This window comes from Lynx canadensis, chromosome A1 (genome assembly GCF_007474595.2).
Source record: "Lynx canadensis isolate LIC74 chromosome A1, mLynCan4.pri.v2, whole genome shotgun sequence".
Classification (NCBI taxonomy): Eukaryota; Metazoa; Chordata; class Mammalia; order Carnivora; family Felidae; genus Lynx; species Lynx canadensis.
The window spans coordinates 215988039-216132217 of record NC_044303.2 but is presented as its reverse complement, the minus strand read 5'-3'; positions in this window follow the sequence as shown (position 1 = coordinate 216132217).

Here is a 144179-nt window from a genome sequence, read left to right as displayed (position 1 = left end):
AGGAAGAGAACTAGAATTAGAAGTAGAGTCTGAAATGGGACTGGATTGCTGCAATCTCAAGATAGAACTTGAATAGATGAGGAGTTGTTTCTTGAGATGAAATCTGCTCCTGGTAAAGATTCTGTGAAGATTGTTGAAATGACAGCAAACAATTTACAATATTATATAAACTTAATTGATAAAACAATAGCAGGGTTTCAGAGGATTGACTCCAATTTTGAAAGAAGTTCTACTGTGTGTAAAATGCTGTCAAACATCTTTGAATGCTACAGAGAAATTGTTCGTGAAAGGAAGAGTCAAGGGATGTGGCAAGCTCCATTGTTTTCCTAGTTTTTTTTAAGTTTATTTATTTATTTTGAGAGAGAGAAAGAGAGAGAGAGAGTGAGCAGGGGTGGGGGCAGAGAGAGAGGGAGAGAATCCAAAGCAGACTCTGTGCTTTCAGTGCAGAGGTCGACATGGGGCTTCACCAACAGATGGTGAAATCATGACCTGAGCTGAAATCAGGAGTTGGGTGCTTAACCCACTGAGCCACCCTGGTGCCCCTCGTTGTTTTCTTCTTTTAAGAAACTACCACAGCCACTCCAAACCTCAGCAACCACCCACCTGATCAAGCAGCAGACATCAGCATCAAGATAAGACCCTCTACCTGCAAAAAGATTACAACTTGCTGAAAGTTCAGATGATTAGTAAGTTTTAGCAATAAAGTATTTTAACCGAGGTATATACACTTTTTTCTGACATAATACTATCGTTGCATATTTAATAGAGTACAATGTAGTGTAAATATAACTTTTACGTGTACCAGGAAACCAAAAAATTCATTTGACTCATTTTACTGCAATATTTACTTTATAGTGATGGTCTGGAACTAAACCTACAATATCGCTGAGGTATGCCTATATGTATATTATGTTATAATATACATATTATACATATATACATATATTATAACGTATACATATATACATATATTGTATTATTTTTTTATACATTCCCCCCATCTATTGTCCTGTTAAGCTCTCCTCCTCCTATAGGAGGAGTTAGATCCTCAAGTCATTGCTATGAATCTCAGTCACATTATCTGATTAAGGTAATGAGCCAAAGTGACAATATGCCAGATATGAACTGAAACTTTAAAATGCATCTTATTTAAAATGCACCTGTGTCTGGGTGGCTCAGTCGGTTAAGCGTTGACTCTTGGTCTCAGCTCAGGTCATGATCTCACGGTTTCATGAGTTTAAGAGTTCGAGCTCCACATTGGGCTCGGTGCTGGCAGCATGGAACTTGCTTGGGATTCTCTGTCTCCCTCTCTCTCTGCCCCTCCTCAACTTGCACTGTCTTTGTCTCTCTCAAAACAAATAAATAAAACCTAAGAAAAATTTAAAATGCATCTGTTTTTCTATCATTAATCTTGCTGTGCCATGAGAAAAGCATGTTACAAACAGAAGCCGCTCTTTTAACTCAAGTTCTAGAGTGGGAAAAGACGTGAATCAGGTGATCACAGGCCGTCAGAGCTCAGTAGACTTGCAGAAGACACAACAGACTTATAACCATCCAAAGACTATGGGAGTAAAAATAAATTCTGTTGTTTGTAAGCTATTAAAATTTGCAAGTTCTTTTGTTACCACAGAAAAATTGACTGATATACAAGACAACAAAATTCTTGGTGCAATTGATGTGCTATCCTCTGTGAATTCAAATAATATTTACTTACTAGCCCTAATGTTGCAAGCACAGTATAACTCTGTGGATGTAAAGATTTTTTAAAAAGAAACATTCTTTTTTTATTGCCCACAATAAAATGGATATTGCCATAGTAGAGAAACATTTACAATAGTATGTGATAAATGTCATAATATAATTATATCTTGGTTTATATTTGTGTGGAGTCAGAGGATCGTCTAACACCACCTGAGATAGAAATACAGAATTTGGAAAAGAATTTTCCGAACAAGTAATAACTAATCTGAATCTTGAAGGTAAGCAAGGGTTCACTGAAAGGGCAAATTGAGAAAATGCATTACAGACACAGGGTGCATAGGAATGAGAGTAAAGAATGAGACCTATATGGTGATTATAAATCAGTCATAGAAGCCTGGGTCATTGGTAGGTACGGGATAAGAAAAGTCAGTGCCAAATTAAAATGGACCTTCCTCATTGCACTAATGAGCTTGCAATTCACCCAGTAGGATGAATGATAGCCAGATGAAAAATGGATTATAGATCCAGGGAGAAAAGATGAGCAGACTGTAAAAGTGCATGCAAGAAATCGAACTAAGACACTGTCATTGGGCAATTAGACAGATAAGCTTCCTGCTTGCTTTGGAGGGGAAAAAAAAAAAGACCAGCAGGAATTTAGTTTCACTCTGATGCACAAATGTTAGCGTTAGCCAAAGAGCAAAGCTGACATTGATGTCATTGCATCCACCCTGTGAGGATAACCAGAGGCTCAGCTACACTTCTCTAGCTCTTGCTGAGACACAGAATTTAGACATCTGCACAGCTGAGCCAAGGTCAAGGTTCAGGGAGAGAGAGTAACCCTGCAGCTTCTTTAAGCCACATCATCCCCAAGGGTTACCCTGGACCTATGTCTGCATCCTGTGGTCAGGATAAAGAGAAGGTGGCAGAAAATTGCCAGGGGTGAAGGTGGGTAAAAGAAGTTTGGGGGAAGAGAGAGATGAGAAAAGCCTTCCAATATTGGCATCATTTTTATCTTTACGTTATTTTGTCCAGATACCCAATATGTTTCCCTCATAATCTTTGAAGTCCTCGGGGTTCATTCTCCATTTGTTTGAACCATACTGGCAATCTGATGAAAATTAATTGTGTCTTGTTCTAGAAATATGGAATTAGCCAGAAGGCTCACTCCATATCAAAAATAAGGAAATAAAACATTGTATCTTAAGTTGCTTGTAAATAAATTTGAGGAGAGGAGCAGGGGCATCTACAAGAATAGGGGGTAAATATTCTGCCAGTGGTTGTAGTGGTGACATGGGCAGTTTACCACATAAAGACAAAGACTTAAGCCCTTCTTAAGCAGTCAGACATACTCACAAGTAATGCATACATATTTTGTTTCCTATTGCACAGAAAAATCAAAAAGAAGAAAGCATCACCAAGCTAAAACAGTCCGAGTAACGGTGAAGAGACCATGTCATCTCAAGAAAAACTCAGGGCAACATGAAAAGCAGCCTGGAAGAATTTTTGAACAACAGAAATTCTATGAGTTCAGCCTTTAATATATAACCAGACTTTTCCAGACAGTAGGATTGCTTACAAGAAGAGGCACAGGGGCATTTTCTCATTTCTTTTCTGCCACCATCAAGGAAAGAAATCTATTTTTATAGAGGCCGACACATCCAGGTTTATCAATAATGGCAGTAATAACAACACTAACAGCATTGACATTTTTACGATAGGAATTTTATTACTGTTCCGACTTTCAAATAAAAATAAAAGAAATAAATATTTCATTCCCTGTTTCCAAAGGAGGATAAATTAATCCTTGTTTCTTTCAGAGGAAATGAGAAAATTATTTAAGTTTTCTAACATACAATTGTTTGGAGGGGCCACAAAGGGAACTTAATTAAAGAGAGGTCTTGGAACAAGAAGGAAGACCTGGAAGAAGGACTTGAGAAGTCCCAAAGCATAAAGCTGTCTTAGGAGGAAAACAAACACAAAGATTAGAACGTAATAAAAAGAACCACGGAAGTAAGTGGAGTTTTGATGAAGAGACATCTAATTTTGTTTGTGAGCAGGAGGGCTGAGCTCCCCCAAAGAGAATAGTGATAGAGACAGGAGCAGATCGATAAAAGATTTCAGACTTGGAGAATGGCTAGCACTTTGATTTGGGGTACGCTTCTAACTCAAAGTTCCTGAGATAAATGTGATATTATCTGCATAAAGCATTGGGCATGGAAAACAACACAACTTTTGACTAAGACTGATACTTCTGAGTATCAGTCTTGAAAACTTGGAAGCAGCTGAGGTTAAAATTCCAGGATCTTCCTAGATGGTCACCAGAGCCTCACAACAAGAACCAAAATAAGTACTTAACTATATACGTTTATTTTATGGAGGGCCGGGGGGCAAAATCTGCATTGTTGACCAAGGTTCGCCTGTATAAACAACGTATAGGATTTTTAAGAATTAGATTTGATTCTCAGAAGTCCAATAAGATTAGAGAGATGACAGAAAACAAAACTAGGTGGATGGATGTGATAAAAAGATGAGCAAGACCACTGTAACTAGTTTTCTTTTTGACTGTGCACATCTCATTTTCTGCTTCACATCCAGTGCTCTGTGATGGCGAATACCTTCCAAACGGAGTTCTTTCTTTGGTGTTGCCTGTCAATTACTTTCTATTGCAGCTACTTGTTCTCTTACCTTCCACAGTAATATTTACGATTCATGAGTCTGGAGGTTAAGGAAGCAAGTGCTTGTCTGCGTGCCATAAATTAATGCTCTCCGTATAAAATTCATGACCCTGCTTTCACACACTGGAAAGGAATAATAATAAAAAAAATTGCTGTCATTGTCTGTGTCCTTTGCCAGCTGAGGCTGATATGTAACAGCAGGTGCTTTAGAAAGAAATGCTGTTGGCACTTGTAAAGCCTGGGCAGCCACAGCTCTGTCCTTTTTGCTTAAGGAAACAACATTGTTTCCTTTGATGTTGGACTGTCAGGAGGGATTTTTGCAGCACAGCTCAGGCAAACAAAGTGGCACAACATGAAAACGATTTCAGAACCGGGACTTGACTGGAGAATTTGAGAGCATCACTGGTCAACAATCAGAGGAGAAGGGTCTTTTTAATGATCTTGAAATAAACTTGCTAACCACGAAAATCTCTGCCCTGAGTCCCACTTGTTGGAGGCAAGACTGGATATATTTAAACAACCGCAAAGCTCTGCATAATAATGTCTAAATCAAAACATGCCTACGGACATGATATTGAAGTAGCCAGGATTAAGTGCAGGATTGTTTTTAATCAGATGGTCATTTAAAAATGCTAATGTCGTTTACAAAACGATCTCCAGAAAGTAGAGTCATAGCTTATGTTTCTTTAGGTCATTAGAGATTTCAAAGTGCTTCCACTCAAGTTTTTTTCTTTTGAAATTAAACAGCCTTGAGGAAAGATACCACAATTCCAGTTGTCCCTAGTAACAAAATGAGGATCAGAGAGGCCAAGAGTTCTATCCGAAGTCACATAACCAGTAAGAAGCAGCATTGATACAAGAATCTGTTTCCCAGCGCAGCTTAGGACAATTTTCTGTGCCTCAATATGTCCAAGTGTTTTGAGATGTTCCCAAGAAAATGCAGAATTATTTTCAGGGGTAGACAGAGAAGCTGGTACCTGTTACATACACAGAAGTGTCTGTTTGCACCCATCCTTAGTTCTTCCTGTCTCAGGATCTTAACTCAGCTACATTCTCTCACGACTTCACCCCTAGAACACGGAGAAGTCTGTGGTGCACACAACTTGTACCAATGGACTTCTGTTTTCCAGTTCCACATGAAAGGAGCATGGAAGTCACCATTCTGTTCTACCAAGTGAAGAACTGAATAGACTAAAAAAACAACAACTCTTTTTGAAACCAGAAAAGAGGAGAAGACACAGTGCAAACTACGGCTCCCAAAATTTGACCAGCAAAGGCAGGCTTCCTGGAGCAGAGATCCCAGAGCAGAAAACACCAGAGGGGAGTGTGCTTTGCGAGGAAGGCCCAAGTGGTAACTGACAAAGTGCTGGAGGCACAGTAGGGGCAACTCTAGGGGTTAGAAACTCCAGGGGGACCCAGTCATAGAGGGCCCCACGACATGGTGAATTTACCTCCAGGAGATCAACCAGGTTCCCAAAGGAAATATGTAAGGAAAATCCCCTCACACTTCTAGCAAGGAGCAGGGAAAGGAAGCATTTTGAAATACTCAGCATACTGTTGTTCTTAACAGGGGCTGCCCTCAGGAAACTAGTTAATTGCAGCCTAACCTATTGGGGTATCATCAGAGCCTAACTGACCTGGGGAAGGGAAATACCCAATGCCAGCCAACTCCAGCCTTCCTGTTACACCTGAGCAGGGAGAAAAAGACTGGGAAACACTTGTGAAGTTCACAGTCCAGGGGCTCAGGCTCACTAAAAGACAGAGATCTAGTCACAGGACTGTAGACCCCTTCCCCTCCCCTGACACCTGACCATCATATTCCCAAAGACTATTTGCAACACTTCCTTCCACACAGCACATCACGTCTGGCTGTCGAGAAAAAGAAATTACAAAGCAAGCTGAAAATCAGAAAACAAAACAAAACACAATTTGAAGAGACAAGTTATCAGAAGCAGACATGGCAGAGATGTTCAAATTATCAGGCCAGGAATTTTAAACACCTATGATTAATATGCTGAGGACTCCAACAAAGAGACAGCATGGGAGAACAAACCAGCAATTAAGCAGAGAAATGTAAATCCTAAGAAAGAACCTAAAAGAAATGCTACAGTAAAAAGCACTGTAACAGAAATTTAGAATGCATTTGATAAGCTTATTAGCAGACTGGACACGGCTGAGGAAAGAATCTCTTAGCTTGAGAATATCTCAGGACAAACCTCCAAAACTGAAAAGCAAACAGAACAAAGACTGAAGGAAAAAAAAAACCCAAAACAACAGAACAGAATATCCAAGGGCTGGAACACAACAAAAGGTGTAACATACACATAATGAGAATACTAGGAAGAGAAGAAAGAGAAAGAGGAACAGAAGAATATTTGAAATAATAATGACCAAGTATTTCCCTCAGATCAATGTCAGACACCAAACCACAGATCCAGAAAGCTCAGAGAACACCAAAGGATAAATTAAAGAAAAAAAATTATACCTAAGTATATCATTTTCAAACTAAAGAACAGCAAAGACATAGAAAAGTCTTGAAAGAAGCCTGGGGGAGGGGGAGAGAGAAAAGAAAGAAACAAAGTAAACATCTTACTTTTACAGGAACAAAGATAGGGATACATGCAACTATCCTTAGAAACCACACAAGGAAGAGGTGAGTGGAATGAAATATTTACAGTGTTGAGATTAAAAAACATCAGCCTAAAAGTTGTACAATATATGTTTGCTAAAATAATTTACCTGAATATGTCTATCAATAATAGCGCTTAGTTATTTTTTAATTTTTTAAAAAAATTTAGAGTTTATTTAATTATCTTTTGGGAGAGAGCAGGAGCATGAGCGGGGGGAGGGGCAGAGAGGAAGAGAGGGAGGGAGAGAGAGAGAGAGAAAGAGAGAGATAGAGAGAGAGAGAGAGAGAGAATCCCAACCAAGCTCAGCAATGTCAGCATGGAACCCATAGCGGGGCTCCAACTCACCAACCCTGAGATCATGACCTGAGCTGAAATCAAGTCAATGGCTTAACCAAATGAGTCACCCAGGGGCCCCAACAATAGGACTTATTTAAAAACTATTACTTCCTGAAAATGGTGAAATTACATATACTTCAGGTGACTGTTGCATCATTGTTCAATTTCTAGACCCCAGTCCCTTTCTGCTGTTCACCAGAGCAACACCCACCAGTGATAGCCAAAACTTAAAGAAAATATGTTCAGAGTCAAATCACCCGCCCGGGACAGACCTTTCTGTGTTCTGAAAATTAGTGACTCAGTAATCCTTGCTTCCTGAATCCTAAAAATATGTTGAGAAAACACAGATTTAAAGTGAAAATAAGGGCAATGGAAAGTAACAATGTCTTCAGCTTTCATTAGCTTCTCAAATGAGGTCTCTGACTCAAAAACCTGGTTGTGTGTCTCTTTTATGCACAAATAAAGCAACTAAGGTTTGTCGTATCTTATGGAAATAAAGTTTCAGATCTGGGTGAAACCCAGGTCCCTTCACTTGTATTCCAATTTTGCTTTTGTTGCAAGAGATGGTTAGTACTTTAGTAGTTTTCCATAAGTCTTTAGTGATAACCTTTTTTTTCTTTTTTGTTTCTTTTTTTCCCCCTTTTTTAACTTATAATTAACAAACCAGTGAAGATTTCCATGTCACTGTTAGGACTAGGTATATAATAAAATAGGAATCTTAACAAAATCAGACAAGAATTGATTACTTAAAATTTATGGTCTCAAACCCCAAATCCTATGTTTCACCCATTAACCTAGATTACATCTCAGTATAATCCTTTGGTGTTTATCGTGGGTGTGGTGTGTGTGTGTGTGTGTGTGTTTGTGTGTGTGTGTATTGGGATAAAAGGACAATGCATACCAAATCTGTTAAAATTAGTTTGTCTTAATTATCATTAGTGATTTGTCTTAAAATTAATATTTCACATTACAGAAGATGAATAATGGAATATAGTGTGTTAAGTCATCAAATACATGTTATGCAATACAGTAATGATTTCTCCTGAAAGCTTAATTTTTCATTGAATCTTAAAACCACATAAAACGTGCAGTTAGAGTATTGGTATTTAGAGCATTCCATCAGTACTGAAATATATAAATATTTAAAATGTGACCACAATGTGATCACATTCCCAATATCACAAATACATCTGCAAGTATCTCATGGTTTGTAAATAGTCACATGGGAGCATAGTTCCAATGAATTATCAACTGCCTTCTCATCTCTGAACTTTTTTTTGCTTTTCCTTCTTACTGGAATAATCTCTTTTTCTGTTTCATGAATTTCCAATCAACTTCCAAGATGCATTTTAAATGTCATTTTCCCCAGAAAGTATTTTTTGCAAAATTAATCATCCCTTTAGTACTCGTGAGCCCCAGCTAATAGTATTTCAAAACATACATCAGCCACTGGAGTGATGTATGTGTGAAAATAAAATCTGCATCCCACTTATTGTTTCCTATCTTTCACCTAACATATCTCCAGACACTCAGTCAATGCTAAATGAGTATTTGTTGAATAAATATAAGAAAGAAAAGTGAAAGAATTCTTTCCTTTCTAAGCATGAATTATGTATCAGGCACCATACTAGGCAGGAAGGATATACGTACATATCTTGCCCCCAAAAGTTGGCAGCCTGTTGTCAAGATTTATATTATTCAAGAGCCCACAGTTATAACTTTCTATCCCTTAAAATCTCTATCTGAAAAGGTGGGAGGAGAGCTGAAAAATCTTGTTTCTTGAGATTTCTCTTTAGGCCAAACATCACACACGTTACTTCCTTAATTCCGTAAGTTGCAGTGATACACTGTCTACATATACTGACTTCTCTTTTCTGTACCCTACTCTCTCCATAACCATAAGCAATACGGCTCGATATAACTGTAACGTTCCCCATCACATCCTCCCTTCCAACTTTGTCTTTCGACAGTCACCGTAATCAATAACCTTTCAGATAACAGGAGTTCTAATTGTCAAGTACAAACGTTACTTTTTCACTCTGTCTTCTTCAACATCTCTACCGCTCATCAGTCCTGCTTACCTCTACTATGTTCACTTTATAAGTCATTGTAGGGGGCAAAATGGAGTCTCTCATGTCAAGCAGGAGCCTGTGTCAAACAAGGGCCTGTGTCAAGCCATGACGCAAGCGGTTACAGAGACTGCAGCTAGGAGATATGGCCAGGCCCAGCATCAGCTGACACTCCAGAACTGATAACAGGCAGAAGCAAAGGAGGTCTGCAGGGGCCCAAGACTGACTAAATCCCTTTTAAAAGCGGAGGGTTTTTGCAGCAAACTGTCAGACTCTTCAAATGTGACCCCTCTATGTCTGACCACTTAAAAAGGCAGCTGCCACCGAAGGCTCAGCCTGATTGATCTCCGAACAGAACTGAGATCCTTCCCTGCTTGAACATAATAGGCAGTAAGTGCCAAGAGCTGACCTGGACCAGACTGAGGCCTTATCTCAACTGTGAGCCCAGAGACTGACTTCGCGTTTCGTTCGTTATCTTGTTTGTTGTGTGGCTTGTCTTATGTTCTGCTCTGTGTGCTGGGTAAGAAGCCAAGTTTAATCACATGGCGAAATGTCATTGAGTTTGGAATCCCGGACCTGCTTTATAATTATGATTAACTTTATGATTGAATAAAGCTGACATCGTGGAAAGACACAACTCGTGTGTATGCCTTCATAGCGTGCTCATGACATTTAGCATATGACTTTTTTTTTATTTGTGTAGCTAACCTTTTCTGATCAGTTATTATGGACTGGACACCTTGTTACAGACTATCTATAGTGAAATTGTACTAAGTAAAATTTATTTTTATTCTTAAAAAAGTTTCAAATTCCATAAAAGAGGAAACTGAGGCTCAGAGAAGTTAAATAATTTGCCCAGAGTCAATCAGCTGGTGATAAGAAGAATTGAGATTCCAGTCCAAACCTGCTACCTGATCTCAACCATTCTATTTTATCCTTAGCCACTGCATTATATTGACCCTCAGAATACTCTTCCTCTTGTCTCTGATGGGGCTCAGCGTTTGTGAATTTAAATTTGGTATAACCTTGGTTTTATTATGATGCTGCTTTATATATTTCTCCCCACTCCTGCCACATTATTTCTCACACATGCTGAATGACTGGCATAATGTGGTGAAATGTCCTGCAACTTTATCTGAGAACTCTCCATCGCTAAGGTCTGTGCTGAAGGGATGGACATGACCTCCATCTAAGTAAAAATGGCTCTGCCTTTTAGCCACAGATAATTTGATAAAAGATGAAGAGTTGACCTAGTCCTTGCAAATGAGGTATCTTCCAAGAATGTGTATCTATAACAGGTGCTTCAGAGAGGAGAGTGAGAAAGAGGCTTGAGTCCGTGTTGCATCAAAGACACAGAGAGTAACATCAGTTCATGAATTACCAGATCTTGAATGAGGTAGTTTAATGCAGCTGGGTGATATATATTCCTTGGCTGCTGATAGGTAAACCCTACGAATTCTCCTTTACATTTCATCTGGTTTTAGTGGTCTTTGTCCTTTGAAGGTAACAATCACTACGAGAGAAAGAATTTAGTTGCGAGCATCAAAAACCTGGAAGTGAGACTCCAGAAAACAGAGTGAGGTTTACCCAGCCGTGGGGCATAAACCTACCACCACCAAGTAATGAAGTACAAATCAACTAAGTAAGCTGTCCCCTGAAATTTTTAGGAGCCTAGACCTCGTATCACATGAAGTACAGGCTTTAGGGGAAGTAAATACAATGGTTGCTCAATCCATAAGAAAACAGGAAAAATGTAGTCTTGGGTTGCTAAGGTTAAAACAGAAATGAGAATGTGAACTTCATACCCTATTGGGAAAAAAAGACATTGTGACTTGGAGTCACAGTGCTTTGCCAGAAATCAATCATTTCTTATTCTAAACCACAGGGCATCTTATTTCTGACCTATACGTATAAGGTCTACTGATTGGCAAGTAGAATCATCCTGGCAAATTAAATTTGGACGTATGAGAGACCTTAGGGAACTGTGGAAACACAGCTACCTGGATTCATCTGCTGTGCATCCTATGTGGAAGCTTTCTTTAGTATACCCCTTTGTAAAGACTAATTGGTGTTGCTACGTGGCAGGGGGCATGGGGAGATGAGCTAAAACATATTACAGAAGAAAAGGTCCCTGCAGCTCCACTCCCAAGGAACCCTGCCTATCACCAGTGCCCTCAGGCTAAAAGAGGCATGATTGCCCCACGGTTGCTAAGCAATAAAGCTTTCCACTAGGGTTATCCTAGAACAGTTGCTTGCAAAGCAGTGATTCTGGAAAGGGATTCATGGGCAGATCTGACCAACAAACAAACAAACAAACAAAAACAACTGAAATTGGTATCAAGTCCATGGAATGTCAACTAGGGAAATAAAGCTGTAACAAAACAACACACACACACACACACACACACACACACACACACATATTTTGGTTGAGCAGATACACGTGTGTGCTTGAATTTTGCCAAACAAAGCAGAACATCGCAGCTCCCCAAGTAACCAAAAACTCTGAAGACAATTATAATTAGGTGGATATTCATTCCTACATGAACGTTCTCCAGCTTTTCCCTGAGAGGGAGTTCTGAAGTACCAGACACCAGGTGAACCTTTCTTATAAATAACCCACTAGACTTGCTATACGAGAACATCCTCCCTTGCAGGACATAGATGATTCTCTGATCTGATGCTCAGGCAAGTCGCTGCCCCAGAGACCTCTTCCTCCACAACTTTCAGTTCTATGACTTTGAGAAGTTCACCTTGCGTCTCCAGTTCATATTCTTCAGCTTTAAAATAAAGACGCCAATAGCATTTCCTTCATGAGGTATTTGTAAAGATTCAATGAATTAACACATATACAGTTTTGTGAAGAGTCCTGACTACACTGAAAGCACACAGAGAAAAAGTTAGCTCTCACAGACTCTCTTCTTACAAAGGAGGAAACAACGTACGTAGGTGTGAAATGACACGCATGCAATTACGGTAAAAATCGGAATTTAAGACCGGCCATCTGATTCTAGAAATTTTTTTCTTGACAACTTTTCATAACCATATAATCATATTGTGTTTCTTGATCCATAATTGTGTATCTATTATACTGGGGGTGATTATTTTTCTCAGTTGGCTCAACGCTTGCAGGATAATGAAAAGCAGCACCTGGTCTGTCTTGAGGACCAGAGGAAAAATATGGCTAGAGATAATATCATTTTGCAATTGGAAGGTAATATACGGTGTGGCAGTCCACCACCTTCCATTGGGAACAGAGTGAGAACATTTGTAGTTGAAATTGTAACCACTAGATCACGTGGTGGAGGCCAACCTAAATTTTAGTCATGAGAAAAGATAACTTGGGGTTTTACAATTTTTCTTATCAATTTGCAAAATTGCTTATAAATATTTGAATACTCAGAGATATATATATATATCTGAGTACTCAAATGTGTATATATATGTATATATGTGTACATATATGTATATAAACATATGTATACATACGTATACATACATATATGTATATATATGTGTATGTATATGTATATATACATATATGTATATATACATATATGTATATATATGTGTGTGTGTATATATATATATATATATATAGCAGGATCTTTATCCTGTTGACTTCTTTACCTTTGTTTCTTTTTATGACTTTTTTTTCCCTTTTATTTGCTTGACCTAGAGAAGTTGTTCTGTTTCTTTTTCCATTCTATTTTTGTCATGATTTTAAACCAAAACATTGTATTATTATTTAAAAAGGGAGCACCTGAATGGTTCAGTCAGTTAAGTGTCTGACTTCGGCTCAGGTCATGATATTACAGTTTGTGGGTTTTAGCCCTGCGTCAGGCTCTGTGCTGACGGCTCAGAGCCTGGAGCCTGCTTCGGATTCTGGGTCTCCCTCTCTCTCTGCCCCTCCCCCACTCACATTCTGTCTCTCTCTGTCTCTGTCACAAATAAGTAAAAAAAATTAAAAAATAAAAAAATTAAAAAATAAAAAAAAATTGTCTAGGGGCATCTGCATGGCTCAGTCCATTGAACATCAAGACTTCAGCTCAGGTCAAGATCTCACAGTTCTTGAGTTCTAGCCTGGCGTTGGGCTCTGTGCTGACAGCATGGAGCCTGCTTTGATTCTTTATCTCCCTCTGTCTCTTCTACCATCCCTCCATCTCTCTTTCAAAAAATAAATAAATAAACATTAAACAAATTTTTGTCGAGGATGGTATTCCTCACTTTAAGATATTTTGAAGTTATACACATGTGCACACATACATGCACATATACATATCCCTAGTTGTGTGTATGTGTGTATGTTAGGTAAAACATACACACACATACAATTCTGGTTATTTAATTCATTTGAAATTCATTTTTGTATATTGCAAGATTGAAACCTATTTTATAAACAAGGTTATACTTATACTGTCTCATTCTGTTTCACTTATCTCTTCATGAATATCCAGTTTTAATTATTATAATTTTATGATACATTTTGATGTATGGAAGAATAAGCTCTTTCATTACTCTCCTGTTTGAAAATTTTATTGGCTGTCATTAAATATTTTCTAAATGTACTATCTTCAAATTTGTCTTTAGAAATCTTAAATGAAAGTACATATAATTTATAGATCAATTTAGGAAGACATGACATGAAGAAACTATTAAAGGTTCTATCACGTACATGACATCTATCTCTCCTTTTAGTAAGTAGAGAGTTAGAAGGAGAAAGAGAAACAAAGGAGTGAAGAAAGAAAGAAAGAAAGAAAGAAAGAAAGAAAGAGAATGAGACTAGGAAAGGATGAAGTCATTAAATATTTATGACCATTCTATGGGGTTGGTAGATTTTATGTAAATTTAATTAAAAACAAACATTAAAATTTTACATTTCTATTGACTGAATTGAGTCTCTCCCCCCCCACCCAAATTCATATGTTGAACTAACCCCCAATGTGACTGTATTGAGAAAACAGTCTAAAAGCAGGTAATTAAGTTTAAATGAGGTCATAAGGCAGGTCCCATATCTAATAGTGTTAGTGTCCTTATAAGAGACGCCAGAGTGAGTACTTGCTCTCTCTCTCTCTCTCCCCATCTCTCTCTCTCTCTCTCTCTCTCTCTCTCTCTCTCTCTCTCTTTCTCTCTGTTGCACACATGCAAACACACACACACACACACACACACACACACTCACACACACAATCTCTCCCCTACACATGCACAGAGAGGTCATATGATCACAGAGTGAGAAGGTGGCTTTGTAAGAGCCAAGATGGGAGCAGAGGCCTCAGAATGAAATCTACCTTGCCTGCACCTGATCTGGGACTTTCCAGTTTCCAGAACTATAAGAAATTGATGTCTGTTGTTCCTTCCGCCTAGCCTATGGTATTTTGTTACAGCCGACTGAGCAGATTAAGACAGAGGTACACATATTCGCTGTCCTGCCCCATTTTGCTTAACAGTCCTGTCCTTGTGCCCTGGGCCATTCTTTTTACTCCTGTAATCCCAATTCTCAGAGTTCTCTGTCTTCACTTCCTTCAGCAGTGTCTTTACATCTAGCATGTGCTTCTTCTTTGTTAGCATTTCATCCCATCCCAAGAGTGATTATTCTACAAAATACATTATGTTCTTCCAAACTGCACTGCATATTATTTTACCATATTATATTATAATACCTTTATTTAACTTTCCAAATTGTGAGTTTCATGAGTTTCTCAAAGAGATGGTCTATATTTATTCCCCTTTACATTATTTTTTTCTCAAGCAATTGCTTATATGGAAGTAACTAAATTAACTCATGCATTAATACTTTAATGAAAATATCATGTCCACCAAGGTAACGTAGCTGATAAATCGTAGAATATTTTTTTTTTAAATTTTTTTTTTCAACGTTTATTTATTTTTGGGACAGAGAGAGACAGAGCATGAACAGGGGAGGGGCAGAGAGAGAGGGAGACACAGAATCGGAAACAGGCTCCAGGCTCTGAGCCGTCAGCCCAGACCCTGACGCGGGGCTCGAACTCACGGACCGCGAGATCGTGACCTGGCTGAAGTCGGACGCTTAACCGACTGCGCCACCCAGGCGCCCCAATCGTAGAATATTTAAATCAATGTCTATATAATTTTGAAGACCAGTCCCACATGTCAATCTTGACATATACCTTCTACGGCTTGATATATATATCTTCTCCCCACAGCATTTTAAGGAAATGACTCAAAAATACTTCAAGATATCCAATGACATAAATATGTTATGTGATAGAGTGTTAGTGAGTTAAGGTATCAATCCAAATGATCAGTAAATGATGCCAATGCTGATTTCTTTAGTGCTGATGTTAACAACAATTGCTTATCAAAGAGTACCACACATACGAAAAGCTGCCATCATCGTAAGATTCAGTTTCAAGACATGTCACAAAGTGATTCACCCGTGTAATCAATAGCTAAACCAGGAAACAGAGGTCACTTGTTCTGTCTCCGATCCTACTCTCTCCCTCCCGGAGTTAACTACTACCCCGAGGGCTAACAACTTAGAATAATGTTCCTTTCTTTTGAACTTACAGTAAATGGAATAATATGCTGTGTTTCCTTTGCCCACCTTCTATCCAATTCAGGATTGTTTTGCTAAGTCACATGTGTGTTTTTGTTGAGCTGCGAGTGATTTACTTTTATCCTGTGTATTATTCCATTTTATGAATCGAACATTATTAATGCATCCACTTGCTTGTAATAGACATTTGGACAGTTTCCAGTTTGAGGCTATGTTGCTTAATTTGTTACTGAGTTCCCACATCCATGCATTTATGTTGGTTATGTCTAGAAGGGTACGCACACCTCAAAAATGTATATGTTCAGCTTTATTAATAGAGCATGCTAAGGAGTTTTTCAAAGTAACTGTTCCAATTTGTATTCCTACCAGCTATGTTTGGCAGTTTCAGTTGTTTCATGGCCTCATCCACATTTGGTATTTTCTGTCTTTTTAAAATTTTGGTCCTTTTATTTATTTTTTTTAATTTTTTTTAACATTTATTTATTTTTGAGACAGAGAGAGACAGAGCATGAACAGGGGAGGCTCAGAGAGAGGGAGACACAGAATCTGAAACGGCTCCAGGCTCTGAGCTGTCAGCACAGAGCCCGACGCGGGGCTCGAACCCACGGACCGTGAGATCATGACCCGAGCCGAAGTCGGCCGCTTAACCGACTGAGCCACCCAGGCACCCCAAATTTTGGTCCTTTTAGTGTTGTCCTACTATTCATTTGTATCAACCGGCACCAATCAAAATAATTTAAATTGCTTTATGCAACTAAGACCATAGCAGAGAAAGGAGAACAAATTATCTTTCTTATTATCCCCGAACGTTTGTCTTTCTATTTGTTCTAGCTATCGCAACAAGTAAGCTTTCCAAAGCTTCAAAAACTACGATGTAAAGGAAATAAAGGCAATGTTATATATTTGACACCACTTAGTACAACTGTTGTTGTACTTTGAATACAAGAACTGCTTTTGACAGAACAAAATTTTACTCTGTTCTGAGAAGAATTATTTTTTCATGTGATGAATTATAGATTTAGAGCTTCTGACTTACCTACTCCTGAAATATTTTTAGCATTATATTTATGTTCCCAGCCTTCCTTACTCTCTCATGGCATAGTTACAGTGCTTATTCAGAAGCGTCTGTTCACACCAACACTTTAACTGGTTTACTCAACCATGAGAGATTTATTTTCATGGACAACTGAGTTACTTCATATCAGTAAACACTCTGTTTGTAAGAATGCTGCCATTTACAAAAACAAAGTCAAGTAGTAAATAATAATGAAAAACCTCAGCTGTGTCTCTTATACGTATGTGTATCATACTTCTCATGAGAACTACATGCCCTGAACAACACAAATACAGTAATACATACAAAATCTCCCATCGCTGCTTTCCAGAGTTGTTCAGCATACTCATGAGTGTGCGTATATGTGTGCATCTGTGTGTTTGTGTGTGTGTGTGCGCATGTGTGTGCGTATAGTAAGTTAACTGCTGTGGTCAGGATGATACAATTCCAGCACATGTTTTTTTTACACTGCCAGGCAATTCTCCAATTCTCAGTGGACACTGACTCACCGTGTCCTACAAATTTAATTCCATTCTGACACTGTCTACCTGGAGATAGCATCCGATCCCACAAGTTAAAGGCTCAGTCCCACAAAATTGCCCTCCATTCAGATGCCGAACCTAAGTTCAGATTGTTACCTGTGCTTCTGACAAATTGGCTGTGAATTGGAGGCTCCCACCACCTACTTCCTCAAGTTCAGTCAATTTGATACAGCAGCTCACATAAGGAAGAGAAACATTTTCTCATGTTAACCACTTTGGTATAAAGTATGTGATAAAGGATACATGTGAACAGCCAGATGAAGAAGTATACAGGGCAAGGTCTGGGTGGTGGCCCACACAGGAGTCTCTGTCATCTAGGAACTGGGGAGGCCGCCCTCCCACCATGTGTACATGGTCATCAACCTGGAAGCTTGTCAACTCTTGGTCAGCAGTTTTTATAAAGCTTAATCGTAGCCCCTGCCCCCTTCTCCCAGAAGTCCCTGAGTAGGGCTGAAAGGTCCAATCTCTTAATCACTTGGTGTTTTGGTGACCTGCCCCATTCTGAAGCTATCTAGGGGCCCTGCCCTAAGTCAGTTTATTAGTGTAAACTCAGGTGTGCTCAAAAAGGGGCACATTAGGTGTAACAAAAGACACTCCTGTCCCTCAGGAAATTCCAAGTGTTTTTAGGAGCTTCATGTCAAGTCCCTGGGAAAAAGGTCAACTATATTTATTATACCACAATCATATAAAATATTTGTATTACCTTTGTATTGCACTCAGCACTCAATGTAGCCATCAACTGGCATTAATTTTGACAAAAATAAAAGCTAAAATTTTGAAGTGACTTCATATTTCCCTAGTAAAATGAGTTTTCCATTTATTAATTCATGTTCAGACCCCACTGCTTATTAATTTTCTGGATTTCTCCAATGATTCTTTAATATGCTTTGATATTCTGCACATAATATTTATCTTCCTATTCTTCACCAATAGGAATCTTTCCCAAATAGTTATCTTGTACATGACATATCCAGACCTCGATAGTCTTTTAAGTCAGCCTCTCTAAACAATGTTAGTGGCCTGGTCTGTCACCTAGTATTTTTTAAATGCAAAAAAAAAGTTATGGCATATATTCAAAAAGTGTTTGAAGGTGTATCCATTAAACTTAAAGAACAGTATAAAATTGCAAATACATGTACTTAGCAAACAGGTGACAATATATCACACATCTTAGCGTGTGTGCTTTTCTTAATAGCACCACCTTTCCTCTCCCATAGAAATAATAACGCTACTGTCTTTTTATTAATTAGTTTCTTGATTTTCTTCATAATTTTTGTCACTTATGTATATTTCACACACATTGTGTGTTGTGTGTGTGTGCATGTGTGTGTAAGCATGTATGTAATTATAAGAACTGCAATGAGGAAAGAGTTCTTGCAAGCTGGAAAGGTGAAAATCCATGTTACAAGGGGAAATTTTTGATTAAAATAATTTTAACACAATATACATATGAAAGTCTAGCATTAGCAAGAGATTTTCTAAAACAGAATGTTAGTGGCATGCATTGATTTCAATTGATTACATTTCAGAAAATGTTACCAGAAAGGGTAAAATTTCTTTACCAGAAAAGAACTGCCTGATTTGGATGAAGAAATGAAAGAGAATAAAGAAGGCCCAGCGATTCAAGGATGTATATGTTTGGAATAAGCAACTAAGAAAAGATACAAGTCAGAGCGCCTTTGAACTATAAATGTCATTAGAACTAAGCCTTGGAATAAAGATCAAATCTAGTGTATGTCCTTTACAACCTTCATTCAAACCTCTGGGTGTCATCAAATGGTGTCTAATAAATCCTTCCAGTTGGAAAATAAGAAGAAAGGAAGAAAGCTCAAGGAAAAATGGACTTAGAGGTCCCTCCCCCTTGAAAATATATCTTGGTAAATATACAGTAATTTTTTCTTTCAATCTCATGAGTACAAAAATGAATGTCTTTATAGTTTTGATTTGCAACCACATGATTGACAGTGAGGTTGACCATCTTTTTGTATATTTATAGGCCATTCGTTCTTTACTTACGAAATTTCTATTATTTTCTTTTGCTCATTGTTTTGTATTCTGTTTCTTAATTATTTATAGTAATTCTGTGTGTAGCACGTGTCTTTGTCAGGTCATATGACTTAAAAACATTTTCTATTATGTGTTGTTCTTCACTCTCATTATGGTGTCTCATTTTGGATTCAGAACAAAAGTTCTAAGGTTTTATCTTCTTTCTCACCCTAAGGAATCATCAGTTGCACTACCACAATTTATTAAAAAGCTTATTTCCCCAGTGATTCTCACCTATGAGCAGGATACTGAGGTGTTCTTCTGTGATGTGACCTTGCTAGAAGGGGAATTCAGTTTCCCTCTCTTTTGATCTTAGCTGGTTCTTAGCTGGTTCTAAGCTGTTCCAACAACAAAATGAGGTGGAATATCATGCTGTTTAATTCTGAGGTTGATTCCTTAAGAGACCTGCAGATCTCATTTTTATTTGGGAATGCACCTTCTTAGAAACCACCCACCCGCACCATATTGTAAGAAAACAAAAGTATCTATGCAGAGAGGCTCCCATGAAGGTACACCAGATTCTGTTGAAGGCCTCAGTTGAGGTATTATCCACCATAAGTAGCAACTCCAAGCCACGATTTTCCAGTCATTCCTGTACCTTCATCCATACCAAGTGAGCCAGAAGAATGAGATCAATCTACAGAGTTTTGAACAAATAAAGCATGTATTGGTTTAAACCACCAAATATTGTAATAGATTTTAATACAGTAACAAATAACCAAAAGCAGACTCTAACCAAATTTAAATATAAGTGTCTGTTACTCACTGGCCTCTTGATTTCCGTACTGTGGTTCGGTTTTTCAATGTTTCAATATCATATTTTAATTACTTTTATTATTAATGAATATATTTTTTGATATCCTTATACTTCATCAGGAATGGATATTTTTGACCTTGGCGCCTTGATATAAAACTAGTTGGATTATCAAGCGCTCAAAACAATTGCAACTTTTATAAGGACTGCATGTTAATGCATATCTATAGATAAATTTGAAGATTGAGATCTATGATTTTGATTTATCTACATTTGTGTTTGTCCATATTTTAAAATAGAATTTTATATTATTTATATTGCTATAAATGCCTTCTCGAACTTTGATTTAGATTTATTACTAGACATCTTGCACTGTTAGTAATATTTTAAATGTGTTTTATGTTTTGTTTTGTTTTCTAGCTATTTTTGAAGTATAGAAATGCGATTGTTTGGGATTTTTTGTATATGAACTCAGAATTTATACTTTTCACTCTCTAAAAAACTTAGTATTTTATTTCTAGATATTTTTTTGAATTTTATATTAAAATTGTATAATTAAAATCATTTCTTTCCCTTGTCTCTATGAAATGATAGGACCAGCCTTATAGTGCTGAAAAGAAGTGGGAACACTGGGCACCCTTATCTTGTTCTCCATAATAAGAGGAAGGTTTTTGACATTTCACCATCTAGTATGATATCTGTTGTAGACCTTTTTTCAGACACTTTTCACACCTTTTAATTGACTTCACTCATTGATAAGGCCAATATTCGCCCTCTAAAAATATTTCTGGCATGGTTTTGTATATGAGTTAAAACTACATACCATTTCAACTAGATTAATACATATTTAATAAAAAATGTTTTAAAATCAATTAAACACAATTAAATAAGACTATTTTCCTTTCAAGATATTGGATCCAAATATATGCATTTCTGAATTGGACCTAGTTATTGACATTACAATACAAATTTTAAAATGCGGATGCATACATTGATAAGAGTAATGACAAAATAATATAAGATGGAGTGTCATTTCCAGTCTAGAAAGTTTGGAGAGTTACCAAAAAGCATAAGTAGGCTAGTGTTATATAAGAAAAGACAAGCCCAAGAAAAAAAGTCCCATGCATGAATATGCAAATACACAGTAGTTTCTCTGAGTTACAGAAAAGAAAGGTGAACCATATGACACTAATTCCAGTAATTAATTATAGAGCTATTTTAATTATTACACTGATGATAGAATTACTGTATATTATTGAATAAACTCAGCCAGGCTACCTTTACCTTACCCTCCACAGAGGAAAAGTTTTGAAGGAGTGCCTATCCCTAAGTATTTTCCCAAGGACAAAACTAGAAACCTTAAAACTTCCAAAAATTGATTACCTTGGTACGTGCTCAGGATCCAAGTGTATGAACAAACTGTAAAAACTGTTATAATTTAATTCTCCGCAATAAGCGGGAAAAAGAGCACACCTGCACTCACATGCACGTGTTTACACGCACATGAACAAATACACACTTCCGATCCAGTAAAGACAACATTTTTCCAAAGGGAAACCTATTAAATTATTCGCATGGAGAAAAACCAGAATTACTTGCTATAGATTCTCCAAGTCTCCCGAGCCGGGTGGTTTGTTCTTTATTCACAAACCGCTAGGGATTTCCAAGCCAACTGTGTACTGAGTCATCACATAACCATAAAACATGCCAATACCTGCTACCTACCTACCGCCAGGGGTTCTGAATCAAAAGGTCAGAGTGAGGCCTTGGAATCGATATTTTGAAGTAGTCGTGCAGATGTTTTCAGGGTTCAGCCAAGGCTGAGAATGACTACAAAATTATTGTTCCAAAGACTTCCTTGTTTGTGTGTGAACTTTCTTTCCTCTTTGCTCGTACAGTTGTACTGCCCAAAGAACCACGGATCATTTGATTTGGTTCACTGGTCATGCTTCTGGAGCTCAAGAAATAAATCTGAGGCCACTTGGATTTGGCAAATGCCTTTCTCTGTTTATTACCACACCCCGGTGGCCTTTCTCAGTGGTAATGAACAAAACCACATAGCTCTCAGAAAACCAGGTTCATAAGATTGTGTGAAATACAATATTCCTGCTGAGTTTAAGGGCCTTGGTATTTACTTAAGGGAGTGAATCAGATGTACTGGAAGGTAGCCTGTTTTGAGCACCATGGAAAATGATACAATTTAAGCATTATTGGCTCTTCTTCCTTCTTCCATCAGCCTACAACTGTTTATCATGAAGATGCATCACATCTTGTCCTAAATCTTAGCAGTGGGGAATGGTGGCTTTGAATGGATCTGAGTCTCGAAAGCAGTTGGGGTCTGATTTCAAACCTGCAATTAAGGTAAATTCAGGCCCATCCTTTCAACTATTTTAATAAGAGCCTGACATTTTATAAAGTCCATTCATTTGTATCTCTCCACAGCTGGCCTTCTATTTCAAGGAATCATTTATTTAAGGCAAGCAACTCCAAAACATACATTTTAAAACACTTTGCTACCAATTAATTAATTAAACAAGCTATTTATTAATATTAAAGAACAATGTCACAAAGCACTCACCAACAAGGATAGGCAAAAAGAGAAGAACCAAGAAAAGAATCCCAAAGAAAACTGAAATTGTAAGGGGCAAAAAGACATTGGAAAAAAGAAATTGCACTTAACCTGATAATGCCTCATTTTGCTAACTGTCCTAGAGAAATGTCTGCAGGTAAGGCACAAAGATTCAGATAAAATCTTTTATTTTACCCTGCTTTTAAATATAAATATACAGGAGCAACCTAAATAACCACCACATTTGAAAGGACTAGATAAAGTATAATACATCAAACTACAAAAGAGTATGCAGCAATTAGAAAGAATGAGAAAGATATATATGGAATGGCATGAAAAAATGGCATGGCGTAAATACGGAGAAAAAAAATTCCTAACCAAAACATACAAAACAAAATATACAATAATTTCCACAAAACTAAATTATGTTTTTGTATATGTAGATTCTATTTGGTAAAATATTAGTCAAGATATGCTTAATTGAATTACTCTAAATAAGTTTCTGAAAATTGTCATATTGCCTATATAGTTTTAATAATTATAAACAATACCAAAGTATGAACATGAAACCTTACCAGTAATATGAAACTCTAGCTCTAGAAGCCATTGAATAGCTTTTGGGTTATTGTATTTTAATAACAATTTAATATTTCCATATACATACATATATATACACAGTATATATGTACTAGTATATGTAGCATATATATAGCATGCAGTATAGTATATAGTATACTATATATGCGTGTGTGTGTGTGTATATATATATATATATATACCCATATATATATTACTAGTTTTAACTACGAGTGTTTTCATCTTTCACACATACAACACTTGGATCATGTTTAGTCTCATATAAAGGTTCTGTTAAGTTTCAGCATATACATGTCTGTCCCCTCCCTGTGTCATGAGCATACTGAGAGTGTGCCTATCTTCCTCTTGAGGACTATAACACTTCAGGGCATATTATTCAAAAATATTTACTGAATGTTGCATGAACTTGTTCAGTAAACCAACGTGTGCATGTATGTGTGTGTGTGTGTGTGTGTGTGCAATCTACATTGCATAAATTCTGTAAATAACACTGCATAATATTTGAACTTAAAAGGTAATTATGGGCATGCTTACCAGCAACATTCATAGGAAAGGAATGTTATCTATATCTCTATCTCAATCTAATTCTAGTGATACAGATTTCCAAGTACATTGACACACTGCGTTAATTAAAATATGAGTTTACAATGGATATTTTACAAAATAATAAATACATGGGAATAGAGATTTAAATATTATTTTAATAGGTGTTCTAATCATTATTTTTCTCAAGTCAAATAAGCTTTATTTGCCCTTACTAGTTTTATTTAAAAAAATTTTTTTAATGCTTATTTATTTTTGAGACAGAGGGAGACAGAGTGCAAGTGGGGGAGGGGCAGAAAGAGAGGGAGACACAGAATCTGAAACAGGCTCCAGGCTCCAGGCTCTGAGCTGTCAGCACAGAGCCTGATGCGGGGCTTGAACCCACGAACTGTGAGATCATGACCTGAGCTGAAGTCAGACACTTAACTGACTGAGCCACCCAGGCACCCCTTTTTTCTTTTTTCTTTTTTGCCTTTACTTGTTTTAAACACTAAAAGAAATCAATCAGGCTTTAAAGAATCTTTTTTTATTACTTTATATTTTTATTTCAGCTTTATTTAGATATAAACAATGAAATTGCAAAATATATAAGTGAATCTTCTTACTGTCTCCTTTTAAATTTCTCTCCAACAATATCAGGCAGAGCTTTGCTGTCTTTTATTTATTCATTCATTCATTCATTCATTCAAATTTTCCACATACTTTATATGTTCTGTTAGAATTCATAGTATAAATCCTAACATTAAGGTGCAATATTTTGTGTTCTCTTGACATCTCACGAATGGAGAGGACCTGGAATGGCTTACCTACCATTTCCCTCCCCTCTCTCCTCTCACTGATAAGGCCCCTGAGCCAAAAAGTCTTCCTTATTGAGGAAATCAGGCCAGTTCCTGCTGATATTTGAGTAGCATGTTTCAGTTCCCTACCAGCCAGTGTAATTATTCAAACAAGTCAATCACATACTCCCATGGATACCAGGGTCCACCTTTTCCTCTCTCCTACAAACACTGCCTCCCAGAGATCCTGGTTCCCAGGTGACCCTGCGTGGTGCCCTATGTCCTCCTCTCCCTGTCAGTTTACCCAACTGAAGAATGGCTGTGGATCTCACCTATCCAGTATGGGAAGCTTTCCATCACCGGGGGGAATTATCTATTGTTATCTATTGTTATTATCTATCCTCACCATGTAGCAAGTAAACTAGCTGTGGTGAGCACTTTAGTGTTTATTTATTTTTAGAGAGATAGGCAGAGTGTGAGCTGGGGAGGGGCAGAGAGAGAAGGAGACACAGAATCTGAAGCAGGCTCCAGGGTCTGCGCTGTCAGCACAGAACCTGATGCGGGGCTCGCATCCACAAACCACGAGGTCATGATCCGAGTCTAAGTCGGATGCTCAGATACTCAACCGACCTAGCCACCCAGGTGCCCCTGTGGTGAGTACTTTAAGACAATCTAATTAGTATCTGCTTTAAGATGTTACTTTTATAAAAGAAGAAAAATCCTCAATATGAAGAAGCAGACTCCTAGAAATTAGCAACATGAAAAACATCCAATAAAATACTGAGTAATTGAATAGCGACCGCTGAAGATCTGAAAGATGACCTCTAGAAAATTTAAGAGGACATACAGCAAAAAACAATATGACAAACTTCAGGAACTATCATTATGTTCTATATCAGCATAGCCAATATCCTTAATAAGTGTTCAAAAGAGAAAAATCAAGAAAATGAAGGACGGAAAATAAAATAGTGAAAAAAGGAGCTATTCACCAAATAGAAAACAAAGTAGAAGTCCATTAATTGGGAAAAGCTTGAGAAAAGAATGTGGCATGTCTATTCTATGGCATAATACACATAACTTAGCACCACAGCCAAGTATTTGAAGATTTGAAATTATTTTCATGTTTATTAAAGGAGAATGAGATCCAGAGTACTCTAAAAACTGATATATGGCATTAACATTAATTATCATCTTTATGGATCTGTGAATATTAATTTTCATATTACATGTGTTCTGGGTAATTAAGCCTGGGTTTAGCTGACCTACTGCACTCTGGCTTTGGTCAGGTTCAGATATCCTGTGCTGCTTTGTGAAAAAATGATCTTTCTGCGAGTGCTTTCTTCTCTTTCGAATTTTATCTCTATTCAAGGCTGAGCTTGAATTTAGTTTCATCTAGAGAAAATTTACATTTGATAGCTGCTTCTTATCTGTAGGCTCTACACATTTTTCTCATGAGGGTTTTCACAGAAGCAGTGAGAATTTGGACTGCAAACCCACAGGTGGGCTCACTTATGATTTTAAATTTTCTGAACAGAATTTCTCTCCCTATCCTATCATTGATCACTTCAGGGAAGACGAATCTTACTCTACTCTTTTGCATGGTGAGAATAATTTCTTGTCCACTTTTGCATATAGGCTGTGTTTCTTGTGGCCCTAGCTTAAGCCTCTCTTCTTCTTCAGTCCTAAGTTTTATCTTCTGCCCTTCAACCCTGTGTGTCATCAAATGATAGTTCCTGGTCTCCACGATTCAGTTAGAAAACAGGTTTTTGAAAGTTGGCTAGGCTGTCATAACTCTATGGTCCCTGCCTTCCCTTTGGTTTTGGTCTGTGAATTCTCTACTTTATGATTTATGCCACGCTAGTGTAACGTTGTATCTGTGCCTGTGTGTGTGTGTGTGTGTGTGTGTGTGTGTGTATGCCTTGTGTGTGTTTACATACATATGTGTATGTTATATAGAGAGTAACTTAGTTGTTTCATTGAGAGGATTGTTCACAATGTATTATCTGTGATATTGATAGATATTACTTCACTCTTCTAGGACCTAGCCTTGGCACAAATTTCTCAAATGCCAACCTTGCTTCTTCCCACAATGATGTGTTCACTTTCTTCTGTTAGGAACTGTGCATGTGGAACTAGCTTCACTAAGAAAGCCATGCCACTGGTTTTAACTTGAGAGTTTAGTATTTGCCCTTTTGTCTGGGAATCAATTCAGTTTTATAATTATGCTATGATACAATGTTCCTAGTATCCTCACTCATTTTCTAGGCCTTCCACTAGAGTTCAGCCTATTTTCCATCTTTCTACTGGCACATCAGTACAGTCACCTCTGTGTCCGGAGCACACAGCACAGCAGGAAGGGTGGCCTTGATTCAATTCCTATCCACGCTGCTTACCAGCCAGGCAGTGTGCAACCACACAGAGTGCTGAATAGTGTGCATTTCGTCTACCTAGAACTTGTAACAGTTTGGCCTTTGTCTAGCTTTTGTCTCTCCAACCATCTCTTTTGTTGTTATTGTTGTTGTTGTTGTTGTTGTTGTTAAGGTAAAGTGTGGAGGAAATATAATTTAAAACTTTTTTCCCACCCTAGATATCTTAACAAAGGGATTAGAAAAAAAAAATATTATTGAGCAAGCATTAAACCAGAATGTGATACATGTTGCAGGCAATCTGCTAAGATACAGAGGAGACAAAAATAAGTTTTACCCAGTTATAAAGCCGAGCAGGTACAACGTTCTCAAGATAAGCAGTTAGTCCTCAAGAGGAATTGACAATCCTGCAGTTCATCCTGGATTCACTGGAGTGACCATGTGTGTTCACTAGTTGGCTCTATCTATGGGCCAAATAAACTGCTCATATCTTTATGAAAGGAGGTGGTTCTGCAACTTGGTGCCACGTGCTCACCTAGGAAGTTAGGCTCCTGCTCACACAGAAATTGAGAGACAAGAGGTGATGTTTACATTTCGGAGATGTCTCCTAAGTCCTGGAGAAAAATGTTCTTGGGATCGAATGCTGGCAAAAGGTTCTATCTCATTTTCAAAAGGACTTATAAATATTTCCCAAAAATGGATACAGTGCTTAAGATAAATTTTCTAAAGTAAATGATCTAAGAACAAGGAAGGAAGGCATCTCATCCTTTATTAACAGGGAGATTGAAGCCTCTTATTTATAACTTTTATTTGCCCTTACAACATGGTAATTGGCAAACATATAAGACAGCTGGCTTCCTTAAAACAGCATTTCTTTGTTTCTACTTTTGGCATTTTCTTATGTCACTTTTTGATCATTAAATTTCTTAAAAGAAAATCATAGAAACCATGTAGTATTCAATTTACGTCTGTGGAGGGCTAAGATCCAGAGATATTAATTCAAGTTTTTGTTACGGTTACTGTATTTTTCCCCAATTTTCCTTCACCCCCTTTTTTTTCTTTCTTTTTAAACTGTATCTTATTTAGGTGATAACTAGACCACCTCTATGTTCAGTGAGCTCAGGGCAGTGCGGGTACAAAAAATAGGAAAAGAGAAAAGATGGAAGAGACAATTTGGAGCCAAGTAAATTTGAGTCGGAAGCAGTAAAGACAAACGTGTTTGTGACTTGGAAGAACTAGAGATTTTTAAAAGCCAGAGGCTGAAAGACTGAGAGCATAAACTTTACCTGAAAATAATGGTTTGTAAAGAGAACACTGTAGAGAGAGCAGATTACTCTGCCCTTTGAAATTGCTTAATATTTACCAGTGAGGTAGGGTGGAGAGATAGAGAGAAGAGACAAAGACAGAAACAGAGAAACAACTAGCTTGGAACATTGAATTGAAGGTTACATTCTTTAGAAAACAGCCCATTGTGAATTAAACATATCATGTATATACACTGGAATATTACTCAGCCTTAAAAAGGAATGAAATCTTGCTATTTGCAATGAAGTGGATGGAACTAGAGAGTATAATGCTAAGCGAAATAAGTCAGTTAGAGAAAGACAAATACCATATGATTTCACTCATATGTGAAATTTAAGACACAAAACAAATGAGCAAAGGAAAAGAGAGAAAGAGAGAGAGCGCGAGAAAGAGAGAGTGCGAGAGAGAAGTCAAGAAACAGATTCCTAACAACAGCGAACAAGCTGATGGTAACCAGAGGGTAGGTGGGTGAGGGATGGGTGAAACAGGTGATGGGGATTAAGGAGTGCACTTGTGATGAGCACTGGAATTGTGAGGTATGGAATTGTTGAATCATTATACTGTACACCTGAAATTAACATAGCACTATGTTAACTATACTGGAAATAAAATATTAAAAATTAAGATAGCAGGAAAGGAAGGAAGGAAGGAAGGAAGGAAGGAAGGAAGGAAGGAAGGAAGGAAGGAAGAGGCCAATTGCCTTCTCTCATTCACATGGCAGATGGGTGAAAAGGGAGCAGGGATGCCTTGGGGGTGAGGCTTCTTAAAGGGGACTAATGATTAAAAGAAACAAATAAGCAAACAACTCAGGCAAGAGTTAAGTAAACATGAGCATTTCCAATGTAAGCCTGAAGGAGGCAGGAGCCTTATGGAAAGATTTTCTATTTCCTAGGTTGACCTGGCAGCCAAGAAAATCTAGAACAGAAAGCTGTACAAACTTACATTCCCAACTCAACCACTTCCATGAGTTTCCTGAGAACCACACAGTAGAAGGGAGGCCAGTATATTTCTGTTACCACTGAAGAGGGGCAAAGAGGTAGGAAAGAAAGACCCACTACACTTTCAAACTTCAGAAGACAAGAATCAATTCACCTCTTCAGTGTAGAAGTTCCTCCCAAGTGTAGTTTAGAGACCCCTAGGGGTCACTGAGACAATTTCAGGAGGTCTCTGAGATCAAATTATTTTCATAATAATTTATAAATTATTGTCTTTTTATTCTCATTTTTCTAATAAGTATAGAGAAGATTTCAAGAAGCCAAATGGTATGTGATATCAACACCAGATTGAAAGTAGCTTTCTTCCACCAAACCAGTGTTGTTCAGTATAATATCCACTATCTTCACATGGCCATTGAGCACTGAGCTGTAGTACAAAACAACTATAGGATTTAAAAGATTTTGTGTGAAAAAAGAAAGTAAACTATCTTAATAACTGTGTACATTAATTACATGTTAAATTGAAAATAGTTTGGATATACTGAAAAAGAAAGCATATTACAATTAATGTAATTTGTTCTTTTTTTTAAAACAGGAAAATGTAAAATTGTATATATGGCTAATACTTGTGCCTTGCTCTATATTTCTTTTCAACATCATTGAACCAACTATTAAAGACATTTGAAAAAAAAAAAGAGTATAAAGCATTGTGACTTAGGTGATGGTTCATTTGATGTATCAACTTGACCGGGCTAAGGGATGCCCAGATCGCTGGTAAACCATTATTAATGGGAGTGTCTGTGAGGATGTCCTTCAGTATTTGAAATGGTAGACCACTCCCCCCAATGTAGTAATCATCCAGTCTACTGAGGGATTGAATAGAACAAAAAGAGGAAAGATGAATTTACTCTCTGTACAAGCTGGGACATCCATCTTCTCTTGCCCTAGGATATTGGACATTGGTGCTCAGGTGCTTGAACCTTCAGACTCAGACTGGGACTTACACCACTGTCTTCTATGGTTCTCAGGCCTCCAAGTTTGGAGAAGAGCTATACCACTGGCTTTCTTGGGGCTCCAGTGTATAGACTGAGATCATGGGATTTCTCAGTCTTGACAATCCATGAGCCAATCCCTCATAATAAATCTATTTCTATATATGTCTACATATTCTACTGAAATATCTAGTTATCTAAAGAAAACTAACACTACCTCTTACTAAATATTTTCTAAAATATGCTTATTTTCATAAAAAAGTATGTTTTCCATGTTAACATGTAATAAAGTTTTTTGAGCTTTTAATATATTAATATATATTATATATTATATTACATTATATATTACATTGTATATATATGTGTGTGTGTGTGTGTGTATATATATATATATATATATATATATATATATGAGAGAGAGAGAATGCATGCAAGCAGGGAGGGGCAGAGAGAGAGGGAAAGAGAGAGAATCCCAACCCAAGCAGGCTCTGCACTATCAGCAGAGTTCAACAAGGGGCTCAAACTCACAAACCGTAAGATCATGACCTGAGCTGAAATCAAGAGTCAGATGCTTATGCAACTGATGCTTATGCAAGTGAGCTTATCTGACTGAGTCCCTGAGACCAAAACCATTTGGGAATCAGTGCAATACTGCCAATAAATTAACATCATCATCATCATGTGTTGGGCACTGCACTTAAAGTTCTATGCACAGGAGCTTATTTAGTTGCTTAGTGATGTATGCTGACTACCCAGAGGTTGCATCCAAAAACTTGGTCATACTCTTAGAATTTTTCCTGGTGTAGATTTAGCCCTGGTAAATTTAAAGCTCATTACTTATGGCTTTGTCCTATAAAGAAGGATTTCAATAAGGCTTTTCCAACCAGACAGATGGAAGGACAGAGTAGGCTAGTCTTAGAGCCAGAACCTTCTCAGTCCTTATATAGAGCCATAAATACAACCTGATCTTTACCACCTCAATTCTGAATAATGAGATACTGAGTTAAGTATTAATAATATTAATATGGTAATAAGCAAGAAACCAGCTGAATACTATTTTATCCTGAATTAAATACCACTCCAGAGATTAAATTGCAGGGATGGGAGTGCTAGGATGGAAATTCTTGTACGACAATGCACCTTCACCTTTCATTCCACTTGGAAGTATTTAGCCTAACACGTGACTGTTTACCACCTTTCAACCTCCTTTCCCAATTTGATGAGAATATATAAGAATTGAAGTGAAGGATGAATTTACAATTGCTTATTCAATTATTCTGTCATTTGTTTACAACTGCCTGCTTGGCCCCGTCCTGGTCTGAGGGAAGTGGGGAAGCAGGCAAGGAATGGATGGCAGACATCTTAAGGAGCTGTTTGTTATGTGGCATTTTACTTGGACCTTGAATCAACTAGTTTAAGAGAACATCCTGAGATCTTAAACCCCAGAAGACCAGGGTAGACTTGTAATATCTCAGTGTCTGATTCAAGTGCTGTTAACCCTTTCTCTTGTTCATTGCTCTGTGGATGTTGGAAGCCAGGCATTGGAGAAAAAGAAATCTCAAATGAGGTGTAGTGACAGCAAGAGCAGGTGGGAATATTTGGGACCTGCAGTTGGAGAAAGGGACACAACCATGTTACCTTGAAAAGCCTTCTGCAAAGGATTAGTTTTCAAATGCAGAATTTTTAGTTCGGGAAACATAGAAAATTGTTTAAAATCACTTAAATCTAAAAATAGAAAAAAACTAATTGAAATCTAGGATGGTATGATTTAGTGACTATACACTTCCACTTAAATTCCCTAACAAACCACCTGCAAAGGGCAGATGAAAACTAAAATGTTTGGATAGGAGAAGGGCCAGATGTCACTGCTTGTACAATGTGTTTTACTAAATATGGCACCTTGGTTCCTTTTCACTCTGAATCACTACTGTCCCCAAGAGAATTCCTCACAATTTTCATAGATTTTCCAGATTTCCTGTTTTTGAATTGTAGTGAAATATTTTATTGTTTTTTTACACTATTTAGTTATGAAATAAATTAAAAATATAATTTTCTAAAGAAAACTTAGAAATTCTCCATTGTATCTCCTGAAATAAATGAGATTACACTATATAAGATGGTTCAGGTTTTTTTCTATCAATCGTCTTACGTTAATTAAAAATGTGCATCAGTTTTTAATTAGCAACAAAATATCATGTTTGGAAGTAACAAAATCAATCCATTCAAACTCCCATGGCATGCATATATATGCATATAAACATACAGGTGTTTACTTAAGTTTTTGCCATTTTAAACATCACCCGTGTGGCTGGACGTTTTTGAGGTTCTTAGTTACTTGTTTTATTAGAATCTAACCTGCATCTTCCCCTCTACTTTCCCCTTTCCACCTCCTTTCTATAAACAGGGTTACCAGATTAGTATTTCTCCTTCAAAATCCTTCTTCATGGTTATGAAATTATATAAGTTTTGGATGTTGCTTATTTATTTGTGATTTACATCAAGACATAATACTGTACAGACAGTCGCTGACTTACTATGGTTCAATTTACAATTATTCAACTTTACAATGGTGCAAAATCAATACACATTCAATAGAAACCATTCTTTGAATTCTGAATTTTTATCTTTTCCACGACTAGCAACGTGTGGTATGATACCCTCTAGAGATTTTAAGCAACCTGTCAGCCACGTGATCACCAAAGTGAACAACTGATACAGTTAGAACTATTCTGTCCACATTTAGCCATTGCATTTTTTCACTTCCAGTACAGTATTCAGTAAATTACATGAGATGGTCAACTCTTCGTTATAAAATAGTCTTTGTGATAGATGATTTTGCCCAGCTGTAGGCTAAAGTAACTGCTCTGAGCACACTTAAAATAGGCTAAGCTAGGCTACCATGTTTGACATTTGGTAGGTTAGGAATATTAAATGCATTTTTGACTTACAATATTTTCCACTTATGATAGGTTTACTGGGACATAATCTCATCGTAAATTGAGGAAGATCTATATATACATTTCATTACAACGTATTTGTGTCCTTTAAAGCATCATGGAAGCCTCTTTCAGTCAATAAATTCAGAAGAAACTCACTATTTTGAAAAAGACATATTATTCCATGATATGATACACTGAATTTTTTTTCAGTCATCTCCTTATTGATGCAAATTTACTTTAATTTGAGTTTTCTGGCTCTGTAGATCATATTGTACCATGTAGTGATGTGCGAGTACTGGCAGAGCATTGAATCCTAGACTGAGGATGTTTTTTCCACCAACACTGGGCAGGAAGGGGAAGTGAAGAGGGTTGATATATTTTGAATTTTAAAAGATATTAACAAACTGCTAAATCAAATGTAAAACTTGATATGGCCACTGTCCTAGTTAGATTGGGCTGTTATTAACGAATTACCATTACCAACTGTGTGGCTGAAACAGCAAACACGTACCTCACAGTTCTGGAGGCTAAGAAGTCTGAGATGAAGGTGCTGGCCCCTAGTGAGAACTTGTTTCCTAATTTTTAGATGGCTGCCTTCTCCTTGTGTCTTCCATGGCAGAGAGAACACAGAGAGCAAGCTCTCTTCTGACAAGAGACCAATCGCATCATGAGGGCTCAGCTCTCCTGATCCAATTACCTCCCAAAGGACCTGCCACCTAATACCATAACATTGGGGATTAGGGTTTCCAACATATAAACTTTGGGAAACACAAACATTCAGTCCATAACAGCCACTGATGTTTGTGAAAGGATAAACAGTATTAATGATAAGGTTTGAACTGTGTTGCAAATTTTTTTTTTTTCTTAATCTCAACCTTTTTACAAAATACTACTGCCCTGAGAGGTATCTGAAACCTTGGGACACTGATTACACAGCTTGTTGTCCAGAGTGGAATTTCAGGAAAATTATAGTGTTTTTGGAACATCCTCCAACCAACACTTATACTTTTCAGGGGAATAGAGAGAATCAAACTCCATATGCCTTAATAGTGACGTCAGTGGTACATTCTATATACTTCAGTTGGAGGGGGAAAGGGAAAGAGGCACAGAGAGGAATAGAGAATCTTCAAGGTGTAAACAGTTCCACCTGAAATTCCAGTGCAATTCCATCAATGAACCAATACCTGTGAGATCTCTTCTGATAAGAAATATGACTGTCCTTTCCCAAGGTTTGCACTACCATTTCACCAGTCTGAATGCAGCTACAGTGTGTGAAGATATTTTTTCTTCTTTTTCTAAAACTAGACTCCTAAAGTCCAGTCTATTACTTTATTTGGTATTCAGCAGAGGAAATAATGATCTATTCCTTCAGTCATGAACCAATACTGTGGGCTGGACTTATGGGGGGGGGGGGTAAGTATTTCTTGAACTGTTAACTAAATTAACGATTTTAAACTAATTTTCAATTGAAGTGATTATTGATTTTTGGAAAGACTTTGGATACCTTAGGTTTTTTTCACCTTGGAAATTTATTAATTAGGAAGCTACCTTTTTGTGTGAACACAACCTCTAGACAAGGTAAAATAAGGTATGTGTTTTCTACTGAACATCATAGAGAAAAGAGAAAAAAGGAATAACTATAATGGGAAGCTTTACAGAACTGCTAAAATAAATTTTTAAAAATCAGGTATATAAATTCTGAAATATAACCCACAGTTCTGTTTGGTAAGGATCAAATAACAATAAGGTGGTCTGATTTTTTTAAGGTAGAAACTAAATTCTATACATTGGCATAAGTAATAGAGGTAATATTTACTCACATGCTCTCTAAATTTGTGTATTCTTTCCACCTGTTCACCAAAAGAAATTACTCTTGTAGATATTTATTTTTCTTTCAGACCTCCAAAATTGTTCTGTGATCATTATGGTAAACATATGATCTTTTTCATTAATTTTGATTATTTCAAAAGTGTATCAAAATATAAATCTGCATTTTCATTTTTAATAAAAAAAAACAGAAACTGCCAATATGTCTTTTAGGGAAGCTAGGATTTCACTGATTCCTTCATTCATTCCCAAATTGGTGTACCCATTTAACATGTACGTATTCATTCACTACTATATGTTGGGATCTCTTCTAAGTGTGTAGGACACATCAATAAACAAAATAAATTATTTCTGTCTTCTGGAGTATAGAGACAATAAACAATACAGATATAATAAGTAACTTACATATTATGATAACTAATGATAATTCTATGGTAAAAATTAGTTGAATTATTTCCAAGTAAAGTAAACAGGGAGGACTTGCCTTGGGAAAAAATTCAAAAGGTCCAGAGAGCAAATAGTGTCAGTGTAGACCTCCTTATGAGAATGATATTTGAGGAAGGTCTTAAGGGGAGTAATGGATTTTGCCAGACAGGCATGATGTGGAGAAAAACACTTGTACCCAAAGAGCAGTACGTGCAAAGACCCTCAATCCAGAGTGCCTGTTGGAGAAACAAGGATAATATTGAGGACAGAAATGCAAAATAACTACCTGTATCACCTATAGGAAATTATCAAATTAAATCTGGCCTCATTATAACGGAAAAAAATAGCTAACATTTCAATTCAAAATCATGTATACCAAATATAATGAAAGACATTCTATAAAGTTACTTTAAATTTTTTTTTCTTTTTCTTCAACGTTTTTATTTATTTTTGGGACAGAGACAGAGCATGAACGGGGGAGGGGCAGAGAGAGAGGGAGACACAGAATCGGAAACAGGCTCCAGGCTCCGAGCCATCAGCCCAGAGCCTGACGCGGGGCTCGAACTCACAGACCGTGAGATCGTGACCTGGCTGAAGTCGGACGCTTAACCGACTGCGCCACCCAGGCGCCCCTAAAGTTACTTTAAAAGTACAAACATTTCATGACACATCTCAAAGTATGTGCCAGTCCCCAAATAGTTGATGATTAGAATGTAATATGGTATGGTTTTGAAAAAAGGAGTTGAGTATGGTGATGCATCATTCACAATATGTCTGTTTTTAAAAGAAAATCTTTGGGAAAAAAAAAAAAAGATCCAAATGTCAAAAGAGATAATAACTGGGATCAACAATTATACAGGTTACCCAGTGTGTTGGTCAGTTCAGACTATTATAACAGGTTACCATAGGCTGGAGGGCTTAAACAGCAAACATTCATTTCTCACAGTTTTGGAGGTTTCAAGTCCAAGATCAGGGTGCCAGCATGGTCAAGTTTTGGTAGAACCCCTTTCCAGGCTGCAGAAAACCTACTTCTCCTTTTATTCTTGCATGGTATAAAAAGAGTGAGAGAGAACTCTGTGGTGTCTTTCATAATCTCATTCATGGGAGCTCTGCCCTCATGACTAATCCCCTCCTAAAAGCCCCAACCTTACTCTACCACCTCTGGAGTTAAGGTTTCAAGATGTGAGTTTTGGTGGGATACAAACATGCAATTTGCAACGTCAATACTGTGTCTATAGATGAAGTCACGTCTGTCAATGGGATATGATGCTCGCAGAAACCATACTCCTTGTTTTCAATTGATAGTGAAGATGAGGAGTATAACTTAAACAGTTAAAAAAAATTCAGTATAGTCCTTATTATGTGAAGAAAATGTGTTGCCAGGCCTAAGATGGCATTGCTATCATGTGTGAAAGCTTTAATGGAATTGCAGAAATATTTAATGAGGAAGTGACAAGAACTTTATACACATATTTAAAAGAATATCTTTGGCTTAGAGGAGATAAAATGTGAAAAATATTAAAAGATTTCCAGACACTTTTAATTCTGCGTTTGTTTGTATGACACCACTCATGCATATGCAACGATAATAGATTGACAAATTTTCAAAAGTTCTTAATAGGAAAAAAAAGTTTAACAAGCTGGAAATTTATGTAAAATTTATGTAGTCTGTCAAGACACATTGAACAGTATTAGCTAGAAATGCAGAACTTCTGGAGAGAAGGGAAACATTTAAAGTTCCATTGAATAAGTTTACAAACATTTATGTCAGTGGTTAGCTGATATCTGTTTTGAATTTAAAGTAATATTTTAAACAATTTCATTTGCATCAATTATAAATAAAGTGTATTAGATTAGTTATTTTTATTCCTATCTGAAAGTAACAATAATTAAGTAACTATTGTGTTATGTTCCAGAATATCATAAATGTTCTTTTTCAAAAGGGAGAAAATAGGAGCTAGGAAGAGGCTACAGAAGGAGTTCTTAACAACCTAATAATTCCAATAGTGCATATTTTCCAAACGTTTCTCAAAATAACATCATATAAATATTGATTTCTGAAATTTGAAAATAGTAAATTATATTTAAATTTATGCTTTTATAAAAATGTTGCAGTAAAAATATTCACAGCCTTTATTTAAATAGAATAACTCACTAAATTAAGCAAGAGTCATCTATTTGCAAGAATGACATAGACTTGAATTCGATATATTCTCAGAGCTTCCAATTTTACATGAACAAGTCAAATTCTACACTCCCATAGATTGTGACATGAAAAAAACTCTTCTGCATTTTTTCCTAACATGTTCTTCCCAGTATTGTTTCTTGTATCTCAGAGCTACAAATGCAGTTTTGTCTTTTTTTTTTTAATTTTTTAAGGTTATTTTTTATTTTGAGAGAGAGAAAGGCAGCTTGAAGGGGGAGGGGCAGCAAGAGAGGGAGAGAGAGAATCCCAAGTAGTCTCCTCTGCATTGTCAGCACAGAGTCCAACGCGGGGCTTGAGGTCGTGAAATCGTGAGATCATGACCTGGACCAAAACCAAGAGTGGGACCTTAACTGACTGAGCCACCCAGGTGCCCCATTGTGCAGTTTTGTCTTGACCAGAGATTGCAAACATCAGTAAAAAAAAATCTTCTATTTTTGCTCCCTTGTAATGAATTTTCACAGCAACATGTGGTGAGGGAGTAACTGGCCTGGCACTAAGGGCTATGCACCTGCTGTGCGTAGGTCTAATATGCTTGAAGATAAAAAGTTGTCACAATTGGAAGATAAAAATGCTTTATTAATTACATCTGCACTATAACATTTTATCCTTGGGCTGGTAAGTAATACATCTTACATTAAAAATAATCCTTATTTATTTTTGAGAGAGAGAGGGAGAGAGAGAGAGAGAGACAGAGTGTGAGCAGGGGAGGAACAGAGAGAGAGAAAGACACAATATCTGAAGCAGGCTCCAGGCTCTGAGCTGTTAGCACAGAGCCCGACTTGGGGTTTGAACTCACAAACCATGAGTTCATGACCCAAGTCGAAATTGGATGCTCTATGGACTGAGCCACCCAGGTACCCCATATTTTACATTTTTAAATGTATTGCCATAACTGCCTCCATATATACTGTTGATACCACTTGTATTATTTGTAATTTGTAATTATTTGCATTGGACCATTATTTGTAATGGTTTAATGGAAACAGGGTTCCTAATTTTCCAAATGTCTCTGCCTTTTATAAATAACTCATTGGACTCAATTATATTGGAAAAATAGTGAGTATGTGGGGAAAAAGTGCATTAGGTGAACATTCTCATAAAGTGCACTCAGTGAACCTTTATCCCTTATTTTTTTTAAAAAAAGGAAAAGGACACATTTTGTCACCAAAACAAAACAAAACAAAAAACCAAAGTCATTAAGCTTATATTCTCCCTTATTCATCTACTTTTCATTTGTTTATGGAGAAATCATTTATTTTAGTGGCTGTATAAGATAAAACTAAACATGCAATCCTTCGTTTATTCATTACTCCTTCAATAATTATTCATCATTCCTTCATCATTCATCAGCTATTCATTCAATAACCAATTATGGATAAACTATGACATTCCCAAACCTTCATTAGGAAAGTGTTGGGAAGGATATGTTGTTCAGAGAACTGAATTTCTAGAGTAGTTTCCAAATCATTGTTCCTGACCTGAAACTAGACTTAAAATTTTATAAGTTTATTGTTTCTATAGTCTGATGGAAAGATTCTAGGTTGTATAATCTCCCCTCCAAATATTCACTTCTTCACATAATCTTCTCCCCTGAGTGTGGGCAGGATCTGTGACCTGCTTCTTACTAATATAATATGGAAAGGTGATGAGAAATCAGTCCTGTGATTGTGCACTTTTCATAAAACAACGTCTTGCTGGCAGGCTTGCTCTAGAGATTTTCTTTGCTGGCTTGATGAAGTCAATGGCCACAATGGGGAGTTCAAATGGCAAAAACACTGCCCATAAAAGTTTGTAGCCTAAAGGAATCAAAGGCAATCGCTTGGAGTTGAGAATGGCCTCTAGCCAACAGCCAGGAAGCCCAAGCATCAGTCCTAGAGCAGCAACAGAATGAACTCTGCGAACAACCTGAGTGAAGTGAAAACAGATACATCACCATTCAAGTCTCCACATGACAGCCCCATTCTGGCAAGACTGGGCACCGCCTTCAGAGGACCTAGAGAGGCTATGACAAGACTCTTGGACTACAGAAACTGTGAGATAAATATTGTGTTGTTTTTTTAAGTCACCAAGTTTGTGGTAATTTGTTACACAGCAAGAGGTAACTAATACATGTAGTCTCTTAGATATTTTTTTCCTATGCATGCATTATTGAGCTGATGCTAAATTAGCAAAAAATTCTGTAAAACATTTTATTATAAAATTCAGAGAACACAAAAATCTCCTCTATAGGATATTACAGTTAAGTATTCTTTCTGATAGATTTTTGGAGCCATTTGTTGGCTTTAAAAAGAGTATTCAAAATGTTAGTAGTAAATATATTTTTTGAAATCTAAGACAGCTGGCTGCATTAACAATCAATGAAGTTGATTTAAGTAAGATTTGAGAGATTCTCAAATTCTTAAAAGCCTCTAAAATTATATTAATTGATAATTAAAATTGTCTTCAGTTTTATAATTAAGCTTGACATTTAGTAAGATTTGTCAGAAGTGGTACCCTTGAGTATATATGAATTTAAATATATGTAGCCATTTAGTTTATATTATGTATGCTTTAGCATTTTTTGCTTTCTCCTTATTCCAGTGACCTCCAAAATAAGAAATCTGAAGTCCTACATTATAATAAATATCCTATCTTTATTTAATAATGCTTAATGTCTCATTATCATCTAGTTTTAAAATCACAATATTTTAAGAATCTAATGCTTTGCTATTTTCATGAATACTATCTTCAGTTTAGCAATATTTCATGAATGTGTACTGGCATTTGTTTGATATACACAGTCAAATTTCTGAATGGCTTAATCAATTTCCAATTAAACTCATAAAAATTACTTGATACATGGATATTTGACAAGTATATAACTGAACATGCAAATATATAATGTAAGTTATATTTCTATAACAATTTAGGTGTCATAAAATCTTTTTAAGTCTCTGAAATTCTGCATCTGAGGAGGGAAGAAAAAGTATAGTAAGCATATATGAGAACCTTGGTACAGTGTTGTACATTATGCATCCTGAATGAAGAGAAAAGGAGAGACCATTATCTAAGTCACATGAATAGTGGATAAGGGGGTAGGGGTCTGGGACTTTAAAGGGCAGGAGGACAATTAACAGCAAGATGGAAAGAACAAATGTTTCTTAAATAAATGATTGCTTTGCCATGCCAAGTAGAGAAGTCTTTCTGATTTAAAAAAACAAACAAAAAAAGTTATCTTTGGTAATAGCTCTTTTCCTGGTACAGACTCCCTATCTAAGTTCTTATAGGCAATTAAGGGGGAGGAAAAAGCTCTTCTTGAGGCTCTTCGGCCTTGACTGTTTTCAGCTTGAAATAATCCACAAGCCAAAGTGATACATTCAAGGGTGGCCTTCCTGAACCCCATCACTACATTTGTAGTGATTTACAAATAAGAAAAATGTAGGCAATCAAACTGTCCAAGGTCATTAGCATGGGCAGAATTCATATCCAAGTGTATTTTGCCCTGACACAAAGCCTTTGCTACAAATTCTCTGCCAGACTCTCCTGTAAAGTCAGGAAATATGTGGAAAATGATTGTAATACCCAAGAGAAATGATAATCTGAATAAAAGCATAGGTACCATGGATGGAAACAGGAACACAACTGAAGAAATACTGAGGAGTTAAAATCCTAATGGGAATGGGAAAATTCTGGGATGACTCGGGCTATTGAGCTAAATAATTGGGAAATGTTAAGTAATGACATTAATGGAAATGAACACTGGAGATGAGGAGACTGGGGGGTGAGGGGAGAGTGCTGAGTCATACTGTAGTATTTTTGAAGCCTATCATAACATCAAAGGAAATGTTATATATACATACCATTAATGTATGGAGAATATGGAACATGAAAGGCATGACCCACTAAAGGAAATCAAAAACAAAACAGAAACCTTTTATTTATCTATATCTTATAATCGAATATTCCCTAAACTTCCTGGCCTTGATTGAAACCTGGCTATCTGGAATCTAGATGTAAAGTTATTACCTTCACTGCTCACTGTCACTTTAAAAACATTTTTCTACCATTCTTTTGGGGGTTCTGGAGTCCTTTATCCCACCAACATCCATTCATAGAAAATTTTAATGCATGGCTCATGACTTCCCCACTACCCAACCTTCCCAAGCCATAATTATCAAACATGATTTCATTTTTTATTCAAATTTAATTATTTAAAAATTGAATAAATTCAAGATTTATTCAAAAATTAATTATGTAGAAGCTAAAATAGGTCAGGATTTGTTCTCCTAGAAGTTTAGAATTAGCAGTTATGAATATAGAAAGTTAGACTTTCTCCTAATAACCTTAGAATGAAGTGGCAATTAAAGGCCTTTGAAAAGAAGTTATTGAACATTTGATCAGACTTGTATTTAAATACAATCACTCCCCCTGAGTTGTACTTAGGGTTGATAGAAGGAGTCTGTGTTAGGGGGAAAAAAGTCCCTAGGAAAAGGAATGGATTGATGATCTGCGGGTGTGGAGACAATCACCCTGATGGATGAAATCATTGAGGAACAGGAGCAAGAGGACTACTGTTTCCCTTATGTTTTTGTATTAATGATAGAGAATCTACTAATTCATTCCATTTAGGATAATTCTCTACTTATTCCGTACTACACAAATCATAGATGGTATTATCTCCTACTCAACAGTGATCCATTCAAATAAAAGATACATATGATGCAAGTTATGTAGAGTCATTGCACAAAGAAACACTACCAGTAGCTGTCTAGTCAAGTTTGTTAATCCTTGCTTGATAACTTACAGCAACCAAACGCCTGCCCTCAGAAGACTGACGCCCAATGACTCTAACAAAACAAAATGGAATCATGGATGATTTCCCAAGTAAAAGACAGGATAAGGACAGAGACTCTTGGTATGTAATGCTTACAGCCACAGTAATATTATCTTTAATTTTTACAAAGCCAAATAGTTCTAAAAGTTAAACAGTGACACATAACAGTTTCAGCAAATGAAAGAACAACTTTTAAAATATGTGTGCACGTTACAAAGTCCTGCTGGTTATATGTCAATTTCTTCAGAAACACCTATGTACCTTGTAAATGATCAGTCACAAGGATCCTACTGTACCCATGCTTATCTGTCATCACATACACTTACACACACAGAACAGACTTTGTGGTAGATACATTGGGATTTTAAATCTTATGACTTGAATTCAAGAATTCTTTCTTCCGTTTACCAAGTTTGAGAATTCAGGCAATTTAACTAACTTAATTAGTTGGAGAGGACTAACTGCATACAAAATGTATGGCTCAAGCACGGTAGAGAGTTTTTTTTTATGTTTATTTATTTATTTATTTTGAGAGAGAGAGAGAGAGAGAGAGAGAATGCAAGCAGAGGAGGGGCAGAGAGAAAGATAGAGAGAGAATGCAAACAGGGGAGGGGCAGAGAGTAAGGGAGAGACAATCCCAACCAGGCTCCTTGCTGTCAGCATGGAGCCCGACACGGGGCTCTATCTCACGAACCATGAGATCATGACCTAAGTCGAAATCAAGAGTCAGATGCTTAACCCACTGAGCCACTCAGGTGCCCCAAGCATGGTAGGGTTGTGATGAATGAGTGGACATGTAGGCAAGTAAGCCTCCTCCATGTAGCCAGGCTGACCAACACACCCTCATTTCCACAATATGTTTTCCTTGGTTTCCTTAGAAGTTATTCCCAATCCAGCCACAAGGAAAAAAAAATCATGGCAAAAGGTTGTGGGATACTTACATGAACCAGGACTGGAAATGGAACAGGTCACCTCTACACCAATATACAAATTCCATTGATCCAATTTAGTCATGTGGACACAATGAATTTTATAAGAACTAGCATTAAAAAAGAAAACCATAGGCCAAAATGGAGTCACTGATATTAAGGTCCCACATCAGCAAACCAAGATTTAATACCTAACCTAACTGCAGTTTCAACCCTCCCAGAAATGTAACCTTTAACCGACAAAATGGAATTTCCTGATCAGCACCAGGAGTAATCCATACCTTCTTGTTTCTCTTAGGAGAGCAACCTTGCCTAAAATAATGCATTGCTTGCTAATAATTTTCTTTTTTCTTCTCCCTGTCTGCTTTTAAAAACCTTTCCTTTTTTGCAGCTCAACTGAGCCCCCCATCCCTTGCTAGCTGGGATGCTGCCCAATTTATAAATTGTTTAATACAGCCAATGAGATCTTCAAATATATCTGGTTTAATTTTATTTTTTTAACACTAGAAAAAAGGTAAGAAAATCAAACAAAACAAGGCAAACAAACAAAGCATACATCTGAGCAAATGACTATTCATCTCTACCATACTATCCAGGCTCAATTTTCTCACATGTAAATTTGGGAAACAAATTCCCCATGGGAATGTTGTGAGCACAAATCTCAGTTAATCTACCTAAGAATTTGATATTTTGTAGGTGCCAGATTGTAGTTGTTTTTCCATTGGTGTATCTTCAAATACACAAATGAAAGGCACCATACTTTAAAGGCTGCTCCCAATTTTCTCTCTACCTCTGTATTACAGAAGCTGCAAATCCTGGTTTATAATCACTACAAACATTTCTTCTAACCAAAATGGCAGAAACGCTTGCAAAATTATGGTTTTAATTATGCACAATCCTCAGATTGTTTTCTGAGCATATTCCTAATTATCTTACAATGTAAGTGCTTTGGGAAAAGATGTAGACATTGGGGCTCTGTTTAGTTAGTTTCAACACTAGATCTTAACTTAGGATCATATGGGAAGAGAAGTTTGTGGGCGGAATGAATTCATTCTTACAAATTTCAGGAGAAGCAAACATTCTTGTATTAAGTTTATCTTTAAAGGGGGTGGACACCTGGGTGGCTCAGTCGTTTAAAAGTCTGACTTCAGCTTAGGTCATGATCTTACAGTTCATGAGTTCAAGCCCTGAGTCAGGCTCTGCACTTACAGCACAGAGCCTGCTTGTGACTGTCTCTCCCTCTCTCTTTGCCCCTTCTGTGTATATTCTCTCTCTCTCTCTCTCTCTCTCTCTCTCTCTCTCTCTCTCAAAATAAATAAACATAAAAAAATCCTTTGTCTTTATGGGCATCTTAAGTTTTCACACTAATTTATTTTGGTCCCAAAGAATACATTATCTTGTTGGCTGCTTGTGTATTTTATAATTACAAACAAGCTTCTCCACATGGATAAGTGAGAAGTAGTCATAAATGATACATCTCAAGCCAACGAAAATTGGGCTTACTAGTCCATGGCTTTGGTGGACTTAACCAAAGTACATTCTCTAAATCACAGCACTATGAGCCATTGCCCAGTGGTTATTCTAAAATATAGCATTATCTAATGCAATCATTTTAAAACAATTATGAAAAATGATCAATAAAAAATGTGTATTATAATAAAATATGGAAAAATATTTCTAAGGATTAAAGACATTCAGAATTTAGCAGCTAAAATAAATTCCTCTACAAAATTCATACTATCTCTAAAAATAAACATTCATTTTGTAACCAACAGAAGTTCTGTAATCATTAGGTAATATATTTCAGGAAGAAAAACACTAGGCTAGTTTGTTTCCCTGTATTTTATTATCAGATTTGCTTTGTGAGAAAGTATTATTAAGGTTTCAAGAGGACATTAAATCTGGTAGGCCAATTTTGACAGGATAATCCAAGTTTTTCATAGTGAGACATACTCAACACACATGTGGAATTGCCTTTCTTCATAATTTGCTTAGACCGTCGTATGACTGAAAACTTTCAGGTATGTAATATCCAAAATTAAATTAGAGACTATTGAGCAAATAGACTTATGCCAGAAATTGATGAAAATCAAGTGAGTAAATCATGTTTCATGAAGTAATCATCTAGACCTTGAGTTGAACAAAATTATATTTTTACAATTTCCCTGAAAATAACATTTTATTTCAAGTTGTTGAATGCACTCCTCTACCCCAGTTTAAATCTCACATCCTGATAATGGTCATTGTAACAGCCCATTTTAGTCAGAAAAATAGAAACCAATCTATATATACCAACAAAAAAAAATAATTACACAGACTTAAATGAAAATAAAATGGTTGGAAGGAAGTACTGGAGGATTGAGGGTAAGGAGAGGCCTTTGCTAGATTTCTAGGGGTCAGGGAGGAGCCGAAAACCCAAGATGCTGCTAGTGATGATCACAACTTCCTCTACATGAAGCAAGAGTTTTAGGTAAAACACCCAGAGCCCCCTCCTCCCAACTGTTCATGTCTGCTGAATCTCAACACACAAAAAGCACAGGATTATGGCTCTTGCTTTCCTTGACACCTTTCAAATGTCACTTTTGCATAATATGACTCAGAAAGCCTCTGAAGTATTAAGTATGCAACTATACTTTTCTTTTTTAAAAAGATGTTTAATTCATCTGTGAATTTGTTGATGAATGCTAAGCTATATGGTTCTGCTTTGATATTTCCTCTTCCAAACAATAGCGAATTTTCTGCACATAATTTATTTCATAATGAGCTCCCTCCCAAATATTTATGATTCATTCATTTGGAAACATTAATTTGGTTTTAAATTGTGAAATTGGATGTATTTCTGAGTCTTTTATTCTATTCCATCATGAAGCGCACTGCCAATTGATATACAAATAATACACCCCTAAAATCATTTTAGTTCATGATATGTTAACAAATCTCAGGGACAGATTTTTTAAATGTTACATCCTTACTTCCCCTGTTTTATTTTCCTTGGAGGCACATTTTTTAAGGATTCATTTGAACTATAATAAATATTTACTAATTTTTGTAGCTTCTCAGTTGTTTCTATTTATGTACATGGATAGGATATTCTGTATCTTCCTTTACAAATGTCACATCTCAGTTTAACACCTTATTTCATTTTCCAGAAGTTAACAAAAACAATTTCTATATTCAATATAGAAGTAAAAAAATCAAGGAGCATAATTTACATTAGAACTGTAAATATTTTATTAAAAACACTTAAAATATTTAATTTTACTTCTGTTAATGGTAAGGAAAAGAAAATGTGTACCATAGGGGCACCTGGGTGGCTCAGTCGGTTAAGCGTCTGACTCCAGCTCAGGTCAGGATCTCACAGCCTGTGGGTTCGAGCTCTGAGTCGGGCTCTGTGCTGACAGCTCAGAGCCTAGAGCCTGCTTCAGATTATGTGTCTCCCTCTCTCTCTCTGACCCCCCCCATCCCCGCTCGTGCTCTGTCTCTCTCTCTCTCTATCTCTCTCTCTTAAAAATAAACATTAAAATTTTTTTCAATTAAAAAAAGAAAATGTGTACCATTATTCAATAGAAATTGCTTTTCTATTTTCACTAATATTTTGTAATTGGTGTTAAATATACATTTCAACTTAAATTATGAAAAAATTCTCTCAGTAGAGAAATTAAGGATGCAATAATGTCCATCTTAAATGCCAGGTCAATGAATTACCAAGAGTTTTTTTTTAATATTTATATGTTAGGATGATTGCCAAGAAAAATATAGTCATGCTGACTTAAAAAATAAATAAATAAGTCAATGGACAAAAGAATTTATCCTGTTCTAGGCACATTCTCCTACATTCTAGGCACATTCCCATTTTTAAATAGTTAAATTTACTGTTCTATAATGTGATGTGTGACTATTAAATAATTTTTAACATTAATAGGAGGGTTGGATATCTTTGGTTTTGATGTCATAACAGAAAAAAATAATGTAACATTAAATTTGTATAACCTTGGAGAATAACACCTTTAATTCATTTACATAAGATTTTGGCGTTAATGTAATTTGCAATTTAAGGACAGACTTTCATCATTTCATTAAAGTAACATAAAAGTGTCATAAATAAGTTAATGCTATTAAATGCAGTGTTCTCATTTATATCAAGCTCAAAGTGTAATTCTTAGTATTTCACATTTGTTAAATTATATATTTATGATTTACTTAAATTATCATTTTATTGTTAGTTTAATTCTCCTTGAATTTTGACAAGTACGGACTCCATATATTCCCATGAAAAAATGTGAAATGTGGAATTAAACACGTCTATTCTGATTGCAATCCATTTAATAATTTACTCACTTATTTTATTTTTTAACTTTTTAGCTCAATATAATTATGCACTTACAAGAATGGAAAATGTAGTCCAGACCAGTATTGTGTACTCTTCACTCAACTTTCCACAGTAATGACATATTGCATTACTGTAAGTACAATATCAAAACTAGGAAGTTTACATTGGTCAGTTGGAACAATCTAGAGGTCTTATTTGGAATTCACCAATTTTTACATGCACATGCTTGTGTGTGTGTGTGTGTGTGTGTGTGTGTGTGTGTGTGTATGTGTATGTGTGTGTATGTGTGTGTGGTTCTATTCAATTTTGCCACATTTATAGATTAATGTAACTACCACCACAATCAAAATACAAAAACCTTCCATCATTACAAAGGAATTCCCTAGTACTATCCTTTTAGTACCTACTCTGCCCACCACCTTAGTCCCTGGCGACCATTGATCCGTTCTTGATTTCTATAGTTTTGTCGTTTTGAGACTATTACATAAATGGCATCATGCAGCATTTAAACTTTTGAGATTGAAATATATATATATATATATATATATATATATATATATATATGTGTGTGTGTGTGTGTATATATGTGTGTGTGTGTGTGTGTGTGTATATATATATATATATATATATATATATATATATATATTGCCCAGGAGATTCATCCAGTGAAGATTTTAGTATATCAATAGTTTGTTTTTTCAATGGGAGACCTGGGGTCCTAATTAAAGAAAGAATTTGTTGAAACCAAGACATAATTCCAACCTAATTAAAACCAAATGAAAAGTTATTGTATCTTTCAACTTGTCTAGTTATGTTAATTACGAAGTATATGTCTTTTGTTTAAAATATCCTGATAACACTGAATATGTTCTTAAACGGAAATATTTGGTTCATATCTAGACCTGCACATAGCATGATTTTTGGCAGTTTTCTTTTAAAATGCTTACTTTGTTGGAAAACAAAATCAGTTCTGATAAAAATGGCAACTGCTTTTAAAAAGCTATGTTTCATGATGTCTAAAGTGTACCCCTAGGGACCATCTAAATGCATATGACCAGGAGGGAAATCAGCCTGTATTTAATATTTATATTGGATGCCAGTTCCCATTATGATTGACTCTTGTGAAAACTGAGGCAGAAATTCTAATTCTAAAATGTCTCGGCTTTTTTAATAGCTTCCATGCATTTTATTCTTAAAAATAGCAATGCTCTGAAAATGAACTATCATTAATGAAGAAAAAAAAAAGATCAGTCCATTAAATCCAATGACCCATAAAATGAGTTACTGCAGTTCATTGAATGCTTTAGTGCCAGACACTTCTGCCATAAGAGAAATTTCAGTGTCAGAAGCACTGTAGTTCCCACTTTAAGGTAGTCACTTGTTTACCAAGAAAAGATCTAAGTTTGCTGCTTATGATCTTAGAGGAACTCAGTTTTACTCAGCGTGGTCAGTAATCTAAAAGATTGCTGCCAGTGACCCCCTTGTCCTGACGCTCACATCTTCCCACATTCTACCAAGGCTGTGGGTCTCTATGATTTACCTAAAGCAGAAGTGATGGTATGCCACGTATCACTTCAGAGATTAGATGATAAGAGACTCAAGTTTCTGCTTGGGTTCTCTCTCTCTCTCTCTCTCTCTCTCTCTCTCTCTCTCTCTCCATCATCAATCACTCTTGGGGAAGCCAGATGTTATATTATGAATACATTTAGGGAACTTATGGAGGGACTAATGTGGCAAGAAACTGAAGTCTCCAGCCAGCAACCAGTGAGAAACTGAAGCATGCCAAAAGCTACATGAGCGAACTTGGAAGCTTTTCTAAGGCCTGATTGACCACCTGAATGCAATTTCATAAGGGACCTAGAGCCAGAACCATGCAACTAGCTGCCCTCAGATTCATGACCCATGGGGAATATTATATAGTAAATGCTTATAGCTTTAAAATGCTAAATTGGGGAGTGATTTGTTATGGAGCGATAGATGACTACTGCATGGCTAGTACATAGTTAATATAGAAATTTTGCACCACAAGTGGAAGGCCCTCATAACAAAACCATTACTTGTGAGAAAGACTTTCAAAATGGCAGGGGGCAGAAGTTTAAAAAGATTAAGTATTCTGAGGAAAGAAGTAGTGAAAGCTTTAGCCTTGACCAAACTATTCACAGAATTTGGGGCTTTGATAGGGGACTGGGGATGGTTTAAAAGAAAATGAGAAAAATCTTGTCAGAAACTATAGGAGAGTAGATCAGTGGTACCAAGTGGCAGAACTTGCAGCAATCTTATTTTCTATAGTGATACAGAAGGTGGGAAATGGACCTAAAGGATGAGGCAATCTAGCAAAGGTATGAAAGTCTACCTTTGTTTCTTCTTGCTGCCTATTGTATAATATGAGACAAAAGTGATAAGCTGAAGAAATTATATGAAAAGAAGCTAGATCTTTCTGGTTTTGAAGATTCTTAAGTCTCTCCAATGGCAAAAAATACTAAAATTAATATTTTCCAACCCAATATCCAGGGCACTCACAGGAAACCATGGTAAAGATGAAGCTGAAAGATAAACTATAAAATCTTGTAAGGCCTCAGAAGCATCTAAAGTGTTACCTCCAAGCGCTGTTCAGTCAGACAAAAGACTCTCTACAGGAGTTTAGGATATGCCTGCAAAATTTCTTCAATAACTGACATTGAAACTAATGTAAAAGAAAGAAAAAGGAAAGGAAAGGAAAGGAAAGGAAAGGAAAGGAAAGGAAAGGAAAGGAAAGGAAAGGAAGAAAGAAAGAAAGGAAAGAGAAAGAAAACAAAATTAAACCGGTGTAATATTATTTTGAATAGTCAATAAGAGAGCAGCAGAAAATCCTTCTAACTGGTCTCAATGCCTCTTGGAAACCTAAAGTATCCATCATTTGTATAATTTTAGCAAAGAACATAATACAGGTACACAGCTAAACAAATAGCTATGAACACAAAATCTAGATTCCAGCTAGTCCCTCTTACATTTAAAACAAACACATTGGACTGTTACCAAGTTTACTTTACAGCCACTAACTTGTTTCCCCCCTTCTTACCTCCCACTCTCCTACCTCAAACCTATGTGTAGCAATTTTGCCATTACGTTCTCTAAAAATTAGATCATGTCACTCCTCCACTCCCAACCCTTCAATCCTCTCCATTTTACCCAGAATAAAAGCCAGATTTCCAGTAATGACCTAAAACCTCTACATAATTGGGCCCTGCTACCCTCTGACCTTGTCTCCTTTTATTATTTTCTACTCATAGGAGAAGATACTCAACTGGCAATTTAGTAGGAGCATTGAAGAAAGATCAGAAAAATAACCAGGATAATGAAATAATGAAATGAAATGAAATGAAATGAAATGAAATGAAATGAAATGAAATGAAATGAAAGAAGTCAAAGGATCAGGGAGAATATGTTTCAAAAAGAAGACAGGTAAAGGAGATCTAAAAATATTCAGTATACATACCTCCTCCTGAGCAGTCCCACTTCTCATGAGCCTTCATTCATTCATCAACACATATATTGAGATTTTTTATGATTTTTAAGGACAAATTCTTAAATATAAATGGACATTCAAAGATATCCAGATATTTGAGAAAAGACTCCAGTAGGAGGGACAAATGTCAAAATAATAAAAATAATAAAAGGAAAAGAAAAAATATTTATATCTCAAGATCACTGAGAAGATATTATATTTAAAAATCAAGTATAATAACTTATGTGAAATAAAAAATAAGTGTGCAATAAAAACTTCTTACATACTCAAATATGCTGTTTCAAACTAAAACAACTTCATAGAAGTATTGAATGATTCTAAAAATTCCCACAAATGACAGAGATGGAAAATGAGAGAAAAGACAGAAAATTAGAAGATGTGCCCAGAAGATGTAACGTCTGAGAAGCAACGTGAGAACAAGAAATTAATAAAAGCAAAAATTAAGATGAAGAATTGCAAAAGTAAACCATGGAAGAAGATTTTCCACAAGTATGAAAAGATCAATCTTGTACTCAGCATAACGAAAGGATGACCTTCATCAAAGCATATCCTAATAAAATATGAGAATACAAGTGAGAGTGAAAAAAATCTTAAAAGTGTCAGAAAGCACAAAATTGCATACCAAGAAATAGAAATCTAAAGAGCTTCGAATTGCTTAATAGGAATGCTGAAGATATTTAAAAACAACGAAGCAATGTCTTTAGAATTCTGAAGGAAAAGGAAGTGCAATATGAAAGAGTTCAAAATGTTAACTTTGTTGATCATTCTCAGGGTACTGTTAGAGAATTAGCTTAGATAACACAGGTAAAACAAGAATAATCTGAGAAATAATGGATTTAGAAAATCTGAAATCTGAAGTAGGAGAGAAGGAAAAAAAAAAAAATCCAGGACACTTGCTGTGGGGTGGACTATAACATTCCAGAACGGAAAAGGAGGCTAGAGAGACAGGAGAGAAATGTTTGTCAGGAAATATTTGTAACATATTTCGCTTACTTAGAATTTTAGAAAATACATTGATAAATATTTGAAATATTTGTAAAAGTAACAAGGTGTGTCTGTATATAAATGCATACATACATACATACATATATCCATACATATTTTTAAAAACTAAATAAAGGATAAATCATGAACCTTTTCAACTGTAGGAAAAATTTGAAGAAATTTCATGAGAAAAAAAACTAACTCAGAAGTATTTTGAATGAGAATTTAAAAATATTTTCATAGGTATAATCATGTAAATATTGATAATGATTTAATCTGAAAAATCATGAGATCACTATGTTGGAGGGATACTGGGAAGCAGCTGGGAGAGAACTGAGGTTTGAGAGCACAATTTTCATTACCATATAAGAAGTCAAGAAATGATCATTTAAATTAAAATACCAAGTAATAGCAGGGTATAAATAAATATCTATACATATGGAGACAAATACCAGAATGTAACTAAAAATACTGAAATAGTCTCCTCTGGAAAGAATTAAAAAATTAAAATTTGTTGGATAAAAGTATTTCAACTTATAAGCTTTTTACTATTGTTTGATAGTTTAGCTGCTTATATTTCTTACTCTAGAAAAACATATAATTCTATTTGAAAAATAATAAGACTCACAATGGAGCAACATAGTCTCTTCAACAAATAATGCTGCAACAACTGGGCATCTACATGCCAAACAAACAAACAAACAAACAAACAAAAAACAACAAAGAGACAGACTTACATCTTACACAAAAATTAACTCGAAAAGGATCATAGACCTAAATGTAAAATACAAAACTATAAAACTCCTGGAAGATAACACAGAAGAGAACTTAAGCAATCTTGGGAATGGCAATGACTTCTTAGATAAAATAGGAAAGGCTCAATCCACACAAGGAATAAATGATAAGTAGGACTTCATTAAAATTACAAATTTCCGACCTATGAAAAATAATATCAAGAGAATTAGAAGACAAGCCACAGATTGGGAGACAATATTTGCATTAGACCTATTTGATAAGACTGTTATCCAAAATATAAAAAGAAACATTAAATATCAACAAGAGAAAAAAAAAAACATGATTAAAAAACGGGTTGAAGACCTTAACAGATATCTCTTCAAAGAAGATATACACATAGGAAATAAGCATATGAAAAGATTTTCTACATCATATGTCATCAGTGAAATGCAAATTAAAATAATGAGGTAACACTATACACCTATTAGAATGGCCTAAATCTGAAACACCAACAATAGCAAATGTTGACGAGGATGTGAAGCAATAGGAACCTTTATTGCTGGTCGGTATGCAGGATGGTACAGCCACTTTGGAAGATAGGTTGGCAGTTTCTTACAAAACTAAACATGCTTTTACCACATAATCTGACAATTTGTGTTTCTTGGTATTTATTCAAAGGAAATGAAAACTTATGTCCATACAAAAACCTGCATATTGATATTAACATGGGAGCATGTTGCCAAAACATGAAAGCAACCAAGACGCCGTTTGGCAAGAGAATGGAGAAATAAACTGAGGTACATCCAGACAATGGAATATTATTCAGCACTGAAAAAATAAGCTATCAAGCTTATCAAGTATATTACTAAGTGAACAAAGCCAATCTGAAAAGCTATATACTGTATGATTCCAACTATGTGACATTCCGGAAGACATTCTGGAGACAATAACAAGATCAGTGGTTGCCAGGGATTGGTGGGGAGGGATAAATAGCCAGAGCACAGGATTTTTAGGGCACTGAAAGTACTCTACATGATTCCATAATGATGGATACATATAATTATACATTCATCCAAATCCAATTAAAGTATAACTCCAAGTAAGGTGTACTATGGATTTGGGGTAATTATGATTTGTCAATGTAGATTCATCAATTAAAACAAATGTACTACTTTGGTTGGGGTTATTGATAATGGGGGAAGCTATGCATGTGTAGGGGCAAGAGTGTATGGGAAATATATACTTACCTATATACTTTGCTGTGAACCTAAAACTACTCTAAAAGATAAAGTCTTTGAAATAAATAATAATGATAATAATAATAATTCATCTTTTAAAAATTAAGCAGATGAATCCTAATACACTAAATATTACACCTTTGTGTGTAAAAAATTACTATCTATGTTGACATTGACAGAAGTTTTTAAAAAGTCCACTTGCATTGCATTATATATTAGACAAAGTATATAACCTCTTTTTTTGCTCTTTTATTGAATATTTAGTAGGTATGTAGTTCTATATTTTTTAATAATCTATGAGTTAACTTCCATTTAGTGTCTCATAATATTGGAATAACTTTAAAAAACTTAGCTATTATAATTACATTATCTAAGGGTCATGATATAATTAGTGTAGATATTCTAATGTAGTGTTTCTACATTAGAAACATCCTTTAATTTTAACATGAAGATTAGGTATAAATAACTCAGTGAGTACACACAGGACAAATGAAAATATACAAGAAGAAATTGGTTGCCTTATATATAGATCCTACTTTGTGTTCCTTGGAATAATTAATACTTTTAAATGTTTCATGTGAAATTGGTGACAAGGTGAGAGTTTGTATTAGTGTTTTAAGAAGATTTAAGGAAGAGGAACTGAAAATAGTTCCCAAATCAGCCATAGTGTTTTTTTCTTAAGTTTTTAAATAGAAACAAAAATAGGGAACACTAAAATCTAGTTTCACATATCTCTGTGAATTATTAAAAAGCAATTTACTGAGATTTAAAATATATTAAAAAAATCTATCAGGAGAATCAGATTAAGCCACATATATTGTTTTTTTTTTTATATATTTAATGGCTCCCTAAATACAGGTATGTTAATGTTATTCACTGTAAAATGAGAGTGTGTGTAATTTCCTGGAAGGATAGACTTTAGGCCTGATAAGCACTTGATAAAGAGAAGATATTCTTGTGATATCAACCACCTACTACTAAGTACATAGAATTTTCTGAGATTGTTACCGGTTACTTGTGCCTGCTGGGCTGATAGGCACATATCTATAGTTTTCAGAAGTGCTAGAAGAGGCCAGAAGTTGCCTGAAAACTTTGTGAGAAAAGCTAAGCGAGCTTATTAGAGTGCTTGATGAAATCACCACTCCAGGCAGATGACATTATTGCAAGCTAGCAGACTGAAGGCCTGGGTGTCTGATACAGAGTCCTCTGATAGAACTATGTTGCATTTCCTGCTCTGTATATTCATCTGTGTATGGGATTGTATTCTTTGTCTTTCTTATTTTTGGCTTTATGTAAATCACTTCATACTTTATTTATCATGCAGAGTGGTATCCTGAAAGTTCTATCTCCAAACACACATTGTCACCGTGGGGGTCAAGGCTACAATCTTTGAAGTTGGGGGTGGGTGGGAAACAATTTCATTCATAGCATAAACCTTTGAGTTTGTAATAGAAAGAAGGCACAATCTGAGGTGACAAGCATAAACTCCTATGGTTGGGATGAACTCAATTATCAACCAGTGAAAAACAAAGACATTGAAACTATGGATCGATATATTTGCAGAAGACACACATGGGGAAATGGTGTTGGAAATGGTGGATGGTTCACAGTTTCCATGGGCTAAGCGTGGGCTTAGCATTCCCAGTAGGCTAGTAGCTAGCAACTTTCCAGGAAAAGATGTCAAGGTTTTAAATGTAAGGTAGGTCGGGAGTGTAACTGAAATGTTTTAAATATTACTGCACCAAATTTTAGTGTAGAAGTGTTCAGAAATACAGGAACTATAAAAGATGGAAAATATAAAGATAACAAAGACTTTAGATGTGGGAGGGAATAACAATGATCACAATAAAGTTTTTTAACAAGCTGTATGGTTTTTCTTCCTTAAAATAATGTAGTAATGGAAGAATCTGCTAAAATTGAAAGCTGAATATTTATGTTTTTAAATCTCCCCCATACCATTCTGGGCATTATCAGTCCTACACTCTGTGATTTGTGCAGTCCAATAATATTTTTAATGATGTACATAGCAGGAGGTTCAGATATACGGGAGACTCTTGAATAAAACAATAAAAATATTTAATTGAGAAATAAAATATCCATCATTAGAAAAATGTGTAAAAGCCTGTTTATTTTTTTTTAATTGAAAGACGTGTCATGTGGCTGAGTGGATATAAAGTTCTGAGTGTAATTGGTTAGCCAGGTGTAACTTCAAATTGTGGAAAAATTAAGTTTTGCTTTTTTTAAAAAATTTCCAAAGTGACTAAATATTTCAGGTTAGCCTGTGTGTTTCAATAATTACTTACCACAGAGAAAATTCTGTTCAGGAGAAGATAGCTTTTATTTTTTCTGAGATATAAGGAGAAAGGGACTGTTGGTGTTATACACACAGAGATTTAAGAAAATACAAAATTATGTAAGAAAAGAGTTTCATAAAACGAACTACAGGCAATGTAAGATGAATGAGACGGACATAACATAAATAATAAGAAATAATTCTATAATTGTGGTAGGTAATGTCTAAAATGACCACCAGTAATGCCCGCATCCTCATATTCATAGCCTTGTATGATTCTCTTTCCTTAAATCATTTTCTTCTAATCAATAGAATATTTCAATATTTGGGGAATGTCACTTTCATGATCAGTTTACAAGAGTCTGACTTCTGTCTTGTAGTATAAACTTTCCCTTACTGACTTCCATGAAACCATTGCCATGTTAGGGAAGTCCACATGACAGCTGATGTCTACAGTCCAAGAACCTAAAAGGAACTGAAAACTGCCAAAAAAAAAAAAAAAAAAAAAAAAAAAAAAAAAAAAAAAAAAACAGAAATAAAAACTATATAAATGATCTTGGAGGTAGGTTCTTATTCTGCTGAGCTTACATTTGAGACCCCAGACATTAATGACACTTTGGTTGCAGACTCATGTTACACAATGAAGCAGAGGACCCAGTTAAGCAGTAGCTGGATCCCTGACCCACAAAAACTGTGATAAAATGAATATGTGTTATTTTAAGCCAGCAAATTTATGGTACTATTACATGTTGATAGTTAACTAATTAAATATTTTCTTCAACTAAAGATAGATCAAGGCAAAATTCAATAGTGTAGAAAACATAAACAACAGAATGAAAAACATATATTTCATGGATAGTGTATATGTATTTTTTTATGTGTCAGCTATAAAAGTTTACAGTCCCCCCAGTTATTCAATCAAACACCGGAACAGGTGTTGCTGTGAAAGTATTTTTTTAATTATTTTTTAACATTTACTTATTTTTGAGAGACAGAGACAGAGCACGAGCAGGAGAGGGGCAGAGAGAGGGGGAGACACAGAATTCAAAGCAGGCTCCAGGCTCTGAGCTGTCAGCACAGAGCCCAACATGGGGCTTGAACCCATGAACCGTGAGATCATGACCTGAGCCAAAGTCAGATGCTTAACCAACTGAGTCACCCAGGTGCCCCAACTGTGAAAGTATTTTGTTGAAGTGATCAAAGTCCATAATCAGTTGACTTTATATATTCTGCATGCCCTATTATAATCCTTTGAAATGCCTGAAGAGCAGAGTTGAGACTTTCTTGAGGAAATTCTACCTGTGAGTAACAGCCTTAACCTGTGCCCGTGTTTCAGCCTGCCCTTCCTGACAGGCTGGCCTACAGTTTTTGACCTGCACAGCCAGCAGTCATATAAATCTATTCCTTTTGGTAAATGTCTTAGTATATTTCTGGCACTATTGTGTTTCTATCGTAAATAAAACCTGACTGATTCAAATTTTGGTACTGGAAGGGATTTTTAAGCAACAGAATCTTAAGAATGAGTTTCCTGAATTAGTTCTGAGTTTTCTGGAATGGGTTCTCTAATCTACTCATATTTGTAGGCATTAATGACTCTATTTCTTGTAGCAAAGGCAGCACTGGTATCGGAAGGTAGGCCATGGTGTGATGTGACAATAGAGATATGCAAAATGTCACCATTGGATTTTCCTAATCAAATATCTGTAGAAGACAAGGCTCAGGGTCACCATGTATTTGCTATCTTAGAATATTTTAGATTGGCTGGTTCCTCCTAACTGCTCTGGAGAAAGTAAATGAAGGAAAAATGAGGTTAGGGCTTCAAATTCCCAGCTCAAGCTCTGCATTAAAGACCTCACATCTTCTAGACCTGACCCTAAATGCCAGGAATGGATTGAGTCATGGCTGCAAAGGTAAAAAGAACCTTTTAGAGTTCATGCAAAATTTCTGTCTTGATTGTGGCTGTGAATATATGAGTTTACGTATCTATTGAAACTCGTCAAATCATATAACATAAAAGGACACAGTTGGGGCGCCTGGGTGGTGCAGTCGGTTAAGCGTCCGACTTCAGCCAGGTCACGCTCTCGCGGTCCGTGAGTTCGAGCCCCGCGTTGGGCTCTGGGCTGATGGCTCAGAGCCTGGAGCCTGTTTCTGATACTGTGTCTTCCTCTCTCTCTGCCCCTCCCCCATTCATGCTCTGTCCCTCTCTGTCCCAAAAATAAATAAACGTTGAAAAAAAATTAAAAAAAAAAAAGGACACAGTTTACTGAATAGAATCTATACTTCAATAAAGTTAATAGAAATAAATAAAATGCAAAAGAGTCACTCTTATCCCTGGATTTCCAGACCTGTATATTCTGACTATGAGGGAAAGAACAACACATATTTACTGTAGATTCAAAACATTAGCCTCTGTAGGATACGACTCCAATATATCTCTGTTGTTTCTGTATACTACAACTAAATATTCTGTAGGTGATCACATTGTTCCATCAAGAAAGTTGAGTCTATAAACATAAGTGCAATGTTAACTTTCTTTTCGTGTGAAATGCATTCCTTTTTCAAAGACAATGTTGTGTTGGATAGTAATACAGTGAACAAGGAATTCTTTAAGTCTGCAGATGGTGATGTCGCCACCTACACTTTGGAGAGGAAACCCAAATCCATCCCTTGAATACCTGTCTGTTCCAGTGAAGATAAACCGTCTCTCCATACCTGAAGGATTCCAGTTTAATCAATCTGACAAAAGATGGATGACTTTCTCCCAAGAGACTAATGTAAGGGACTCAGCACTGATTTCTGCTATTGGAAGAGAGTACCTTATCAGTGTTGGTGACCAGTCATAGGGATAATTCAAATTCTTAAACATAGCTTCTAACTCTATCCCATGTCTGTGTGATATTTAGGCCCCTTGAACAAGTACAGAGTAGCTAAGGAAGAAGGCTGATAGATAGCCACAGATAAAGTCATATTCGCTACCTGATACTCCTCTGCAGTGGAAGAGCATTGACACAGGAAATGAACACTGCCATCGTGTTTGCTCATTTTGAGAAGTCCATACACAAAATTCTTCCCCAGAGTTTTTGTCATATATGTTCCAGTCTTGTTCCTTTGTGCCCTTGGTCATCCAGCAAAATTGTTGGCTGCTGTCTATGAATTGAAGTAGATCCAAACTTCTGGTCATATTTCATTCAAGAGAATGTAGACAAATGATTGTATTACTTTATGTTTTTCCACTGGGATCATTTTCCATGGCTGCTTTATTACAGGTATACTCCTAATTGAGGCTATAATAGTATTGGAGGGAATAATTAACAAGAGAATGCAATTTGAGGTAAAAATTGGAAATGAAGGTAAAGCTATCTTTCTTTGCAAGTAATGGTATTGTATACCTAGAAAACCTAGTAAATCAATAGAAAAAAGTATGAAAAACAATAGCACAGTATGAAATTAACATAAAAACATCAAAAGTTTACCTAAGTAAAAATAACCAATCTTAATTGGTATATAATAAAAGATCATATATTCAATATCAAGAAAAGGTTAATTACTTGTGAATAAACTTAATATGAAATGTGTAAAACTTTATGAGATATTGTACATTACTTTCAATTTTTTCTGCTTTTCCTCTAGGCACATAATAGCAGTGTACTTATGATCTCCTTGAAGGGAAACATTGGCCATGGGACTAATTCAGGCTGATGATTGTGGCCACATGTCTTAGGAGTCACTTTCCAGAGAGGGCAGAAATTTTTAATTTGTAGAACACTTTTTTTTTTATAATTTCTGAATGGATTGTGGTTCCTCCAAGGAAAACAAACAAATAAACAAGACAACCCACAAATGACTGCAGTATTGAGGAAATCCCTTGAACTGAAAAGTATTGTTATCATTTGGTTATATATGTTCACAGGTCACAATGTCTGGACCAGTTCTCTCCAATGGGACTTTCTGCAATAATGGAATTATTCTATTTTGCACAGCCCAATATGATAGCCACTAGCCTGGTATAGCTACTAAACACTAGAAATGTGGCTGATGTAACTGAGGAACTAAACGTTTAATCTAGCTTAATTTTTGTAATTTAAATTCAAATGTAAATAGCCACATATGGCTAGTAACTACCACATTGGATAGGTCTCAACTGATGGTATAAAATAACTGGCATTGTGGTGAGTTTAAAAGCATAATGACTTTTTCCTCTCCCTAACTACATTCTTATCCAAATACACTTTTGCTATATTTTTTGGCAACTCAAATTGTCTGAGATACAAAATCTGGGAAACTAATTGAAAGGCTACAGATAAGCATATTTTCTACATTTGGTGATTGTGCTTTGACAATCTTCTGTGTAGTAGATTCCAAAACAGATACAAAATGTTTCAGCAACTAATATCAAGCAGTGAAGTCTATTTTCTTTCCTATATTGACTGGCTTTAGGCTTGTCACCTGCTTTGTCCAATGAGATAAACCAGCCATGGTAACTCAAGCAAGCCTAGAAGAACCATCAAGCTGATTCCAAAACAAATTGGCAACACATGAAATGGTGAACTAAATAAATGATTGTTGTTTTAAGCTTCTAGGTTTGGGGTGATCTGTTATGAAACAAAAGAACTAATATAAATGTATTAACTGCTGGACTCTTTCAAAAAGGAAGACTTCAGATACTTGTTGAATTAATTCTCTGAAGTTAACTACTCCCATTCCTGTAAGAACTGGGCTGAATCTCCTGAGATAACTTCAACTCCCACCAGATTTTGAAAATTTTTTAGTTTGAGAATTAGCAAATTAAGAAAAATGGAATAAAGGAAGAAGGTAACATGGTTCCTCATCTTTAACTTAAGAAGTTTTGGTCATTGGATACATAAAGTCACTTTGGCAAGAAAACTAATATTTCACGTATTAATTCCTTTGGATTTTAATGTATCTGGACATAAGTTCACAAGGATCTTTAATCTTCAAATTTTAATTACCCTGAAAATTTAAAAATAAAAGGTGTTTAATATTTAAAACATTGTCAGTGGTACATTATTATTGAGTATCTATCCATTGGAGTATTTCATCCATCTCCTTGAATGTTATTTGGGATATAATTAAGAAAGGGAAATTGAATAAAGAGTTAATTCTCAGACTTAGAGTGGTTTTGGAGGTAATAAAATTAATGTGCTGTTCCAATATATTTCAGAGCCTTCTGGGGACTAAATCTTTATTTCCCACCAGGGATTCCAAAACCAACCCAAGGGAACAATTTTGATAGTGGAAGAAAACCCTTGGGATACTGTGGGCTGCCTTTCCCCATGAATGCTCATCTGATAGGGAGAACTTATTAGGGACAGCATTGTCTATGGTGGCTAATCTACCTAGCTTATAAGTTGAGTTTAGAAGATCTATTATCACATTTTTTGTTCTATAATTTAACCTGTATCAACCATACATTTAATCTTTTTTATTAATTTTTTTAATGTTTATTTATTTTTGAGAGACAGTGAGACAAAGCATGAGCGAGAGAGGGGCAGAGAGAGGGAGTCACAGAATCTGAAGCAGGCTTGAGACTCTGAGCTGTCAGTACAGAGCCCAATGCGGGGCCTGAACCCATGAACCATGAGATCATGACCTAACCTGAAGTCAGACGCCCAACTGACTGAGCCAACCAGGCGCCCCCCATTTAATCTTTTGACCTCCATCTCATTTTTTCCATATTCCCCATTTATTTCAGAACTTGGGCATTATATTAATCATGATAAGTTAAGAGCAAACACACACACACACACACACACACACACACACACACACACTTCAAGCTACATATTCAGTGCAAGTTGGGAAAGAGTATCAGGTCTTCATAGTGACTTAGGACTCAGGATGATTAAGGCTCCACAATCATATAACTGCATCATCTGGATATCAAAGTGTCCTCAATCACTATGGTGGGACAAGAGAGGGCTTGACAGCCAAGCATCAGTGGTGCCATGATTTGGCTTTAAACACAGATCATTTGCAATTCCATTTTATTAGCCAGAGTAGTCACATGGTCACAACCAACTTCGAAGTGACAGGGAAAAATTTAAATCTCATTCTCAGGGTCTTCATTCCTTAACTTTCCCCACATGCATCCTATAAATTTTGTTACATATTTAGCAACCACCGACTGCAGAGACGGAAGTCCTCAACAAGAAACCTTCTTGGCATGGCCAGCAGGTTCCTACCTGTAACCCTCCCTGTGTGTGCGCCAGTGACCCATGAGAAGGGAACCCTAGGGCTCTATAAAGCCTGTTGTATTTCACTGTGGGAACTTCATAATCTTCGTAGTGGCAATGGTGGTGAAAATGGTGATATTTGCCCTCTATCTACTTGCTGTGTTCCTCTGCCATCTTTTGTGTCCTCTCTTCTATACCCCAGCACTTCTGGGTGTGTCTTTGGATCCTAAGACTCAGGAAAACTACAAAAATATGCATGTTTGTTACCCCTTTGTTAGCAATCACACTGCTTGACACACTTCCTCACCAAAACAAGCCCCTCTCTCTTCCGGAACTGTTTTTTATGATGGTCATAGCCACCTCCGATAAATCATGAGGAGTTTGGTATTTTTGTTTGTACCTTGGAGATATCTCACATGCAATCTTGTACTGTTCTGCCTAGTTGTTTGCTGGGGTCACTGAAATCCAAAAAAGCAAGAGGAGTTTCTGTTGCTGATATATGGGGCGGGGTGGGGAGGATGAGTGAAATAGGTGAAGACTACACTTATCTTGATGAGCACGGAGTAATATATGGAACTGTTGAATCACTAAATTGCATATCTGCAACTAAGATAACACTGAATATTAACTACACTGGAATTTAAATAAAATAAAATAATTTTAAGAAAGAAAGAAAACTCAGTATATCTTCCTAAGCATAACATTAGTATAGACATATTTTTAAATCTAGAAATGATTTCACTAGGCTGTAAATCTATGACATCCAGTTGCTTAAAAAAGTAATTGTGTTTCTCAGTGAGTTGTCAGTATAAAAAGCAGACACATTCATTTTTAGGAAGTAACAAAAACGTATAAATTCTACTGCTCACGGGCCTTTCCAAATGCATTTCTAATGCATAATGTTTACATTTTAAAGCAATAAAACCATTTCATTAAGAAATCTTGAAATGTATTAAATCACTATGCATATCCATAATTTAACTGGGATTAGGTTAATGAATATATTTCTATGATAGTAAAAAAGATGCTTGCAGAACTTTGCTCATTTAGTTGTACAGACTAGCCCAATATTTTGAGGACCAAAATGGTATCACACATTAAAATGTTACTAAGAGGATAAGGTGACAGTAGGCAGAATAGGAGTGAGAAGAAAAGAAGACTTACATTGAGGGAGAGAGAGAAGGGGAAGAAGAGAGGGAAGGGAAAAGAGAGAGAGAAGCGGAAGGAGAGCAAGGAGGAAGGGAAGAGAAGAGGAGAAGAGACTAGAAACAAGGAGAGGGAGGGAGGGAGGGAAAAGGACTATACATGGTAAAATAAAAAATTAGCTGTACTTTATTACAGTAGTCTGATCAAGGAATTGGATCCATTATCATCATTTCACCAAAGAGGTTTAGGAAAGTAATTCTGTTTGCTCCACTTGGTGTTTATTAAAGAGGAAAGAAAGTGAGCACGCTACTGTCAGCAAAAAGTTAATTGTGGTAAAGCACTGAAGCTTGGAAGCATTCATTTTCTTGGCTAAGTTATCTTCAAACTTGTAAGGAAAATAATCTGAGTTTGTGGGAAGTCTTTGAATGCCTATAAAATAGGGACTATTTGATTTGTCACAGAGACAGTTCTCATCTTGAATATGATTGCATTTCTTTATGTTTTGATCAGTAAATCTTGAAACCAATCCATGTTTCAAAGCACCGTAAAGCTGGGCTTTTGGAGACTATAAATCAGATACGTAGAGTGTGGTCCTCACACCAGCATTGTCAGTTTGATTTAAAAATATCTGAAATGTGCTAGTCTACCCTTTTCACATAAACACAAGCTATAGGAAACTTTAACGGAATCCAAACAGAAAAACAGAAAAAGACACATCTCTCTGTTTCTAAACAGTGCTTCTCCTGGATATCCATAGACACACACAGACACACAAAGACACAAAAACATACATAGGCTCATATACACACATCCGAAATCATACCTTTGCTTTCTGGTGCAATTAAAATCTGGACATGAATTCAGTGGTCCTTTTAAGTGAGAGGAGTGGCTCTTGATTTAGGTGGTTTTGTTGGTTAACAAACTATTTCATCTGAGCTAATTAATTTCTTAAGGCCATAACAGGATATGGCTTAAAACAACAGAAATTTATTTCTCACTGTGCTTGACACAAGACATCCAAAACCAAGGTATCACCAGAATCACACTTCCTCTGGACTTTGGATATTTTTTTTTTCCTACTTAGCTTCTGGAGATGAAAATCATCTCTTGCCATCTCTTAGCTTACAGCTGCATTACTCCAATCTCTCTCCCTGTTAAGTATACTCCCATATGTTTACACTGTCTTCCCTCTGGGAAAGTCTGTCTTCTCACAAGAACACCAGTCATAATGGAGTCAGGTCTCACTCCACTGCCCTACTTTTAAGTAATTACATTCCAAAACCCAATTTTCAAATAAGGTCATATTTTGGGGATCTGGGGGGTTAGGACTTCAACATATCTCTTTAGGAGATACAATTCAACCCACAACAGTAAATAAAGTCATTTCTTCTTTCTTGTTTTTTTTTTTCTTAGAGCTACTTCTTAAACAAATAAAGCTATTTCCATTTTTGTTATATTAGAAAGTCTTCTAAAACCCACGAGAAATTTTCAAGCCTTCTCTTTTTATTTGCTTCAACTACTAGTAAAATAGTATAGATTTATTATGGAAATTTCTAAAATACATAAAGTTATAATAAAAAAGGCTATAATCATCCATAGAGATTTGCTAATTGCAATCATAATATTTTATATTGATGTGAAAGCATAAACATTTTTGTATTGCATATACAATTTTATGCTTTATGGCTGTACAATGTCTAATCTATTAACTATATCCACAATATGCATCCACAGGCTGTAAGGCCATGTATTTATACATTTTTGATTCATGAATATTCACTTTGTTTCCAAATATATCCAGCTTTAAACAATTTTGCAGTAAATTTCACCTAAAATCTTTATCCACATTTTATGTCATTTCCTTTTATCACATTTCTTTGGCTTTTATTCTCCCTCTCTGATATTTAAGATTATCAACTTCTTTCAGTTTCATGCTGTAATTTCTCTTCAGCATCCCGTCTGCCTAGAACAAGTATTCCTGAACATTTCACAAGGCTACCTCTAATTTCTTTAGGCTTTTGCTGAAATATCACTCCGTAGGCAGGCCTTTCCTGACTCCTAGCAAAAATGGCGTCTTGGTTCCCTGTATTGTAATAAAATCCATAACACAATTGTTTCTCATTTTATGTTTGTTTTGTTTTTAATACTGTGAGTGGAGGGCCTGTGACTTTCTTATCTATTAGCGTTACCCAACACACACAACGTACATCCTTGACAAATGTTCCCCAGTGGTCGCTCTCTTGGAAATTTCTCTACCATACTTCCAGTTTCCCGAACTGAATCCTTGGATCTTGGAAGCCTTCTGTGTTAGTCCCTTTTCCAATAAATCCACATTATCACAATACCTTATTTGATGTACTATAGCACCCTCTTAAAAGCTCTCTGTTCTCCATACCTGTACTTTTGTAAGCCACTCTCAATTTTATCAGGGAATCTTTTTAAAAAATTATACAAATCATGTGGTTCTAGTGTACAAAATCTTCAAGGCTTCTATTGCTTTCAGGATAAAGGGAAAATTCTTCATGTCACCCACAGGTTTTCCCTATAGCTCCGGCTTCCTCTCCAGCCTCATACCACTATATCCTTCCTTGTTCTGTCCCTTTCAAGCATATGGGCCTTTCTTAGAGATGCACCAAAATTCCATGTTGTCTTCTGCCATAAATAATTTATACGTGTGGTTTCCTCTATCAGAATTGATTCTACCTACCCTACCTCTCCATTATATAATTCTAACTCACTCTTAAAACATCAGTTCTAAGGTAACGTGTTCAAAGAAACAGTCTCTCTAACTTGGCTGACTTCATCAGATGCCAATATGTTAGCTCTTCAAGCATATAGCAATTTTCCTTTATAGAACAGTACTTATCAGATGTATATATATTTTTATTTATATATATACTTTTATATATATATACTTTTATATATATATATATATATATATATATACACACACACACACTTTTATATATGTGTGTATACACTTACTTGCCTAATGTCAGATTTCCTTCATAATATTCAGGTGTAAGGCTGGTTCTAGGAAGTGAGAGATAGGACCCTCAACTGGGAACAGAGTAGATGAGATTCTTAAGAAAATTTGCTTAGAAAGAAACTTATGTTCTCATCCGCTGTTGAGTGTCCTCTCATTTCTCAGAGCTGGCCTTTCTTACATTTCCCTCATTGAGCCATCTTGGAACACATGGAGCCTATCAGTGGACTATGTGTATTTCAGGATAGTGGGGGAGGCCGAATACATCAGTGGACTTCTGGGAGTCTGAACAACTTTGAATTTCAGCATTGTAAAATAAAATTCATTGTTTAATAATTCCTGTCAACAAGAAATCCAGAAAAAAGAAGTATATCAAGTTTTGGCTTACTTCTTGGAAAAGGTAGTAAAAACATTATTTAAAAGAAAAACAATCTTTTTGGGAGGTGGTTTTTATATCATTGCTTTTTGATTCGTGATATATAAATGTTCATGAAAAAACTGCCAAAGGTACAGAAGGTCAAATCAATAAAAATAAATCTTCTTCATAACCTTCACCAGGATACCTAGATTTTCTCCCCAGAGGCAACCCCAGTAATAAAGGTTTGTATAGCTTTCTGGAGATACAATAGTTTCTATTATCATCACAGATATTTTACAGAGATCAATACGGTCTTTCCAGAATCTTGACCAATGAGAGGGACCAGACTTTAACATTAATATACATAAAAGGATCCCACATCTTTAATGTCTTGACATTCAGTTCAGCCAAACATTATCAGAATTACTTTCTCCCTCATCCCTATTTCCGTTGTTACCATTTATGAACTTTTTAAAGATTCTGCACTATAAAATATTTCTGTTTCTCAGCTTTCCCCATTTCCTGCTTAGAATTCAGTATTATTAGTTCTGTTAATTTCTGTCAACACTGAACCATCTGTTTTTTCAGCTTTCAATATTTTTTGATGTATAATATATTCCTTTGTCCTCCTTCCTTCTTATGATTCACTTTCTTTTTAATCTTTTTTTTCCTTAATCACTTTAGTAAAGTTTCAGAGAGGGCGAAACTATATGTATATAGTCAACTCATAATTTTAACCTAAAATCTCTCATTGCTTTTAATTTCTTACAGTAAGAGGATTGAAAATTTTTCCTACAAATGAACAGATAGTAAATAATGTAGGTTTTTTCAGCCAGACTATCCCAACTACTCAATTCTGCCTTTGTGCTATAAAGGCAACCATAGACAATATATAAATGAATAAGCACAGTTGTGTCCTTATAAAATTTTATTGATAAAGTAGGTGGTGAGTGGGATTTGGCCAGTGAGCCAGATTATCAACCTCTGTCTTATAGTTTATAGAACTAATCACTAATTATCTGAACACATTTCCCCAATCTTTAGTCTTCTATATATTCTTAAATTGCATGAAAGAAGGGCCTCTAACCAATCTCTCTTTCTCTGTTTTTCTCTTTCTATCTCTCTCTCTGCACACACACACACACACACACACACACAATTCCACAATTTTGGTACTTGGAACCAACACAATTCATGACATATAATCAGATTATAATAATATTTCCATCTCACTTTTGTTTCATGTTGAGGCTATTCCTTTGCTCGGGTTGAAAACAGAGTCGATTTGATAATTAAATTTTCACTCAGCAGGTGAGAAACTTTAGTCTGGAAATACAGAATGGGCAACTATTTTCAAAACTGAGAATCTCTCTTGCAACTGGCTGTAGTTTTCTGTCTAAGGAAAATGCATAAAGATGCAATGTGAAGGAAAAAAAAGTGGACATTTCTTACTTAATTAGACCTATTACAAGATAACATTGGACTCTCCAGGCCTGATGGGGTTAAAGCTGATCATTTCCCTTGTGAGTGCTTTACCAGTGTTCTTCAGAAGATTCTCTACCGTGTATGCCCTTCTGACAACTGCCAGGAGCAAAAGGCAATTGTGCCTGGCTCCCCCTCAGGTTTTGCTACATTGTCAATGAACACACAGCTTCTGGCTGGTGAGGATGCATAGGAAAATGGCTTATGAGTCATGACGTGACCGGCTAGCATTGCTTTTTAAGGGATATAGTCTGTGTAAAGCTTCATTTTGGAATCTTCTTTTTTCCTATTTATTTTGGTGTAACTTCCCATGCACACATGCATGCACACACACACACACACACGTACACACACACACGCACACACACACACACACACACACAACTAATTAACAGCTTAAGCTTTTCTCTTGTCCTCATTTTTTGTTTGTTTGTTTTGTTTTGTTTTTTGGACATTTTAGGGTCTTGAATCATGTCCTTTTTTTTTTGTTTGCATTGAAGAAATCTGATTTGGTCTGTGCTCTAACTTTAACCTCATACCACATGTAAACATTTTCCACAGCCTAAACATTTTGGTGGAAAAATAGGAAATGGCCATGTTTTGCATGTTTCTCCTCATATTCTGACTTCAAACTCTCCATGGTCAGATCTGAAGGAGAGGGAATAAGAAAAATAGGAGTAACATGATTGTAGTTAGTTGGTACTATTTGCAGTTGACTGATGTCTATGACCGATCCACTGTTAAGACAGGTACCCAAATGTTATATATTTTATCATTTTAGTGAATTTTTGAGCCCCACCATCCCCATACATCATTTCCTGGTAAGGGCTATGCACTTCTTGACTTCAACAGTTCTCTCCTATTCTAGCTGGCACATATCTTACGCTGGTTGTGTTTTAGGCTATCTTCTCGGCCCCAGGGAAAACACATATATGTTAGCTATGTCAAACTCTGTAAATGCAGGCTGCTTCTACTGCAACCCTCTCTCTTGGCCTAATGTTTTAAGCTGCTTCAGATGACAACCCACATTCTGGTTTGTTTTGACAAGAGGCAAGCCCCCATTTGACAAGAGTGCAAGTCAATCCCAGAAAACTTCTGGAACATGTATCATGCTTTCTTAAGAACAATTTTGACTTCTGATAGAATTGTTTGGTGAACATATGACATCTTTGGGCTCAGCATGCATCAGCCAGGAAGAGAAACCAGTTTTCCCAATATGTGAAAAGATGTTCTTGACACCTGTTTCTGAGGCCATAGAAGGGAAGAAGCATCTTGGGGAGGGGAGATGAAAAGGCATAACCCATTCTTTCCTCAAACTACATGTTTACTAAGGAATCTTCTGGAACAATGTAATGAGACTGACTCGCACAGGCCTAATTTTGTCACCTTTGCACAATTCTGAAAACCAAAACAGCCAGTGAAACCTAAGATTCCAATTATGTTCTGTTTACATATAAATAACGACTAGGATAGAAAGTGAATTCTTGGGATCAAACCTCTTTTCTTAAAAGGCAATTGGTCCAGGGAGCTTATCTTCCAGGACTTAGTACTTTGGAGGATAACTGGAAGGTCATTTGAGGATAATTCTGAGGACAACTTGGATTTTATCTCTTCATGTATGTATGTATTTAATTGTAATCTTTGATTCTCCTGGGATTTTTTTTCAAATAAAAATGTCATCTACATATGTAGATGTGGGTGTGTTTTCATAATTTTTTTCTGGAACATAATGAATCTTTAACCACAAGATGAATATGGAAATAATAAAAGATATGAAAATTCTAACATTACAAATAGATGAAAGTGAAAATTTGCCTTCTATTCTTTCCCCACTATCTTAACAGTGCTATCTATGAAAGGCTTTCTCAATCTAAGGACTACTGACATTTTGGACTGGACAATTTTTTTGTGTGTGTGGGGAACTGTCCTGTGCATTATAGAATATTTTACAGGATCCCCTGCCCCTACCAATACATGCCCATAGCATCTACCTTCTCTCTTTATATGAGACAAAAAAATATCTTCAGTCATTGACCAATGTTCCCTGGGGCAAAATTTGCTCCCCAGTTAAGAATCATTGTTCTAGGAGGTAACACTTTTATAAGTTTTATTTTTTAAGATCAAAAAGTGATTCCTTCCATAGCTAGAACATATGTTTCTACCTCTATTTCAAATACACTCACCCCACTTCCTATTACTCTCCTTCCCGAATTTCATGATATTATTATTTTTAGTAATAGTACTACTTGTAAATTATAACGTATCTGTATTTCTTGATTTGTTTTATGTAGTATCCAGGATTCTTACATTCTTTTCACTTCTCCTTTGCCTTACCTCCCCAATTCTCTCTACAGTAGTACTCTTGCATTTACTTATTTTTAATAACATTTCAGTGTTTTTGGTAGAGAATTATAAAAAACATATTTAAAATGGCTTTGAAGTCACCATTTATGTAACTGCTATTGACACAAAGAAATGAATATACATGGCTAGAAAATCAAACTGTACAGGGGCGCCCGGGTGGCTCAGTCTGTTAAGCGTCCAGCTTCAGCTCAGGTCATGATCTCACGGTTTGTAGGTTCAAGCCCCATGTCAGGCTCTGTGCTGACAGCTCAGAACCTGGAGCCTGCTTCGGATTCTGTGTCTCCCTCTCTCTCTGCCTCTCCCCTGATCACACTCTGTCTGTCTCTCTTTCAAAAATAAATAAACATTTAAAAAAGAAGAAAACCAAACAGTACGGATAAATGTATAAAAGAAAGCAAAAACCTTCATCTCTACAAGACATTAGTCTCTTCTCACAAGAGAACCTGGTCACCCTTGATGAGAAATTTTTGCAGAAGCAAAAAGATAAAATGGAACATATATGAAGAAAATGAAACTGAATTTCTATTGCTTGGAAGAGAAGTCCCAACATCGAGGATGACTTACTTTTTTCATACTCCATTGAACCCTCAAATCCTGTTATGTTATTGTTTTGTTTTGTTTTTTTTTTTCATTTTCTGGCTAAGACATGTACAACTGTCTCTGTGAGGTCAAGCAGCCATCTTGCAGCTGGTACAGGCATAGAGCAGAGGGATTTATGGACAGGTATGGACACTTGACCTCACTTAGTCTTCATGGGGAACCAGAGAAAGGACAAGTGTGAACTTACAATGTCTTTGTGGAAGGACCTGGTGTGCCTGTAAATGGAAGATTTCAGGTAACTTCCTCCAGGCTTTTCATGTTTGAATTGGTTCAGGTCATGTCTATATTTACCTTTTCAGGTATAGACATCTTCAGTTTCTCCCAAAGCCTAGTATAAACAGTAAGTATTTTCCCAAAGAGAATACTTAATGTCCTGAAATACCTCAAGCCTTTTGAATTTTCCATTTGATTCTTTTATTTGAGTGTGGCCCAGGCAAAAATCCTGAAATTCTACCAAACTCTTAAGTAGTTTTGAATCCTTAGCTCTTTATGGTAGAATGAGATAAGCATCTCACACAATGGACCAGCTGGTAGCCATAATGTATTTAGTAATGTTTTTACTTTAATTTCTCATCAGTAATATGATCTGTAATTTTTTTTTGCTTTCATCGCTCATGCAACAAAGCATCCATGGTGGCTCAAAAGAAGATACCAGACATTATTAAGCTATTTTGTTAATGGAGCAACAAGGTAATCACCTTGTCCATCACTAAGGAGAGAATAACTTGGCATAGTCTTTATGCTAACATAGCACTCCATGGCCTGAAACCTTACAGAGATAGTAGAATATGCTCTTTTAATAGAATTGACCTTTTATTATCTAGTACACAGGCAGGGTTACTATTGTGTTTAGGGTACCTAATTCTTTTTTTCTCCAAAAAACATAGGTGTGATCTCTTTAATAAAGTGTGGCATCCTGTGAAATGGCTAGATGATTAAGATCTCTGATGACTAAACTGAGGTGCAGAAATGGACAGCTGACTTATCCCAACGGTAGGAATTTGCCACTTACATTAATCTTATGGCTACCTTCCAAAACCTCTAACATTCCATTCTCGCTGATATCAGGAAGCCCATAAGCTGATGTTCTCCTAAGCATCCTCATTCAAAAGATCAATCAGTCACTAAAGAGCATTTCAACAGGCTGATGCTTTCCACACAAATGTATGCATCAAATATATGTCAAGAAATATATATTCGAGAGTATTTTAAAGAAATGTTCCTTGAGGGTAAGAATACAGTATACTATACGTAAAAAATTCCTTAATTCATAGTTATTTAGAGTATTTTCTCTGCATTTTAGCAGAGGCTATCTGGCCCCTCAATTTACTTTAAATAGAGTCAATGATTAGTTAAGGTTTTTATTAATCAGCCAGAGAAAGTGGAAGCACAATACTCAGTTTTCAAATAAGCATTCCAAATGCAGATGTTTTCATATATGAAATCACATTATCGGATTCAGACCATTTTTAAATATTCCCCAAGATTTTTGTTGTTATTGGTTGGTTATTGTTATTGGTTGTTATTTAAAATCCCTACCTTTTGGTAAATATAATGTGGCCTTTTTAGCATAAATGTTTTCTCTTCTTCAATTTTATTCCAGTCTGTATTTGACTGAAGGGTCATGGTAGAATTTGATTCTAGCCATCGGTATGTATCAATGAGAGATGGGACATAAAGACCATATTAGCTTCCTGTTGGGAGGGCTTCTCTTTATGAACAAGTAACTACTTAAACAAGGAAAAAACAAAAATAAAAACCTGTGTGTTCAGACATGGGTCACTAGCCCCCTCTTGGGGGTTAAAGTTATTTTGGTGGGGAAATGTATTCCAGAAAGAAAGCAGCATTTTTTTGGATCAAATAATCAGAAAACCATGAGGCCATTTTGGAGACAATTAGCTTGACTGGGGAGCATTGTATGAATAGGGGTAGAGAACTATTAAATTGAAAGTAGAGATGTAGACTTGGGCTTAGAGGCTTTGAATAACATTTGTATTTTAGTAAGTAGGCAAAGATTTTGAACAGGACTATGCCCAGAATAGAACTGTTATTTAGGGAAATTAATTTGACAAGACTGTGTAGAATAGATTAGAAAAGTAAGAGAATAGAGACAGGAGCACCAATTAGGTAACTAAAACAATAGTCCTGGTGAGATGTAATGAGGCTTTAACTAAAATAACTGCAGAAGACATGGAAAGGATGGAAGGTTAGTGCTGATTTCTGGCCTCTGGACTATCTATAGATAAATGCACCTGGTAGGCACCTGACCTCTAAACGCTGGGAGTGGTGCTTTATATCACTCTTCCTAACATAGCATATTTACCAAAATCACTTCATTTAAACTTAACATGGGAATAAGAATTAAATATGTAGTTAAGACGCTCACCTAGGTCAACTTACAGCAGAAATGAACATGGGGGAGCACATTGTGTCAGAGAAGCATGTAGACTACGTGAAAAGAGACCCACCAAGAGCTTCTTCTCAAATTTGTAGGGGCATTAGCATTATTGGGAATCTTTAAAAATAAACATAGCTGCCTGAATCTCACCCTAGAAATTTAGATTTAAACATTCTCAAGTGATTCTAGGACAGATTCATATTTGTAAAACATCTACATGTGAGTCGGATGTACAGTCAAGACCTCACTAACCTACAAATGAGGATCTGCTAATGAGGAAGATTCCCAGTGGGATACACACATAAATCAGGCCTTTGTGGCAATCTGCTTTGCAGATGATGACTCTTCTCTACAGGTTTGCTCTGTTCCTATATGTGTTCTGCTCCATAATGTCTATTCTGTTGCTCCTGATTATCATTACAGATTGATAACTTGAACTTTACATTTCTGTGTGCATTTTGATAGCCTAGTCCTGAGCGTCTGAACTGATAACAATGGTTTCAGGGCAAAATACCAAATTAATCCAAGATTCCTCTCTCTGTTACCAAGAACCTCAGATTAAATAACCTGATGCCAACTTTTTAAAAAATGTGTTTTGTTTTGTTTTGTTTTTGGGGGGAGGGGGGTGCCTGGGTGGCCCAGTCAGTTAAGCATCCAACTTCGGCTCAGGTCATGATCTCACATGTCATGGGTTCAAGCCCCCCGTTGGGCTCTATGCTGACAGCTCAGAGCCTGAAGCCTGCTTCGGATTCTGTGTCTCCCTCTCTCTCTGCCCTTCCCCCATTCATGCTCTGTCTCTGTCTCTCAAAAATAAATAAACATTAACAAATGTTTTTTATTTAATTTATGTTTTTAATTTACATCCAAGTTAGTTAGCATATACTGCAACAATGATTTCAGGAGTAGATTCCTTAATGTCCCTTACCCATTAAGCCCATCCCCCCTTCCACAACAATAAATTCTTACCTTTCAGGACTCACTCTAAATGTCAATGGACTAAATGTTCCAATCAAAAGACATAAGGTAACAGAATGGATAAGAAAACAAGATCCATCTATATGCTGTTTACAAGAGACCCACTTTACACCTAAAGACACGTTCAGATTGAAAGTAAGGAGATGGAGAATCATCTATCATGCTAATGATCGACAAAAGAAAGCCTGAGTAGCCATACTTATATCAGACAATCTAGACTTCAAAATAAGGATTGTAACAAGCGATGAAGGGCATTATATCATAATTAAGGGGTCTATCCACCAAGACCTAACAATTGTAAACATTTATGTGCCCAATATGGAAGCACCTAAATATATAAATCAATTAATCACACACAAAAAGAAACCCATTGATAATAATACCATAACAGTAGGAAACTTCAACACTCCACTTGCAACAATGGACAGATCATCTAATCAGAAAATCAACAAGGAAACAATGGCTTTGAATGACACACTGGACCAGATGAACTTAACAGATAGATTCAGAACATTTCATCCTAAAGCAGCAGAATACACATTCATCTCCAGTGCACATGAAACGTTCTCCAGAATAGGCCACATACTGGGACACAAATCATCCCTCAACAAGCACAAAAAGTTTGAGATAATACAATACATATTTTCAGACCACAATGCTATAAAATTTGAAATCAATCACAAGAAAAAATTTGGAAAGTTAACAAATAATTGGAGACTAAAGAACATCCTACTAAAGAATGAATGGGCTAACCAAGAAGTTAAAGAGGAAATGAAAAAGTACATGGAAGCCAATGAAAATGATAACACCACAACCCAAAACCTCTGGGATGCAGCAAAGGCAGTCATAAGAGGAAAGTATATAGCAATCTAGGGCTTCCTAAAGAAGGAAGAAAGGTCTCAGAGACACAACCTAACCTTACACCTTAAAGAGCTGGAAAAAGAACAACAAATAAACCCTTAAACAAGCAGAAGACAGGAAATAATAAACATTAGAGCAGAAATCAACGCTATCAAAACCAAAAAAACCCACAAAAAAAACAAAACAAACAAACAAACAAACAAAACAGCAGAACAGATCAATGAAACCAGAAGCTGGATCTTTGGAAGAATTAACAAAATTGATAAACCACTAGCCAGTTTGATCACAAAGAAAAAAGAAAGGACTCAAATAAATAAAATCAAGAATGGAAGAGGAGAGATCACAACCAACGCAGCAGAAACACAAACAATAATAAGACAATATTATGAGCAATTTTATGCCAATAAAATGGGCAATCTGGAAGAAATAGACAAATTCCTAGAAACATATAAACTACCAAAACTGAAACGGGAAGAAATAGAAAATTTAAACAGACCCATAACCAGTAAAGAAATCGAATTAGTAATCAAAAATCTGCCAAAAAAACAAGAGTCCAGGGCCAGATGGCTTTCCAGGGGACTTCTACCAAACATTTAAGGAAGAGTTAACACCTATTCTCTTGAAGCTGTTCCAAAAAGTAGAAATGGAAGGAAAACTTCCAAACTCTTCCTATGAAGCCAGCATTACGTTGATTCCAAAACCAGACAAAAACCCCACTAAAAAGGAGAACTATAGACCAATTTCCCTGATGAACATGGATGCAAAAATCCTCAACAAGATGTCAGCCAACCGGATCCAACAATACATTAAAAAAATTACTTGGGGGTGCATGGGTGGCTCAGTTCATTGAGCAGCCGACTTCAGCTCAGGTCATGATCTCATGTTTCGTGGGTTTGAGCCCCACGTCGGGTTCTGTGTTGACAGCTCAGAGCCTGGAGCCTGCTTCAGATTCTGTGTCTCCCTCTTTCTCTGCCCCTCCCCTACTCATCCTCTGCCTCTCTCTCTGTCTCTAAAAATAAATAAAGATTAAAAAAATAATAAAAGAATAAAAAAAATTATTCACCACGACCAAGTGGGACTTATATCTGGGATGCAGGGTTTGTTCAATATCTGCAAAAAATCAATGTGATTCATCACATTAATAAAAGAAAGGACAAGAACCAAATGATCCTCTCAATACATGCAGAGAAAGCATTTGACAAAATACAGCACGCTTTCTTGATAAAAACCCTCAAGAAAGGAGGGATAGAAAGATCATACCTCGCGATCATAAAAGCCATATATGAAAGACCAAATGCTAATATCATCCTCAAGGTGGAAAAACTGAGAGCGTTCCCCCTAATGTCAGGAACAAGAAAGGGATGTCCACTCTCACTATTCTTACTCAACATAGTATTGGAAGTCTTAGCCTCACCAATCAAACAAGAAATAAAAGGCATCCAAATCAGCCCAGAGGAGGTCAAACTTTCACTCTGCAGATGACATGATTCTCTATATGGAAAACCCAAAAGATTCCACCGAAACCTGCTAGAAATTATCCATGAATTCAGCAAAGTGGCAGGATATAAAATCAATGCACAGAAATCAGTTGCATTCCTATACACCAACAATGAAGCGACAGAAAGAGAAATCAAGGAATCGCTCCCATTTACAATTGCACCAAAACCCATAAAATAACCTAGGAATAAACCTAACCAAAGAAGTGAAAAATCTATACACTGAAAACTATAGAAAACTTATGAAAGAAATTGAAGAAGACACAAAAAATGGAAAGATATTCCATGCTCCTGGATAGGAAGAACAAATATTGTTAAAATGTTTAAAAATGTTTTGAGAGAACGGACACTGAAGACCACCTTAAATGCAGCTAATTCAGAAAAGATCCAAGTCTCTTTGGCTTATTTACCAAGGGTTTCACCAGCTAAATACAATTTTTGCAGCCTAATGGTTTTTGCAAAAGGCCAATTATATATGTATGTGTTTTTGGTGTGAAAGTGTATATATATATATCTTCTCTCTCCCTCTTTCCATCCTTTTCTCTCTCATTCTCTCTTTTCCCTCCCTCCCTCTCTCTCTCTGTCTCTGTCTCTGTCTGTCTCTCTCTCTCTCACACACACACACACACACACCTCTTAAATTTTACTCTGTATATGAGTATAATTAATTCACCTCACATGGACTGGTCATATTTTTCCAGAAAATAGTTTATACTTTTGGACTCACCATTATCTCACCGGGTCAATTTATAGCAGAACTATTTTAATGTAAAAAATGACAAAAGATAAAATTTACCTTTTATCTTTATTGTAATAAATTAACTTAATTATCTGATTTTCCTTTCAGCCAGATCTTGCAAAAACTATTATTTTATCTACTGTAGGAGTTACTAAGCAATTTCCATGGACTGGCTCTATCAAGGAGTTATGTTCCTCAGCTACAGAAATATTTAACAATATTTAAATTTGAAAATTTTTAGGTACAGCATGCATTCTCCAATTTAACACAATTCTTAACATTTTATATTGCCTTTTTTCTAGATCTCCATGCATGCACATTTCATGTCTTATCTTTAATGGATTTTAAACACGACCATGAAACATCTGATCTAAAGCCAGGTTTATATACGAACCACAAACAAAATCCAGTTATAATTTACATACAATAAAATGCATCCATTTTTTGTGTACAGATCCTTAAGTTTGAAAGACAAATGCATAAATTACCACCACAAATCAAGATACAGAACATTTCTATCCCCCTAAAAAGTTTCCTTGGGAGCCTTTGTTCTAGAATTTAATGTAAATGGAATTATAGAGTATATACTACTCTGTGACTAGCTTCTTTAGATCACTGTCTTGTTTTTTTTTCTTTTGAGATACATCCATGTTGTGTCTATCAATAGTTCATTCCTCTCTATTGCTTAGTAATAATTTCACTGTACAGATATTCCATTTTTTACTTATTGTTTCACAAGTTGACAGACACTTTGATCATTTCCATTTTTTAATTTTATGAATTAAACTGCTATGAATATTTGCATTAAGTCTTTATGTTTGTATTTATTTCTCTTAGGTCCTAGAAACAATGGCTTTGTTGACCCTTTCACTTTCAAATGATTTCATATCCTCTTACTAAATCTAACTTCATTTCGATAAACATCTATTGAGCAATTATTGTGTTCCCAGACACTTTAATAGACTTTTAGTACATAAAACATATAAGTCAAAATTCTTGATATAAAGAAACAAACTCAGGAGACTAATCCAACTTTTAAAAATTACCAAATGGTATGATAGTTTCTAAAGAATATTTAAAGTATATTATTTAAGGAGAAGAGTAAACTGCACAGGGAAAATGTCAATGTAGCTTAAAAAAGAATGTAAGAAATTCCAATAATACCAAGAAGAATAAAAAGTAACACATTATCTTTGGGAAACTGCAATTAAATTGGGAGGTGAGGATGTAAACTCGTAAGTAGAGAGGAGACAGGTATTAAGTTTAGTCATGTAGGCAGACCTTTTGAATCTTATTTAGAGGGAGAGATCCTAGGAAAGATTTTGCACAGGAGAGTAAAAAAAAAAAAAAAGAGAGTTTTGCTTCAGAAATTTTGCACTGGCAGCAATATAACAGTGTGATTTGGAGAAAGTTGGATGTAGAAGGCAAACTGTAGCAAGAATTGAGGCACATTGGGAGGGTTAGTTGACCGATAACATGTAAGGCAGAGCAGATCTCCTAAATTTCTTATTGCATAACCCACTAAGTTATGTGTAAAGTGGAGATGTTTTTAATGAAGATTAATGAATAAAAAATAATTGTTACACAAAGATAAAATTTTCATCTTCTATTCTTGTGGAGTTTAAAGTTTTTGTGGTACATCTGGGTAATTACATCCACTAGGAATTTGGTTGTACAGATCCGGGGAGGGCTCTAAGCTTCAGAGGCAGATTTGAGATTCACAAGGGTGCAAGTATTTAAGTGTCTGCTACACCTGTGGGTGTGAATGAGTTAATCCACCTAGTGTGAGCAAGGAATGATGACAAAAATGATAATGAGACAATCCTCGTAAATGCCAGCAAAAAGGAGGGAGGGGAGTTGCAATGCACTGTATATTTATGTCCCTCCAAAATTCATATGTTGAAATCCTAACCCCTAATATGATATTAAGAAGTAGGGCCTTTGGAAGGTGATTGGGTCATTAGGATGGAGCCTCATGAGTGGGATTTATGCCTTTATAAAACCCTAGAGAGCTCACCTTTCCACCATGTGAGTGAGGGTCGAGAGAGAAGACAGTCTGTGAACTAGAAAGCAGGCTCTCACCAGACACCGAATCTGCTAGCACTTTAATCTTGGACTTTCCAGGCTCCAGAAGTGTGAAAAATAGTTTCTTTATTTATAAATCACCAAGTCTATAGTATTCCTTTATAGCAGCCCAGACAGACCAAGACAGAAATGGATTTGAGAAGAGAGAAAACAGAAGCACAGAGAAATAATGGCAGGACATGAGAGGTGGCACAGAAGACACAGTTAAGTTTCAAGATGAAAGGGTAGTTAGAATGGCCAAGGTTGAAGGAGTTAATAATTTTTAATATGGTAATTAGGTATTTTACCAATTTTTAATATGGTAATTTATAGAAAAAAGATTTAGAAAAATAGAAGATAAGAATGCACTGCACTGAGAGGTGAGTGTTAGGTAATAAAATGGGCATATTAAAAATACATGACCACTGGCTCAATAAACACACAGCCATCAAAAGCTCCCCAAAATTATTATATTATATTTATTATATTATATTATATTATATTATATTATATTATATATTTAATACATTATAATTATATTTAACTGTAATTATATTATGAAGGATAAATTGAATAAAAATAATAGGAAAAGATTGAAATAAGTTCAAATGGGTTGTCATTCAGAGCAGGTGCTAAAATTAACTCGGATAAGATGAAGCTCACATCTTTTTCTTAGACATGTGATTCTCAAAGAGTTCCCCAAACCAGCAGAATCAGCATCTCCTGGAAATTTTTAGAAATGAAAAAATTTCAAACCCAACCCCAGATCTGCTGAAAAAGAAAGTCTGGGCTTAGAGCCCAACAGTCCATGTTTAAAAACCCTTCAAATGACTTTGTTGCACAATCAAGTTTGGGAACCACTGGATTAGAGAAAGAAGTACGAAATTTGTGAGACTATAGAGGTGACAATAGGGATAGAAGATGACAGGTATAATAAACTCAAAGAAATTGTGTTTGCTAGCCTCAATTATTTCTGTGAATTTGAAGATGAGGCCAAGGATAGAGAAGATATAAATGCTTTGGGAGAAGTGATAAAATTCTTCAGTATCCACTCCCTGTAATGGAAGATGAAACTGGTTGCTGCTGTTGGGACATGAGGAAACATCGCTAAGAGAGTCCCTGAGTACCCTGTGGTGACTTCTTAATGGCATCCTTCTTCACAGTTATACTTGTTTTATACAGTATTGTTCTGTGACTTTTGGTAAGAGAGCAGAGTGGGGGCTTTATGTTGGGAAATGTGCCAAAGAAATGCAGACCCTGATATTCCGCTAATAATTGTACGTCCTCTTGACAACTCTCTGAATTCTAATATCTTCTTAAAAATGACAATTCCTTTTGTAATCTTCTGTTTAATGATATAGTCTAATTTATATGACTAGGGAGATCACATGGGACTTAGGTTTTAGTTGTAAGACAGACCAGTTGTAAAGCATGTGGTTTCCTTTAGTTAAATTGTTTGTAGCTGTAAACACTCATTGTTAATGGCACTGTGTTATCTCTCCCCTCCAGAGCCACTAATGTGTCTCCACTGAAATTGCATGCAATAGAGTCTTATTTACTTCATTAAATACCACGCAAGCTGGACTTCTTTGGGAGATATGTTTATTTCCTGTGTGAAAGACTATGTGGATGAAACCTTTAGAAGCCTTACACAATATTTTGGGGACTATAAATAAGTGAATAATACTTTCTTGCCTCTGAAACTATTTGCATGCTTCCTTATTTAATGAGTCACTAGATTCAACTTGCCTTTAAAAATCAAATTATTTCTAGAGATTTAACAGAAGGGTTCCAATAGCAAAGACTCTTTATCTCCTGACATTTGCTTCACCTAACTGTTTTGGAGACTTTTGTAACCTATATTTTACTAGGAAAGAGAAGTTATAAAGTTGAACTTCATGTAGGCAAAGTTCCAAAATAGCTAAACCTTCCTACTCTGCATAACCAGATAGGAACCATGAAAACATATATTTCCTCTGGTATTTTACTTCTCTTGTTATTGTTAAGGTTTGCACAGCTGGTCTCACAAGTAGAGAATAAAAAGGAATAATTGAAATCGTTTAGTTGATAAATTGTGTATATTCTAGCCATTTTACTCTATCAAGAAAATATTTAGTGACAAGATGATGGCTGGTTAGTATAATGTCACTTCATCTAAAATAGGTGAATTAAGCAGCATGTAGTTAGGGCCCATGTTGGATTTCTATATTTTCCAAACTGACATTTAAGTGACATTTCCAGCATGAAAGGTAATGATTTTTTATAACAATCATACAATGATGATGATTGCTTCCACATTCAATGTGTTTCAATTTACACATGGGTAATATGAAAGTGTCCATAGTAAGTTGTACTCTCTCCACATCTAAAGTAGGTCCAGGGTCTAAATGATTCATAAGGAGCTTATCAGCTGGTGAGAGAATAGGGCTTATTTTGAAAAGTCTGTATTTCGATCACTTAAAGATAGTGGCCATTAAAAGGAGAGCAAGGGAAATAGCAGCATTCCACATGCATAGGTGAACAACACACAGGTGCTATAGAGTGTGATTAAGTAAATAACTGAAGGGAAGGAACAAAGATAAAGGAAAGGCAAACTAAGACAGAGTTGGCCAGTAGGGTAAAGGGATACAAAGGCGCTGGTGTAACCAGCTGCTTTTCTTCCCTGTAAATCTTTTAAAAAATCTTTCCTCAGGGGTGCCTGGGTGGCTCGGTTGGTTGAGCGTCTGACTTCAGCTCGGGTCGTGATCTCATGGCTCATGAGTTCAAGACCCGCGTCAGGCTCTGTGCTGACAGCTCAGAGCCTGGAGCCTGTTTTGGATTCTGTCTCTCTCTCTCTCTCTCTCTCTCTCTCTCTCTCTCTCTCTCTGTTCCTCCCCCGCTCGCACTCTGTCTCTCTCAAAAATAAATGAAGATTAAAAAAGATTTAAAAAAAATCTTTCCTCAATTTATTGACTATCTATTTAAGTTTCTTTTCCAGACCTTACCTTGAATTTAGAAATATAATGAAGAAAAAAAGAAGCATAATGCTAACAGTTTGAGATAATTCAAAGTAATACTACTTAAAAATCTTACTATGGATTCTCATTGTCACAAATCATTCAGCTGTGGAAGAAAAACATAATATTGCACTAATACAGCAAAGACTTATTAATGTTCCTTTGTATTTTCTTAATTTGCTTTTGTTGACAGTGGCTGAGACAAAAATAATCAGTTAAATCCATCTACTTTACAAGAATTATACGTGTTTGGTTTTGTACTTTTTTCATTTTAGGCAAAATCTTTAATACCTTTGTATCTTACTCTAATAATTTAGCTTGCTTGGAAAAAAAGTTAATGTAGATTAAATTATATTCAACAAACTTATGCAATTTTATTACATTACAGACTCTTTGCTAGGCACTAGGGCTTAGAAGTTAATATAAAGGCATGACTTTTAAGGTGTTCACAGACAAGTGGGGAGATCAGCATATAAGGATTAGAGGGCATCAAATCTAATAGGTTTATTAATATGGATGAAAAGCAAAGTAGGGGGCTCTGAAAGAAAGTACGATTAATTATAGCTGAAAAAAATTTTTAATTCACAGTAAAGTTGATAAGAACTCACCTTTTTTCTTAGAATAAGTTATATATCTTTACAAGCTTTTATGAATCAGTTTATGACCTAGAAATTACATTTTTCCAAGTTCCTACCACATATGTACTTGTGTATACACACACACACACACACACGTACATGCATGCACACATATATGTAAGTATATGCATGCATTTTGTGTCCCATACAATGCAAGGAACTAAAACAAGGTACAGTTTTCCTCTTCATGGAACTTTAATCTAGTTAGTGGTATTGAATGGGGAATGAATACATCCTGGGAAATATGCAACATATTTGAATATGGTGTAAGAATAAATGGTAGAACTTTTATGTATATATGTTGTAATGTAAAGGGAAGAAATGACGGGCACATTGTTACAGTAATGTCCTCAGGTAAGCGCTATCTGGGCTACACTTGTCATGCGCTCTGTTTTTATTAAGCTGGGGGGAATAGGTATCCCAAAGAAAAGTGAAATATGGTGCTCTCATTCAGTTGTATATTTTTAACATATTTGTGCCCAATTAAGTCAAGTTTTTGACCATTTTTTTTCTAATTTAGGCTAAACTTTAGCTGCTACACCAAAACACAAAATTGGAGTGGCTTACGTATTTTCTAGTTAAAAGATTGGTTTGGTGAAAATACTTAATATGCAAAAACAAATGTAATAAAAAATGACAGAACTGACCCTTTTGCTGTTGCACAAGTACTCTCGTCATTAGCCCCAGAATTAATCTGTCCTTTGGAGGTAAATATAATTCTGTAGCACACACAACGTGTTGGTAACTGCTTCTCCAAAGCAACTTGTGCTAAAGAGAACATTGTGAAAACAAATATTCTGAAATTTTCCTGTTTTAACTGATTTTTGTTATCATCACGAGTTGGCTTCTCAGCAGATGCTGGGATAGAGTCTGGGGGTATAAATTGTCTACTAAAGGCACAATAATTTTGAAAGGAAGTGGATGAAGCAGGATTGGGCAGAGAGAAAAGTCACACTGTGATTCAGACTCCACAAAGCCTTGTCTAACATGTTAGTTAGGGTATCCTGCTATAACAGAATATCATAGATGGATAATTTTTAAGCAACAAAAATTTATTTCTCACAATTCTGGAGTTCTAAAAGTCCAATATCAGAGAGCCACCATGTTCAGGTTCTGGGCTATTCCTCTTCTGGGGTACAAAGGCTATTTTCTCATTGCATGCTTACATGGCTGACATGGTGAGAGCGGTCTCCATGGTCTCTTTTACAAGGGCACTAATCCTAGTCATGAGGACTCCGCCCTCATGACCTAATTACCTACCAAAGGGCCCACTTCCTAATACCATCACATTGGAGGTTAGGATTTCAACATCTGAATTTTGGGGAGACTCAAACATTCATTCATAACAGACAACCCCAAACAGAGCTCTAGAGTAACTATTTCTCTCCTATACCTGGTTAAGGTGTCTGGATCTCAATATTCTAGTCTCACTCAGTTTTCAGATTCCCACTGCTCCAGGAAGGGTATGACCTTTAGTGAGGCAGTGTTCTGCAACTGAGGCAGGTCCTAGTTTCACAGAGGTTTCAAATTCAACATTTTCTAAGATATAATACCTTTCTATTCAGTTCATAGAATCTCTTGACTGGAAGTCAGAAACGCAGTGCCAGCTAGAAGAGACATATTATCCTAATCAGTGGAAAGAAAGTTGACTGTATGATTGAAATCTATGAAATCTACCAATCCATGAAATGAACGCCTGCATGATTGCAAATCTATAGGACCTGATGAAGACTTTGTATGGAGATAAGGAGAGAAATAGCCCATCCAGGGATTTTAAAATAAGATTAAGAAGAAAAATAAAGTTTCCAGCGTCAAGTCTGCTTAATTCAATATAATATTTATACTTTTTCTCATCTGTTTGTGCTCACAATTACTATAAACATCTGTATGTGCTCAAATTACTATAAGGCCAGGAACTAAATGGTGTTACCATTCATATCCAGACCTACATATAGTATGTGCTTAGTTAATACACACATTCAACAATTAAAGAAATGTGGAAAAGAGGTTAAGTTTGCAAAGTATGGAATAGACACGTGTTGGCTAATTGTTACCACTGAAATGACACCAAATGGTAATGAAGGAGAGAAAGAAAAAAAACATAAATCCACAAGTACTAAAAGAAAAGAAATAATAAGGATATCAACTTTTTTAAGATGCAAAACAGATGGATGAGTGGAAACCAAACTAGCCAACTAAATGGGAAAAACAAAGATATAAACTTTTGCTTGTGAGAGAAATTCAGAGAGGGTCAGGAATTCAGGGTACCCAGCATGTCCACTATGAGATGTATTTGGTACTAAAAGTCAGCTACTAAAAAGCAGTCACTTTTCTTGTACTCATCACAGAACAGAGGCCACAGGCTACTCTGAAATCCGGACAGACAGGCAAATTCAGAGTGTTACTGCAATTGAGATTTGATTTTCTAGTGTAAATATTCCTGAATCTATAAGCTAGTGTGGCCACTTACTTGGTAATTTTGATCAACCCTGGAGGCTAATTGTAGACTAGCTTGAGCCAGAAACTCCTAGGTTCTTAGTAGAACTTCCACAGTTTCGTGAGTTCTCTCTAGAAAGCCAGGAGATTCTATGGTGAGGATCCAAGAAAGATTTTTCTTATGTCTCAAATGGAAAGAAGATGAATCATTGTGAAGCATGCCTACCGTCTCCTCCAAAACTTAGGTGTCCTCTCTAGGAAAAAGGGCTTCGCTAGACAGCAATTCAGAGATCTTATCCCAACTGGCAGAAAGGAACTTCTCCCCACACAATGCTGCTTCTGAGATTCTATCTCACCTAAAGGGTAGAAACAATAACAGGGGACAGAACGTCAAGAAAATAGGTGGGATGCTGTCTCTCAAGAAAGGAGTATGACACAGCAGGAAAAAAAAAAAGCTGTATCACTAGAGAAATACTCGTGACGGTTAACAGAACTAAAACACGGGGCCATTAAAAGAATTGGGAATTAATCAAAAAACCATAGAAAGCTCCTCCTATCCCACGTTTTATAACCAAACCAACAAGGCTTAGTCTAATAATAGTGGATTACATTGGAAATAAAGGAGAAAGAAACAAACTCTTGGAGGAATATACATGGAATCCCCAAAGTCTAGAGAAGAGATAAAAACAAAGACACTAGAAGGATTAGAAGACTGATACCTAATCTTCAGTAACAAGCTGCAACAAGCATAAAACACTGGACTCCCTAGCCTAGTCATTACCTTAAAGGCCCATTTACCTTACTTTTTATTGTCCCATACAACACATATGGATTTTAACAAAAACTTACAAAGCATGAAAAAGGGCAAGAAAAAAAAAGTCTAAGAAGACAAGTCCTCATAAAATAGATTCAGATGGGGTGCCTGGGTGGCTCAGTTGGTTAAGCATCTGACTTATGGCTCAGGTCATGATCTCACGGTTTGTGAGTTGGAGCCCTGTGCCGATCTCTGTGCTGACGGCTCAGGGCTGGAGCCTGCTTCAGATTCTGTGTCTCACTCTCTCTCTGCCCCTCCCCTCCTCGTGCTTTGTCTCTCTCTCTCTCTCTCTCTCTCTCAAAAATAAACATTGAAAACAATTTTTTAAAATAGACTCAGATAAGACACAGATATTGAAATAATCAGACAGAGGAGTTAAAATAGCTACGGTTAATTTAAAGTGCATACTGTAATTCTAGGGAAACCACTTTTTTAAAAATAAAATGATGAGCTCAGAGAAGAGAGAAAATGTAATTATATGAAATGCTTCATTAAGCTGAGAAAAGGTTAAAAGAAGGGTGGGTGGAGAAAAAGAAACAGAACAAATGCAAGTTTCAGAATTGGTAGATAATAACCCAACTATATCAATAATCACTTTAAGTATAAATATCCTAAAAACACAAAATAAGATTAATTATCTTAGTGGATAAAAAAATACAAGAAGAAATATATGCTACCTATAAGTAACTCAATTTAAACATAAAAATTCAGACAGGTTACAAGAGAATACAGAATAGAATATAGATACCATGCTAACACTGATAAAAAGGAAGCTAAAGTGACACCATTCATTTAAGACCTAGCAGATTTTATAATAAGGAAAACCATCAAAGATAAAGAGATGCACTGTTATATAATAAGCAATGGTTCAAATCTCCAATAAATGTAAACATTTAAACACCTATGCACCAAAAGATGAAGCAAAGTACATGAGATAAAAACTGATCTAACGATAACAGAAATGGAAAAATCTACTGAAATAGTTGGAAACGTCAAAACCCCTCTATCACTAATTTGCAGATGAAACAGGTAGAAAATTAGGAGGGATACAGATGACGTAAAATTCAGTATGATCTGGTTGATATTTATAGAGTGCTCAAAGGAGAATATACCCTTTTAAGCTCACATGGAATATTCACCAAGACAGGCTGCATTCTGTCATAGAACACTACTTAAAGATATACAAAAATACAAACCATGTTAAGTAAGTTCTCAAATACGTGGAATTAAACTAGAAATCAAGAAGAACAACTACTAACAACAACAAAAAATAGCTAGAATTTCCCCCCAAATATTTGGAAGACAAACAGCATAAATAATCAACGGGTCATAGAAGAGGTCTCAAGAGAAATTTTAAAATTCTTTAAATTAAATAAACATGAAAACATAATTATCTAAAGTTGTGGGGAAAGTGAAAACAGTAAATTAGAGGGAATTTTAATAGCATTTAATGAATATGTTTTTATTTTTGGTCTTTATTCCTGGCCACTGTAATTTCCTAAATGATAAGAACAAAAGTGATGGAAACACCTTTTGTTATCATTTTTGGATTTTGTTCCCAGTTCCCAAAATAGCTAAGGAGAGATAAAAGTCAAAGGAATATCCTTTGCTATTCATAACACACCTGTTTCAACCCCAGTTTATGTTCATGAGGTGATTTTGGGAAAGAACCTAAGGATGGAACCTGGTTGCAAAGGGAACCAACAAGTGATTAGAAGGTTGGAACTTTCAACCCCACTCCAGGCCTCTGGGGAGGAAAGACAGGCTGGCGGTTGAGTTCAATCACCAATGGCCAATAGTTTAATCAGCACAATAGTTTAATCAGCACCAATGGCCAATAGTTTAATACCGGGAGGGTGGCATACATGAAAAAGGGTATGGAAGCTTTGTACCCCTTCCTCATACCTTGGTCTATAAATCTCTTCTATCTGCATTTCCTGAGTTGTATTATTTTATAACAAACCTGAACTCTAGTAAGTACGTTGTGTTTTTCTGAGTTCAGTTTTCAGTTCTAGCAAATTACCAAACCTTAAGAGGAAGTAGTAGGAACCCCGTTTTATAACCAATCAGAAGTATCAACTAAATGTTGTTCACTGAAAAGATCAATAAAGTGAATAAACCACCAGCCAGCCTAGCCAAAAAATAAAGAGAAAAAACACAAATTACCAATATCAGAAATGAGAAAGGGCTTATTGATACTGATTAAAGAGACATTAAAAGGGGGCGCCTGGGTGGCTCAGTCGGTTAAGCGGCTGACTTCAGCTCAGGTCATGATCTCACGGTCCGTGGGTTCGAGCCCCGCGTCGGGCTTGTACTGACAGCTCAGAGCCTGGAGCCTGTTTCGGATTCTGTGTCTCCCTCTCTCTGACCCTCCCCCGTTCATGCTCTGCCTCTCTCTGTCTCAAAAATAAATAAACGTTAAAAAAAAAAAGAGACATTAAAAGGATACTTAAATAACACATTCAAGTCTATGCTAATAATGTTGATAACTTACATGAAACTGATCAAGTCCTCAAAAGACACAAACTCACACAAGAAGAAATAGATAAGATAAATAGACTCGTATCTATTAAAGAAATTGGATCAAAAATTAATAAACATCCACAAAAGAAAGCACCAAACCCATATATGGCTTTCCTGGTAAATTTAGTAAATTGGACTAAATATTTCAGAAGGAAATGATACCAGTTCCCCACATTTTTTTCAAAACGTAGAAGCAAAGGTAAGACTTCACAACTAATTTTGTGAGGCCACCACTTCCCTAATAAAAATCAGATACAGACACTACAACTGAAGAAAACATCAAACACATTTCTCATGAATGTAGACAAAAGATTCTTAAAATATTAGAGAATCAAATCTGGCAATATATAAAGAAGATATGTTATGACCGAGTGATGTTATTTGTAGAAAAGCAAGGCTATTTAACAATTATTAAGCAATCAATGTAATTCATTATATTAACAGACTGAATGAGATAAAACATATGATTATGCCAACAGATTCAGAATAAGCGTTCAATAAACATTTATTCATGATAAGAGCTCTCAGTAAATAAGTAACTGAGGAACCTTGAACAGGAATTGGGGGCAAGGAAGGGAGGGGGCTGGTCCCCCACCCTCTCACCCCACTTCCGGCTGGTCCCTCTACTCTGAGGGTCAGACCTGAAGCTACTGTTAAGCCACAGCTGGAAGAGACCTTCCTCCCATCCCTTCCACCTCACTGATGGCCCAATCCAATCCCTTGTTTTGTATTTTCTTGAGCCCCGGACCCCTACCCCAGGTTTCTAACTTTGTAACTTGTTCTGGATGTGGGTTCCTAACCTGTTACAGCTTCCCTACCCTGGGCCTAAGGGCACACCCATCCCCTTAGAGCTACCTTAATCTAATAAAGAAAATATACTCAAAAAATCTACATTAAACCTCCTACTTAATGGTGAGAAAGTGAACAATTTCCTGTTTAAATTAAGAAAGGACCAGGATGTCCTTTCATACCATTCTTATTCAACATTATACCAATGTCTTAGCAAATGCAATAAGATATGAAAATAATAGATTTGAAAAGAAGAAGTAAATATTTTTGTTCAAATATTACAGGATTGTCTCTATAGAAAACCACAAAGATTCTACAAAAATCATTTGGAGCTAATAAGTAAGTATGCAAAGGTCATAGTATAAAACGCCAAAACACAAACGTCATCCAATCACAAGTCAATCGCTTTCCTTTATACCAGCAATAAACAATTGGGACATCAAATTAAAAAACAAAACAAACAAAAAACCAAAACCAAAACCAAAAACTACTATCTAGAATAACACCAAAGGTAATTAAGTACTTAGGTGTAAATATACAAAGCAATATTTACAGGATCTGTAGGTAAAACTGTAACACAATGAATGAAACCAAAGAAGACTTAAATAGAAGACAAGATATTCTATGTTCATGAACTAGAGAACTCAGTATTGTGAATATGTTATTCTTCTCAATTTGATCACCAAATTCAACACAATTCAAATCAGTGTCTTAGCAAGCTGTTTGGTAGATACTGACAAACTGATTCTAAAATGTACATGAAAAGCACAGGTCCTAGAACAACCCTCACATACCGGAGAGGTTATCTATTGACTAGTTTCTCATACAGTGTTCACAAGTGTGTAAAATGATTTGGAACTATGGGCCCAAAGGTAATGATTTGATTTTTAAAAAGGCTTCAGGATTCAATCAAGTAAAAATAAAAAAGAGAGACAGAGGGAAGGGGAGGGGAGGGGAGGGGAGGGGAGGGGAGGGGAGGGGAGGGAAGGGAAGGGAAGGGAAGGGAAGGGAAGGGAAGGGAAGGGAAGGGGAGGAGAGGAGAGGGGAAGGGGAAGGGAAAGAGACAGGGAGCAACAGGAAGATAGTTTGGGGTGTTTTTTTAATTTTTTTTAATCTTTTACTTATTTTTGACAGAAAGAGACACAAAATGTGAGTGGGGGAGGGGCAGAGAGAGAGGGAGACACAGAATCCAAAGCAGGCTCCAGGCTCTGAGCTGTCAGCACAGAGCCCAATGCAGGGCTTGAACTCACAAAAGGTGAGTTCAGACCTGAGCAGAAGTGGGACACTTAACCCACTGAGCCACCCAGGCACCCCTGAGGATGTTTTTTAAAAGTTAATTTACAAATTCACCTCACCTAATAGTTTGTCCTTAAAGGAAGAAGAGCTTCAAAATACTTGGATGGACTACGTAAACTTCAAACGCAGCTTTTGTTCATGAAGTCACAGTGATTATTTCTGAGGTAAATGAGTTGTCATTCTCTCTCTCTCTCTCTCTCTCTCTCTCTCTCTCTCTCTCTCGCCACCAAAATATTAATCACCTTTATTACCACTTGTAATGAATTCCTTGCCGCTGATTTTCTAACCTCTGAATACTTCAAAAGGATAAAAACTCCTTAAAAAAAAATACCAATGCTCTTTTTGACAGTGAAGTGACAGGCTTATAAGCTTTCTGTTTTAGTATAGAATACATTAATTAAAAAAAAAAAGTTTAATTGGCCCAGGCTCTTGAGATAATAAATGCTCATTTCAGAAACATTCTTCATTTTAATTCATTTTAAAATACGGTACAGAATGCTCTCTCCTCCTATACAGTCACTGTGAAAATCAACTTATTATGAGATTATCAAAACAACAAAAGCATTTTTCATGCAAATAAACCATGACAGTGATAACTGGCTATCCTCTGTGTTCAGAGAAGAATGAGAATAGGATTATTTAATTTCCATTGGTAAGATTTTGAAGCCAGCTACCTCATCAATGGACTTTATTAAAGTGATTTTTTATGGATATAACAGCGTTTAATTTGCTAAGTGAGACAAAACAGTAAAATGAATCAATTAAAATCAAGTTCCTTAATATTAGTATTTCCTTTCTTAAAAGTAACAGCTTTCAGACTCATTGGCTCTCTGTATTGACATGTATCTTATACATTAATACTAAAACTTAAAAATATTTCAAGTTTAGCAGTTAGTCACCATTTTTGGAAGTTTATTAAAATAACGTTTTACGTTGATAGAGTATGAAAAAGTTTTAGAAAAATTCAAGAGAAAAGAGCATTGCCAATGAAAAAAGAAGTAATTAAAATTTGGAGACCCTGTATTTAATTCCCTATGTAACACGCTGTCATTTGACTGTTAGGAAATTAGAGAGAAAAGTAAAATTTCCCTTTTTATAAATATATGCATTAATTACATATCTTCGTATCAAAAAAGTATCTTCAGAACTTCTTGTTGACTTCTTTTAATAAGTATTAACAACAATTATTCCAAAATCGCAGTTTTACCTTAAGTTTTTATCAACCTTAAAGTGGATACTTTTTTTTTTTTTTTTAATTTTTCTTTTTCAACGTTTATTTATTCTTGGGACAGAGAGAGACAGAGCATGAACGGGGGAGGGGCAGAGAGAGAGGGAGACACAGAATCGGAAACAGGCTCCAGGCTCTGAGCCATCAGCCCAGAGACTGACGCCGGGCTCGAACTCACGGACTGTGAGATCGTGACCTGGCTGAAGTCGGACGCTTAACCGACTGCGCCACCCAGGCGCCCCAAAGTGGATACTTTTTAATCACTTTAATTTTGCTGAAAATCACATGTGCTGTAAACGAAGAATGAATGTTATGTTCAATAATATCAATTTTATAACTCCACAATGTGACAAATGTTTTATTCCAGGGAGTAGGTTTTTTGGTTTTTGTTTGTTTTTGGCATTGCTTAATCAATCAGACAATTAACTTTGCATGGTCAGATGTATTATCCTTCTTCTTTAAGAATTTTAATATTTTTGCCAGATTCAAAAAATTATTTATAATATGGAGGTTGTAAAGAAATTCTATTTCCTTCTAGTGCTTTCAGGTTTTTTATGTATTTTTGTGTCTCCTTTATCTGAAGTTTATTTTTATGGTATAAGGTAAATATCTAATTTGCGTTTTTCCACGTAAACCCACATTTCCCTATACCAATTGGCAAATACTATTTCTTTGCTTGTTTCTTAATTACTGTAAATGTGTGTATCTTCATAACCAGTAAAAAAATCCCCATTATTTTTACTGTTTTTTTTATAATTTGCTCTTCCACATTTTCTTGAAACATTATATTCAGATAATGATGCAAAACGAATGTATAGATTTATTTATACAAGAATTATATTTCTCCAAATAGTAAGTGTCCTTATTAATTTTCTGCCTATGTTAGCTCAATAATGGCCCCCAAAATAATGCCCATGGCCTAATCTTTGGAACTAGTGAATATTACCTTATATAATGGCAAAAGAGACCTTACAGATGTGATTAAATCTAATCTTGATGGAGAGATTATTCTGGATTATTCAGATGAAAGGCAAGCAAACAGGTTCTCCCCAGTCACCATAAAGAACCTGAGTGATTTCAGACTTCTGAGCTCCAGAACTGTAAAGTCATCTATTTGTGCTGTTTTAAGCCACTTTTTGTGGTAATTTTGTTACAACTGCAATATTTTTGGTAACTAATGCACTGTACTATAGTACTCTTAGTATTTTCTTTTGATCAATGACTTAGCATTTTATAGTTAGAGGTCCAATATTTGCTATCGGTTTATTTTATATGTAAATCAAGTAAACACCAAAAAAAAAAAGTGAGTTTAAAAATACCGATTTGAGGTGACTGCAGTCCTTTTGATATATTGTCATTACTGATATACTTATTTTTGTTAGCTTATTTTCATTTATCCTATTTAGTCTTCACTGAGTTTTCAGCTAGTTTTTCATCAATTCTGGAAAAACCTCAGTTATTATGTCCTCAAAAATTGCAACTCTAGTATGTCATCTAATCCTGACTTCTGGAGCTATATTTGGAGGTTCTAAATATATCATTTATTCTTTTATTTCCTCTGCTTTTTGTGCAGAATTTTGGGTAACTTAATTACTACTATCTTCCATATTTCTTATTCTTTCTGAGTCATTTCTAGAATTCATCCTAAATATTGTGATATTACCTTTTATTATTCAGTGATTATAATTTTTATTCCTAAAATTTTTAATGGTTTTTTTAAATAAATATCTGCTTTTATTAGTATATGCTATTTCCATATTATAGTTTATCATTTTTATGTATGCTATTTATTCCTTTGTCACTTTGAGGAAATACTTTTTATTATGTTTAGAGTGATCTATCACTTAACACTTATTGTGAGGTAAGTTGATAATAATTTGTTCTTAGTCGCTAGTTTTCTTCAAATTCTTTGGGGAAAAAAGGGCTCTGTTTTATATTCATCCTGAATGTGAGTGTCTCTCTCTTTTTCCTTCTCTGTCCTTCCGCCATCTCTCTATCTGTCTGCATGTGTGTGTGTCCCTAGTTATGGCCACCACGGCCAACTAACATGTCACCCCAGTCTTGTACATTTCTTAATGAGAGTGAGGTTTTCTCTACTCAGCTCATATGATTAATGTCATAGATCTTTTCACTTAATCAGTGAATACCTTGGTGCAAGTCCCATTTTGTGGCCTTCTCTTCTTTCTTTCTACTCTAAACGTGGCAACTCCAGGAAGCTGTCAGAGTTTGTCTCTGGATTTTAAGGGAGTACAGGAAACTGCTCCAGATCCTAATACAAAATGATGTCCCTTAGTTAATCATCAGTGACATAATGGGAAGTTTAGTCTTAGTTACCATACTGGAATCCAATCTCCCCAGGGCTGTTCCTGAAAATCATGAGCCCCATGACATTATCCCTCACATAACATTGTGAAGATTCTTTTCCACCTTTGGACTACGGAGAAATTTGCCATCCTTTGAGCACTGTCGTGAATTTTATTATATTTTAATATTTATCATTGCTACATGTTATTTAGAGCTCCAGAGACTTACAGTATGTGCTAATCGTATCATCTTTATTAAAATGTAACAGATGTGTGTGTGTGTGTGTGTGTGTGTGTGTGTGTGTGTGTGTTGGTGGTCGGGGGTGGTGGTATTTTCTTAGGTTATATTTCCAGAAGTAAAATTATTTAATTATGAGAGTACTTTCTTACTTAATTCTCTTGGTATTACTGACAAATTTCTATCCTACACAGTTGACATTTCATTTTGTATTGCTGTTTTTAAAGGCCCTTTTTATTTTAAACTAAAGATACTATAAAGGACTGCAAAATATTTTAATACCATTTTTACCTGACATAGTCATAAAACCTGCTCTAATTCCTAAGGTTTTAAAATGTCTTGAGTGAATATATTTATGTGTTTTATTCCATTCTCCAGAAGTGTTGTTTTTATGAAACTAAAGACATAATTCATGTTTTCTTCTGTCAGAATCAACACTACGAACTGAATTATCTTTTAGTCAGAACATCTGCAATAGAAAGAACAATCCGGAAAGATCAGAGCTGAATGAGTCATGAATGTGATATAGATGAACTAAAACTCCTTGAAGGTTTTTTTAGAAATCCACGCTGAATGGAGAAATACAGAATTCTCATGCTGCTCTCTGTACAGGAACTGGGACTCAGACACAGTTAAAAGGACACTCTTAGGAAAATAGAGAATGAAGGGAAATTGTAAAAACTAATTCACATTTTCACACCATAAAAGTATCTAGCCCAAAAATATATGAAAAATTACCAGTTCATAGCAAAGTGAGATGACCAAACATGTAGTATGAGGCAGTGGTTTGCTCTTGGACTATGGTTATTTTTATCACATCATTTATTTGGTTAAGAAATAAAAATAAAATATGCTTCCTCAGTCAGTTACTTGACAGATACAACACTCTAACTGGCTTTTATTCGTTTACTAACTTTGGGACATAACTTTGGGGACTATATTTACTAACTTTGGGGACAACATTTAACATAGCAAATCTTTCTTGAATGTTTTCCAAAATATTTAGTGATGAATAGCATGGGTAAGTTAGAATCAAAAAATTCCACCCTCTGTTAGCACGTATTTCATGTTAATTGCTGAAACTTTGACTGTAATAATGAGCCTGACCTTGTAAAAGCCTGAATGTGTTAATATGTGTCTCAGCTTTTTTTTTAATGTTTATTTATTAATTTTTGAGAGACAGAGAGGGAGGGTCAGAGATAGAGGGGAACAGAGGATCCCAAATGGGCTCCATGCTGACAGCAGAGAGCCCGATACAGGACTCGAACTCACAAACCACCATGAGATCATGACCTGAGCCAAAGTCACTTAACCAACTGGGCCACCCAGGCACCCCATATCTTAGTTCTAAAAGGGGTCTGCTAGGGACATGAAAAGAAAAGAGGAACAAGTGACAAGAGTCTCCCTGTTGACTCCAGATGGGTTGGTTCCACAATTCAGGGAATTTGGAAGCTAAGGTGGAGATGAGAACATTATTAGCGACAAGAACTTTCTTATAAGGACATGCAGGCTTTGGATCTTCTGAAATAAATAATCCACCGACAGTCCAAATGACCCATTTTAGTGGCTTTATTTTTTTTCTCTCTCTTCCCTCTTAGAAAGATGGTGGTTTTGCAAAAATAATTACAATGGTATAACTAAAAGAAAGACACCAGCAGGCAAAGGGTCTATATGTGATTTGTCTTAATGTACATAAAAGCATAGTAAGTTTTGAGTTTATGGAAAGGTAAATTATTTACTGAAAGAGCGGTCCTACCAGCTGGGGACAAACTTCTGTCCTGCTGAAATCCCAAAGGCACCCAGTTCTAAATTGTAATTCTATATCTTTCAAGGGGTAGACCGCCATTCTTAGTTTATGGCAGGGTGTTTAAACCATTTCGATTTCTCATAACACCTCTGGTGACCCTGGCTACCTGCATGTTTCTCCACCGCTTTCAAATAATTTCAGAATATATTTGAAGGATTACTATGAATTTAAGGGAATCATTTACCAATTTTTTTCAGTTATACCATTCCTTTAAGAAGCGTGGGCTTCCAGACTGCCTGAATTTTATTCCTGCAGGCAGGATTTCACTCAATGAGAAGCTATTGGGTTTTTTAAATCTGGTAAATTCAGTTTTATATCCAAGAGTACACAATAGGGTCATCAGTCTTGGCAGTTGAATTTTTGAGAAAAAGAAGGAATTGTAGACAGCACTAAGCAGAGATATGCTATTTCCTCTCTGTTTTTAGATTTCTTTTATTTTCCTTTTAATTTTATTATTGTTTTTAAAATGATAAATGAGACAGATAGGTAGCTTTGCTTTTGAAGGTAGCCTTGCTCTTTAACGTTTTCTGTGTAAAGAAAGTCTGGAAGAGTCTGATCAGCCTCTCAAGTTTTGTGTTAAAATGTTCAAGAGAGTCTCCATCTTTATACACATTTTAACACTGTTGCTCTTGGTAGGAGAACAGACAAGAGTCTGAGGAAACTACCTATTTATGAACAGAGGATTCATTTTCTTGCTATTTATTCCACTATATGTATGTGTATATATACAATTACTATATATATAAATATATATATACACACACACACACACATACACACATATACACATATATGTGTATATATATACATATACATACATATATGTATATGTATATATATGATAATAAGTGGCTACTTCAAGATTCAGATCCAAGACCCTCTCCCCCCTTCCCCCAAATTTTAATGCGATAAATGGTACTATAAGAAGTTGGAAGAGTACATTTACTTTGCAAGTGCCTATCATAGTTTTGTCTATACTTTCATTCAGAATATCTCCTGGGCTTATAATGTAACCAAGGGACATTTTGTACATACATAAGCATCACCAAAGTTTTGGAATATAGTTTAGGATAATAACCTTGCTGTTTTTTATACTACCAGTTCAGTTTGTAAAAACAAACATCAACAGGGGCGCCTGGGTGGCGCAGTCGGTTAAGCGTCCGACTTCAGCCAGGTCACGATCTCGCGGTCCGTGAGTTCGAGCCCCGCGTCGGGCTCTGGGCTGATGGCTCAGAGCCTGGAGCCTGTTTCCGATTCTGTGTCTCCCTCTCTCTCTGCCCCTCCCCCGTTCATGCTCTGTCTCTCTCTGTCCCAAAAATAAATAAACGTTGAAAAAAAAAATTAAAAAAAAAAAAACAAACATCAGCAAAGGTGTCAATTAAGTACATGCCAAAAGAGATATTTTACTTGCAGAGCTTAATCTGTGTTGGTCTTCTATGAAATCTAAAAGTTGATGTTAGAATATATCATAAAACAGGCTTTGTCATTTTTCTCGTTTTAAAGATTGTAAAATGGGGTCTGGAGAAATGAATTGATCCCAGGGTAACAGAATTAATAAAATGAAGAGTTGGGATTTAAACTCAGATAATCTGGTTCTAGAATACTTGTTTTGGTCACTGAACAATAGAAGAGGAATATTACATTTCCCCCCTCAGGAAAGTCACAATCTATTGACACAGTAAGTCTAAGATGATCTTTCTAATGACAGATATCTTGGTTTATCACTATGTTTGCTGCATCACTACTCATCATCCCTCCATCCATCCTTTGATTCAAGGACTAGATGTTGTCCCAGATATGACCAATGCTAGTTTTTCAACACAGAAGTTTGGAAAGTGAATCTTCTTACTAATCCCATTTTTCCTTTTACTAATGTTACTAAGTGATCCAGTGTTTACCGTCAGGCTGTAGGTTAAATCTCCCATTTGTTCTCAAGGTTTATAGTATATAAACATTAAAATAAATATCATCATGGAGCGCCTGCGTGGCTCAGTCAGTTGAGCGTCCGACTTCAGCTCAGGTCACGATCTCACAGTTCGTGGGTTCGAGCCCCACATCGGACTCTGTGCTGACAGCTCAGAACCTGGAGCCTGCTTCGGATTCTGTGTCTCCCTCTCTCTCTGCCCCTCCACTGCTCACACTCTATCTCTCTCTCCTTAAAAAATAAATAAACATTTAAAAAAATTTTTTAAATAAAATAAATCTCATTGTGTATTGCTATTTAACCTGTTTTTCTTGCAAGTATGTTCCCACATATCTTTTTTTTTCTTTATTTTTTTTATTCTCAGGTTAGTTAATGTACAGTGTAGTCTTGGCTTCAGGAGTAGAACTCAGTGATTCATCTCTTATGTATGACACCCAGTGCTCATCTCAAAGAGTGCCCTCCTTAATGCCTGTCACCCATTTAAGCCACCCATCCACCTCCCACCCCCATCAATCCTCAGTTTGTTCTCTGTATTTAAAAGTCTCTTATGGTTTGTCTCCCTCTGTTTTTATCTTATTTTTCCTTCACTTCCCCTACGTTCATCTGTTAAGTTTTTCAAATTCCACATATAAGTGAAATCATATATCTGTCTTTCTCTGACTTATTTCACATAGCATAATATCCTTCAGTTCCAACCACGTTGTTGCAAATGGCAAGATTTCATTCTTTTTCATCACCAAGTAGTATTCCATTGTATTTATATACCACATCTTCTCAATCCATTCATCTGTTGATGGACATTTAGGCTCTTTCCATAATTTGGCTATTGTTGATAGTGCTGCTATAAATATTGGGGTGTATGTGCCTCTTTGAATCAGCATGTTTGTATCCTTTGGGTAAATTCCTAGTAGTGCAATTACTGGGTCTGTGAGTGGAAAGCAACAAAGGCTACAAAGGACCAAAGACATCACCAAAAACACAAAATCTACAGACACCACAATGGCACTTAATTCATATCTTTCCATAATTATTCTGAACGTAAATGGATGGTATCCCCACATACCTTCTTGGGCAACCTACATATTATTCCATCCTATGTCATGAACCTTTTCTTTAACTTCGGAAGTAATAACTGGACATAATCCTTCAGTCCAGTTGCACTTAATTCAAAGTACAAGGGAAAGATTGTATCTGGTTTTCCACATATTATGTAAATATTTATTGATTTCAGTATTCAATTACTTTTCCAGCAATAATTTTTTTTGCCATACTTGTTTTTATTATGGTAACTAAATGTGTTTGCTTAAGTTTATAAATGGCAGTGATTATTTTTATGTCATATTTATACACTTGAGAGATTGCTTTTCCAAAATTAAACATTTATCTCTATGTCTGTTGATTCTCTCTTTCAAGATTTTGAAAAGCTGGATTCTTTTCCAATGGCATTTTTGAATTAAGTCTTATTTCCAAAGAATGTAATAGTGATACTGTCAACAAATATGTTATAATGGCCTGATGATATGCTTTAATGGCAGTAAGTATTAAAATTATCTTTTGAGGGGTGTGTGGGTGGCTTAGTTGGTTCAGTGTCTGACTCTTGCTTTCAGCTCAGGTCAGGATCTCATGGTTCATGGGATCAAGCCCCACAGTGGGCTCTGCATTGGCAGTGCATGGACAGTGTGGAGTCTGCTTGGGATTCTCTCTCTCTCCCTCTGACCCTCTCCTGATCAAAATAAATAAATAAGCTTTAAAACAATAAAATATTTTTTAAAAAAGATTTAAGTGTCTTTTCAGTGTTATTCAAAAATACTAGCTATAAAACTAGATATAATTTATTAAGATAGAAGTCACAAATACAAATACTTTATTTCAGTAAAAAATAGCTTTGTACTGTAACTAATATAAGTCATCCCACTGCAGTACAAGGCTTTTCTAATATTTTAGAAATCGGAATGATGGAATTAGCTGTGTGGCATTATAAAACTTGCCTAGCCTCTCTGAGTCAATTAAGATATTGGACTAGATAACCTCTTAAGATCATAGTATTGGTATTTTGTCAATGCCAGGGTATCAATATATGTCTGTGTATAAAATATAATTTAATAAACCATTATTTTATTTGAACTACTCTTTATAATGCCAGCTTGTATATACACTGCACAGTTTTGACTGAATCAGACATCAAAAGGAGTTTTGTGAAGTAATTCAAACCATCATGGAGCCACCCAGAAATTTCACAATATGATCTCACCACACCTGATGCCAAAAAACTGAACTGGACTAAACCAAAATCATGATATTAAGCATTGTCTCTGAATTTATCTGACATCAATATCTGCCATCTGGTATTTGGTTTTTTTTGTCCTTCTTCTGATTGTGATACAATCTTCTAGATAATATGCTCCTCTGAGTTGGTCCATACACTCCTGTTTCCCATCCTTTTTGATATTGCATTTGGAACAAAAGAAATTACATCACTTATATGAAATACTTAATATAGAAAACACTTTCTCTGCTTCAGCACCTGTCTTGCGCTGTGTCCTGGCACATTCTGTTCTGAGTAAAAAATTTTTTTCTCCCTTTAATCTATGTCTTCTCAGACTGAGAAGTACTATATTTATAGTTGTTTTGATGACTATATGTATTAATACATAGAAAGTAATTGGAACAGTGTCTGCCATATATGTAACAGGTAACTTCTAAGGAAAAGAAAAAAAAAGAGACTACGCTTAAACAGCGCGGCATACCTCCCTCTCAGATAGAGTTTGGTTAACGTTATTAGAGATCCTGTCGCCATATAATAACTGGTGGATTTCTTTTCTGTCTTCTCTACTGGACAGTGAGCTAGTTGGGAAGCTCGTCAAAGCCGGTACTATGCCCCCATTCGTCTCCCTACCATCGGTGCTTAACACGACGGCATCATTGGAGTTCAGTGGCTTTCAAGTAACAGACAAAACCCAGTTGAGAAGTCTTAGATATTATTCAGCTCAATTGCTCACCAATAAGTTTTGTGGGGGGGGAAAAAACGACATAGGTTGCGATAAGAATAATTACTGTTTCCAAAAGGTTTTACTGAGCTCAATGCAATTTCATATCAAATTGGTTTTCTTCTATAAGTAGGCCTGCGATACACTGGGGTGCTTGGGATACTGACTTCTATTGACATCATACAATGTTGCTGAGTGAATTAAATCAGGACTCGACAAATGATTTTTCTGTAAAAGGCCCAACAGTGTATATTTTAGGCTTTGTGGGCCATACAGTCTATGTTGTAACTACTCAACTCTGCCGTTGCAGTGAGAAATGAACCATAGACAATGTGTAAATGAGGGAACACAACTGTTTTCCCATCACGCTTTACTTATGAAAATAGGCAGCGGTCCTGCTTTGGCCCTTGAACCGGTTTTCTGACCCCTGGATTAAATCAATACAATTGTCAGTAGTAGGTTAATTGACTTATCTAGTTCTCATTAAGGTATATAAATGCTTGGTTCTTGTTTGTTATACTCTCTTGCAAAATAAGGAGTTTGAATTAAATCAATTTTCTGAAATTGATTTGGAACAAAGAAATTTAAAGCTTTCTTTACTATGTATAAAACTATGCATTAATATTTTAAATTATCTTATAATTATCCAAGTGGAGATATAGTATGCAATGTCTCCCAAATCTACTTCACAAAAAAATAAGTTTTCCATAAACTGTTTCATGGGACTAGTAATTAAGAGGACATATTTTGGAGAACACTGGAAAATATGAGCATTGCTATGAACATTACCCTTTAAGTTCTAACTTTCCACTTAGTATGGAATTCAAACAATTTATGTTTTCAGAATATAGTGCCTCAGGGAAGATGAGAACTTTTGACACTCCTAGAATCTTTGCATGGGAAGCTTCTTCCAAAAAAAAAGGGGGGGGGGTGGTGGTCTCATTTTCTTTCCTTGGAATCTTACCTGATTTCAGCCATTTATGAGAAAAAGGAGGGAAGGAAGGAAGGAAGGAAGGAAGGAAGGAAGGAAGGAAGGAAGGAAGGAAGGAAGGAAGGAAGGAAGGAAGAAACAGGAAGGAAGGAAGGAAGGAAGGAAGGAGGGAGGGAAAGAGAGAGAAAGAGAAAGGGAGAAAACTATCCCAGCTATTCATTATAATTTATGGTAATATTTCTCCTTGTTATCTCTTCTGGAAAAGACTATACTTATCTTCGAATATTCATTTTCTCCTCATTCTTTTAGTCTGAATTCTTGAGATTTAGTTGAGTAAATGAGACCCAAGTTAGAGATTAAGTTCACAGCTTGCATTGCAGCCAGCCTAGAACATGTGCTTACGTTCTGGAATATATATAACACTGGATTCCTCTAGCGCCCTCACTGAAGGAAAACTGCTTGTTTTCTATTTCCTCTTCCCTCTCCCTCCGTGGGCTGAGACATGGACACGGTTATGAGGACACCGGCAGGGGATGCTGAAACAACAAAATACAGGAAGGCGGATGCCTGCCTGACTTTCTAGAGCAGAGAAACCCATCACCTGCTGCTCCTAGCAGGTCATGGTGAACACAAATGAGAAATACATTTCTATCTTATTTACACGACTGGCATTTGACTTCTTTTGAAGCAGTTACATATCCTTAATGATATATTTTATGTCAAAAATATCAGATTTAGGAGTTATTTCTGTTTCTGACTTATAGTCCGTTGTGTCCCAGTCAGACCTACCAAAGTGCTATGTAACCTTAATCCTTTTTTCTTTAGACTGCTAATATTCTGGTATTACAACTGGACCACCTCAGGTACAACCAACCTAGAGGGAAAGGTTTGAATTACCTACATAGAAACATAAAGTCATCAGTTAGGTTCTAGAAGTAGAAACCTAGACATTCTTCGCTGTGGTGGGTCAGATGGTGGCACATATATTTTATTACCTGCATGTACTTTGGCAGAAACCAGAAACCACTTCTTTTTTGTCTACCACTTTGGACCACTTACTTACAGGACTGGCAGCGGGAGGGGGGAATATATTTGAATAAACTTGTGAGTTTGTTTCTGTGTATGTGCATTTGACTGCATAGCAATTTTCTGAATTACCTACTAACTTTCAATTATCCATGCTTCTGTAGCCTTCCATCAGCTTGGATAAACATGTGTTGAGTTCAGTTATACATCAATGTCTGCTAGGCATTAATAAAGCTTGCAAGATGCCTTACTAAGTATTATTTTATGTTAAATGGAATGAAATAGAAAGGTTAGTGTACATGTTAAAGAAATATGGGGCAATTTGATTATGGCTCCCTATAGATATAACTTTTTATGTGAACATAACAAATACAATCTTAGGTGAAACATTATAATTTTTTATTACAGTAAATAGTCTATTTGAAGGTCGTTGCTTGAATTAAGAAAATTCAAAAGCTGTATTTTATTATAATGAACATTCATTCATATAACTACTTATCTGCATACATCTGTAGATTCAGTGTAAGACACAGGCAAGTCAAGTGTTACCACGGATAATTTTTTTTTTTAATTAAGCCTCTGATTCTTAGCTTGATTTTATCCCTTTGCATCCAATTTTATAAACTAATATATTATTCACATTTGGGAAACTGTATTGCTTTTTATTCTAAAAAACAAATGCCACATTAACAACTTTTAAAAACCAACTCAATTATACATGCATAAGTTCATTTTGGGATATATATATTATGGGTTGGGAAATGTCATCACATCCTTCATCATCACATTTTTTATATCTTCCTGTGGTGAACACCTGTGGCTTGTTGGCAATGTGTTTGTTTCACGGGATTATTAAGGACTCTATATTTTTAGAGTGGCTCAACTCAGAGTTATTTAACACAGGTGTTTCTGTAATTATGATACATTGGGAAATCTACACTTCTCAATAGCTTTCAGGTTTCCACTTTTACCTGGGTGATAAAATATGTCCCTTATGCAATGCAGTTTTATTAAAGCATTGAGAGAAGGTTAAGACTGAGCTTGCTTAATTGACTTTTAATAAACTAAACAGATACTTTCTTTTAAATATTCGACATTTGGTAATATATAGAATAATTTTTGTAAGCTGATTATTTTCATGTGGCAAAGTTATCTCAAGGATCTAAAAAAATACCAGATGTTATATTCAAGACTATAAAATTCTTACATTTATGGAACTTTTGGAGTCCATTTATTTTATGTTGTATAACATATACATATACATATATGTAGCCATTGAATACATTTATATATATGGTATACACATGTGACTTTTAAATTTTGAAATGTGAAAGGTAATCTTATATGTTATATAAAATATAATGTGTAATGTGTGGGTTTGACTTTAAGGCAATATGTATACAGAGCCCAATTATCCTCAGGCAAATAAAATGATCATAGTAAAGTCCCCTTAATCTGATTTTAGACATTTCAAAACTCTGCTCTAAAGCCATTAGAACTCAACCATGGCCTACACTGAAATTTAGATTCTTATCAATAGAAATATTTCAGTGTGTTACCACCACCAATAAATACCATTATCAGTGAAACATGAGGTTATAGGGAAGGTGTTTGCATCCTAATCTCAACTGCATTTTCATTATCAACTCTGAAGTGGGGTGAAAAGTCTTGCCCAAACTAACAGGAACCCTAATAACAAGGGAGAGGCGTAGAGAACAGGGGCCTTCGCAAGCTCAAGTGTATGTGTGTATTTACTCCACTGGGGCTTTGGTGAGTGTCTCTGAAACAGTAACTCTGTTTCATTCAGGTTTGCATCCCCATTACATAAAGAAGTTACCAGATACATAGTAAGCACCCAATCAATATTGCCAAATATGTATCTAGGTAAATGGGAACTGAAGAGGGAATCCTCAGCCCTTTCCTTCAGACATTCAGATACTTCTATCTTTATGAGAGTTTCTAGAACATCATGGCAATTCCTGCTGCTATTGTTGCTACTGACAGCTGTACAGCACTAACAGATGAGAACATTACTCAGAGAAAAAATAAATTTCATTGTAGACACTGGACAGTAAGTGCTACACAAATGAGTAGGAAGCACAATAACTTCTCAAACATTTGATAGACAAACAACATAAAATGGGAGTGTTAACAATCATAAAAAAATAATAGGATAGTCTTCACATCTTCACCCATAAAAATCCAGAGCTTTGATGAATAGTGTTTTTATGGTTCTAATAACATAATAGTAGGTTTGGATTTTTGCTGCATTAATGGGCTAACTTGGGTTTGAAAAGAAAACACCATTTATTTTAACAGAAATTTAAGTTTTTTGGTATGACTTTCTGCCATAACTTTTTTTTTTTAAGTTTCAGTCTCATTCCAGTTAATTAACATATACGGTGTTATATTAGTTTCAGGTGTACAATATAGTAACTCAACAATTTCATACATCACCCTGTGCTCACCATGACAAGTATGCTCCTTAATCCCCATCACCTATTTCACCCACCAACCTCCCCTCTGGATAACCATCAGTTTGTCTCTATAATTGAGTTTATTTCGGGGCGCTTGGGTGGCTCAGTTGGTTAAGTGTCCAACTTGTGCTCAGGTCATCATCTCACAGTTTGTGACTTCAAGCCCCGTGTCAGGCTCTGTGCTGACAGCTCAGAGCCGGGAGCCTGCTTCGGATGCTGTGTCTCCCTCTCTCTCTGCCCCCCCCCCACTTTCACTCTGTCTCTGTCTCTCTGTCTCTCTCTCTCTCCCAAAAGTAAACATTTGAAAAAAGAGTTTATTTCTTGATTTCTCAATTTCTGTTTTTTTCTTAAATTCCATATGAGCGAAACTGTATGGCATTTGTCTTTCTGTGATTTATTTCACTAAGAATTACGCTCTCTAGCTCCATCCACACCCTTGCAAATTGTGAGATTTCATTCTTTTTTAATGGTTAAATAATATTCCATTATCTATCTACTGATCTATCTATCTAGTCTTACATCTTCTTTATCCATTCATTAGTTAATGGACACTTGGGCTCCTTCCACAGCTCGACTATTGTGAATAATGCTGCTATAAACATGGGATACATGCATATCTTTGAATTAGTATTCTTAAATTCCTTGGATACATACCCAGTAGTGTGATTGATGGATCATAAGATAGTTCTATTTTTAACTTTTTGAACAAACTCCATAGTGTTTTCCACAGTGGCTGCTATGATTTTGTATGGCATTTAACTTTATAAACGAAGCTTAGCTTAAATTATCCGGAAAAAAAAAATCATTTGTGTGAATCCGGAAAAAAAGAAACATACAGCAAATTCTCTCCTTAGCTTTACTATGTAACACAATAAGGCCCAGAGACCAAATGGAAGAAGCCAGGCTAACTTTCCTGACTCACAGTGTTTTTTTCACTCCCTTGCTGGAAATGTCCTCATCTCTAGCATCTTTTATGTATCTTTGCCTATCAAAATGTGTTTCAGTAAAGAAGTATCTATCTGTCAGTCCTTTATAATTTCAAATGATTGAAGCCAATACATATGCCTCCTGAGAACTGCATTTTGAGTCTTTAAAAAATCAAATAAGTTGTATTTTAATAATGGGGCTCCGGTTGTGCACTTTGAAGGGAGGGGCAGTTATTAAAGAGATTTAACGAATCTTTTTCATCAGGAAGTAGGAAAATATTGCCCTGGAAAAAAAGTTTAACATTGTGGCACTAGATTACTAATGTCTCTTTGTAATGAATGTTAAGACCAGGTATATTTATAATTTCTTTTTCTCTCAACCTTTGCCATTCCCACTCCATAGCATGTACCATCCATTCATTTCAGACTAAAGCAATTCCCCGAGTATCACAGCATACTTCCAAATATTTTTCTCTATGTTCTCTGCTTATGATGCATGTCTTCTGAGAGGTCTGAGGAACACCTGTGCATCTTCAAAATTCAATCTCAATGTTCCTTTCCCTCACCTCATCTCTTCATTAATTCCTATTCCCCATCAAACTCTTCCTTCATCAATGTTCTTCTTAGCCCTATGTATATATACCTCTTTTTCAATACTCATCAAGGTTCTTACAATTCTTCATTGTTTCCCAACACGTTGGAAGCAACACAAAGTCCAGAGCCATATCTTATTTGCCTTTATTTAAGGACCGGGACAGATGTATCACTGAAGCTTTTGAAGATATGATAAATATTTTGCAATGTCCTTGTATTTTGGAGGGTTTTCTTCCTAAGTTGTCAACTTTTAAATAAATATTTTGTAACATTTACTTATTTTTGAGAGACAGAGAAACAGAGCGCAAGCAGGGGAGGGGCAGAGAGGGAGACACAGAATCCGAAGAAGCAGGCTCCAGACTCTGAGCTGCCAGCACAGAACCCAACATGGAGCTCAAACCCATGAACCAAGAGATCATGACTTGAGCTGAAGTTGGATACTTAACCAACTGAGCCACCCAGGAGCCCTCATAGGTTGTCAACTTTAATAAATATCTTGAATTATTATTTTACCACTCTCTTGTTTTTTTAAAGAAAATATTTAATGTATTCTTGTTAATGTCTAAATTTAGAATAACAATTTGTTTCATATACCTGGACATGTCTATAATTTCTCCATTCTATTTTCTCTGAAAAGTTTAATATGTTCTAACAAAGATGTCTCTATTAAAACTGAAGTCAAACATAGAAGCAATTATTTGTTTTATTTAGTCAAATATCCTATGGGTAATTTGTTTGAATGGATGAGGTGAAGGCAGAGGTGTTCTTGCTTTGAAATAATCTTCATAGTATCTTTAATTTGGCAGCTTCTCAACTATTATTTCTCTTCTCCCTTTCACCCTAGGACTTTGTAGAATTAACTGTTACTACCAACTTAACCATAGCCATTTTTTTATCTTTAAATATTAGGAAATTCATAAAAGGGCATGAACTCAAGCCATGTGTGCAACTTTATTTAGGAATCCAAGGGCTGTCAACACATACATCTGGCCCTTAATCCCTGTTGTGTCAATAGAAGCTGCCTATTCTGCAGAAGAGATTAAAATTCATAAGTGAACTTTTGCACTTTAAAAGAGAAACTTAAATGTAAGTATCACAGTTCATGATACAATAGGAAAAAGTATCTTGTAAGCATAGTATAGTACTCAGTTCTATGTCCTCCATCATAGTTAAGAGATACATAGTTATTATGTATCAAAAATGTGTTCCTCTTTCTTAAGTCAAAATATAAATACACCTCATCTTCTAAATTACAGCAATAATTCCACATCTTTATTTGTGGATTCCTATGCACCAAACATACTCTAAGTATTTTAAATGCACTTCATTATTTTAATGCTCACCACAGACGTGTAGTTAGAAATTCCTTTATACATAGAAAAATTGAGGTGTAGAAAAGGAAAATAATTTGCTTGAGGTGACATACCTGCTTAGTGATGGAGCTAACATGTAAACCCCCAGAGCCAGACTTGAGTCCCTGCTTTTAAATGAACTACTACACTGTCTCCTCATTACTCTATACACGTAATGTTGTTTGATCCTGGGCCCACATTTTTACTAATTTTAGTATATGTTAACATTTGGATGTTAATACCAAATAAAATGCTTTCAAATATAACATTAATGATAAAATTGATGGAGAACTTAGCAGATGGTTCATAAATAAGATTTGACTGTCAAAATTCCTAAATTGGTATGTCCTTCTTGACTGATTTAATGGCTTAAACAATTAAAGCGGCTTTTCTTTTCCTCTTTTACAGATACTATTGAGTGATTTATTGCTACACACAGTTTTTTAGTGTGAAAAGTTTTCTAATATATTTGATGAATTGGGCCTAGGAAAAAAACATCTCCCTTAAACTACCATTTTTTGAATCAAGTGAGCATGATATAAGGTTCAGAGAGAAGTATTGTCTCCATCGGGACCACATATCTCTTTGATTTGAGTAGTCTTTCTAGCTACCCTGGTCACTTTACTCTCAGCATGAGTTATGAGGTGGGAAAACTTGTATCAGGAGATACAAGCAGACAGGGAGAGGATAAACAGAAATTCATTTTTAAGCCAAAATGATACCTGCTCTTCCAATTCATTGCTGGATTATGTATTTTCTTAAAATGAGAAAGGAAACTGTTATCCCAAAAATATAGTGTTAAGTTTAATGTGAGGTCACTCAAAGGGAGAATGCAATTTTAGGTTCACATTTATGAGTGTGGAGGGGTAGCTGCCCACATTTACATAGTGGTTAACTACACAGACACTATTTAGAACTTAACAAATATCAACTCCAAATATTCAGTTTTGTACTATTTCCCCAACTGTCCACATCTGAACTTTTTCAGACTGAATGTCTCTTCTATAACTTTAAAGCTTGGTAACTGGGTTATTGTTAACAGAACAAGGAACAGACTGTTCTGTTTTTTTAATACATTTAATATTTGTCCAAAAATAATATATTATTTTGAAACATTGAGAGGAAAATAATAAAAAGGAACATAAATTTGTAAATAAAGTTATTTGATTTGATTGTGGTTTTTAATTTTCACACCCTGAAGCCTAACAGAACAATCCTTTTAAAATATTAATCTCATGTCACTTTCCATCAAAAAACCACCGTGGTTTGCCATTACACATGCCATTACAGTTAGAATAAAACTAAGATTTTTACCAAAATCCAAGGAAGAATTTTGGATAAATTTCAAAGTACCTTGCTTATCCCACTGACTGTGACACAACTATATTTTAAAAGTCCAGAGAGTAGGATATTCTGAAATTCAAAGATAATACCACACAACAAAAAATCACCCTGCATGTCTCAGCATGTTCTATTGTATGCTTAGACTCTAATGTCACTTTAGAATTTAAATGTAAATAAATTTACATGTATTTACATTCCTGAGAAGATAAAAGTTTAGTAAATTTACATTCTTCAGAAGGTAAACATTAAGTAAATCAAGTAAAAGTAGGGCTGGCTGTGTTTTCATCAGAACCAAGCAATCATGCACTTTTTTCTTTTTTTTTTTTTTTAAGTTTATTTATTTTGAGAGAGAGAGAGAGAGAGAGAGAGAGAGAGAGAGAGAGAGAAGAGGAGGGGCAGAAACAGGTAAAGAGAGAATCCCGGGCTGTCAACACAGAGCCCAACACAGGACTCGGTCCCAGGAACCGTGAGATCCTGACCTGAGTCAAAATGAAGAGTCGGACGCTTAACAGACTGGGCACTCAGGCACCCCAGTCATTCACTTTTTAAACAATCCCATTACTGTAATCGAAAGTGTTTGGGGCGCCTGGGTGGCGCAGTCGGTTAAGCGTCCGACTTCAGCTCAGGTCACGATCTCGCGGTCCGTGAGTTCGAGCCCCGCGTCGGGCTCTGGGCTGATGGCTCAGAGCCTGGAGCCTGTTTCCGATTCTGTGTCTCCCTCTCTCTCTGCCCCTCCCCCGTTCATGCTCTGTCTCTCTCTGTCCCAAAAATAAATAAACGTTGAAAAAAACAACTAAAAAAAAAAAAGTGTCTGTAGTGTTGAATTGCCAATTCAGGCCACAGCCACACAGCTGCAAGAATCACAATAAGGGTACAGACGAAGACCAGCATCGACAACTTTGTTCTGTCATAAAGTATAGATGGGTCTTTATATTGAAATACATATTTTTTTAAGTTTATTTATTTATTTTTGAGAGAGAGAGAGAGAAAAAGCATGAGTAGGGGAGGGGCAGAGAGAAAGGGAGAGAGAGAATCTGAAGTAGGCTCCATGCCGTCAGCACAGAGCCCGATGTGGGGCTCCAACCCACAAAACTGAGAGATCATGACCTGAGCCGAAATTAAGAGTTGGATGCTTAACCAACTGAACCACCCAGGCGCCCCTATTTTAGAAGCCATATTTTTATAAGTTATATTATTTTTATTTTTCTTTCATATTACTGTTAGTACATTATATTGCCTTTAGAAAACACTATGATTACATAGGCTAAATAATCTTTTATTTCCACTTAAAGATGGCAAAATTAAAAATACATTGTAAAGGAGAAGAAAAACTTTTTCCTCTACTCTCCTAATTTCTCTGGCTGGTGCCCCACAAATTAGACCCACAAAAGACAGGGGCACAAGAGAGAAAACCAAGAGAGTTCATTAATGTGCGGGGAGGGAAAGGGGTGGTTAGAAACTTGGCTAACACAACATGCAAACAGAGAACAATAAATGTTCAGACAAATGACAAGACAAAAGGAAAGGGTTTGGGCTTTCAAGGTAGTAAACTGTGAGAAGGTAAATATATGGGGGAAACTAATAGCATATGGTTTGTTTATGAGGTCCATTTTGGAGCCAACTTTCCATCTTCATCGTGGCCATAAAACTGGCCCAGAGGAGGAGATTTACAGCAGTCCTCATATCCCCAAAGTTTCTGCTTTCAGTCAGACAAGGGAAACTCTGGGAAGGATTCTTTCTTCATCTGTTGACTCTCATGTGCATCAATTCAAAATAAGTGACATATTTTGGTATGTCATATTTGAGTCCCTATAATATACGTACACACATACCCCACACACACACACATCCATATATTTGTCATAGCATGCTTAGTTCAATAAGATCAGGAAGCATGGACCTACCCCTTCCAGCCCTACCTACCTCTGTCACTTAACATCCTATCACTTTTATTAGTTCATCAGTGAATCCACACTATCCTCCTTGTATTTCTTGAACATGGTCGTAAATATGCTCTTAACTCAGGGTTTCGTACTTGCTCTTCCTTGAACCTGGAGCTGGTCCCTCAAATATTTGTGTATAGCATATTCCCCCTCTTTCATCAATTTTTTTTTTTTTCAAAAGTCACTTCATCTGAGAGGGCTACTTTGTCAGGTCTAGTAAAGAATAGCAACACTGTCACTATTGTTCTCTTTGCTCCATATATCCTCATAGTACCTATTACCACTCTATAGCGTGGTATACATTGGTATGAGCTTATTTGATTACTCTTGTCTGTTTCAAATAATGAAATGTAAATTTCCTTAAAGACCTAGAGATTTAGCTCATCTACATTCTTATGCTTCTTAATTTTTATATGTATTTATAAATACATATACACGTAAATATATATATAAATATAAAATGTAAATATATCTCCCTTCTCTAGAGGCACAGTGCAATGAAAATGTGAAAGAAAACAATAAGAGTTTGGGTTCAACATTTCTCAGATGTTTTATTTTTAGGGGCAAAATAGATTTACATCTGGTATAAAGGCATAAAGGACACTCACAGATCTACTATAAATGAGACTCAAAATATCACCTGAGCGAGTGCACAATCAGCGAAGTACTTGAAGCACAAATTACCAGGACAGGGAAGCACCTTTGGTAAAGATGCTGATGGGGACCTTTTAATGGTTCTATAGGAAAACAAGGTGACATTGGTTTTATTGAAAGGAAATATATTAGCCTCTAGTATTTTTAAAATGCGGGTAAATTACAGGATTTGGAAGCAAGAGTCTATTTCACCTCTTCATACTGAATGACAATTAAGAAACAAGCAGCTTCTCCATATTTATGAGTCTCTTCTGTTTTGCCCCCCTCCATGTTTTTATATTATTTTTGTTTCCCTTCCTTTATGTTCATCTGTTTTGTCTCTTAAAGTCCTCATATGAGTGAAGTCATATGATACTTGTCTTTCTCTGACTAATTTCACTTAGCATAATACCCTCCAGTTCCATCCATATAGTTGCAAATGACAAGGTTTCATTCACTAATTTGGATGTAAATTTTAAAAAATAAAAAAAAATTAAATTAAAAAAAGAAATAAGTAGTTTCTTGAAATGATGTTGAAAAGCACAGACTAATAGCTTTCGTATAAAAAGTATGTAAGAAAGACAACAGGGAGAAGCGTATAATTCTTGATTTAAAATAAGACCTATGGAAGTTAAATATCAAAAATAGCACAAACATAGAAGTTAAAAACCAATGGATTATTTTAACATGTGTAAACCATATATGTTAATGGGAATACTCTATATTTGGGAATTGTGCTGATAATCATAAAAAATACCTATATTATGAAAAAGAATCTTTAGTCACTCATGGATATCTGGACGAAAACACAAACCAATGGTACAGTTTTCAAAAAGAGAGAAGGAAGGAAAGAAGGGATGAAGGGAGAAAGGCAAGGCAGGGGCCAAATCATTTCAAATGCTCTGTAGCCTTTAGCATGGAAAACTCTTACTCATTCTTTCTGACAAAGTTTAAATACCTCCTCCTTCAAAAGTTTTCCATTGTTAAAGCACTATTTGTTCCTTATTCCTTTGTGCTACCACAACACTTTGTTCAAATTACTGTAGTAGCACACAAATTCGTGCACAATAACATCGTTTATATAATAAACTGTGCTATTTAAATGTATTACACATGAGGTGTTAGGAAATGTAAAATGAGACTTTTTTGTGACCTGACAGTATCATAGATTTATGATGAACTTAACTGAGTTTCTGCTTTACTTGTTTGATGAGAGACTTCAGGATGTTACTCAACTAACGACATGGCAATATGATAAAAAATATTTGTAGACTGGAAAATCAGTTAAGTGTCATGACAATGAGATAAATATGATAAAGGCTGAGATAAACTCTAGTATCAAAAGCATATGATATGTTGTTTTATTTATTCACTTCAATTATGTGTTCATAAAACAATTATATCACAGCAAAAAAATAAAATAAAAGTAATGGTTATAAGCCAACGGATAACCAATCTCTCTTCATCATTTTCTAAGCCCTACAGAAACCTCATGACATGGAAAAGATTTTGTAATTATCTTGTCATATTTATGCACGATGTTCAAACAAGACGCAATGGCTGCATTTCAGTGTTGAAAGGCTGATTGACCAATAGAAATCTGAAATGTTACTTTGCAAGTAGCAATCCCAAACAACAGATATTAATAACAGATGCCCACTTGTACAGGAAATTGTTCACTTGATGGTAGCTTTTAAAGATACATAATGTTAATATATCTTCAAAATACATGCAATTTTCAAATGAGACCTATTGTAGACTCCCTTCTACATCTTTTGCAGGGAAGATGTTGAAATTGCTGAGTGTGTAATGAAAATGATGATAATCCAGATAACTTGCTTTACTTGAACACCAATTCCATGGCACCATTGCCAAATTTATACACCTAAGGGTAAGTACTCAGGTGATTCTGTAAAGCAGCAAGTGGAACAAATATAAAAGAAATGAAAAACAAAATACAACTGACAGTAACAGCTTTAAATCTGTGTGGGAACGTATTCAGAAGGACTCTTCTTCAAGCAACACTTTACTTTCAATTTTCCAGGTTGCTTAAATATAACTGCCTCTCACTGTGGAAGATATCTCCAAATCCACACTTTGAAGCAAATATAAGACTTAACCTAGACATTCGCCATTAAAGAAGAAAGAAAAGGGGGAAAAAATCCTGCTTCTCCCCTGACCTCAGCTGAAAATGAGCACCTATATAGTATTTCCAAAGTACACTACAGTGTCTGTAACAGGAATCCGGCAGGTTGCACTGCAGACATAACCTTGTCAAAGAACACAACCCCCTCTTTTGACAGTGTAGCATAGAAGACTGGATTAGCTTAGTTAAGAAAACTTTTACCTTTTCTTATGTGACCTAGTGGTTGAACAGCTCCTTCTGATGAATCCAAAATGCAAATTTATTTTTGTTAACCATTGCCCCTTTAAAATATATTTAGTGAAGTAATTTTCAGGACTTCTCTGCCCAACCTTAGATAAAATCAGTTGTAGGGAAACTTTAAATTGTTATTACAGACGCATTTCAGTAATTAGAATGTTCAACCCACGATACTCATCACAACTCTGAAATTTAATAGCGTATGTTTACCACTTTGCGTTGACACCAGCCTGCTTCAGGCTGGAAGCCTTTAGGATTAAAAACGGATATAGTTGGCGTTTCCATTTATTCATCTAAACCCCTCTCATAAACAGCTCTTTCCTTCACCTCTTTTCTAGATGCTGTTTTCAAGGTAAGGACAGTTCTTACTTTACCCATCATTCATCTCTAGGGGACTGACATATCTTGGGAGAGTTTCTTTCCTGAGTTCTTCTATGGTTTCCTGCTGGCTACCTCTCCTCTACCTTTATCTTAACTTCTATTCTAGGTGGTTCTCTGCCACTCTTTTCCTGGGCTCTGAATATGCACCTTCAGCTTCGTGCTGCTGTGTTCCCTCCGTGACTCCAGGTGGCGCTATTGGACAGAAATCAGGACGACTTTTTCTGCACAGATCACATCCAATAGAAGAGAACCCTAGAGGCATCCATTGTTACCGCACAATCAGGGAGTGTATGTAGGTCGACCCCAAAATAGCGTGACTCTCTAAAGAGTTTTTAAGTTCTTTTTATTTCGTGAGGGTTCCAAAGTGGAACTCAGATCCTAGTGGTCTCTGCCTCCCACATGAAGGCATCACATATTAAGATCTCCACAGATGCGTGTGAGAGTCTGCACTCACAAGAATGTTCAAGTATAGGGAGGGAGAAGGGGAAGCAAAGAATATCACATCACATTTTTATCCAAAAATATCTTCCTCCTAACATCTTCTCCTCCAAAACCCTCTCTCCTTTCTTTCTTTTATCTCTTCTATCCTGGAGGTGAGAGGATTCAAAACGCTAAGATCAATTTATTTTTATTATTTTAAGTTTCTTTTGGTGAATTCTTCACATGGTAATTTATCTTTGGAATTCCATATCTACTGTACATTAGGGACATATACAAAATCTCAAACTTTACAAGATGTTGTACTTTAAAAATCTTAATTATATATTAGTGAAATGACACTGGCTTTGAAGGCATCTTGGATACTTAAATACATCCAGATGCACTTAAAAGAAGCATTTGAGCAAGCAAACAAACACGAGGAGATTAAAAGAAGCATGAAATGATCAGGCATAGACCAGAAGAGATAACTAGTATCTGACACTTAGGATACTGGAATATATCTTCTATTGAAGGAGAGAAATGCTACCAATATGAAATACATTTCTGCAAGATCTGTTCATTTATTTATTCATTCATCGATTTATACAAATAAACATGAATATCTTGTATATAATGAGCTGTGTGCAGTGAGCTGGAATGCTAGGCAAGGATACCAGTCATATTTTACAGAGGTAGTTATAATATCTTTCTAATGAGAATTCATATAGTATCTTCCAACCTTTCTTAGAAAAATTAAAAAGTTATATTGTGGAATGCTCAATAGGGGAGCATAAACATGTTTGCTTTCTTACCTGCTACTTAATATTATTGGTTTAATCTCCTTTTAGTAACTTACAACTGTGATTGAGATGCAAATTTTTTATTCTGTTAATTATGATTCCCTCAGATTTTCAAATGAAAATTCATCATCCAAATTACACCACTCTTGAAAATTATTTGAGCTTTTCAAGACTCAACCTGGTAATCTCAAACATGTTCAACTAGTGACAGACAGCCTTTAAGAGAAAAACATATTTAGCTGTTTTTAGTGACGGTAAATTGTTTAATCATAAAGTTAATTAAAATGTATAAACATGGAGCTAGTAATAAACTATGATGCAATCATACAATTACAAAACCAAAAAAAAATACTAATTAAATAGAAATCGTTAAACAATTGATAAATTAGATGATAAATTAAAACATGGCAGATAGCGTTTTGCTGAAGCCGAATCACCACTTAAAATATAAAAACACCAGTTGCCACACCAGTAAGGGTTTTTGAGTTCACTACACATACTTTAGTGTCAGGTATGTGATGATTCCATTCTTGAATCAATTTTAGTTTTATTACTCAAATCACTCTAAAATTTGAGTTTACATTGTGTGCTATGAGATTTATTACTCAAATCACTCTAAAATTTGAGTTTACATTGTGTGCCACGGTTGTGTCTTGGCAAGAATACTTTGTTTACTTTTTCCTTGACCTCCATTCCTTTCTTATTAACCTGATATCATTGAAAAGTAAAATGATTTGTTGACTCAGCAGATTGTAAACTAGAAGTAAATTCATTCTCTAATGTAGCCATTATAGTTGAAATAGTTATGACTTTTAAGGTAACCATTGAAATGATGCAGAATGTACTAGTACCCATTGTTTAAACTTATAATTGAAGTAAATGCAGACACTTAAAAATTTCTTATGGTAATCACCAAGGAGGAGGACAGGGAGGGGAAAGTGAGGGAGGAGAAAGGGAAGAAATTTTCACAACCTTAAGGAACATATAGCCCCCAAGAAACACCGATTTAGACCTTGTGTTCCTTTGTACTCTAAAGAACGAAGTTTAAAGTACAAAATTAGTTTATAAAACAGCATTTAATTTTATATTAAGTTATATCAATATATTCCTTTTTTAGTTTTGTTATTTTAAATATTTGATATATATAAAGTGTATGTGGCATGCACATAAGTTATGAACCATAAAAGAGTCCCTGAGAATCTGTAGATAATTCAAGAACCACAACATTGTTATAAGTCCCTAGCTCTCTTTATCTAATATTTCCCTCATTCAGATTCCAAATCCCTGATGGCTGCCCTCCCTGTCCAGAGGTAATAATTATAACCCAAATTTTGAATTTTGCCTTTTTATTTATATTTTTATCACATGTTTATCTTTAAACAAAATATTGTTTAGTTTTAGTTATTTTTCATTTTTTTAAAACAGTGTTTTAAAATATAAGGTATTTCATGTTTGAAATGGTCCATGGTCCTATATCCTGCTTGTATTAATATCCGTTCGGCTGTCCACCCCTTATACTCCGCATACACTTAATGCTACTTTTGTCCACTGCGAGTTTTCCAAAGTGTGCTGCAAGCCCCCCAGAATCCATAAGATTTATGTTTTATGCAGAAATTGGTTAATTAATAGTAGGTTTCCAAATATTTCTTGTCAGGAAATGTGCTAGAAACAGGTACAAGACTGAGCCGTTAAAATTACAACTGCTTATTTTTTTAATCATGTGTATATACTAATGGAATTTATTTTTTTAAGAAATCAAAAATTTTCATCTAACAGAAGAATCATAAGATTTGAATGAGCTATTTCACACCTAGTGACATTAAATGCATGAAAAGCATATAGCAACAATTATATATATTTATACTATTTTAATGTAATCGTATAAATACTTCCTTGTATTATTGAGTTTCGCTGTGCTCTCATAGCCTTTTTGTGCATGTTTCAGGTGGGGGGAGTTGGGAGCCAAATAATAGCTTATTTTAGCTTTGATGATTTTTGTCTAGTTACATAATTTGCACAGCAGATCCTCAGCTAGTGGTATCACATGAGTTTGAATTAATAATATATAACAAATACATTAGTTTACATTGGAAAATTCCCGTGACCAAAATGACAGAATCTTCTAGTCCACTGCCTCTGTTTGACTTCTTTTATTCATCGAATGACAAGTTATTAACAGTAGAACTGTTTTGACAGAGACAGATACCTGAACTAAGTTTGAGGTATCTGAGACATTAACCAACTTAATGTCTTAGCATAAGAATGTATAATTAGGAGAAACTTCATATGGATTGATCACAGAATGAAAGGCCTCGAGAGCTATGGGGTGGCCAACCTCTATGAAACAGATAACGGGACTGAGAAGACTCGTCTACCGAGAAGAAAGAACAAAGCAACAGAAGAAAATGCTAAGAAGTGAAAGATTAAAATGTAATTCTATGGGGTGCCTGGGTGGCTCAGTCAGTTGAGTGTCCAACTTTGGCTCAGGTCATGATCTCACAGCTCGTGAGTTTGAGCCCCGCTTCGGGCTCTGTGCTGACGGCTGGGAGCCTGGAGCCTGCTTCGGATTCTGTGTCTCCCTCTCTCTCTGCCCCTAACCCACTCGCATCCTGTCTCTGTCTCTCTCAAAAATAAATATTAAAAAAAAAATTTTTAATGTAATTCTAAGTGCTTTTTTATTGCATGGCTCCAACCTCTTCCTTATTCCCTGACTGTGCCAGTCCAGATGTTACTGTGCCCTTAAAATATGTTTTTTTACTATCTTCCCTTTTCTTTCTTGCATTTATTCTATCATTTGCAACCAAAGAGCCGAAACTCATTTTAATCTATGCTTTGGATAGAAACATAGAAAAGAAACTTTCTCTACTAGCAGGATTATTATGTTTACCAGGTCCACTGTGTGACCTGTCTCGTGCAAAACTCAAGTAATAACAGTCCTATTTTTTGTGACAATTAAGTGAATTAATACATATAAATGCTTAAGACAAATGCCTTCACATTGTAAGCATTATGTGTATTGACCCTTGCTTGTATATTTCTCATTTTGTAAAAATTTTAAATTTGCCAGTTCTATATTATGTACTGCATTTTAATGCAGCGAGAAGCAACATATTAATTTCATTGTACCAGTTCTTTTTTTAAGGAGTTGGATATCTGTGCTTCTTTAAGAGAGGGAAGAGGGATAAAGGAGAAAAAATTAATTACTCATAAATCAGTGCTTTATCTGACCTATGAAAAACTCATATTTTAAATTTTAAAATTAAATCTTTTTAGAAAATTTGCCACATTTTAGGTTGTTGTTTCTAATATGTACCACACTGTCATTCTGGAAATAAATAACTCTCAATAGTTATAACGTCAAAAATCTTTAATATGTCAATTTAATATGCCATAATTGCTCTCCATGGTTTTACGTTCACCACAACCTACTGCTTTAATATAAAAAGACAGTTGAAATGAAAATAGTTCACTATTAATGAAACATGTAGTCAAGGTCACAGTAATTTCTTGTCTGCAGTGAAGTACCTCCTTTAGATCTTAGCCTTCTCTTGAAGAACCAATGTGTTCAGCTTTAAATAATAAACTAAACTGGTCTCTCTGTGTCAGAATGTGGGCCAGGTGGCCAGAAAGATAACATGACAACTTTAGGAAGGAATTTCCTACTCCTTCATACCTTATGAACTATTTCTTTCATTTCTCTTCAAATGCTGGCAAGCAAAGTAAGAAGGTTCTTATGAGAGGATGGAAGAAAAAAAAAGCACCTTCCAATTCATTATGGCAAATTCATGAGTGAATATAGCCATATAGTTCGAAACTCAGAGTGGTTCTCCTTTATTCTTTTTTGATATATATATATATATATATATATATATATATATATATAATTTATTCATAATTATAATTTATTTATATATATAATTTATATTTACATATATACAAATATATTTCCCTTGAATAAGCAATGTGAACAATGGATCTAGGGGCTCTATCTCTAAGCTGTTAAGCAAAATATAGAAAACTGTATGATATTTATCACAATTTGAGTAAAATTTAAAATTACTAGGTAAACGGTTAGAGTATATACAATAGATTCATGTGATGTCTTAAGCTAACCTTCCCCCCCCACCCCCCCGAAGGAAGTTATTGTGAAATTGGCAGCAACTGCTAGATGTGTTCCTGTTGGTGGACTTGCTGTCACTCTTGTAACATTTCTCTAATGGGGATTCCTGAAATATTCCTTTTCTGTAAACTATGCTGTCTGGAATTTAAGTGAGTCTATGGTCATAGGTGTTCAATTTGCACCTAGTCTGCTAGTCTATAAGTCAGCCAGGAGAGCACCCCTCCAGAAGATGAGGACCATATTAGTTTCTACTGCTGTCATAACAAATTACCACAAATGCAGTGGCCTAAAACAGGACACATTTAATATCTTACAGTACTGTAGGTCAGAAATTTAACACAGGTTACACCTAACATCAAGGAATGGCAGGACCATGTTCATTTCTGGAAACTCTAGGGGAGAATCCATTTCCTTGTCTTTCCAGCTTCCAGAGGCTGCCCTCAACCCTTGGTTCAAGGCCCCTTTTTCCAACTTCAAAAGGGTAGATTGAATCCTTCTCACATGGCATCATTCTGACTTCTTCTGCATTTCTCTTCCATTTTTAAACCATAACACCGGTCCCACCCAGATAATCTAGAATAATCTCCATATGTTAAGGGAAACTCTTTAGTAAATTTAATCCCACCTGCAACTTTAATTGCCAATTGTCACATAACATAGTATATTCACAGGTCTCTGGGATTAGGATATAGGTATTTGGGGGGTAAGGAAATACATTATTCTGCTTACCACAGGGATGATATTTACTTTCTGTGTTGCTTAGGCTGTATTGCTCAATGCTAATTTTCATTAAAAAATCATCAATTTAATAACTAAATGTCTCCATTTGATGAAAAGTTATACTTATAGATATATAATAAAACCATTACTTGGTATTCATGTAAGAGACTGGTTACTGTCAATAAAAGAGAATAATTATTGGAAAAACTATCTGTTTCATTTCAAAGTGAAATGAGTAACAAATTGGATGCAATTTACTCTATTGAAAATCAAAATAATGAATGTCATATGTAGTATTCATTATTCATTTGATGTATTCAGTTTGGCAATTTATAAACAACCAAGCAAACTGTGAATATGGCCACATGATGAAACCAAACAGGGTGGTTTAAAGATATGCAAATAAGGTAACTTGAAGGGGAACAGGAAGACTAAACACAATGTTGAACAGAACAAACAAATCAGTTGCTAATTTTAGATTAAAAATCAACATTATCTTCTTTAAAGACCTTGACAAATCATGCACCCAGCTAAGCAACACATTAATTACGCATAGCATGCATTGGAACACAATGCTTCGTTTTGAGAGCTACCAATTTTGAGGAGAATTATTTCAGTGTAGGTATTATTTGCTAGAAATAACAAAATGTAAACATTCATAGTAATGTTCTATAGGCAGCACTTTAAGGTCTTCTGTACTTTTGACATAGAGTAAAGCTAATTATAAGCATTTATTATGTGTGAGAAAGATTTTGCATACTTTAATTCATGCAGCCTGCAAAGAATTGACAAAAGGGAGTTGATATCCCTACTTTATAGACTTGAAAACTGAAACACCAAGACATTAAATAACATGTTTATGAATACCTAGGTAGTAAGAGGTAAAGCTGACATTTCACACAACGTGGCTTGTCAACCTGGACTATTAAGTCATATGCTGCTGCCCTTTTAATTTGTTTTAATGTGTATTTTTGAGAGGGAGAGAGGGAGAGAATGAGTGAGGGAGGGGCAGAGAGAGAGGAAGCTTCAAAATCCAAAGCGGGCTCCAGCACAGAGCCCAACACAGGGCTCGAACCCAGGAACCGCAAGGTCATGGCCTGAGCCAAAGTTAGATGTTCAACCGACCAAGACAACCAGGTACCCCTATGCTGCTGCCTTCTACCTGGGGTCACATGTAAATCTTTTCCCTCTTAATTACAAGATGCCTAACAGTTTGGATTGTTGAGTTCTGAGAAGCTATCCCACAGATTTGTGTATACACACACACACACACACACACATATGTGTGTGTGTGTGTGTGTGTGTATATAATTTCACATATTATTAGACGATTTACATATTTTAGGAAGATTGTCACTATTCTGATTTTCCCAAAGCTATGCAATATGTGATATGATCTATGATATGTAATAGATTTGTGCATTTTTCATCCAGTTACTACATTTTCAACCTCAAAAACACAGATGTCATGCCTTCCAAATGTGCAGCACCTAAGCTTTTCACAGCTGAGAAAGAACAAAAGTCAGTTGAGGCTGGTTTGGTATTATCTGAATTGGACTTAGAGTTGCATGCTTGCTATCATTCTTATTCAGCTTAGTGTTTTGGAGACAGTATAAGTGCAATATGACCTAGTTTTCTATTGCCTTGCAACAAATCACCATAAATTTAGCAGTGTAAATACCATTTATCATTTTACGGTTTGCACGGGTCAGAAGTCCAGACATGTATTAGCTGGGTCCTGTGCTCCCACAGGCTGCAATCAAAGCATTGGCAGGGAGCATCATTCCCCTTTAAGCTTGGAATCCATTCCCAAACTCATTAGTTAGTGGCACAATTCATTTCCTTGTAATTGCATAGGAAGGAGGCCCTTAGCTCTAAGAGGCTACCCACTGTGTTCTTTCCCATGGCCTTCCCAGCCTGGTGATCAGCTTTCTCAAGGACAACATGGGGGCATCTTTTTGATGCTTCATTTTCTTTCAAATGGGTTCCCTCACTAAGTCAGGTCCACTTTGATCATCTCTGTCTTGATTAACGTGAGGGGATTCATAATCTCATTACAGGAATAGCATCCTATCATATTCATCGGTTCACTACCCTCAAGAGAAGGGGATTACACAGGGCACATATATCAGGGGGCAGAAACATGGGTGTTTTAGAATTCTGCCCAGCACAGATCATTTTCCCAAACTTGATCAAAACATTATAAACCTCTCTTCTTCTAGGTGAGATTAGGAAAGGCTTTAACTTAATAACATGTATGGTGATAGATGGTAACTGCACTTACTGGGGTGAGCATTACATAATGTAGAGAATTGTCAGATCACTATATTGTGCAGCAGAAATGAATATAGCATTGTATGCCAACTATACTTCAATAATAATTTTAAAAAACAGCAATGTAATGGGTATAGTTTTAATATCCAGGTACAATTTTTATAAGTACATTTCAAGTGTAAAATCTAAAGTATATCTTGTCTAATTGAATACAGTAACTTTTAGCTACACTGGTGTTTCCATATTTGAGTTTCCCCATTCCTACTCTATGCCAAACTGTTGTTTGAGAACTTGAGTATGGAAAATAAAATAAAATACTTGCATTTATTTTAAAATTATGTCAGATAATATCTAATGTTCCTCTTTTTATACTAATTTAACATATTTTAGTGTATTGCATTTACTGACACATTGAGACTCCATTCTGTTTAAAGAGCAAATAGATTGACCTATAATAATGAACACAACAGTTTAATTATGGAATCAGACTCGTAAGTACTTAAGGATTGAAAGTATCTTACTGAATCAAGGATATTCAGGCTTTATGGAAGAGAGCTAAAGTACCAAGGGTGACTCAAAATAGTAGAAAAATCTAATCACGCTTTGGGAGTCTCTGAGAATGAAAAATTTAGGACCCATCCACCATGAGTAATATATTCTTTCTTTATTTTTTTAAATTTTTAATGTTTTTTATTATTTTTGAGAGAGAGAGAGAGTCTGAATGGGAGTGGGGGAGGGGCAGAGAGAGAGAGAGAGAGACAGACAGACAGACAGACAGACAGACAGAATCTGAAGGAGGCCCAGGCTCTGGGCTGTCAGCACAGAGCCCCATGCAGGACTCCAACCCATGAACTGTGAGATCATGACCTGAGCAGAAGTCCGGCGCTCAGAAGAAGCTGAAATTGGGACCTGGGAGAGGGGGTTGGAGGGGACAAGCAAAAGAAAGCCTTAAGGACTAGAGCTTCTCCTGTGATAGTTGTTAGAATTTGGTGTCACATCACAAATTTCACCTGGTGGCAGTCTACTGAGAGGACATATGGCCACAGCAGATGCTTAGCTACAACTTGACCTGGAACTGAAAGTTCATTGTCAAGGTAAGCGATGTTAGCATTCCTCCATATAGTAGGTAATTTGACTAAAAATATATCTACTTATTATTCATAAAGGGTAATCATAGACTTTCTGAATATGCATGTTGTTTTTAACAACTAAGCTTAAACGATTTATATTGTTCACACTAGGTAATTGATCCCCATTAAACAGAATTAATTTTCACATTTAATTATCTGTTTATAACCTAGTTTTCTAATATCCAGAATATAATTTCTCAAGAAACAATATAATAAATAGCATTTATATTCTCAAACTACACTGCTCTCCTCAGTCAAGTTACAGTTTAAAACAATACAAGTTCATGATAATATAAATATATAGTTATTCTAACAGTTAATTGCTATAAAATAAACTATATACTACTAAAAAGTACTTAGGGTAGTCAAGTTAATTAATTACAATAAGAACTTTTGCTTATTCCCTTGGCTTGTTAATATAAATAATACTAGGTTTTATTAAATATTATTTCACTTCAAGTCATATATTATGCATTCTAGGTAAGGCATATCCAGCACTGTTCATAATTCACATTAAGTCTCAGCTATGATTAGGATACAATTCAGTCTCTCAAGTAAAATACAGAGAAGCTGTGATTTATTTTCTAGCATAGGTCTGTTACATAACATGCATTCTTTCGGATTATCTATCACCAATAAATTCTTGAGGTCATAAATTCTCTGTGCCATCTGAATTCCATTATTATGGATTATCTCCTGCCATGTTTAAATGTCTGTGCATATGTTCAACTGTTTTGTTTATTTTGTTTTTGTTTTTGTTTTTGTTTTTGCTTGTTTTCTCTCTGTAGTGAGATTCTTCCATTTTGGTTCTCTATTATTGAGAAACAAGGCATGCAGGAAATATTGGTCTAAAAAGGAAATTATTATTTCTCATCATCTTGTGGGTTAACAGTGCTCAGCTGGATGGTTCTTGCCTGACATCATTCATATATGGTTCTGATCAGATGGTAATAGATATTCAGACTTCATAATCCCAAGACCTAGATTTCAACATTTTTTTCTGGAAACATATTTAATTTTGGCCACCAACTGACACACAAAGGCATCTTGTCACCTCCTTCAACAGATGTATGGTTGTTAACCTTCTTCTTCATGTAGGATTCAATCCCTGTGTATGGTGTGAGGTAGTTTATTTTTTTATTTTTTTATTTATGGTATCTACTTCTTCCAGGATGGATTGTTGAAAATGTTTTTTCTTCCACTGAACTGCTTTGGTACATTTGTCAGAAATTAACTGAGCATACAAGTGTGTTTCCTCATTCCCTATTCCACTGAATTAATCTATACGCTTGTTCTCATCAGATCTATCCCATTATCAGGTATAGGTTGCACCATTCAATTAAATCAGCTAATGTGCACCCTGAAACATTGTTGCTTTTCAAGCAGATTTGCACTATTCCGGGTCCATTACATCTCCATATAAACTTTAAAATCAGCCTGTTAATTTTTACAAGAAAAGTGCATTGTATTTAATTGGGATTACTTTGAAACTATATGTCAATATGTAAGTGTAGGTATTTTAGCAATATAAAGTCATCAAATGCATGTATATAGTATCTCTCTCCATTAATTAAGGTTTTCTTTAATTTCTTTCAACTATTTTGTTAACTTTTTTATTTATTTTTGAGAGAGAGTATGCCAGCAGGGGAAGGGCAGAAAGAGAAGGGGACAGAGGACCCAGGTGGGCTCTGTGCTCACAGCAGCAAGCCAGATGCTGGGCTCCCACTTACAAACCAAACCATGAGATCATGATCTGAGCCAAAGTCGGATGCTCAGTCTACTGAGTCACCCAGGCGCCCCTCAACTGTTTTTAAATTGTATTTGTTTTTCATTTAAACTGAAAATAAATAGATTATTTAAGAGCTTTACACTTGTGTGGTATTTTAAATTATACTTTCAAACTTCTGTTTTCCATTTGTTTGATTTTAATAGAATGCAATTCAATTTTATATACTGACCTTATACCTGCCACCTTGTTAAATATATTTGTTATATCTATAGGCATTTTTCCAATACCTTAGCATTCTCTATGTCATCTATAAAAAATTATATATAATTATTTCTTCTTATCCAATCTGTGTACCTTTTTGATGTATTTCTCTCCTTTTTGAATTCACTAGTGCCTCTAGTATAATGCTGATTAGAAATAATGAAAGAGAACATTCTTGCCTTGCTCCTCTTTTTGGGAGAAACGTGTTCAGTACAATGTTCAGTACCAGTTATTAGGATTATGGGTATAGGTTTGTATCGGATATTATTTATTACATTGAGGAAATCCCTTCCTTTCATTCTCTTGCAGAAATTTGCTCTCATGAATTGGTACTGAATTTTGTGTGAAAGGCTTTCAGAATCCATTAAAATAATCATATTTTTCTGTTTTAATCTACAAATGTGATAAATTCTATTGCTTGCTCTTCAAATGTAAAGCCAAATTCTATTTTACTCAGGTAAAACAAATATTGTATATAATGCATTTTATAAATTGCACTATTTGATATGCTGAAATATTTTAAGGTCATATATTAATCCTTAATAGTTATCATTCAATTAAGTACTCATTAATTAAATCCTTAATATGCATTAATATATAATTATATATATATAATCATATTAAGTCTACCTAGGGTTTTTTAATTTTATTAATGCTGTTCCAATTTTCATTTAATCGTCTCTATTGTTTATTTTATTGATATCTGCTCCTGTCTTTTCATATCATTTATTCTAATCTTCCTTTCTTCTAATACAGTAATTTGGTGGTATATACATTGTTTTCCTGTGAGACTCTGCAGCTGTGTCCCAAAATTTAGGTAAGTTGCATGTTCATTATCATCTATCCTTGTCATTTTATATTTGACACATGTATACACTGGACTGCTTTCTTAGTTTCCAAACGTTTGGATTTTTTTAAGATATCCTTTTCTATTGGTAATATAAGTTATCTGAGGCCAGAGACTGCACATGTACGTGCCACTATCATGTTTCATTATTGCAGTGAATATTAAGTTCCATCATAGGGAATGTTTCATGCATATGTAAAAAGAATATGTATACTGAGGGTTTTAAAGTTTTTATTTATTTATTTTGAGAGAGAGAGAGAGAGAGAGCAGGAGAAGGGGAGAGGCAGAGAGAGAAGGAAAGAGAGAATCCCAAACAAGGTCTGCACTTTCATGACCTGAGCCAAAAACAAGAGTTGGACACTTAACTGACTGAGCCACCCAAGCACACAACATACTGTGAGTTTTCCATATAGCATTCATATCAGGGCACCTGGGTGGCTCAGTGGGTTAAGCTTCAGACTTTGGTGCAGGTCATGATCTCATAGTTCATGGGTTTGAGCCCTACATTGGGCTTTGCACTGATAGCTCAGAACCTGGAGACTGCTTTGGATTTTGTATCTTTCATTCCTCTCTCTGCCCCCTCCCCTTTTTTTGCTCTCTCTCTCTCTCTCTCAAAAATAAATATACTTTTTTTTAACAATGTAGCATTATACCAAGAAAATTAGATCAAGTTGGTTGATAATATATATATATATAAATCTGCATTCTTGTTGATACTAAAAAAACTTTTAATTTTAGAACAGTTTTAGATTTTCAGAAAAATCATAAAGATAGTACCAAAAATTTCTATGTACCCAGCACCCAGTTTCTCCTATTATTATTTTAAAGTAGTATGTTTCATTTATTATAATTAATGAACCAATATTGCTATACTATTGTTAATTAAAATAGTTTATTCCAAATCCCTTAGTTTTTACCTAATGCCTTTTTTATTGTTTTTTTTAATATTTATTTATTATTGAGAGACAGAGAGAGTCAGAGCATGTCCCAGAGAGAGGGGAAGACACAGAATCTGTAGCAGGCTCCAAGCTCTGAGCTGTTAGCACAGAGCCCCATGCGGGGCTCGAACTCACAAACTGCGAAATCATGACCTGAGCCAAAGTTGGACGCTTAACCAAATGAGCCACCCAGGTGCCCCTACCTAGTGCCTTTTATTCCTGTTCCAGGATTCCATCCAAGATACCACATTACAATGGATTGCAATGTCTCCTCAGGTTCCTTCAAACTGTGACAATTTCTCAGATTGTCCCTATTTTTGCTGCCCTGGACAGTTTTTAGGACTTTTCAAGTATTGCAATTTCTCTGATATTTTTGTTGCGATTAGAATGGGGCTATGAGGTTGGGGCAGCGGGGGGAGTCCAGGATCATAACATGTCATTTCATCACATCATAACAAGGCTAGATACTATCAACATGAATTATCACTATTCATGTTGACATTGATCACATGGCTCAGGTAGTGTTTGCTAAATTTCTCCACTCTCTAATTATTCTCCCCCCCCACCACCACCATTTCCTGTACTGTACTTTTTTGGAAAGCAGTTACTACTGCAATCTACACTTAAGAAGTGGGGATTTATACACAGCCTCCTTTAAGGCAGTCTATATACAAACATTATTGGAACCTTTTGTGCACATAAGATTTGCTTAGTCTCTTTCATTTATTTGTATATTTACATAAATCATTTGTATCGGTATGGAATTATGAATACTATTTTTTACTTGGGGTTATTATGCAATAATACTTTATTTTGTGCTCAAAGTGTTGGGAGTTCTTTCAGTTGCACCAACTATGTATCTTTGCCATATTCCCATAATGTGTGTGAGTGGGTGAGTGGGTTTTTTTAACATATTCCAGAATCATCTTTTACATTTTTTTATATTATGGGCACCAATTCCAGATCAGCCATTTCTCCAAAGAGGCTTGGCTTCTTTTATTGGAGAATGGCATTAGAAATCAAGACATGTTGTTGGGGGTGCTGGTTGCTACCAGAGTGTCTTTGCTTCTAGGCTCTTTTGGTGAAATAGCAATGAATTACATGCCTATACACTACTATGTATCTTCACTTATCTATACTTCCTTGTGTAACTACCTGTATCTATATTAAGCTAAGCATTAATTCACTCTGATATCTCCAACTAGAATTCATTACCCCATTGACCATTTTAGCCTTGTGCTCATGATTATTGGTACATTTCCACTCCAACAATAAAAGGTTTAATTTCCACCACATGCCATCAATTTATATAATTTTAAGTCCTGCATACATAATCAATATTGTTAATCTGAATGTTCAAGGGAAGCAACTTCATCAATTACCATACAGTACTTATGTACACTTTATTTTGCCTTTGGATTTAGGACTCCACCCCTTTCTGAAGTTATGTAGGTTAGCACTATTCTTCTCAACCCATTTCGTAGTTTGTATCACAGATTTGTAATACAGTTAGGTTGGTTTGTGACTTTTTACATTTCTTCCTGGTGCTCTAACTTCCTGAGTGTTTTTTTTAAATCACATACATTAAGGTTTATTCTTTGTACTGTGAATGTCTATAGTTTTGCCAAATGCATAATGACACGTATCTACCATTATAATATCAGAGTGGCTTACCAGCTCTTAAAATCCCAGGTGCTTCACCTCTTCAACCCTTCGCTTCCACCCCAAACCCAAGCCACTGTAATATTTTTACCTTCATTATAGTTTTGCCTTTCCTGGAATCTCCTATTATTAGAATCTATTATATGTAACCTTTAAAGACTGGCTTCTTTCACTTAACAATATGCACTTAAATTTATCCATGTCTTTTCATGACTTGATGGCTCACTTCTTTTTGTTACTGAATAATATTCTATTGTATGCTTTGTTTGTCTGTTCTCCTATTGAAGAACATCTTGAGTGCCTCCAGTTTGGAGATCATGAATGAAGGTGCTCTAAACGTTCAAAAGGATTTTCTCTTGTGGATATAAGCCTTCAAATCGGTTGGGAAAAACATCTATGAGCCTGTTTGCTGGATTACATGATAAGACTATGTTTAGCTTTGTAAGAAACCATCAAATTGTCTTCCAAGTTGAAAGCACTTTGCTTTCCCCGACAGCAATCAATGAGGGTCCTATTGCTCTGCATTCTCCCTGGCAACTGGTAGTGTCCTTTTTTTTTTTTTTTTTTTTTGGACATTAGCTATTCTAATAGGTGTGTATCTTATTAAGTTTTCAATCTACTAGTTCAATCTATTAGTGAAAGAGGATTGATTAAATTTTCAATGTAATTATAAGTTGAGGTATTTCCAATTGCCAGTTTTCCTTCCAGTATATTTTGAACTCTATTGCTAGGTACAATTGACCCTTGAACAGCCATGTTTGACCTTCCCAGGTCTGCTTATATGTGAAGGTTTTTTTTTTTTTTAATTTTTTTAACATTCATTTATTTTTGAGAGGCAGAGAGAGACAGAGGACAAGTGGGGGTGGGGGCAGAGAGAGAAGGAGTCACAGAATCAGAAACAGGCTCCAGGCTCCGAGCCATCAGCACAGAGCCTGACGCAGGGCTCCAACTCATAAACCATGAGATTGTGACCTGAGCCGAAGTCGAACACTCAACCGACTGAACCATCCAGGTGCCTCTATATGTGAAGTTTTTTGGATAGAGTACAGAGCTATAAATGTGTTTTCTCTTCCTTAAGATTTTCTTAACATCTTCTTTTCTGTAGCTTACTTGATTGTAACAAGACAGTATATAATGCATATAACATCAAAATATGTGTTGACAGTTTGGGTGCCATTATTCTGTTTTATATATTGAGTAATGTTTTATCGTATGGTAGTCATTATAGATACTATCATGTTGAGAATGAGTTTCATTGTCTTCCTTCAAAACTTATTAAGATTCTTTTTGGGGGGTTAGTTAGTTAATTTAATAAAGGATCAGCTTTATCTCTTACATATTTGTTTTTAGCTTAGTGTAGGCCTGGAAGACTCCAGTCACCTTAATCCTTAAGCATGGCCTTTCAGGGGTTTAACCAAATCCCTGCGGTGTTCAAATAGGTCTCCTGACTGCCATTTTGGAATTTTTATATATCCCAGTGTACCACTATATAGCATCTACCACCTCAAAATAACTTTTCTGTCGGACTCATGGAGATTCACCCTGCATATTCACCATATATTGTATGGTCAACAACTTAAGAATACTCCTAAACAAACTGAGGAACTTCTCTATTCAACACACTTATTCTGGTGTCCTCTCATACAAATTCCAGACCACCCTGAAGCCACGAACTCTAATCTCTCCCTTCTCAATACCTCAAGGTTTCTGTATTCAACCTCAGCATTACTTTCTTGCACTGCCATCTGGAAAGTTTCTCCAGGCAAAGTGCTAGGATCACCTTAAACACCCTTTTTTCCCCCAGATATCATAATATAATTCTACTTAGGTGCAACATCTAAAACCAGTTCACATACATATACACATATACATACATACATGCATATGTGTATATGTGTGTATGTATATGAATACATATATATGTATATACGTATATACATATACATATATGCGTATATATGTGTGTGTGTGTATGTATATGTATATATGTGTATGTGTATATATATACGTGTATGTATATGTATATATGTTGGCAGGAGAGCTAGCCTGGTAATCTGGTACCAATTACTCCACTATAGCCAGAAGCAAAAATCCCATAGTGACAATTTGAGACAAATTTTGTAATTCCAATTTGAGAAAACGGAATTTTAGAAAATGTAGCTATCTTGTTCAATGTTAGAAGTAATCATTGGTGTGCTGGGTGGCTCAGTTAGTTAAGTTTCCAACTTCAGCTCAGGTCATCATCTCATGGTTCATGGGTTTAAAGCTGTGCTGACAGCTCAGAGCCTGGAGCCTGCTACAGATTCTGTGTCTCCCTCTCTCTCTGATCCTCCCCCACTCATGCTCTGTCTCTCTCTCAAAAATAAATAAACATTAAAAAAAAGGAGTAATTATACTTCTAGATGTAATCATTGGTGCAGAGTTACGCATTCTGGTGGAACTATTGCCCAAGCTGGCCATTAAAAAAATATGCTCCTGCTTTAATTAGATGTCTTTACATCAGTTTCTTAGAATCTTATTATAAAGCACTGTGACAAAATTTATACTCTTTAAAACACTGTGCTATAATCCACTGAACTGGATATGAAAGGTCAGTTAGATGTCACCTTAGTGACATAACATCTTGTTTAAGGTTAATATACATATAAAAATTTACATATGTGTTTACAATAAAAATACACATTTCAGAGTAAGCATATACTTAATTCAATAACTCTTGATTTTAATATCATGTCTACATGAGTGATACAAGCACAATTAAATAATCAGAGGAAAGAGGAAATATGCACACTGCTACAGTCTCAAGTATATCAGATTTAAGGCTGTTAGATTATGAATTGCATCCATTGCCATTATTATAGAAATCATTAAGTCTTTCAGATGGGGAAGGAATTGAAAAATGAAATAGGACAAAGCAAGCCTTCTGAGGTTGAACAATGATATATGTAGACACATTAGGTGCATACTAAAGTATATTGCTAGACAGAGAAACTGACAAATAACAATCAGACAGAAAAATGGAATATGTCTAACAGGCATGTTAACTCCCGTTCTAGATGGAGAGACAAATGAAGAAGATGGAGCACATGCATATAAATATCCACTGAAGATACAGTCCTGTAGACACAGACCGTGATCCTGCAATATGCATCCCTGCCAAGTACATTACATGTTAGTGTTCTGAGAGAAACTAACATCTTTAAAGAAAGTCAATTCACTTAGTTTTGATTTTTTTTGTTATTGTTCATCTACTCCACCACAGGATGGGCATAAAGGAAACAGGACATCCTTCAGGCATAGAGGAAGCTGTCATCAGTGGGTTCAGAGTGAAGAGAAAATTTCTCCACCTCGAATTCTGAGTCTACATCCTTTTGGCTACAGACCCTTCAACCAGTCACTTAACACCTCTAAGTCTCTCATTTAAAAATAGGGGTTTATAGCAGCCCTTTCAACAATAGCCAAAGTATGGAAAGAGCCTAAATGTCCATCAACTGATGAATGGATAAAGAAATTGTGGTTCACATACACAATGGAATACTACGTGGCAATGAGAAAGAATGAAATATGGCCTTTTGTGGCAACGTGGATGGAACCGGAGAGTGTTATGCTAAGTGAAATAAGTCATATAGAGAAAGACAGATACCATATGGTTTCATTCTTATGTGGATCCTGAGAAACTTAACAGAAGACCATGGGGGAGGGGAAGGGGAAAAAAAAGGTGAGAGAGGGAGGGAGCCAAAACATAAGAGACTCTTAAAAATGGAGAACAAACTGAGGGTTGATGGGGGGTGGGAGGGATGGGAGGGTGGGTGTTGGGCATTGAGGAGGGCACCTGTTGGGATGAGCACTGGGTGTTGTGTTGTATGGATATCAATTTGACAATAAATTTCATATTAAAAAAAACAAAAATTAAAATAAAAAAATAGGTGTTTAACAGTGTGTGGGATTGAGCCCTACGTTGGGGTATGTACTGACAGTGCGGAGCCTTCTTGAGATTCTCTCTCTCCCTCTCTCTCTGCCCCTCCCCTGCTTGCATGTTCTGTCTTTTTCTCTAAAAAATAAACTTAAAAAAATAGGTGTTTAATAGGTGCTATAAAATAAAATCTATTTTTGTATAATGCCTGAGATTATATACCAGATATAAAACACTTATAGGATATACACATAGTAACCATTTTTAAATGCATATCTTAGCATATCTTAAGAACATGTTATCTATGAAAAATTATTTTTTTCAAAGTTAATTGTAATATACATCAGAATTAATATATTAAAACCCTTTATTTCACAGGGCACCTGGGTGGCTCAGTCAGTTAAGCATATGACGGGCTCAGAGTTGTTCAGTTCATGAGATCAAGCCCCACTTAGGGCTCTGTGCTGACAGGTTGAGCCTGCTTGGGATTCTCTCTCTCCCTTCTCTCTTCCCCTCCTCCTTCTCTTTCTCTCAAAATAATAAATGAACATTTAAAAAATGTTACTTCTCCAGAATATACCTTTACTAAGTCCATAATTTCTAAACCTCTTGAGATGCTGGGAGGTGAATGAAGGAGGATATTCCCCATGCTTCCAACTCAAGAGAGAGAAAATACCTATCACCTGGACTTGAAAAGAGGAATAGAAAAAATAAGAAATATATCTTTCATACAGGGATGCCTGAAGCCCCCGTGTTCAAAACTGTAATGAGATAAAATGATAGAGCAATTGGAAGGTACAGATGTGGGAAGTGAGAAACAAATTTATAAGGCAAATATTGGTGTGATAGAAAAGAAAATGCCTGATGTGTTCAAAATACCAGTGTCATAGTTAAAACAAACAAACAACTCATTTACATCAAAATAGGAACCAAACTTTCAGAGTAAGTAGAGAAATTAAAATTATTAAAAGGCCAGGCTAGTCCAGTACCCGTATGTAATAAACACTCAATAAAATCACATTTCAATTCGACTGACTTGGGCATAAAGAATGAATGTACAGAACTACATAAAATGTGAATTTTTAGGGGGTAAAATTGAAGTGGCCTCCTATGCAAATAAAAGGGACAAATGTTCTTTTTGGACTATTTTTTTTTCATTTCTCTTGTCTGACAATTAGATGTTTACACTTTTCAAAATGTTTTAATTCACACACACACACACACACATACACACACACACACACACAAACACATGAACACACATACTGCTTAAAAATTTGATTACTTACAAATTTCCTGTGAAATACAAAGGAAAACAGGGGTTATTTTAATTTCTGTTTTATAGAATATAAAATTGAAATCAAAAGAGATTAAGGGATTGGCCAGTTTTCATAGAACCGAAATCAATACAACATGAGCAAAAACCATTCCCTCAAATCTGAGTTTCTGTTTTGTCTCTCCATTACTATAGAATAGGGAGATATTTATAAAGAATTCACTGCCTACTATATGAAGACAGATCTTTTCTACCCCATTATTTCATGGTCACAATGCTATGTGGCTGTCAGAAAAGATAAATTTCTCTGATGAGACATCTTATGTAAGCTGTTAGAATTTCCAGTTAACTACCAAGTCAGGTCAATAATTTCCACTGGCGAATTTAGTATGAGGATAAGTCTTCTCAATGCTCTTAGGAGTTTTTATGAGAAAAGATCCTGAGCAAGGCAGTACCTTGCATGGCACAGAGCCCTTAACCGCTCATGGCTTTTTCTTACCACTCTAATTCATGAACCAACATGAATGAGCCAACATGGAGATTCTTGTATCATATTAACTTTGCAATTCTCACATTTCAGTTTACTCTTTGTTTCATATTTGGCAGTCATTTTTAAAATATCTTAGAGACATTTTATAAAATGGAGAAAACAGTGTGAGAATAAAATTTTTAAACACATGTTGTTGTTTTTTCCTTTGATGGGAAGTTTCTCCCACCTCAACTTCTTCTCAGGTTATGCAGGATACATGTGGAAAGTAAGTTTAGTGAAGAGAAACTTTCCAAATGACAAATCCAGTTATTTTCAGAATTTATACACTTTACTATATTTGAAAGCATAATTTTAGTGAAAATTCATCCAATGTAAGTGGGCATAAAAGTCCACTTAGATCAATTCCATAAAGTATTTTTATGTAGGTAATTGTTTTTTCCTCAGTGTGTTGGTTTTCAAGCATTCAACTTTCAACTTAGAGCAGAAAGCAAAAAGTACCAAGGGAAAGACCTAGAACATTTTTCAGCATGCCTGAATATATAGTTCTGAGAATCCTTGCTGTTTTTTAGACTCTTAGAATGACTTTACTTAAAAAGGCAGTAAATATATATTTAAGTTGCTAATACCAGTTCAGCATCTGTTTTTTTCCATCCTAAAGTTGAATCATTTGGCGGGGGGCGTTGGGGGAGGAAAGTGAATCGAGTATATAATTCCTATATGCCAATGAAGAAGACAGGGGAGTGTTCAATAAATGCACAACTATAGTTGCCAAATCCCAAAACTTGCCTATGCACGTTGTAGTAATAGCACATTCCCTTTCCGTGTGGATTTTATCAGGCAAGTAACATAAATGGCCACTAAATAATGGTAAGCACATAGGTGGGTCAGAGAAGAAAAGCATGTCTAGAATGGAAAACAAGTTAGAAAACACAGAGGTAGTAGAGGACCGACCTGATTAAAGCCAGTTGTACTTCTATAGAAACTTTTTAATTTGGATAAATTCCAGAAAGCGAAAGTATTTTTTACATCCTCTTTGGCTCTGAGTAAATAGTTAGATACCATTTACCTAAGCACACTGAGCAGATGAAAAAGAATCCACAGGCTTATAAGACCAAAGAGGTCTCTTCTTCAAATATAAAGCCTCTGGTGACGGCCAGTGTTGTTTGCTTTCTGAGAATTGCAGGTTAAGTGATTCAGACAGTTAATGGAATCTAATTTCTCCAGAGGCAGATACTTCCAGAGAAAACCTCAACCAAAGATGAAAAAATTCCACCTTCCGGAATCCATTAAAATAGCTTAATTTAAATTATGATCCTTCAAACTTTGTAAAAGTACTTTTGTACAAAATCAGAAAATATTAAGCATTGGCTAATTCAGGCTGTATCCTTGAGGAAAAGTTTCTTTACCTGACTAATGTCAGGATTTGACACTGGGTCCACAATGAGCTGGGGAATCAATATCACATTAACTAACCTATAAATAAGTGATTGTTTATTTGCAAAGCAACCTATAGCCTGTGTAATTAATCCTTACTCTCCTAATGGTACAGCTATACTAATTATAGTATAAACCATGAATAAAGATAGTAAGGTCTCACATAATGCCACAGCTATAGCATTGGTATTAACAGCCTGGATTTCTCCAATCAATATATTGAAATGGTATTTCACCTTTCTGTCCAGTACAGCTTAAGAATGTAATGACCTCTTTAGGTCCTTTCCAATACTGTAATCTTTCTAAATAACTATTCTTAAAGATTTTTCATAAGATTATCAAAATCATTCAGATTGCTTCATATTTGCCAATATCTTAGAGAAAAGACCTATTTCCTTTTTATTTAAATGAGACTATTTCGGAAAAGAAAAATATGTGTAAAAGCTGTTTCTTAAGAGGTAACAATATAAACTATTAACTAATTGAAATGTCTAACATTCAGTTTTACAACCAATAATAGGCAAGCTTCATGCCAGCTTGCTAGACTAGATCTGCTTGAAGTCTTTTGTTGACCACATACAATAATAAAATTCAAAATGGAGTTAAAGAGGTAAATGTATAAATGTATTTAAGAATATCTTAGTATCTAAATTAGTTTCAGGATAGTGATTGTTTTCAAGTATATAATCTGTTAGAAGAGATAATTTTTTTCAAGTATACAATTTGTTACAAAAGATAACCCAACAATTTTCAGCATACCTAACCCCATTCTAAACCTGGAAATAAAAGTCTCTCATTTCTATTTTCCTACTACAAGGCTTTGTGGGAGACAATTAAGTGTTAATTAGTTGACTTCCCACATTTGACTTAGATAGATTTGATCAAAATTCAAACAAACAAACAAACAAAAATAAGGATCGAGAAAGAAAGATACATGTCCCCAGACATAGCTCTCAGAGGCTACTGTCAAATGCCTATATCCCCTGAATACTATGCTGAGGTCAGATGTAATAACTCTGGAAGCTAAACTGAAATGCCTCAAGACAACATTTACATTCAGCCCAAGATATTACACTGCCCCAATAATTTCAGTATGAAAAGTACTTTACTGTACAGCGATGTGAAAAGGAACAAGGGAAAATCATATTCAGGAACTATGTTAGTCTGCTCAGGCTGAGACAACAACATGCCCCAGACTAGGTGGCTTAAACAATGGAAATTTATTTTCTTATAGTTTTGGAGGCTGGAAGTCCAAGATCAAGGTCGGTTTCTGGTGAGAGTTTTCTTCTGGTCTTGCGGGCAGCTGCCATCTCACTTTGTCCTTACATGATCCCTTCCTTGAACCCTCGGAAAGAGTGAGAGACAGAGACAAAGAGAGCAAGAGAGAGGGGTGGGAGTGCTCTGATATTTCTTCTATAAAGGACACTAATATTATCTGATCAGAGACCCATCCTTAACCTTATTTCTTTAGCGGCCCCATCTCCAAATACAGCGTAACTGGGGGTTAGGTCTCCAACATGTAAAATTAAAGGGGACATAAACATTCAGTTCATAACAGGAACTGCATCATTTTTATGCAGAGGGAGCATACGCATCTGCTGGGGAGAAGGAAAAGGGTGGTTGTCTTGAATTACTGAGCTTGTCTCTTTGAACAGCCTGAAATACCTAAGTATTTATGCTATGTTGAATAGAACTAGCCTGCTCTGAGAAAATAATATTCCCTATATATCAAACTCTCACTTCAGGCTACACTGAAGATAAAGTAAATGCAACTCACCATAACTATACAAATGTTAGGAAATTTTCAAATACCTTCCCACTTTAATCTGGTCTGACTCTTCCAGGAAGCTCACATCAGGATATATTTTTACACGACTTTTGGACCACTCATTTCTTTCTAACACTGTGGAATGTGTAATTGAGTCACCGAGTTAAGCCAAAACAATTTAAAATGTCAATGTAAAAACTTCTAATAAAGAAAATGACTGAATGTGTAAATTACTAGAAATCGCACCATGATCTTTGTATTTTTTACTTTGCGTAAAGAAACTAAGGCAGTCATGATATATTAAACAGAATATTTGTTACCTCTAACCCTTAGAGACAGTTTAGGAGAGCAAGCTAAAGAGTGGTCCAGAGTGGTCACTTTAAGAGAGTATATACAGATACTTTCTACCAGTGATATAAAAATGGAGATAGATCGTAAACTGGAATTTAAGAACTTACTATTTTCAGAACTTCAAATTATTGTACAATCTTTTAAATACATATGATATATATAAAGTATATGTCATATATATTGAGAGTATTAATAAATATGACTGTACACTGTATAATTAGATTCACCTAGGATGTTATAGAATGATAGGCAGGGCTTGCATATAGGTACTTCCATCTTCCTATATATGATTTTACTTATCTAAAAAAGAGGACGACCATATTAGCTACTTCATAGGGTTATTGTCATAACTAGATGAGATAATACATTTAAAATAAAAACAATGCTTAGCATATAGGAGGTCCTAAATTAATGTTCGATACAGTGATCATGTCTGTAATCATGTTACTAATGATCATCATTTACCACCACCTCTGTCATCATCTTCATCATCCTCACCACCAAGTACAAGAGGAGATTTCATTCTCTGTATTTGGACACCAACTAGTTTCACTGGATATATGACAGCATGATGAGAAAAGAACAAAGGTGAACTACATAGGCAAATAACCCTTTTCTGTCATGTGAGGCCAAATGGTATCACGCTCCATTGCACCAATGAACATTGCACAGTAACTCAAGACTGTTATGAGTGTGTTGGGTCACCTCTTGGCACATGGTAGTATCGAAGAGTCATTCCCACTCTCCTTATTTGGTTAAAAAGATTAAGCATAGAAGTTTATACCTAGTCTTTGGCCTTTGTGTATTTGTGTGATGGTAACTTAAAAAATAGTAGTATATATAAAAAAAATAAAAAAAAATTAAAAATAAAAAAATAAAAAATAAAAATTAAAAAAATAGTAGTATATAATCCTGAAAATTAAGGAGAAATGTTTCACTTTGAAGGAGGAGCAATTTATCATATAAGTATTGGAAATATTTTAATAATAGAGGATCACTTGGCAAGAAAGAAGCTTTCTTCTTCTTGTCTTGTATCCTGAGAGAGAGAAAAAAAAGTTTGTTTTTTTTTTCTACAAATATGTTGAATTTTTCTTTTACCAAGCACTTCATTTTGAGGCAGGGTTAACTCAAAGGAAAATGCTTTAGAATCATCATTTCCAGGAAACACATTAAAGATGAACTCACTAAACACACATCATTTCCAGGAAACACATTAAAGATGAATAGGAATTGTTCTACAATTAGGGTCTTGTTTATCTGCGTGAATGAAGACAGTGGCTTTTATTTTAGGTTCCCAATGTATCTTTTTGTTTGTTTGTTTGTTTGTTTCTGGCTAGATGCACAACTCTTTAACTCTTTTGAATGTCTGTCTGTTTCCCTGATTGACAGGTTGATAAAAGCACTGGATTGCCAATGGGACTTAAGTTTTTTTCCTGGCAAAGTGGATGAGTGTATCTCATGCTAAATGTCCCATGAGGTTCTAACAGTTTGGTGATTCAATATACTACAGAAAAATTACAGTGTCTTAATATGAGCCATAAACATACATATTTTTTTTATTCTGGATACCAACATTGGTTAGTAGAATCAAAATCAAAATCAAAAGAGCAAATCATAAAGTTAAGTATATGCAGTAAGGGCAATATCCAGGATGTATCTGTCTTTACTTTACAGAGATTACTACCATGGACTTAGAGAATTTTTAAGTAATTTTTTCTAATTCCATAAGACTAAACAAAACAGAGAAACTATTCTGAGTCTGAATCCTATCCCTGTCCAGAAAAGCAATGCGTAAACGTGTGTACTATGCGTCTATCTCCCTTAAGAGTCTTCAGATACTAGCTTAATTAAACACTATTCTATTCTTACTTTATAAATGTTTAGTGTACTGTTGAATCTTAATAAATATTTAATAATATTAGGAACCGACGGAGTGACAAAGTCATTTTCCTTTTATAGATACAGCTTTTTAACTAAAGTAAAGGAACTTTATCTATAAAGGCCAAATGTTCTATAACTAGAGTACTCAGAACCCATAATCTTGAAGAGACCTCCTAGCAGTATCTACATTAGCATTTAAATGGAGCAGTATTTTTTTTCAAGCCAGTACCTCCGTTGAAATAATATGGTAGATTAACACAAAACAATCTGTTGAGCTATGATGTGACATTTTTCAATAAAATACATAAACTGCTTCTAAAAGTTTCCCAGAATAGATTTAATCCGTTTTTTGTATTTAATTTTAATTCCAACTAAACTTTCAATTTCTCACTCAAGAAAAATTCCATCAAAGCTCTTTTCGTTTAGAACCAGTAAAACTGACATGGATACATACTGCTCTGTAAGACTGCGTGTGTGTGTGTGTGTGTGTGTGTGTGTGTGTGTATATATATATATATATATATATATGCTATAAATAAATATGTGCAGCCTTTTTAACTGAAGTTGGTATTATGAGGAAGGAAGGTTGAAGACTAAAATTAAATAAGCTTTAGACAATGAGCTTTAAGCTTTCTACGGAAAACTAAAGTGACGTTTTTCTTTGTTTATTTGTATTTTTTTGTGTGCAAATGTTATTTGAAACCTTCACCTTATTGGATCTCTTCTCTAGCTGTTCTAGTTAGCTGGATTTGCATACACTTAATGTGAGGCATAACTCAGGGTTTGGGCTGCCTTTTGTATACCATATGTGGAGTAGCCAAAGCTCCTTCCTGACTGAGGAAGAGCGTGCTTGTGACCAAAAGAAAGTGTACCATCATCCTTGGTCCCCACATCCTTATATTTTCCTCCTTTACCTAATGGATGATTCAATTTCTTGAATCTTAAAGGTTTTGAATAACAAATTTTATAATTCTAAAATTTCTAGGGACTAAATAGATTAACTATGTAGGAAAAGAGATAAGGCTAATTATTGAGTTTATTTCTTTCAAATAAAAATGTAAACTCTCCTAAGTGGAAAGCATCTAAATATCTTCGGTGATCTAATTTTGAAGACATATAGTAATTTCAAGGTCATACCATTCAAATGGTGGGTTAAGAAAACAGAATTATCTCATGCCATTACCAGAGTTTATGCTTGTTCAAAGGAAGATTTACTCAGGATTGGATGAGGTTGTCTGTTTAACATTAGATGAGAATTTTAAATTATGCTCAGATGGACTGAATACAGATACATAAATATATTTAATTTTAATTTTACTTTTATGTCATTTAGACGTTTATTTTTAGTTCAGTATTTTTGAAAATGCAAACGTGTTTCAATTCAAAGCACTGTGGAGAATTTTATCATAGCATTAAGATCTGTTGGGGTTCTATGTTCGGAATATCAGAACAAAGCTTAATTTTAACATTCCCACTTGCAAGATTATAACTTCAAATTGGGTATAAAAATGACTTGGTTTTGTTTGTTTGTTTGCTTGTTTGTAAGCATCTAATAATTCTAATGATCACTCCCTGCTTCAAAGATGCAATGCGTCCTCAATTCAGAAGTGCCTGTGCTGGACAATGCATAAAACTGGATGACATCAAATAATGACCCTCTGTCGATGTTTAGGGATAAATTATAATTGTTTCAGTAGACTACACTTACTCATTTTTACACTTTAAGAAAGGAAGTGTGTATTTTATAGAGTATCATAATCATTTAAGTGTCTTAGTAACTATACAAAAACAAGTAATCACTATAGACAAACTTATAGCAAGTGCTCATTTGTTAATACTGTGCCTATATCCTTGTACATGTTAAATAATTAAACAGAGTC